A 144,179-nucleotide genomic window follows, 5' to 3' on the forward strand; every position below is an offset into this window, starting at 1 on the left:
TTTTTCCATCTTGTTTCCGAATGCTTCCCAAATTTTCCGTTTCACTGCTAGTACCATATCTTTGACTTTGATTCTTGGCAGTTTATATATTTGGTAGTTGTCTGCAGTTCCGTTCCAAAAAAAAATTTCCAAGCTATCTTCTTGGACGTAACTTCTGCTTTTATTTCATTGTTTCACCAGTTTGTACACTTTTTGCTTCTGTTGTTTCTTGATATTTCGCATGCTTATTTACCACCGTTTAGGAGTGCTTCTTTCAGTATTTTCCAATTTTGGTCTAAGTCACGGTCATGTTCAGCGTGCTCTGTTCGGTAGTTTTTAACGTAGTTTTCCAACTTGTTTGCTGTCTCCTTGTTCGCTAGCTTATGTGACCTGATTACTTCTATAGTGGATGTATCATGAGCTTTACTTGTTTTCTTGGTCTCTGTCTTTATTGATCCTTGTTGCACTCTCAAGCTAGTCCTGGCTACAACTAGATAGTGGTCACTATATATTTCAGCTCCTCGTTTTACTCTTACGTCTTTAATGCATTGCCTCGATGATCTATTTACAAACACATAGTCTATGATGGTTTCTATAAATTTTTAATTTTAACTTCTATCTATCTATCTATCTTCAAATTGTGTTTAATAAAATTGCTCATTTCCTCTTTTAAGACGCTTTGATCGTATTTTTCGATTGCTAGTCCACTCATGACTACATTGTTTTTTCTTCTTTGTTTTTCCATGAAGTCAATAGTTTCCTTGACTTTATTTAACTTCTTTTTAATTTCCATATTTTCTTTCTTCAGGTCTTTATTTTTTTCTCTTAAAGTCTGGTTATCAGTAAAAAGTCTTTCTATTGCTTCACTACTTCTGTTTTGGGTTCTCTTTATTTCTTTAATGTCACTTGCCAGATTGTTCATCATGTCTCTTAATTTATCCAGTTTTGTCTCATTATGGTTATCTGTTGTTTTTGGTGGAGTCTTGGAGAGTTTTCAACTCTTCGTTGACCTTCGTTCTTCGTTATCTGAACACTCATCTATTGTCCTCCTTTTTGTGCCATCATCCGTTGTTCCGTCGCTGTTCAGACATGTTTTCTTTTCCAGGTATCTGTCCATTTTCGGCGCCAAGTACTGTTTTCCACCTCAACGGTTCAGAGAAAACGATGCCTAGCGTTTCTCTGTGATACTGTTATTGATTTTATTCTGTACTTAGAAATTCTTGTCAGTTTGGCAACGTCGCTTTAAAATCGGACAAGAATTAGATGTAATTACCGGTTCAATTGTTTATACTTCACTCAAATCTTTTTTAATGTTTTACGGCCAATCCTTATCACTGTCATTAACGTATTATTTTCATTATACACATCCGCTTATTGCACTAAATTATTTTTCGCTGTAACTCTCGAATTTTCGTTTTCGGGATTATCACGGACGAAAAATAATAAAGTATTATACCAGTTACTACCATGTTGCCACTCCCCAATTAAAAATTGTACTTAATGAAATTGTAGCAAATAGTAAATAACAGTTTGTTTTTTTTTGTTTTACACTATGTGAGTAAATTAATTTTTTTTTTCTTGCTTTAATAGCGACAACCTCTGAAATCACATCTTATATATTTATGCTTTGTGTTGCTTCATGTTTGATAGTTAATAAACCGAGGTTATTAAGCCTTGTTTGCGTCATTGTTGCTCGCAAGTAATTCTTGATTAATTTTGGCTTACTAAAACTTCTCTCACATGAAGCAACCGATACACAAATGGCCATAAACAATTTTAATGCGACCATTAAGTTTAGGACTGACTCCATGAAATCCCATTCCACAATGAATTTTATAAATTTTACAGCTAACCATTTAGAGGCTGTAATATTTGCTGCTTGTAAATGTCTGCTTCTGATACCGCTTCATGGTAAAAGTCACAAAATGATAAAAGAGCTAATTTCGACTATTCAAGTTTTTGGAAAGCAAATTGTGTGTCTGCACAACCTCGAACAAGAAAGCCACATTATGAAAGGACTTTGGTCTGGTTCCGAGTTCAACATTAAATCAGTCAAAACATTCCATGAGGTAAGTAATGGACCAAGAATAATACAGGAGGAAGTTTATTCCGCAATAACACAGTTAAAAGATGGCAAAGCGGCAGGCCCTGATAATATACAAGCAGAACTACTCAAACCAATGGACAACGAATCAATATCAATAATCACAAAGATATTAAACAACATATACAACTATGTAGAGATACCAACAGAATGGCTGAAATCTGAGTTTATTGCACTTCAAAAAAAAATCCAGGAGCCAAAAAATGCGAAGATTACCGTACTATAAGACTAATGAGTCATCTTCTAAAATTGTTCCTAAAGATAATTTATAAGAGAATCTACAAGCTGTGTGAAAATCAAATTTCCCCCAATCAGCTCGGGTTCACAAATGCTGTTGGTACTATATTATAGAGAGGCTTTGTTTTCAGTGTAAGTCTTATTCCAGAGATGCAGAGACGTCAACTGCGACGTATGCATGTCTGGTTGATTACGAGAAAACGTTTACAGATGATGCAAATACTAAAAGAAGCAAGAATTAACAACCAAGATCTGAAATTAACAAAAAAAAAGGATCAAAAAAATTCGAGGAAAAGGGACAAAATAACAATATTGTATCATATAATCAAGGGATTCTCCTTAAAGGTAAACGTAAAGAATTGTCAACTGGGGAGACTTTTCCATAGTTTTTTATTTAAGTAAAAAAACAATGTTAAGTAACGCATTGTTCGAAACCCTCTCCCACCCTGTAATGCACAGTAATATTTTACAAGACTTCTCCCCCTCCAATTATGTAACGTAATACTTGAATGGCCCCTATAAAGTCATTTTTTGTTTGCGTGTATGAACGCATTGATTTTGAATTTTGCTATCTGTATGTGTTGTTTTATAGAATGTCGAAAATTCTTATTTATTAACAGTACTAAGGGAAATTTTCCAGTGGTTCCTTGTATACCATAATATTAAATAATGTAGTATAACAACTTTTTTGCAGAAGGTATATTTATGTAAAAATATGCAGAAGAATTATTCAAAATTCATCAAAACGTTTGCGGTGTTACAAACTATAATCAGTCAGTTTTGCATGCAGCGTGCAACCACATACTGTATAGGTGTAAAAACCCTTTATTAATTCTTGAATTAAACTTAAATTTGTTTAGAAAATGCCGATGATTATGGATTCACTTCTAAGGTAATATATTGTTCTGAAACTATTTGCTTGTGGCATTTTATTGCAATTAACATTTTTATTGGAAATAAACCAGAATTTAAGTTTAAAATAAGTTTATTTTTGACTTTCGATTTCCACTTCCGAAACTCTACTTGTTTTCTGTTACTTAGTAAGAATTCTTCTAATCATTTAATTTTATCTTCTTCTTCTTGATGTGCCTATCCGTTACGAATATTAGCGATCATCATGGCAATCTTTATCTTATCTGCAGCATCGCGGAAAAGCTGCACAGATGTTGTATTGAACCAGATTCTGAGGTTCTTTAACCGAGATATTGGTTACAAAGAACTGTAACTTTCGAGATTTGATGGTGGTCAGTACCTCTCGGTTCTTATTCATTCTTTTGAGGACCTCCTCATTTGTGACTCGGTCAGTCCAAGGGATCTTAAGCATTTTCCGATATAGCCACATCTCAAATGCTTCCAGTTTTCAGCAGATATCTTCGTTGAAAGTCCACATTCAACACCGTAAAAAAGGACAGAAAAAACGTAGCAAAGCAGCATTCTTAATTTTGTATCAAGAGAGAGGTTATGACTCTTGAAGAAGCCCCCATCCGATTGAAGGTGGATCTAGCTTTTCCGATGCGTGCTCTAATCTCCTGGTTGTTGGTCCATTCTTCATTTATTATGGTGCCGAGGTAGTTTTAGTGCGTCACTCTTTCTGCAGGCGATTGGTTGAGGTAGAGTTGACCTTCTGTTATATTTTTCTTGCTAATTATTATAAGCTTGGTCTTCTTAACGTTTATATTGAGTCCATATTGTTGACTGTAATACGTGATTTTGTTCATAAGAACTTGTAGGTCTTCTAAGTTGGCCGCAAATACTATGGTGTCATCTGCATATCCGATGTTGTTTAGCCGGTAACCATTTAATTGAATACCTTTTTTAGTTTCGTACAAAGTTTCAATAAATATTCTTTCAGAGTTCAGACTGAATATTAGAGGAAACAAAATACAGCCTTGCCTTACTCCACGCATAGTTTTCACATAGTCAGTGTGTTCTCTTTTAACTCTGAGATTTGCTGTCTGATTCCAGTAAATATTTCCAATTATTTTCAAATCTTGGTTGTTAATTCCTGTTTCTTTTAGTATTTGCATCATCTTAGCGTGCTGTACTGGATCAAACGCTTTCTCGTAATCAACCAGACATGCGTATACGTCGCAGTTGACATCTCTGCATCTCTGGAATAAGACTTGTACTGAGAACAAAGCCTCTCTAGTACCAACATAATTTGTGAAACCGAACTGTTTGGGGGAAATTTGACTTTCACGCAACTTATAAATTCTCTTATGAATTATCGTTAGGAACAATTTTAGGAAATGACTCATGAGGCTTATAGTACGGTAATCTTCGTATTTTTTGGTTCCTGGTTTTTTTGGAAGTGCAATAAACTTAGATTTCAGCAATTCTGTTGGTATTTCTTCAGAGTTGTATATGTTATTGAATATCTTTGCGATTATTGCTATTGATTCGTTGTCCATTAGTTTTGAGTAGTTCTGCTTGTATATTATCAGGGCCTGCCACTTTGCCATCCTTTAACTGTGTTATTGTGAAATAAACTTTCTACTGTAATACTCTTGGTCCATCATTTACCTTTCCTTCTAGCTCAAAAGTGTTATCTCTTTGGTCTTTAAATAGTTTTTCTAGATATTCTTTCCACGCTCTTGTTTTACTCTGTTTGTCCAAGATGATGTTTCCGTCAGAATTAGTTATTTTTCCTTTCTGCCCTTGTCTTAGTCCCCCTGCAAGCTCTTTAACTTTCCTATGTACATTGTGACTATCGTACTTTGACTGCTGAGTCTCAATTTCGTCGCACCTTTCCCTTGCTTATTTTTCTTTCGCTTCTCTGATTTTCGTTCTTATTAATATATTTATGGCTTTATATTTGTCTGGGTCATTTTTGGCTTCTCTTCTCTCGTTCATAAGTTTCAGGATCTTATCTGTCATCCATGAATTTTTCTTCATTAATCTGTCTGTCTTTAAGTGTTTATCCTTTCCATTTTGCACTATTTCTGTAAGACGTTTGATCGTTTGTTCTTCGTTCGATTCGTCTCTAATTGCAATCACTTGCTCTATTAACGAGAATTTTATCTAACTTATTCATATTGACAATTCAGACATATATTATACATTTTAAAGTAGATGACTTTAAAATGATATTGCCAGTAATCTTGAGGTGCATTCCTGGAACGACTTTATTCGAAAATAGTTTAGTCGATTACATGAAATCAACTTAAACTTGAAAATACCCTTGAGAAAAATGATAGCATATGAGCCGTCTTTAAAACCAAACCAAATGCAATGATCCCTGAAAAGAGGAAGGCCAAGTGACACAGATTCTCCAGTTTAAGCAAAAAAAGTGTGAAGCAAAACCTTTTGTAGAAATGAGATATGACGGTTACAATCATACTCCCAATGTAGACGAAAAAAAAAGATAATTTTAGATGCAAATTGGAGGGGTGCAAAGATAAGACTCTTATATTTTGTTCTAAATATGAAGTTCATCTGTGTCTAAAGAATGAAAGAAACAGTTTCTCAAAATTTCATTCAAAAAAATGTTTATTTTATTATTTTTATGTAAATAAATATTTCTAGCGTAAATAAAAATTTGTATTATTTTGATTCAATTAATGTATATATACACTACAGTTTGCTGATGACCAGGTAGTGCTAGCGACCGACAGGGAAGACATGCAGTACATGCTTAGAAAACTGATAAAAGAATATAACGACTGGGAAATGAATGTCAATACAACAAAAACCAAATATCTTTGTATTGGAAATGAGTCAGATAACATAGACCTCGAAAACGGACAACATATTTCCTGCTGTCAGAGCTATGACTACTTGGGTGTTGCCTTTGACAATACAGGAACTGATACACGGGAAATAGAAAAACGAATCACTTAAGCAAAGAAAGTAAGAAAAAAAGAGATAACGAAAGGAAGAAAATTTAATATATATGAGACCATAATTAAAACTACTCTTCTTTATGTCCCTGAAACATGAAAATTGAATGAAGAGAGAATTAGTGGAAAGAACAAAAAGCGAATGGAAGCAGTAGAGATGGATGCAATGAGAAGATCTGTAGGTATTTCCACTTCCAGGCGAGACCGAATTAGAAATGATGTAATAAAACAACGTATGGGAATAGAAGGAAATATAACTCAAGATATAGAGAAGAAACAATTAAGGCGGTATGGGCATGTTCAACGGATGCCAGCAACAAGACTCCCCAAAAAAGTAGTAGAATGGCAACCGATAGGTCGACGGAAAAGAGGAAGACCCAGACTAGAATGGCAACACGGCGTAAACAAGTCCATGAACGAAAGAAATTTAACAACAAACGACTGCGAAGATAGGAAGAGATGGTGTTTAGGTATCGGACAACGTCGAAAGACGTTCTAAACCGATGTATATATTATTTTGATTCACCAAGACACAATATCCTTTTAGAGGGACATTACAAAAAACTACGAAAGATTATGAAAATGGTACTTTTACGTATAATAACCTTAGAAACATGACAAATAAAGCAAGTAAAATAAATAATATAATTTTTTTCTCAAAAAATGACGGATGTATACTTCAGGGGTACTTATCGTAATGTACCTCTGGAAGGAAAAATTCATTGAAAGGGTTAATAAAATTTAATAAATAGAAGCCCAAATTGTGTTCGTCCAACAAACCTTTGGAAAAGTCGTTTATGCTATTTAGTACCATAATATCTAAAACAATTTTAAAACAATTATATTTTTGTATGCTATTGAGTCGATAAATTATTCTCCAAATTTTACAAATCAATTGTTTGATACTGTTCTTTACGATCAAAGTCTTATCATATTTTGAAAACAGTAATACAAGAATTTCTATTGAGCAATCAATAACAAACAGATTATATATTAAAATAAAAATCAAACTCTATCATACAATTCCCACACCTTTAACTGTTTAACTTTGTAAACTTTAAATGCAAACTTGTTAGATTTGGGGAAATATTTCAGAGATATTACGAAGCTTTGATTATCTCAAATATTCATATTTCTGTTTGCTCGAAACTTGAAAACTTATATGGAAAGCTAGAGGCTATTACACATTAATAGTTTGTTGGAAAACTCAATATGAACAGCTCATAGTATTTAACTTAGACTCTGTTCGGTGTGTTGTAAGGGTCAGTGCGTTTCGTCAATATTAGTTCTGTTATGAATTGATATTCTTAATATAGAAATTTTATTGATGTTTTTGGACCCTTTTTAATACACAACTACGTACACGGAATTTTATGAATATTTATTAAAAAGGTATTTAAAAGTATGTTTTACAAAGTGAATTTCCCTGTGAATCTGTACTTTTTATGGTCAATTCTTGGTGATTGTTCTTGGTAAATTATAAATCATCTATTCCTGGTGGCAATAATTTATGTTTTTAAAATATATCTACTGCAAAGATTTGACAAATTTTTACTCAATCGGAGTAGAACATTGTGTCTCTGTATTTTTTTATCATTTGTTAAACATGCCTTTGGCATGAACAAAGTTAAATTCGTTTTTTAATACCTAAAAACAAAATTAATTAATATTTAAATGGGAATAAGCCACAATTAAAGGTTAAAATACATTTATTGACGTTTCAATTTCCACTTCGGAAATCGTTCTCAAAATACAAACATTAGTAAATTAAACAAATTTTGTTTTTGTTACTTAGTGAAAAATTCTTCTAATAATTTAATTTTATCTGACTCATCTATATTGACAATTCAGACATACATTATACATTTTAAAGTAGACGACTTTAAAATGATATTGCCAATATTGTTGAGTTGCGTTCCTGGGACGACTTTACTTATAAGATAGTTCATTCGATTACATGAAATCAACTTTAACTTGAGAATATCCGTCAGAAAAAATCATAACATGTAATTCGTCTTTAAAAAGACAAATACATGCCATGATGACAGTAAAATTCTCCCGTTAGTGATTCCATAGTAAATTATGAGGGAAAAACCAGGAAAAAACCTCATAATACCATCCCGACATGGTAAGTATTTGATCTTGCATTTAGTTTACCTTCAATAAATACCAAATTCCGATTTTATATGTTTGTTATTTAAAAAATATAAATGATGTATTCTCTATATGTTACTGACTTACCAATACTGGTATTTTTCTTTTAATAACTTCCTCTTTCAATATGGGTAACCAGATCCTACTACATTCTGCCGAGGAATTCGCGACGCAATTGGTCTCATTTAGCATAATTAGAGCCGCTTCTTTGATTTTTCTCTTTTTACCATCAGTTTCTTTTTAGGGCAACTAGAACAAGACTAAATATATCAGCTATAATGGAGTTAATAACAGTATGTACTGATAATACATATTTTCAACTAAATAATGAATTCTATAAACAAAGTTTTGGACTAGCAATGGGCTCTAGTTTATCTCCATTATTAGCCGATATATTTATGGAAGATTTTGAAACAAATATTATTTCTAAACAAAATTTAAAACCCTCAGTATGGTGGAGATATGTAGATTATGTATTCTCAATATGGCCTCATGGATCAGAGTTGTTGGACACATTCCTAAATGATATAAACGATAAAGAAGAGACAATAACATTTACCATGGAAAAGGAATATAATAACACATTACCTTTTCTGGATGTTTTAATCTCTAAGAACGATACTGGATACGAAACTCAGGTGTATAGAAAACCAACACACACCAACAGATATTTAAATTTCAAATCAAATCACAATATTAATATTAAAAACGGAATCATTAAATCCTTATACGATAGGGCCAAAATTACTTGTTCTAACGAAAATTCGTTCTTGGAGGAGAAACATTTGTTAACAACTGTTTTATTAAAAAATGATTATCCTTTATCGTTTATAAATAAGGAATTTTCAACAATCGATCGAATAGAACAAAACAACTTAGAACGAGATCCTACAGCATATACAAGGAATAATACGAGGAAAATAACAATACCATACATAAAAGGATTATCGGAAAAGCTTAAAAGGATAGGAAATAAATTCAACATTTCAACAACATTTAAAACAACAAACACGTTGAGATCTATTTTGTCCAAAACCAAACCTAACAATGAACAAGAAAGGACAAAGAATTGCATTTATAAAATACCTTGTGAATGCGATCAGTTTTATTTAGGTGAAACATCAAGGCCATTATATGTTAGAATAAGTGAACATCAATATATATTAAAAATAGAGAATTTGATAGATCTCAAATATGTAAACATGCATGGGATAATGAACATAGGGTTCAATGGAATGATTCAAATATAGTCCTAAAAGAAACTGATGGTAAAAAGAGAAAAATCAAAGAAGCGGCTCTAATTATGCTAAATGAGACCAATTGCGTCGCGAATTCCTCGGCAGAATGTAGTAGGATCTGGTTACCCATATTGAAAGAGGAAGTTATTAAAAGGAAAATACCAGTATTGGTAAGTCAGTAACATATAGAGAATACATCATTTATATTTTTTAAATAACAAACATATAAAATCGGAATTTGGTATTTATTGAAGGTAAACTAAATGCAAGATCAAATACTTACCATGTCGGGATAGTATTATGAGGTTTTTTCCTGGTTTTTCCCTCATAATTTACTATGGAATCACTAACGGGAGAATTTTACTGTCATCATGGCATGTATTTGTCTTTTTAAAGACGAATTACATGTTATGATTATTTCTGACGGATATTCTCACGTTAAAGTTGATTTCATGTAATCGAATGAACTATCTTATAAGTAAAGTCGTCCCAGGAACGCAACTCAACAATATTGGCAATAAAGTCGTCTACTTTAAAATGTATAATGTATGTCTGAATTGTCAATATAGATGAGTCAGATAAAATTAAATTATTAGAAGAATTTTTCACTAAGTAACAAAAACAAAATTTGTTTAATTTACTAATGTTTGTATTTTGAGAACGATTTCCGAAGTGGAAATTGAAACGTCAATAAATGTATTTTAACCTTTAATTGTGGCTTATTCCCATTTAAATATTAATTAATTTAAAATGCCACAAGAAAATAGCTTCAGAACAATATTAAAAAACAAAATTAGTTTAAATTGTTTTTGGAGCAAAAATTGCTTTATAGTAAAATATATTTCATCAACTTTTTTCATTCTATTATAAACCTACTAGAAATAACGATGATTTGTGGATTAATTTTAATTCGTTGACTATTTTTTAATTTCCCCACAGTAATGTTTGATACTAATTAAATTTGAGTTAATATCCTAAAAAATATTGTTTATTAATGTACAAATGGCTTAAATTTTTGTACCGACCACATTGACAAGAAATTAACTGCAGATAAAATCATGATATTTAACAGGTTAAGTGCCATGAGAGGCCAACACGGACTCACACATAAAATTATATACGGGCCGCGTGGTGCCGACGTTGACTCACGCACTAGGTCGTCAGAAAATGCTGTGTACCCCAACAATGACTTCTCGAATATATTTAAAATACACGGTGACAATTCGAGCCCGGCTAGATGGTCTAGATGTAAAAAGCATAATTTGCCTGTGCTTCTAAGATGTCAACGACGACTCACATGGCCCATAATATTTATAAGTATCAATTGCGTAATTATATATTTTTTGTTATATATTCACAGTAAGAACATAATTTGAACAAAATAAGCTTTATTTTCGTAAAACAAAACAAACGTAATAATATATCAAAATTATATCTAAAGTACTGATTTAATTTTTTGTAACGGAATGTATGACAAAAAACAGCAAAAGGCAATAGAATTTTTTACAGCCAACACATGTCAATAAGGTATTGGTTGCTTTCCTTTCTGCTACTTGCCTTCCCTGCTCTTCTACCATTTTTGCGTAACACGTTGTAAATCGTCATCTGCCTGTACGAACAACATCGCTGAGTTTATGACTATTTTCCATAATGACTGGTGTGACAATAAAATCTCTCTTCCTTGAATTTGGTAATAGTCATGCTTTCATTGGCAATTAAATTGGTAGTGATGATTTCATCACTACATTTGTTGGTACGATGCTACCTTTATCATATTCTTTTCCACAATATTCGATCTTCTGCAAATGGTCATCTGTTGTTACTGAATTATGGTTGAAATGCAGCGTTTTCCACAATAACTGGAAGCGATTCTTTGACACTACATTTTTTGATATTATTCACATAAAAATCATTCTTTGATCAGTATAAATAAAAAGATGAAAAATGACATAATTCCATTCATATAACTATACCCATAAATCGTTTTACTTCGACGTCATCTCATTTGGGGCCTTCTTTTGCTTCGTTTATATTTCCACGGTCTCCAACTTATTAGAATTGTGTTCCATCGGTCTTATTTTTGTCTTATATTGTGTCTGGCAAATCTCCATTTCAACTTTGCAACTTCTTGTCCAACATCCCTCACTTTTGTTTTCTCTCTTATCCACTTGTTTCTCTTTTCATCCATTAGTCTTATATGCAACATTTGTCTTTCTATTGCTTTTTGGGTTTTTATGATTTTGTCCATGTTTGATTTTGTAAATGTCCACGTTTGGCAACCAAACAAGTAATGTCTCACTTTGGCAACCTAAGTGATAACAGAGAGTACGCATTGATTGTATACTTTGGTCTTAAGATGCTGTGGGTATCTTTTGTTTTTAAGAATGTAGCTTAGTTTGCTAAATGCCGCCCATGCCAGTTTAACTCGTCTTTTTATCTCTGCTGTTTGGTTTGCGATGTTAAGTTTTATAGTTTGACCCAGATATAATATAATCCTAAAACCCGCCCTCACGGGTTTTAGGGGGAAGGAGTGGTAAACTTTTTTGCATATTTTTTTGGGTCTCAAAGTTGACATTCTCAGCAAAATTCAGCTCGTTAGTATGAATTTTAGTGGGCAAATCTCTGACGACTGGACTATTTCAGATATTTTTCTATTGGGTGAATTTATACGTTTGCATGAGAAAGTAGGTATATTGATTTTGATGTTTGAAATATTTCTAATAAATATATATATATATATATATATATATATATATATATATATATATATATATATATATACATATATATATATATATATATATATATATATATATATAATAAGTATAATAATATATATAACTCCCTGTGGGAGTTTTTTGTCCTGTGGGAGTTTTTTGTCAGTTCTTCTATCAGGCGCGGCCCCCTGCGAATGGGGGATACTCTCTGGGTATTCTTAGAACCGATACCCAGAGGGTAGCAGGCATACCTACCGTGGAACAAAAACTGACACCTGGCAGTAGGTATAAAATGCACACCCATGAAAATGGAGTTTAATAATTTATGTTTAGGGTCGCTGCCTGGGGATCGCCAGGGCACGTCTGGAGCCGGCGCTGGACGTGACAGCATGCGGGACGTCGGTGGCAGGGTGTTGAGGAGGCGGGCCCCTGTCATACAATCAGCTACAGCCCAACAACAAGAAGAACCACAAATGAGCCAAACAACAACACGAGCTCCACCCGCTGAAGGTGCTGCGCTGGAACATCAGCCGGCGCTCACTCAAGCGGGACGACCGAGGCAGCGCATGAAATGGACTGTGTCTATTAATGAAAACATTTTGCGTTTCTATTACAAGGTGACGAACCTCGGTCGAGAAACGATCGGCTATCGACAACAACTGTATGCCGAATTTTGCAGGAAGTACCCAGAGATTCAAGTATCTGAACAGCGAATAGCAGATCAATACCGGGTAATTATAAGAAATAATCTTATCCCAGAGGCTACACGCGATACTATCAGAAGCGAAGTCGAACGGGAGATTCATAACCAAGAGCTAGTTGTGGATCAAGTCCATAATCAAATCCCTAATGAGCAGATTCCTAAGCCCATCATACCAGAAACTCAACCTGTTAATACGCAGCAGGACAACAACGAGTTGCACGATAGCCTGGTAAGAGAAATGGCACGTGCCGTACAAGAGTTTAATGGTACAAACCCACTTAGCAGACCACCGCTACCAAAAATAAACTCTTGTAAGAAACTAGGTGCGCTGTTACAAATTATGAACACTGAAGTCCTACCCAATTATATCGTGGAAGCCCATACATTAGAATATTTGCATATGCTGATTTATTGTGCAGCAACAGCAATTGCTAATGTTATGGGCATTAAGATCAGAACACGACGGGGAACTAATATCGGAAGGACTGAAAACAGAATTGCATCCTGGAAAAAAAGACTGCTGAGTAAAATTGAATTATTGCGCAGGGATATTGGACAAATTACAGAATACATCCGAGGAGTAAGAAGTCGAAAAGTAATTAAAAGAACTGAAGAAAAAATTCTGAACACTCCAAGACACTCACAACATGATCCAGAAAACAACACAGCTCAACACTGCCTGGACACATTAAAACAAAAACTCTCCGTTTATTCAGGTCGCCTAAGGAGATACAAAGTTAGTAACAACCGTAAATGCGACAATATACTTTTTGAGAATGCAGAGAAGGCTTTCTATAGAAAACTAAATTTCACCGTAGAAAATGTAAATAAATCCTACCCAAGCCAAGATGAAATTCATGAGTTTTGGGGAAACCAACTTTCGACGCCAGCTACTCATAACAACAATGCTGGATGGATTGAACAAACGACGAACAACTGTCAACACTACAGTAATATTCCTTATGAACCTTTAACTACTGAAGAAGTCTCGAACATTATCAAAGAGCTTCATAACTGGAAATCTCCTGGACCAGACGGAGTTCAAAACTTCTGGCTAAAGAAGTTTTGGAGTGTTCATGAGCTTTTAACAGCATTTATTAATAATATTATTTCTAATTAACAGGAAATAACATCATTTCTTACTCAGGGAACCACTTATCTAATACCGAAGGATCAAAGTAACACCCAAGATCCAGCAAAGTACCGCCCAATTACTTGTCTTCCAACTTTGTACAAATTGGTCACATCCTGTGTGGCCCGGCGTATCTACCAACATTGTGCTCTGAACAATATCATAGAGCCTCAACAGAAAGGATGCGCTAAGGGGTCCATGGGCTGCAAGGAACAACTTATTATCAACTCAGTCATTTCTAACCAGGCATACAACAAAAAAAGAAACCTTTTTACTACCTTCATTGACTACAAGAAGGCTTTTGATTCAGTGCCGCATGAATGGCTTATAGATATATTGAAAATATATAAAGTCGATGATAATCTCGTGACCTTTTTGAAGCATATAATGGCAGAGTGGAAGACTAAAATGCACCTTCAAATACCGGGTGAAATTAATATCGAAACTGAAGATATCCCTATTAACCGGGGGCTTTTCCAGGGGGACTCGTTGAGTCCACTTTGGTTTTGCCTAGCAATTAAACCACTACCTCAGCTGCTGAACTATACTGACTCTACTGACTTTAGCATTAAAAATAACAACACTGTTGTAGCGAAGCTTAATCATCTGTTGTATATGGATGATTTAAAATTAATGGCTTCCACTCGAAACCACCTAGATGAGATGCTAAAAACTGTAGAAAATTTCTCAAATGATATCAGTATGAATTTTGGACTAGACAAGTGCCGTATATTAAACATAGTCAGAGGAAAGGTTCAGCCCGGAGGTTTCGATATGCAAGATTGCCAAAACATCGGGGCAATGGGTGAAAATGATATGTACAAATATCTCGGAGTAAAACAAGCGCGGAAAATTGACCATAAACAAATGAAAACTGAACTAACTTCGGAGTTCGTGCGAAGAGTAAGACAACTAAATCGGTCATATCTTAACAGTAAAAATTTGTTTAAGGCATTAAATACGTACGCCTGTTCCGCGCTGAGCTACTCATTTGGTAATATAAAGTGGTCAAAAACGGATATAGAGGGTCTTCAGCGGAAAGTAAGAACACTTCTCACAAAGGCGCAAAAACATCATCCACGTAGTGCAGTAGAGAGAACATTACCGCGGTATCAAGGGGGGAGAGGACTTAAGTATGGATATAGGTGAGCAATTGGATAAACAAATTGCTAATTTAAGAACTTATTTTCAGGTACAGGCTGAGACATCTATTTTACATCGAGCAATTTGCGCAGTAGATGATACGACGCCGCTTAAACTGAGGGAACAAGAAATGCGCATAAACCACCTGACTAAGCAAGACAAAATGCGCGCCTGGATGAGTAAACCTCTGCATGGGCGACATCTTAATGAGATCAGCCAAGAATATGTCGACAATACAGCGTCGAACTATTGGTTGACATCAGGAAAGATGTTTCCCGAGACTGAGGGTTTCCTACTTGCCATTCAGGATCAGGTTTTTTAAACTAAAAATTACCTGAAATATATTGTTAAAGATCCTCAAGTCCAAAATGACAAATGCCGATATGGATGCCAAGCCCTAGAAACCGTCCAACATCTTACCGGTGGCTGCCAGGCATTTGTCGGTACTAATTATAAAGAACGTCATGACTCAGTAGGAAAGATTATCCACCAAGAACTAGCTGACAAACTGGGACTTCTCCAAACCGACCCTCTTCCTTATTATCAATACGTCCCTGATAGAATGCTTGAAAATGACAACTACAAGCTATACTGGGACCGCACTGTGCTTACAGACCAACCAGTGGCCCATAATAGACCCGATCTCATACTAGTTAATAAAATTACTAGGCAAACAACACTTATTGATGTGGCGATACCCAACACCAATAATTTACGTGCTAAATACAACGAAAAGATCACCAAGTACAGAGATCTAGAAATTCAAATCAGGAGACAATGGAGAATGGAAAGTACCCAGACGATACCTATTATTCTTTCTACCACTGGAGTCATCCCGAAGAGCCTCCTAGAAAACATAAAAAAGCTGGGTCTAAATGAACATCTATATAAGATTATGCAGAAAGCTGTGTTACTTTCGACGTCCAGATGCGTACGAAAATTTTTGGGAGATACACCGACATACCAAGTCATCTAGGACTCGATAACATGGAAAGAGTCCGACCAGAGCTCAATCCTTTTGATACCGCAGGTATCTGGGATGAGTGAATTTTTCCCTTAGAGGGAGTGTGAGCCGTATGGCTAAATCTGGATATATAATAAGTATAATAATATAATAAGTCCATTTTTCAACACCACGTTTTATTAGCAATTTTTTTTAGAAACGCTTTCATATATAATTCCATCGATTTATTAATTAAAAACATTTTAACAATATCAATATATCCACACTGTAATATTTTACTTTTACTTTTGTAAAAGCAGCTAGTTTAAAGGCACGTACCGTTAAAATTCAGGCAATACATTTCTGTAAATTAAATAAAATACAGAATTTCCCACTTTCTTCGTAATAAACGAATCGGTCGCAATTCTACTGAGAAAAAACCCACATCGGGCTTCACTGCCGACCAATCGAAAAATTATAAGCGAAAACACATAAATTTTAGAATATAAATTAGTATAATATCTTTTCAATTATCATTACATTTTAATCGGGAAGCAAGTCAATCGGTGATAAACATGTTTATTTTTACGATATTTGTATTTCACAATATTTGTGTATTAGTGTCGTCGTACGAAATACCTGAACCAAGTGTCAAGATATTGAAACCTAATGGTTTTCGTGTAAGCATACCAGACGAAAAAGGCATAGAGGCTTTTGGATTTACTGGAACATTAAACAGAAAAATTAGTCAAAATCCACCCGTCGATTTTGTTGCTAAGGAAAAAAACCCTCAGAATGGCACATGGGTGTTTGAAGCTACTAACATCGAAATATTTGATGGAGATGTACTAGATTATAGGATCTTTATAGAGCATGATTTACTGGGATACAGCCAACCATATAGATATGAATTTACATTTAGAGGTATGTAGGTTTTTTTATTATAAAATAATGATTCTATAGAACTATTTACATGGCGCCAATAATTCCTGGCAGTACGTTAACAGAGCGATTAAAAAATTATATATTTTTGTTATTCCTTTTTATCTTCTTCACGTGCTATATCATATTATCCGACGTTGGTGATCACCATTGCGGTTATCCTGTATTTGATATCTGAATCCATTCACGAATGTTTTTTAACCAAGAAACCTGCTTTCTTCCTTCACATCTATGGCTCTGTATTTTGCCTCAGATCAGTTTTAGTATTCTATATAGGTTTTCCTTTACTATATCTCCTCGATCAGACATTTTTTTGGTGTTTAACAATATTTAGCAATTCTTTATCTTTGTTGATCCTGCTTAGTACTTCCTCACTAGTGTTTCTTGCTATCTTTAGTCTCTATCTATAAATCTACATTTCCAATGCTTCAATTCTGTTCAGACTTGATACTTTTAGTGTACACACTTCGGCTCCATACAAAAGTACAAACCAAATATATCACTTAAACATTCTTTGTCTTAGTTCTAAACTGATATGATTATTGCAAAGAAATGTCTTTATTTTCACAAAAGTAGTTTAAGTCAGTGCTATTCTTCGTTTTATTTCTATGTCTAGGTCTAGTTGGTATTTTATGACAGTTCTCAAATAATATGTAATTTTGTGAACTTTTCCAACTGGGAATCTATTTAATTAAAGCTCCGCATCTGGATGTGGGTTACGACTAAATACTAAAAATGTGGTTTTGTTTGAGTTTACTTCAATGTCCATTTTATGTTCTTCTTTGTGAATACGATCAAGCAGAATTTGGAGACCTTCAATATTTTGAGACAGAATTACTGTATTGTCCGCGTATCTAATTACTTTAAGTAGTTTTCCGTTGATTCTGATTTCGTATTGCTGTCTCTCAAGTGCAACTTTAAATAGCTGGTCCAAGTAAACATTGAACAATGTCGGGGACAAAATGCAACCTTGTCTGACTTGTCGTTGTTTGGAGATTTCTTCGCCGTACATGTCGCATTTTATCGAATGCCTTTTCGAAGTTCACGAAGCATGCAAATACATCTTTTCTTTGATCACAGCATTTTTGTAATAGGATATTTAGCGCAATAAGTGCCTTCCTAGTTCCCATAGCATTTCTAAACCAAATTGGGTATCTTCGAGATCTTCTTCGCATTTGAGTCTAATTCTGTTGTGGTTCCAGTCTGCTGGAATCACTCCAGTGTTATATATTGCATTAAAAACTTTACTAGTATTTTTATGTTATCTTCATACTTAGCACTTCATAGTTGCTTTAGCAACTCAGTTGTTGTATCATTTGGACCTCAAGCTTTTATAATTTTAGCGTTTTTAAAGTGTATTCGACCTGTGATTTCATAATGTCTGGGCCGTTAGTACATTTTGGTAGACTTCGGTAATATTATTTCTGTCATCTTCAACAACAAGTGTTCTGTCTATATATATATATATATATATATATATATATATATATATATATATATATATATATATATATATATATATATATATATATATATATATATATATATATATATATATATATATATATATATATATATATATATATATATATTTCATGTTTACTTACACTCTTTAGAAATTTAATATGGATTCGTGTCAACATTTTTATCGACGGTAAAAAATCGATATCTTTTGATCAGAGTGTCCTATGAACAAAAGGCACAATGCGTTTTACAGGTGAAGAGTGTTCCGTATGCAATTTTTACATTTTGCTGCAAATGAGGTCAGTTTCTATAAAGATTTTCAATAAATAAACTTTGCGCGATTTTTTGCCATTTTTTACGATTCTCGTGAGATCAATAATATTTATTACTTTTATTGACCGGTTGTAGCGAAATCTCTATTGCTGGAGACAATTCTTTAAAACCTACAATATGAAAATTCCATTTTATTTTTGGCAACAAATATAAGGCACTTGAAATATGGTTAAACATACAGAATTTAAACTTTTACATTACAAATGATTGCATATCACGGGGAATGCCTACAAGAAGACGGTTTTGGATGTAGTTGATAGCAGACGTTAAGTACTTCTGAAAAACTTACTAATTAAAAAAGACCAGTTTTAAACGTTTTAGATTGTTTGTGATGTGAAAGTTTAAATTCAGTGTTTTTTAAGCATAATTCAAATGTTTCACATTTGTTGCCAAAACTCAAAATTAAAGTTGCATGCTATAGGTTTTACACAATATGTTCTAGTTCTGGAAACTCCATAGTAGCAGTCAATGAAAGGTATACATAATATTGATCTCATGAGAATAATAAATAAGGGCAAAAATCGCGCCACATTTTTTTATTTAACATATTTATAACAACTTTTTTTTTTATTTAATAAAACTCGAACAGGAATCTTATGATTATTGCTATTTAATCATTCACTATGATCAATAAGCAAGTTAGTTCTATATACAAAATATTACAAAAAACATATCTAAGGTTACATTCAGCAATATTCCTTAGGCTCTAATACATTATAGTACTACTAGCTAACGTGTACACTTAGTCGCACTTTGCTCTGCTTTTTACTTTCACTTACTTATAGCACTAACTCAAACGGTTTCGTTTTTTAAGTCTTCTTATCTGGTTGGCGTTTTCTAGGAGTTTGATGGCCTCGACATTCACGTGGTTGAAGAGCCTTTGTTCATGACTCTCGGCAAACTTACTTATGGTCTGGATAACCGTATCCATCTTGAGGTCTCGATAAAGATCACAGTTTCTAAAGTACCATGGAGCGTTAACGATGTTCCTTAATAATTTATCCTGATATCGTTGTATAATTTGGATGTTACTTTCTTTTGTACAGCCCCATAGCTATATCCCATATGTCCATATCGGTTTAAAGACTTGCTTATACAATAACAATTTGTTATAAGTAGACAGAGTGGATTTTTTTCCATCAACCAGTACATCTTTCTGAACTTAATTTCTAATTCCTCCTTTTTTTTCTTGATATGTGCTTTCCAACGTAGCTTGGAATCTAATGTCATACTCAAATATTTTGCCGTATTTGCATAAGGTATTTGCTTTCTATTTATACTAACTGGGATATGTTGTTCTCTTTTGTTAGTAAAATTGACATGAACAGATTTTGTTTCATTCATTTTGATACGTCATCGCCTGGTCCAGATGTTAATTTGTTCAACAGAGTTCTGTGGTTGCTGCATCCTCGTGGTTTTGTCCGACTGCTAGAATGCATGTGTCTTCTGCAAATGTCGCAAGTGTGTTAGGTTCTAATGATGGAATATCGCTGGTATAGAGCACGTATAGCTCTGGACACTTCCTTGTGAAACTCCAGCTTTAACTTGTGATTTCCAACGTAGCTTGGAATCTAATGTCATACTCAAATATTTTGCCGTATTTGCATAAGGTATTTGCTTTCTATTTATACTAACTGGGATATGTTGTTCTCTTTTGTTAGTAAAATTGACATGAACAGATTTTGTTTCATTCATTTTGATACGTCATCGCCTGGTCCAGATGTTAATTTGTTCAACAGAGTTCTGTGGTTGCTGCATCCTCGTGGTTTTGTCCGACTGCTAGAATGCATGTGTCTTCTGCAAATGTCGCAATTGTGTTAGGTTCTAATGATGGAATATCGCTGGTATAGAGCACATATAGCTCTGGACCCAGGACACTTCCTTGTGAAACTCCAGCTTTAACTTCTCTTAATTCTGAATATGCTTCCTCATATTTAACTCGAAAGTATCTGTCGGATATATATGATTCTACTAGTTCCGAATATTGTTTTGGTAGGTAGCATCTCATTTTATGATATAATCCGTCATGCCACACTTTGTCAAAAGTCTGCGATACATCGAGGAAAATTGCTCAACAGACTTTTCCTTTTTCTAGAGATTTTTCTACTATATCTGTTATTTTATGCACCTGGTCTATCGTTGAGTGGCTTGCTCTAAACCCAAACTGATGATTAGAAATTAGATTTTTTTCCTCTATAATCGGTTTTAGTCTCTTCAAGGGTAATTTTTCGTATAATTTAGACATGACAGGTAAAAGTGAAATAGGCCTATATAAAGAAGCTTCTTGTAAAGGTTTTCCTGGTTTTAGTGTCATTATAATTTCTGCTACCTTCCATATCTTTGGTACGTACCTCAGCCTAAAGGAAGCGTTTATAAGATGTATTAATTTTATTATAGCTTTCCTTGGAAGTTGCTTTAACACTTCCCAAGTAATTAGATCAAATACATGAGCTTTCTTTGTATTTATATTTTCTTTTATTTCCAAATATACTTCTTTTGGAGTTACAGGGCTAATCTCCATTTCATCTTGATCAGGGAGCTTCCAGTTAATTATTTCTTGTTCTTCATTTGGTTGAAAAGTATTTTCTAGGTGGTCAGCAAGACTGTTGGCCTTTTGTTTATTGCTTCTTGTCCAGCTACCATTAGTATTTCTAATTGGTGGATTCTGTAAGATTGGCCTTTTTAATCGTTTGATAGTTCACTTAGGTAGATGCTTACCGATTCGTTTTTAATTTTTTGAATTTCTCTTTTTAATTTTTGTGTAGCATTATTTAATCTAGTTTTATGAACTGGTGCTCTAGACTGATGCCACTTTCGTCTTAGTTTTTTTTCGGTTATCACTTCTCTGATTTCTTTCGGGTAGTTATTTCCTTTTATTTTTTTCGACACTGTGCGTGCTTATAAAGCTTATAAGTGCTTATAAGTTTATAAAAACTGAGGTAATTTGCTGTAAAATACAAAAATTGTATACGAAAGGTGCATTCTCTTGTTTTAAAACGCATCTTGATTTTTGCCGGTAGGATAATCGGATCAAAAGATATAAAATTTTTACCGTCGAGCTGATACCAGTTTTATTGAGCATTGATTTCGCCAGAGTAAACTGACATTCAAAATCACCGATCGCTTCAATCGTTGTTTCAGAGAGAACGTTTTATTCTACACAAAAAATGTTAATAACCATTTTTGTTTTAAATTATCTTAGCTACATTTTTTATTCAAAACATTTTTTTCTATGACGTATAGATTCTTAATAAATCGATTTTTTTCTGTTTTCCTTCCTCTTCATGAGGGGTTTTAAGGGAAAGCCTGGGGGTAAAAGTGGCAAACTTTTTGGCATCTTTTCTAGCTTCCCAAAATTGATATTTTTGGCAAAATTTAGCTACTTCTTATACTTTTTAGAGGTTCAGTGGTATTTTCGTCTCTAACGACAGTAGTATAGTCTATTGTTGATAATTATTTACGACTGTACAATTTTTCCTTTAAACATCTTTCACTTTTGTGTTTATAATGAGATTTTGGTATTGTATTGCATTTGATTCAGACAATGTACTGTTAGTTTAAGTTTTGCTGTTTCTTGTTCAATTTTGTCATATCTGAATAATAAGGCACTTACATACAACGGTATCCTATTTATTTTGGGTACACCGCTATACTGCCGTCCTAACATGAAAGGTCCTATCTGCAAAATTTAGGTTTTGAGAAAATCCAGTTTTTGTTTCTTTTCATTGTATAACGCTTGGTAATTTAAGAAACTTTTTATGTTTTATTTTATATATTATGTCGGAGAATAGAATTTAGGTGCTGGTCATAATTTTGATTTATTCTTTCCAGGTTAGTCGATTTTTGATTATATTGTCACTTAGGACAATTTAACTTAGTGTATATGAAGTACGTTTTTTTGCATTACTTACGGAAATTGTCCTAAATGAAACTGAAATTCCAATTAAATGAACACTTTTAATTTTATTATAATAAGTTTTACACTTAATACGTGCGCTTTTAATTTGGATAGAAGATTTTTTTCTATCTAAAGTTACACCGCGACATGTATTACGAATTTGGGTACTCGTTAGTCTACCCTTAACGTATCTCATTATAAAAATATCTTTTAAATCAATAAAATTGTTTTCAAGTTCTGTTTTGTAATAATTTCTTCTTTTAAAATGACAAACTATATCTTTTAAGTAAAAGATAGAAATCTGCTTTTGTAACTTATTTGGAGGTACAGTCAGTGAAGTTAAAAAGTAGCATTTTTATTAAATTAACTTTTGATGAATTGGCTTGTTTTACCGTTTCGAAAAAATCGTCAAAATCATATACTTTTTTTTCTTTTGGGGGCAAGCTCAACTTGGCGATGAAATGAATCTGCTGCCATAATAGTATGACCTGGCTCAAAAAATTTGATTATTATATTTTCTACAGCAATGAGTCTATCATTGTCTTTTTCATAGCCAAAGGTCGCCAAAAGAAATATCTTTTCACGCTGTTCATTGTACAAATACACACCTCTTCGGCTTTCTTTGATGTTAGATAGTATTTGTAGGAATACACTCTTGGTAATGTTTGATTCTGAGATGTATTTCTTTTTTTCTCAAATTATTTTACGCAGCTCAAAAAAAACTGTTTTTGGTATTCTTTTCCAATAGCCAGTCTTCTTCTTAGAGTGCCATATCCCTACGGAACGTCGGCGACTACCATGCTTATAATATTTTTATACTGATCTCGGTCTTGCGCTACGTGTAGCAATTGGTCCGCTGTCAAACCTGTCCACTGCCGCAAATTCCTCAACCAAGAGAGTTTCTTCCGTCCTATCCATTTCTTTCCTTCGATTTTACCGTTGAGAATTAGCCGAAGGAACTCATATCTTGGTCCTCTGATTATATGTCCAAGATATTCTAGCCAGTATTGTGTGTTAATGTCTTTTTGCCTAGTATACGAAATTTTTTCAGCGCAATTGAATTTGAATTTACGTGACTTTTTAACTTTATAAGCTCTTATGTAACTCTCTCTTTTTTGTTTCTTTCTTTCGACAAATGGCTCTTCAATTTGTTTTCTTTTTCTTATTTTCCCAGTTTTTGTATACAGTTTACTCTTAGCTTTATCAACTGTGTTGTTTATAATTGTGAGCTGTAAAATGAATATCTCGAATGAAATCCTGAATGAAGTTAAATTCGTTTTCTTCTGGTTATATATCAGATATTCATTGGACGCCCAGGTATATAATCTGGATCATTCTCTATTTTGGCTAAATACCATAAGTTTACATCTATCGCTGTTCCGGCTAAGTAACGCTACATTGCTACTACCAATGAATATAGACGCATATGCGTCTATATTTTTTGCTACTACTACAAACACTAATTACAATCAGTTATTGCTTATACGTAAGGTAACATTATTAAACTTACCCTTCATCCACTTCTCACAATATATTTACTTAAAATAGAAAAAACATGAGCGTACACCCAATGTCTGATAATAACAAATACCTTTTATAATTAATTATTTCAAGTTATGTTACAAACATGCTTTTGTCGTACTACGCAAAATTGTCCTAACTGATGACGTTCAGTATAAAATGCTACCTTAAATAGTCCTAACTGCATTTCTAAAGTTAAAACGGACAATTTTTCTTAGCATATGTGAGATAGGACAATTTATGTTAGTAAACATTGCTTTTTAATCAGTTAGGACAAACCATTTAGGTATATAATAAGGCACTTAAGACGCTTATAGGACAAATTCATTTTGTACATTCATAGATAATATGTTTACGCATGCCATGAGCCAATAAAGCCATTTTACCAAATTTTGCAGATAGGACCTTTCATGTTAGGACGGCAGTATATACTACGGAAGATGAGATAAGTCGGCAGCCTTTTCTCACTTCTTGAATAAATTCGAAATAATCTGCCTTTTTATGTAGTCCATGTTCATTAATATTTACCTGGTAGTAGAAGTAATATTATTACTGCGTTTTTATGATGTTCTGCATGGCCCTTCTCGTTCATTACTTCTCAGAGTTTGTTTGGTCAATTCAGTCAAGACTTTTTTCGAACTCGATGAAAGCTAAATACGTTTCAAAATTTTTAAAAAAATTTCCGTTGACTTTTTTAAATAGAAAGATCTCTTTTGCTGTTGAGATTGGAATTCTTTGAAATTTTATTTGGCAGAAAGTGCCTGCATATTTATTATCAATTTTTGAAGCCTTTTCATAGCTTGATGTTGTAATCTATATCTGTCTTATTATTTCTGATCTCTTCTTGTTTCTACCAGTCTATTTTGTAGTGGGTCATGTATGGATCATTTACTGACAATTTTGCTATCCCTTTCTCTATCTGATTCAAATATCTTCTTGTTATAATAAGCTCGTTCTTTGTCCTATTTTTCGTAGCATTTGTGTATATGTATGCTTCTGTTACAGCCTCGCTTGCTTCTAGTGGTGCAATTTACCTTACCTGTATTCTGTAATTCGGTATTAATTGTGTATTAAAGTTACAACTCTGTTTACGTCGAGAATTTTAAAGGTCTTTTAAACTATATTTAAGTATATTTAATAAAACATACCCAGAAAATTTCATCATCTAATATAATCTTTAAATAACCCATTTTTGGATTTTGTATTTTGTTTTACATTTTCATTGTTCACAAATTTTTTACCGCATATGGTTTTTGACCTATATAGTTTGTTTGTTTACATAATAAATATTTATATTTAGTCTTCCAAATAATTATGAGAAAATCCAGTATTTATTAAAATACAACAAAAACCACATACTGTTTCCTACATTTTGCTACGTAATCGATTATATAAACTGGAAACTAAAAATACCTTTAATTTTTAATGCGTAATAAATATATCAGAATTTAAATTATTAACTACAGTATTTATTGGTTTTTACATTAAAAGTCATTTGTGGGACTTTGAAAGACGAGAAAGATAAACATTAAAAAAGTTATTTACATGGGTAATGAAACTGTTTTTTTTTGTGGCGTGTGTAAGTATGTATATATAAAGGATGTTTTTTTAGAGGTATAAAACTTTAAAATTAAATAAAACAAAGATGTTTTTGATAAATTGACATGAAATTGACTTTATTCGAAAGATAATCTTTTGGCATTATAATTTAAATATTATTTCTGGCATATGACCGTAGATTATTTTCTAATAAAAAAAAGGTTTCGTAATGCGGTTACTTCAATAAAAACCTATCCTGGAGCAGATATCAACACCGACCATAGCTTATTGCTTGCTGAACTGAGAGTAAGGATGAAAAAAACTCTAAAGTCGGGCGTTATAATAACGGTGGACATACAAAAACTGAAACAAAGCAACGTAAAACAACAATTGCAAGAAGAAATAAACACAATATTTAACGACATTGCAACCCAGAATAGGAAAGATATAGATACAATGTGGAACGAGATCAAAGTTGTATTAGTAACAACAACAATAAACAACATCAAACAGGAAAGACAAATAAAACAACCATGGATGACACATCAGATTTTAGAGCTTATGGAGCAAAGAAGAGAGTTTAAGAATAAAGACGCAGAAAAGTACAAGGAACACCACAAAAAGGTACTTAAAGAAATAAAATTAGCAAAAGAATCCTGGCTGTTAGAGAAATGCTTAGAAATAGAGATCCTACAGAAAAAACCATGATATATTCAATATGAACAGGAAGATCAAAGAAATGGCAGGAATATATATAGAACAACAATGCCCACTGCACTGTTTGTTAAAGATGAAAACATACTATTCAATAGTCAAGAAAAACTGGACAGATATCAGGAATATATAGCAGAACTGTTCAGTGACAACCAACACATTGAAGTATATGACAACGTCGAGAATGGATCAACAATAACAAAATCAGAAGTAAAATCTGCTATAAGTCGTCTAAAAAACAACAAAGCGCCAGGACCTGATGGAATATTTGCTGAGGTATTGAAATTGATAGAAGATAATCAACTTGACATTATGACAGAATTATTTAACCGTATATATGGAACAGGAACTTTACCAAAAGATTGGTACATGCCCATATTTATACCACTGCCAAAAAAAAAAGCAAATACTAAGAAATGTGAAGAACACCGAATCATTAGCCTCATGAACCACTCACTCAAAATATTCTGAAACATCATCCATGCTCGCATATACAAGAAATTGGAGGAGGGTATTGCTGATGTACGATTTGGATTTCGCAGCGGTCTTGGCACAAGAGAAGCACTTTTTAGCATACAAGTATTGATACAACGAGCAAAAGATGTTAATACAGATGTCTTTGCCTGTTTCATTGACTTCGAAAAGGCATTTGACAAAGTATAGCATGAAAGGCTTATTCAAACTTTACGAATCGCAAACATCGATGACAAGGATATAAGAATAATAGCCAATCTCTATATGAAACAAGTAGACAAGATTTGAGTAGACAATCAATTATGCGATGAAGTCCCAATACAAAGAGGAGTACGACAAGGTTGCATACTCTCGCCTTTGTTGTTTAATGCGTACTCTGAACATATATTTCGAGAAGCTTTGGGAGAAACGACTGATGGCGTGATTGTAATAAATAATCTTAGATATGCAGACGACACTGTCCTTGTTGGGGATAGTGCTGAAGGTCTACAAAGACTAACAGATTAAGTAGTTAACATCGTTAGAAAATATGAAATGAAACTTAATAATAAGAAGACGAAAATTATGATCATAAGCAAAAATCAAGATACAGATGCAAAGTTTATGGCAGACAATGAGGTATTGGATAGAACAGAAAAAATAACATACCTAGGATGCAACATCACCGACAGCTGGGATCACTCATACGAGATTAAATATATGATCGATAAAGCAAGGAGTGTCTTCCAACAGATGAAGAAAGTTCTCTGCAATTTAACCTTGAACTTACATCTCCGACTCAAAATCCTTAATGTGTTTTCTGTTCCTATGTATGGAGCAGAGGATGTATGAAGAGAATGGAACTTGTACTTTGGTAGTAGGCTTGGTCAAAACTTACGAAGACACACAACATTTACCATATACTGGAAGCAGGAAGGGGGCAAGAACACAGACTGATGTTACCTCCCCTAAAAATCGCCATTCCTTGAAGAGGTACATAGCCTAAACGAGGTTTATAACGCATAGATTCGGTCGTAACCTTCTGAACTAACGGATCAATGAATTGAGATCGCCTTTGATAATGTCTACCTCAGTTCCAGAGGAAACGTTAGGAAGAAATCACTGCATACCACGGATAAAGTAAAGAATATAGGATCAATAAATAAAAATACCACGCAAGTTATCACGTATATAGATAATATAGTTCAAGAAATAACTCAAAAAACATTAAATTAAAATCAAAAGAAGAATAGCATAGTAGCCGGAAATAAATATTAGAAAGAACAAAAAAATTAAAAAATTTTAATGTTATAATGTTATAAAAAAGAAGAAATGTTAAATTGAATAATATTAGCTTCAGCTGATTGAAAAGTTTTTAATTCTAAAGTAATGTCATAGCTTTTAAATAAATAAAGAATTAGATAATTGCTAATCAAGTTATCGATAAAATATATCGTCACTTGTATATAGTCACCATGAATTAAATAAGTTTAAAAGAGACTATATACAAGCAACAAGTATTAGCATATAAGACTGGAACGGTCCTTTAAAAATAACTGCAATATACAGTCCACCACGACATACCATAGCCAAAAAACAATACCAAGAATTTTTCAACACGCTTGGAAACAGATTTTTAGCAGGCGGCGATTATAACGCAGAACACACTCACTGGATATCCACGTTTATAACCCCGAAAGGTAGGCAATTATATAAGGCAATGGAAATCAACAACCTTAAATACATATCCACTGGCGAACCCACATACTGGCCCATAGACACAAACAAAATTCCAGATTTGGTCGATTTCTGTGTGACCAAAGGAATATCACTCGAATCCTAGACATCACAATCTTGTTTCGATCTTTCGTCTGACCACTCTTCTGTGTTGGACACGATATCCACAAATATCCTGGAAACAGAATCTCAACCATATCTTAGTAAAACATATACCAATTGGATTAAATTCCGGGCTATTCTTGATGGCAGACTGGATCTAAATATCCCACTAAAATCTGATGGTGATATTGACGAAGCAGTAGATTAATTAAATAGAATAATTCAGGAAGCTGGCTGGCAGTTAACACATACACAAACAAAAGCAATCGTACAAAAAGATTTACTCAACGATATGAAAGAAAAAGTCACAGAAAAACTAAGACTAAGGAAAATCTGGCAAAGAACCCGAGCACCTCAGGATAAAAATGGATTAAACCAAGCTACAGCAAGATTAAAAACATTGTTAAACAACAATAAAAATAATGACATAAAACGATATTTACAAAATCTATCTGCAACGGAAGCGTCCGAATACTCACTATGGAAGGCAACACGAAAAATTAATCGACTACAACTTAACGGACAATGGGCCAAAAGTAACAAAGAAAAAGCCACAGTCTTTGCGAAATACCTGGAGGAAGTGTTCCAATCACATACTCAAAACAACAACGCCGATGCAGAAGATAAGATACAATCGTATTTAGAATCTCCATACCAACTAGAAGCACCATTAGAGATATTCACTGCCAAACAAGTTTTCAACAAAATCCAAACAGATCTAAATCCTAAAAAGTCCCCAGGGTTCGACTTAATCACTGCAAGAATTCTAAAATAACTTCCCAAGAAAGGAGTGTAATATTTAACACAGATTTTTAACGCAATCATAAGAACTGGTTACTATCATCTTTTGTGGAAAATTGCACAAATCGTTTTAATACTTAAACCAGGCAAACCTGTAGAAGAAGTTAAGTTCTATAGACCTATCAGTCTACTTTTAGTGATGTCAACGGTTTTTGAAAAAATACTACTAGACAGATTACAGCCAATCCTCGTAAAACAGCAGCTAATATCCAACTACCAGTTTGGATTAAGACAACAGCATGCTACCATTGAGCAAATTCACTGAATCTGCAATTTCATAAACAAAGCCTTAGAAGAGAAGAAATACTGTTCTGCAGCCTTTGTGGATATCTCGCAGGCTTTTAATAAAGTCTTACACACTGGCCTGCTATACAAAATAAGACAAGTCCTTACTCTGAACTACTTTCTAATCCTCAGGTCCTATCTTTCCGACCGGTATTTCCTTGTAAAAGTAAAGGATCAGTGCACTAACTTATATCCAATTAAAGCTGGAATACTCCAGAGTAGTGTCCTTGGACTTGTTCTCTACCTACTTTACACAGCAGATCTTCCTACAAGTCAAAACATCGTCACAGCCACATACGCAGACGACACAGCAATCCTTGCAGCTCACTCAAACACGTATATCGCCTCACAACTGCTCCAGAACAAGCTCGACAAAATAAAGATTTGGTTACAAACATGGAGAATTAAAGTTAACGAAAGCAAGTTAGTACATATAGCGTTCACTAATCGAAAAGGTACATGCCCAACCGTCTCATTAAATAACCAAATACTACAACAAAAGAATGATCTAAAATACTTAGGTATGCACCTGGACCGCAGATTAACGTGAAAGAAACACATATTCACGAAAAGAAAACAGTTGGGCCTGAAACTCAGTAAAATGTACTGGCTAATAGAAAAAAGATCACAACTGAATTTGTACAATAAAATCCTAGTATACAAGTCAGTGATAAAGCCAATACGGAGCTATGGGATCCAACTAAGGGGATCTGCGTCAAAATCCAATATCGACATACTGGAGAGATTCCAATCGAAGACCTTCCGCATTATAACAAATGCACTGTGGTACATGCCCAACGAATTCATCAATCGCGATCTGCAAATGAAAACTGTCAAAGAAGATATTGTCAGTTATTCCCAAAAATATGACAGACGACTGCAGAACCACCCCAACAGGCTAGCGAAGAACCTTATGAGGCCCCAGGCAAACAGAAGGCTAAGGCGTCTTACTCCAAGCGATCTACCAACAAGATTTTAAACATTTCAATTAAAAAAAAATTGTATTTATTATAAACATTATATTAGAGTCACAAATAATTTTGTTACTAAAATTATAATTGAATAGGTTATTGTCACTGGACAGTCTCCTGCAAGTCTCTTGTAATCTATTTAAACAATTAACGTATTGTAATCCTTATTACAGATTGTAAATAAATGGGATGTTAAAAAAAAAAAGAAAAAAAGATAATTGCTAGCCAAAAATACTCTTATTATGTTTTTGTTATTGATTAAACAAAGCTCATTTAAATTAATAAAAGTCTAAGTCAAAAATACCAATATCATAGGTGCAAAACGTTGTATATTTGCTTAAGCTATTATTGTAATACATCATTTCACAAAGATATATTTAATGTTTTTTTTAATATTATTTATATTGATAAATTACGTCTATTCCCGCCACATTTAATAGATTTTTAATAACTGCTTAAAGAAACGAGCATCCTGTTATACAAAATGCTAAAACTGCGGGAATTTTAATCAAAACAAACAAAACTTGGCGTATCTAAATACTATTTTTAGTTTAGTCATTTTTAAGCGGAAATAATTCCCGAGCACAGAAAAACCTAGAGATTATAGAGACTGCATGACTCACTGGATATACATCCCATCTGCTATCACAAAAATTACCTTCCGTTTTACGAACGAAAAGGGGACTGAAACTTTTTAAAAAACTCCAAACGGTACTGGAAAAACCGGAGGTAATCTCAATGCAAAAGTGATGTCGTTTGGTATATAAGTTTATGTTACGCACTACATCTTGACAAAGTAAATATTTCAAATAGCATCAATACTATATTTTAATTAAATTTTATTCTTATTTGATAAAAATCATTTTATTATTTTTCTAGAACATGCGACTTTTTTTAATATCCAATCAATTCCAATGAATGGAAAACTATGTCTTAAAATGTATGCATGCTTAGTGAATATTGTCAGTTAAATGTATTTCGAAAGAGTTTTTAAACTCTATAAAAACTGCCAAAATCGAATACCTCGGTCACATCATGAGGAACAGCGAAAGATGCAGAACAGCTGCAATTCTTTCTACAAGGAAAATTAGAAGGAAAACGTGGACCAGGAAGACCAGGAAGACGAAGGACTTCCTGGCTAAAAAATCTACGTACGTGGTTTAACACAACAACCACCAATGTTTTCAGAGCAGCAGTTTGCAAAATACAGATTGCCATGAAGGTCGCCAACATCCGAAACAAATAGGCACTACAAGTAGAAGAAGATATGTATATTTATAATTGTATAATTTACAGTCGGAATATATTTGTAGCCAAGTTTATTGTGGAATCTGTGCTTTTCATCATCCATTATCCATCCACTTCTGAATGTAGGTCCCTTCCAATTTCCATTTTTCTGTATCTTGCGCAAATGTAATCTACTGTTTGCCTGTGACTGCTCTTATATTATCTACCTATTCCTTTTAAGGTCTTTCCATGCTTTTTGTCATTCTCCCTGGTCTATATTTTATAATTCTTCATGTTCATCTATTCTCATCTAATAATAATAGTTTTCCGTTTTATACTGCTCGCGGCTTTGGAAGTATAGCAGGGTAGTCTGCTATATCTAGGGCCTATGGTATACAAGGAAGGTAACATGGCCAGTGCTACGCTTCAACCGCCTATTACTACCCCTGGTTTTACCCAAGGTACTCATTTTATTTAGGCTGAGTCGACCTGGGGACTATAGACATTTTTAAAAATGTCTAGTTGTTCTTGCCGGCGGTAGGATTCGAACTCCGGACCACCGGCATGCGAGGCAAGAATCCTACCGCTTGCGCTACGCAGGCCCCTATTCTCATCTATCTATAAAAAATTTCGAGCCGAGCTCGAGATATAAGCTCGGCTTGAACTTCGAGCTGCAAGTTGAGCTCGTGGCTCGTGTTGGCTCGGCTCGAATAGTTCGAGCGGAGCCGAACCAAGGTCGAAAACATACTAATGAATGTAAAACGGATAGGCACTACAAGAAGAAGAAATGTATTTTCGATATTTTATGCATCTTTTATATTATTTTAGTTATTTTAACTGTATTTACTAAGAAAATTTGGATACCTATTTATTCTTCTTTGTCAGTTCTTTGTTACAAAGTTTAATTATTGTCACAGGCAATATGAAAGTGCTTCTTGTCCAAAACGTTTCTGAAACTGTCTTCTTTTGACATATTTAAGTTAGATATTATCTTACATGGAATTAAACCACAATTGTTTGTATTGAGAATTACATTTGCAATTCTTTTGACTTCTTAAAAAAATCTTATTGGAAACTTCAGATTGGATTTCGACACGTATAAACAAATTTAAAATGTAAAATTCTGGTTTATTTCCTATGCACTCATGGACAAAAATATCGAATATTTTGTTATCTTGAATTTGTTTTTTTTTGAAAATAAATTCTGATCAATCAAGTCTTGGTCTACAAGTTTATTGTAAAGAAGAGTTTGTTTTTACAATGTTTAATGAACAATTTTAAGTTTTTATGCGGAGAAAATTGCAAAAAAAAATGTTAAGTGGTAAATTTACTTTAAGGTAAATAAGATTATTATACTCTAAACTTAAATGCTAATTTAAATTGCCCCCTATAACTCTTATTACTGCTAGCATACTTCTCAGAATGCTTGCAAGTAAATTTTGGACATATTCTTGATTTATCCTGTGCACCAAGCGAAAAAGCTCTATTGTATTTGTAACGGGATTTCTTTGTCGTATGCAGCATATTCATGTCTCTGTCATATCCAATGTAACATACAAATGGCAAAACATTATCTTACAGGATGTTTTGAACGTAAGAGTCACCAGTCATCCGTCCAATCACTTCCACAAGTGAGGTGCGTCCCTCACAACTAATATCTCCCCAAAGCATTATGCCACCACTCCCAAAATAAACGGTCTGATTGCAGGTGGCGAATCGTTCTTCAACTGTTCTGTTGGCTTTCATAATAGGATTCTGGTCTGATCAGTGAAAAGAACATTATTCCAATTGTTGATATTCCACTGAATATGTTTTCTTGCAAATTCTAAACAGCGAGCTTTATGAGTTTGGAGAAAATTTGGAATTTTGGTAGGTCATCCAGGCTTTAAGTTTGCTTCTTTTAATCTTCGTCTAACTATTTTGGAACTCACATTAACTTGTCTGACCTTTAGTAGCTCATTCCTGAGCTACATCGATGTCAATGAGCGATTTCGTGTAGAATTAAGACCCAAAAATGGTAAAAAATTGCAGTTGTGCAACCTGGTCGTTCTTGACCAGGCCTTGGTACAAAATATTCTGTCTCGTAGTTTCTTTTAAAAGTATTTGAAACTCTAGATTGACTTCTTTTGAGACGTCGTGTAACATCGTTTTGTGTATATCCTTCCTCGCACAAAATTACAATCTGTGCTGCTTGGCTTTCATCACAGTGAGTTTAAGTTAATTAAATCAAAACAATATTTAATTAAACTTAATAAATTAATAAACGTCAAAATCTTTCAAACCAATTCTTCTTCTTCTTCTTCAAGTGTCCTGTCCGTTGCGAACGTTGGCTATTAACATGGCAATTCTGATCTTGTTTGCGTCGCTTCTGAATAGTTCGACCGATGTGAGCCCGAACCACTTCCTCAGATTTTGGAGCCACGTCTTCTCCTGCCTGGCCTTCGCTTACTGTCTATTTTTCCCTGGACAATCAATTGCAGTAGACGGTACTTATCGTGTCTCAATATGTGGCCTAGATATTCAAGCTTTCTTTGTTTAATTGTATTCACTATTTCTTTCTCCTTTCCGATTCTTTGGATTACCTCTATGTTGATGACATGTTCGGTCCAGGATATACGAATAATGCGTCGGTACACCCACATTTCGAATGCTTCTAGTTTTCTCGTGAGCGTCTCCGTCAGCGTCCAGGCCTCCACACCATACAGTAAGATCGGAAAAATGTAGCATTTAACTAGACGTAGTTTTAGGGAAAGAGACAAATCCATGCTTATGAGGAGCTTTTTCATATTGCTAAATGCTGCTCTAGCTCGTTTTATTCTCGCCTTAATTTCTGTGGCCTGTTCCCATTTTGCATTTACGTTGGTGCCAAGGTACACATAAGATTCTACGTGGTCAATTAGTATGTTACTTATCCGTAACTGTCGAGCAGGCTGTTGCTTCCTGCTTATCAGCATCCACTTTGTCTTCTTGAAGTTGAGGCTCAGGCCGTATTCCTCACTAACTGAATAAACTCTTTCCATTACCTGCTGTAATTCGTCTATGGTACTGGCAAGGATCACCGTGTCGTCGGCATATCTTATATTGTTCGTTAACTCGCCATTTATTTTTATGCCCTCATTTGCATTTTCCATACATTTGTTAAATATTTCTTCGGAATAAATATTGAATAGGAGTGGGGATAATATACACCCCTGATGGACACCTCTTTTGATCTGCACACTTTCAGTGAAGTCGTTGCCAATTTTTGCTCTTGCTATTTGACCCCAGTATAGGTTTGCCACAATTCGAATGTCCTTGTCGTCAATACCTGTCTTTCGCAGAATATCTGTCAATTGTCCATGATTGACATTGTCAAATGCTTTTCTAAAATCCACAAAGCACAAATACACGTCCTTATCAACGTCTCTACACCGCTGTATAAGCACCTGGAAAGCGAAAATTGCTTCTCTAGTTCCAAGTGCTTTCCGAAAGCCAAACTGCGATCTATCAATATTTGACTCACATTTATCATATTATGATAAAATCATCTTCAAACCAATTAAGAACATCAATCTACTACATGAGTAATATTTGTAATCTAAAATTATTTTGAAATAATACTGACTGAAAAAAGTTGAAAAATTCCAAAATATTTGATATTTTTGTCCCTGAGTGTAAAATATCATTTTTTTCAGTCGCATTACCGATATAATAATTTATACGAGTTACAATTGCCCTTTAATTCATTTTAAATATCTTGAAACAAGAAATGTAAAATTACAAGAAACATTTCATCACCTTGTCAATATGACGATAGCCAACGATTGAATACAAGCACGGCACACAAAGAAGAAGAAGATGTCTACATGTTTGAATTTGAGCCCCTTATTGTTGCTGTATACTTATTATTTTAGAAAATTTATGATATTTTAAGGCATTTTTGAGCGTCTCAAATCGCTCGAAGTATGATACCAAGTGCACATTCACAGAGTTTATCATTTTTGACCAAAATACACACTAAGATATTTGATTAAAATATAAGTGAGTGAATGAATATTAATTTTTCTTTATATTAGAATGGAGTATTCAATCTTGAGTTTTTCAGAGTGTGTTTTCTTGCGTTTTTTGTACAACACTTCTACTTCTACTGTTTTGCACTGTGGTTACTGATAGTATTCTGGATGTGTCAATAAGAGAAGGGCAGATGACGAATTTTTTCAGCTATTTTCGTTTTAATTTTATGTATTTGTCAGTCCAGTAAGCAATAATCTAATTGAATTTTAGGTATTCTGCATTAAGATCGGGAAATCATAAAAATAAGTCCTCCAAGCGGCATGAAAAGTTTTCAGCTGTATATCTAAGTGTATTTAAATATAATGTTGTTTTTTCGAGATGTTTGTATCTGTCTATTCATCAGATATTTCATTGTTGAAAGAGGTCACCAGTTTAGAGTGGGAAATTTTTTTCCTTTGGGTGTGTAACGATTTTGATTCCGAAGGGTAATATAAATTAAAACTTTAAGGGTATAACACCTACGCAGAGAATAGTTTCTTGTAAGTTAGCTATCTGCTAAGGGGGCAAGATTGGTTAACGAAATCAAGTGATTGGTCTACTATTATAGCAACAAATATATTCTATATATCCAAAGTTGCTTAAAACAATTCCTCATAAAAATAAATATATTTAATTATAAAAGTGCTTACACATGTTTCTGTTATAAAAATGAAGAGCCCTTGCGAAACATCTCAGTTTATTGTGAAATGTTTAGTGCATTTGGAGAAACTGGTAAAAAGGTATATTGAACCATCTTTAATACTCCGTCTACAGTCTTCGTATCTTGCAGTAAAAAAAATATTGTCATTGTAATTTAGGCAACTACCAAAAAAGTTTTGTACCTTCGACCAAAAGTTAACAGAAGATTAAAATATATCAAAGCGGGACGCGGTACAAACAGGCAAAGCAAATGTACATAGTTTTTATCGACATAGTTTTATTACTGATTGTATAAAAAAAGTTTTACAAAGATCCAAACACATTTATTCATCATCTACTTTCATATTGGATATTTACATATTTTGTTCAGAAAAAGCTAGCGTCCTTCCTGTGATTTATTAGATGAATAATACACAACTGTTTATTCTTAAATAACTCGTAATATACTACAGTATAATAGACATTTAATTCTACTTTTATAAAATATTCAGTGGTTTCAGTTTTTCCACTCCAAGTCGTGCCTGCATTATAATTAAATGTTGAAATTACGCAACAAACTGGACAGGGTTGGTAATCATTATTATGGATATGTGCTTTTATAGATATTAAACTTTTTGTGATATACCAAGTTTTTTTTTAATAATTAAGTTTAAACAAAAAAATATACCTAGGAAAACGCAGATTGGTTAAAAGTAAGCATTCCCGCGTTCTTTTGATTAAAATATACTCAAAAGTATATTCAATTCAAAATTGAAATTTCGGTCGGTATTTATATCCGCTTGACAGTCAAGAAAAGGTGTCAAAATGACATGACATATGAGAGGCGTAATAGAAGACGCTTCAAACACGATCGTGGTCACGTAAAGCCGGTTAGAAGCACCAACTGTGCTAGATGCGTTTCTAAGTGTAAGGCGTTCAAACAATTCGTCATCAGAAATATTGTTGAAACCGCCACTGTTAGAGATATTACTGAGGCATCAGTATGTCAAGCTTACATTCTCCTCAAGCTCTACGCAAAGCTCCTTTACTGTATACCATGTGCTATTTACAGCAAAGTTGATCGTAATAGAAGCAAAAAGGATAGAAGGGTTAGAACTCCTCTACAAAGAAATTTTCGTGGTTATGGACAATGCTAGAGATCTGCACAGAGTCATCTGGTAGGTACAGTGTAGTTAATTATTTAACATAAAAATCCTACCCGTTTATTAATCTGTTGGCTCATTTTGACGCTGTAGGACGATGCAAAAACTAAGTGGGAGAATTATTTTACTTAGTGTATCAATAACCGATCTTTAAAATGGCCTGTACTAATTTTGAGATTAGATAAACTATTCCCTAGCTAGAATATTTGAGAATTTATTTATAAGGTTTTATATTCTTACCGTCAGAGCACTTCTATTATTATTTTCAGAGACGAAGGTGATATTAAGAGCATTAATATTTCTTTTATCTATTTATTATTTGATAGATGGTATATTACTTCTTGCAATATTGAATTCACTCAATGAAAGAACTTAAACAACTTTTTGCAGAAAAGTGCTCAAAAATAAATGCTTGATATTCGTTTTACATTAAAAATTTCCCAAACAGTTGCACTTTTGTGGTGCTCCAGTAGAAGCAAGGTCGGGAATCTTATTTATAAAAACTCCTTTATACAGGTCACACTCTGAGAATAGCACCATATATGCATTAGCACTATATTTATACAGGACAGAATTACTTACAATCTATTTTGATCTAATAAAAACAAATATACGCAAAACAATTTTTACAAAGGAAAATAAATATCATATAGGAATGGTAGAAGGATTATGAATTATTAGTTTTTTCGTGAAAAATTTTACAAACAGCAGTAGGTTATATGTTGGCAAAAATAATGCGTAGCTTCTGTCTCTTACATCTAAATACATTAACAAATATAGATATTTCTATAGAATATTAATGTAATTTCGGATTTTTCCAGCGCTAATTGCATTTTTAACCTTGTTTCAAGAAATTAGTGTCATCAATAGTGTTAATTCACACTAGCCTAGGAGGACCGACGGCTTTACGTGCCGTACAATAGGAAAAAATTGTTAACGTAATACATACCAAGGATTCTTCTATGTTAATAAATATCACACAGTACTTTCTACGAAAAAAAAAAAAACAAAAAGCGATAGTGATATCATTTGAATCTGTAGATATGTAGACTGTTTGTTAACTTGTGGGTCATACAGTGCGGCTCGGTATTATTTTTGTAATAAAAATGCCTTTGTGCTAAAGTTTTTCTAAGCTTAGTTTTTCTAGCTTATTTAAACAAAAGCATTAATTGTATGTTTAGAAAAATATGTGTTTATATTGAAATAGTTTATAAAGACATCAAGAAAAAGTTTTAAACGTAATACATACGAAGAATTATTTTTCTTCTAATGACGCTACAACCCTTTGTGGGTCTTTGCCTGCTTAACAATGTTCTTCCATTCTGCCCTGTCGGATACTTTTCTTCGCCAGTGCCTGATGTTCATGATTTTAAGATCCCTCTCCACATCGTCTATCCATCTTTTACGGGGCCTTCCTCTTGTTTTGTTTCCTTACGGGCTTCCATCTCTGGACTACTTTTACAGCTCGATTATCTGGCATTCTTTCTAGATGACCAAGCCAGTCTAGTCTTTGTGACTTAACAATATCTGCGCTCTGCATTAGTTTATCCAGCTTGTGGTTCATTTTAATTCTAAATATTTTCTGATCATTTCATCAGTGGTTGAGAGGGTCCACATTTCACATCCATATATGCTTACGGGTCTACATACTATTTTGTAGATTCTAAGCCAAGGATTATTTTATATAAATAACCATGACATGATACTTTCTACGAAAAAGAAAGCAAAAAAGAATAGTGATATTAAGGGATCTATAAGATGTTAACTGATTGTTAATAATAAATTAATTGAGCAGGTAATTAGAGTAAAATAGTTGAGATTACAATTATCTAACCACGAAAAATTAAAGTAGTACCATAAGAGGTGAATAAATTGAACGGAGCAACCGAAACCAAACTGTATGGAGAAAGAAATAACTTATAACTAAAAAAGAAACTAATCATCATGGTTTTAAAAACTAAAAACATCGTTACTGATCATGGCCCTCGGAAGCCAAGATCCGGCAGGGGAGAAGAAGACAAGGACTCTCAGGTCGTTAATCAGCGAATTCCTTGTAAAAAGAACGCAGATGAAAAAATAAGACTTTCCAACACTAGAATAGGAACATGGAATGTTCAGAGCATGTTTCAGCCTGGTAAAATGCACAATGTTATTCAAGAAATGAACAGGTTGAATATCGATGTACTGGGTATCAGTGAAGCTAGGTGGCCCAACTCAGGTTGTTTTTCAACAGACGAAGCCACAATATATTATTCCGGTAGCGAGAATAACCAACACAGACACGGCGTGACAGTTATAGTTAATAAAAAATCTAATAGAGCGGTGGAATGCTATTTCCCTATCTTAGAAAGAGTAATGGTACTGAAGTTAGTGACATCTCATGCCAAACTGAATTTGATACAAGTTTATGCTCCTACGGCGAATGCCGACGAAGAAGAAGTAAAATTATTTTATAGAGATATCGAAGAGGCACTAAGAATAACGAAAACAAGAGAAATCACGATAGTCCTAGGTGATCTCAATGCAAAGATTGAAAAGGGACAAAGCGGAAAGTGTATAGGAAACTATGGTCTGGGAAATCGAAAAGAGAGAGGGGACCGTCTGTTACAATTCTGTCAAGATCAGAACTTTATTATGACAAACACATTTTTTATGTTACCAAACAGACGACTGTATACATGGCGATCGCCCGCAGATACATCGGAGAAAGTAGTAAGGAACCAGATAGACTACATTATGATCAATAAAAGATACCGTAATGCTGTTAAAGCCCTGAAAGCATATCCTGGATCGGACGTGGCCTCAGATCACAATCCACTTATAGCCAAAATTACACTCACCCTTAAAAATATTAAAAGACATCAAAGAATCCCTACAATAGACACAAGAAAACTTAAAGAACCTAAAGTAAAAGAATGCCTCCAACATGAACTGCATGTGAACTGCAACAAATTGAACACAAACACCAATGATATTGACGAGTACTGGAATCGACTAAAAGATTGTCTACTGGAACCCTGTAAAGAAATACTAAACACTTCCTCAAGGAGAAAATAGGAATGGATGAATGACGAGATACTCAATATGATGGAACGCGGTTACAATTTAAAAACAAGGATAACAATAAATACAGAGAGATAAACCACGATATTAGAAAGACGATAAAGCAGGCAAAAGAAAAATACTTTTAAGAGCAATGCAAAGAGATCGAAGACCTTCAAAATAAATATGATCTGTTTAACCTACACAAGAAAGTCAAAGAACTGGCAGGACTAAGAAAACAAAATCCCACTTGTGCAATTCTGGAGAGACACGGTATTGCTATAGCACATACGGACGAGAAAATACAAAGATGGGCAGAATATATCGATGAATTGTTCGATGATGAAAGAGGAGATCTGGAGCACATAGAACTTACGTCAGAAGAAATAGGTCCATATATTACAAAAGAAGAAATATTGCACGCATTAAAAACAATGAAGAGCGGGAAAAGCCCTGGACCTGATATGCTTCCTATAGAAATCCTAAAAATTCTAGATGAGAAGCACATTTACACTCTTGAACCAAATTTGTAGTTCAGGCGTATTACCCAAAGAGTGGTTAACATCTATTTTTATTTGTCTCCCTAAAAAGAAAAACGCAAGAGAATGCAGCGATTACCGCACCATTAGCTTAACGTCTCATACGATAAAGTTACTACTTAAAGTCATCCATAACCGAATATATCACAAACTGGACATAAACGTTAATAATACACAATTTGGTTTTCGCAAAGGCCTAGGAACACGTGAAGCTCTTTTTTCACTTAATATACTAATACAAAGATGCCTGGACGTCAATCAAGATATATACGAATGTTTTATTGACTATAATAAAGCATTAGATAAAGTACGACATAAACATTTAATGAATATCCTCAAATCAAAGAAGATTGACTACAACGACCTCAGGATCATATCAAGTTTATACTATAAACAGCGAGCAAAAGTACGTGTTAACGAACAGCTGTCAGAAGAAATTGAAATTAGATGTGGAGTAAGACAGGGATGCGTATTGTCGCCAATTCTTTTCAATGCCTACTCCGAAGAGGTCCTGAAAAAAGCTCTTGAGGGTAAAACAGCTGGAATAAAGGTAAATGAAGTTCCCATTAACAACATTAGATATGCGGACGACACTGTGATCTTAGCCGAAAACATTGAAGATCTTCAGAGACTGGTGACCAGAATAGCAGAGTATGGAAAAGAGTATGGTCTAAGAATGAATGTCAAGAAGACGAAATTTATGAGAATATCGAAAACTCAAAGAAATAACGAGAATCTTCTAATAAACGAAACCAACGTCGAACAAGTGGACAAATATGCATACCTGGGAACAATGATTAACTCCACAAATGATTACAATCAGGAGATAAAAATAAGAATAGAAAAGGCTAGAGCAAATTTCAACAAAATGAGAAGAGTTCTATGTACCAGGGATTTAAAACTGGAACTAAGAGTTAGGTTGGCGAGGTGCTATGTTTTTTCGACTTTATTTTATGATATGGAATCCTGAACCTTGAATGCGACATCAATGAAAAAACTGGAATCATTTGAGCTGTGGGTGTACAGAAGAATTCTGAAAATATCATGGACAGAACACGTCACAAACAAAGAGGTTCTGGGAAGGATGAACAAAGAAATGGAAATTTTAAACTCAATAAAAACAAGAAAAATGGAATATCTCGGACATATTACACGTGGAGAGAAATACACCTTGCTCCAACTGATTATGCAGGGAAAGATCCAAGGAAAGAGAAGCATAGAGAGGCGTAGAATGTCATGGCTGCGCAACCTGAGAGAGTGGTATGGATGTATATCAAATGAACTTTTCAGAGCAGCCGTCTCAAAAGTCCGAATAGCTATGATGATTGCCGACCTCCGCCGCGGAGATGGCACTTAAAGAAGAAGAAAAAGGAAACTAGAATATATGCAAGCACCAGAATATGGATAGTTAGATATATTAGAATACACTTAGAATCATAAACACAACACAGAGACATAAAAAGAACTAAGAATATTGGATAGAGATGTGGAAGAGAAGACAAAAGGGATGAAGCGGAAGAAGCAAAATAGAGTGGACACAATATATAGAAAAAATGCCAGATAATAATCAGTGAAAAAGACCGATAGAAAAATAAAAAAAATACGACATCCAAGAAAATGGTAATCATACAACATAAATGGAGTCTAAAACCGACTTTAAATGAATATATGCATATCAAAATAAAAGAAAGAAGAAGAAAAATATATTATTTCGATATAATCTGATATTATTTTGTTTTGTATGGATTTATCTATACTTTTATTAGAAAAGTCGTTTTTGAATTGCTTAAAACAATTTATTCCACTTAACTGTATATATACATACATAATTAACATATTAATTTGTATTTAATTAGTAAGAATATTTATTTAAGACACAATAAACTAGCAATACACCTTACTTTTTTATATAAGATTTAGTGTATTGGTTTTTCCTAGTACTCTTCTAGTAAGCTGAGCGTAATTAAATAAACAATATTTACAGATTTAATCAATCAAATGACCTTTGTTATTAAACTCTAAGGTTAAAGAACCGTCTAACATTAACGTATCAAAAGCAGATTGCCTCACATAAAATATCAATGTAGAGGTTTAGTTGTGATTTTTATTTTCTCATCATCTAACCTTGGACGCAATAACTGCAAATATGTACCAACTGGCAAATTGTGACTGAGATTATAGTAATTATAAAACAAAATTTAACGCCACAACCGTAGTACAGACACTCTTACAGAACAAGTTGTACATAATTATGCAGCTATTAGCGTTAGTATTTTTCATTCAATGTGTTTCCGTCTTTTCAACAGACTACGAGGTGCCGAAACCGCGGTTTAAGGTGCTTCCGAAAGGATTCCGTGTGAGCATTCCTCAAGAAGAAGGTATTCAACTGTTTGCGTTTCACGGTAATCTCAATGTACCCATGAATGGTTTAGAAGCTGGACAATTCTCTCAGGACGTTGTTCAAAGTAAACGCGGCAGATGGATCTTCGAAGATAGGCAGACTAAGTTAAAGAGAGGTGATGTGATTTATTATTGGTTGTTCGTGATTAAGGACCACTTAGGCTACAGAAGAGAATCGGGAGTGTATCTGGTAAAAGATAGTGGTAAGTTAAATTTTAGAACTTATCTTCTCTTAAATGTAAAATATTTATGCTCTTTAATTATTTCGTATAGTGTCTACACATTATCCGCCTACAAAAGGTGTATATTCCAATTATAGAATTTGGTAGGCTCATAATTCGCTAGTATCGGAACATACAAGCAAACACATGTACGATAAATTTAATTATAGGACTTCCAATACAGCGTGCTCATTTCCAGTGCAATCTCTTTTGGTGTCTGGAAGGTACGCAAGCAAGTTTATATTAGATTTTTATCAATATTTATTCCACTTTCCAAAAAACCAACTCTAGAAAATGAGAAAAACATGAATTAATTGGTTTGATGAGCCATGTACTTAAAGTACTTCTTATTATCATTCACTCGCACATATACAGTAAATTAGAAGAACACCTAAGTGAAGTTCAATTTGGATTCAGAGCAGGAATCGGAACGAGGAAAGCACTTTTAGTTTGTAAGTTCTAATATAGAGAGTCAAGGTTGTCAACTACGATGTATATACATGTTTCATCAATTTCTAAAAGGCATTTAACAAAGTATCACATATAAGACGATATCCTAAAACATCTGTACTCAACAACAGTGACTTGAATAAGATGGGTTAATGTGGTCATTACTAGAAAATAGGCATCGTTAGAAGAAGTTTTTTAGCTTTAGCTCTACTTTATTTTTTCTGCAAGGACGTCATTTGTAATGATCTGACTCTTTCTCGTGACATATTAACCCCAAGTAATGAATTCACTTATGAAGACCCTTATGAGGTAGAGTATGAAGGCCCGTTTTTTAAGTGGTATCGGCATTGGACCTAATCCAGGGACAATTTTCAAGCAAGATAATATTTAGCATAATTATAGGTACATTTAAAAGGTTGTTTTTCAGCTATTGCTTTACTCAGCAGCTATATTCCTCTGATCTCTTTATTAATTTTTTTAAATGATTGTTTGTCCGGAATCCATTTCTAAAATCAGCCTGTTCCTGAGGTTGATAAAAGTCTAATATGAGGTCCAGAAGTTTGGTTATGATTTTAGTGAATAGTCGTTAACGATCTGAAAGACTAGAAATTGGCCTATATTTGTCAAAATTTGTTATATCTCTTTCTTGTGGATTAGAATGGTAATTGTATTATTACATAAACTTGAGGTTATTCTATTTTCTAAGCATAGATTGAATAAGGACACTATTTCTTGTAGTAGTATTTTACCCCCATTTTGACTGCTTGTATCACAATTTGGTCTTCTCTGTGAGATTTATTGTTCTCCATTTCTTTAAGAACGTTTTTTACTTTTTCAGTTGTTATATCCGGTATTTCTTTAGAGCCTAGATTTACTGCTTTACTCCTTTTGGTTTGTGGTGGATTATTCTCGGGTTATTGTGGATGGTTACTCTATAATTCTTTATAAAATTGTTTTGTGATTTCTAGTCATCTTTTTTTGTTAGTTGTTTCGTTTCTATGTTTGTCTTTTATGTAAAATCTTTTTTCCTCTCTTAACTTCCTTTAGTTAACTTTCATACCTTTTTTTTCTCAATGGTTTATTATATTTTCTTTGTAATTTTTTGTTGTTTTTGACAGCTCTTGAAATTTATTTGTTTAGATCTTTTAGTTCTTTTGAATCTCCGTTTTGCTTCCCCTTATTGTATTGTTTTGTATTCAAACTAAATTTGTTTGTTGCAAAGTTTTCTGGTAACCTTTACCTTACGCTACTACAAATTTTTCATTTCAAACTTAATAGCAAATGGTTTGAGAGAAACCGTGACTTAATCAGAAAGAAGTTGTCCTGATTTTTTAACTTTACGACATGAGTAATACCTAACTTTAAAGGATTCATAAGAACATCTTAGAAGAGAGTACATTTGGCTGTTATGACTGCTTTTTTCAGTATAGATAACACATTAAGATGAAGAATAAGTAACTAGAGTATAAGCGAAATACAATTCTTATGGCTAAGATTTATTTCTTGGCATACAAAGAATCCTAATTTAAATCATCATCGTTATCATTAACCGTTTTGAATCCAGATCTTGAGCACCCTGAATCCAGTTGTGCTGGGTGTGTTATGTCGTCCGATCATCTTATCGGACGTCCACAATTAAGACGTCCTGGAGGACGTCCTCAATTAACCCTTAATGGAGAGACCCTATTTTAATACACACAGAGAGACATGCCGTCTGACAGACTACAATGTAGGAGAGGGGATAAGAACTAAACTTACAAACTTTTTTAATATATTTAATAGTACTCTAAAAGCTGTTTGTATTTGCAATTGAACACAGTGAAGAAACTCAAAATATTGTTAGAGTATAAAAAATAACTACGACTTTTTAACAGCTAATCATTTACAGTTCGTGACAGTCACATTTTTTACTATTTATTACAGTGAAAAAATAAATATACATCAAGTAAGTTTTTTATATGAAAGGCACTAACACATACTGGATTACGTAAAAATTAACTCGCGAAATTATTTTGATGTTGAAAAAAATGTCCAGCAACTGTAAAAGTTACATACAATCGGTACAAATTGGTTTCGTACACTGAAGACACACAGGTTTTCTACATCGGCCACAAAGGTATTTTGTCATACGGTTCTTCTTGCGAGGGCACAAAATTTCGCTTCTCTAGTACTAATGGCTCGTTATCATCTACTTGGTTATTCTCAGGAATTCCAAGAATACTCGCTATACTAGCACGAATTAGCCGCGGTACGTGAAAATTACCCATTCTTCGCTTCATATGATCTGCTACTAATTGTTTTGCTAATATTTTAGCAAAAGCAGATTTTTCTTGTATTTTAGAATTGTTTTTGTAACTTTGGTGCAGTATGTATGCATTTACGCTATCAGATACTATTTATATGCTGTCAGATTCCAAATAAACATCATCTTGTACTTGATCAACATCACTAGCGTCACTATCTAATTCGTCAAATCACTTCAAAGCTGTATCTTCAAAATCAGTATCGGTAAAACGGATTTTTTTTGATGGACCGGCCATGATTGTAACAAATACGCGACGTTTTCAATGAAACAAAATGTAACCTGAACCGAGACGTGCCGTCTAACAGACTAAGTAAAACTCTTTTTCGGTTATATATAACTTTTCCAAATATGCGTATTTCTTTACCTAAGTCAGGTCACTAATAGTCAACGAATAATATAAAGAATATATGAAGTGATGTGCCGATGGGCGGAGTTGTTTGTACAGAGTGTTAAAAATTCTTTATGCTGTAGTCTGTCAAACGGCACGTCTCCAGTTAAGAGTTAAAATAAGAATTTAGAATTTAGAATTTACAGAATTTAAGATATTCAGTGGACTTAGATTCCGAAGCCAATAGAAATAATTCTTAATTAAAATAATTAAAACATTTACTTATCATGTAACTTTAAGTTATCTAAGTGAATAAATATATAATTAAAATAAAAAATAGAAATACTGACTGCAATAACTATATAATTATAGATCATGAGATACATACAAAACACAAATACAAGGAGATACACTTATTCCAGCACATAAATGTGAACCAAAATTGTTAAAGATTGAATCACTTATTATTGTGGTATTTCGCAACTATATATTTTGATTGAAGTCACTATTTATGATAAAGATATCAGAGGTTAAACAACCACAAAGATAAAAGCACAAAAACAATTTAACCAATAAATTAAATAGTTTGTCGAGTTATTTCAACACATATTTTTAAGCACAATATCTTTTTCTGATGGAAATAATTTTCAACATCTTAAAATGAAATTGTCCACAACTTTATTCTTATTACTTTTTATCGTAAAATGAAAAATAAAAAAGTTATAAACAAAAATAACTAAGAATTTTTGAACAAATTTTCTTTTGTGCCTTATAACTTTTTTTCTAGTAATTTTACAATAAAATTATGAAAACAATATTATAAAGGATTTTTCAGAAAATAGTTTTCACTATAAACTTGTATATTCCTATTAATTTTCTGGGTTTTATAGCGGACCGATATTGACCGGTTTCTTGATTACTCGTAAGAATACGATAAAAACGAACCATTAGGGTTAGTTTTCTATTCTATATATTTTTTATTCATTACAGTTTAAATTATTTTATCAGTTTTTTACCATTTCTATGGTATTATTAATTTATTATCGACCCTTTCCGCTACCACAAAACTTTCGTCACCTCGTGCGCTTGTATCGCACAAAAAAGCACCAATCGACAGAGATAAAGTTTATTAGGAGCACCGTAACAACATTTTGTCTTCTCCATGGGACTAGGAAGAAAGCAGTCCATTGTTGTTTGTCCAAAGTGTTCATTTTTTTCAACGTTCAAAAGGCTATCAAAGTCGCATCAATTATACTGTCCTCTAAGTTTTATATAAGGCGACGTCATTGCAGAGAATTTTCTGTTTTTCCATGATTTTTTAGGATGCGACACAACATTAGCAGCTTAAACGATCTACAACTTAAATTTTGATCTTCAATCCTGAAGGTTAAGACTGGAAAAAATTTGGATACCAATCAAAACTTTTAAAACTCAAGTACCCCCGAACTTAATTTTCGGTATATGCAAGGAAAACTGTGAAAGTAATGTGTAGTTGCCCAAAAGCAGGGCTCAAATGCGCTGCTGTGTTGTTTAATTGTTCTGGTGAAACCTACAATAATATCATGAAAATATTTAAATTAGTCAAAAAGTTCCAAGAATTTGAAGAAGAATCATCCACAATGACACCAATGGACAGTGGAAGTGTGACGTCACAACTGTCAATTACTTTCCAAACAAAAGTTGAAATGCCCAATCTTAAGACTTTTTAAATTCTGTAAAGTTAACACTTTGCTTCCTCTGCTGCTTTTTTTAAGTATAGTGTTTTTACGATAATACCATCATGATTCACTGTTCTATTTCTATGAAATATAGTTTAAAAATTTAAATTAAAGATATTCTAACCTTACTTTATTGATACATGCATTTTATTGCTATTTTCATAAAACAACATGCTTTATTATTTACACAACCTTGTAAAATTGTTGTAGTAACTATTAGAATACTTAGATATTGCAAAAAGCGGAAAGATTCTTTAAAAAAAATGAAAAAATAACGAAAAATACAAATTATCCACACTAAACAAGGTTTGTTTGGAAAGTGAAACTGACAGATGTCAATAAAATCTACGTCATCACTTCCACGGTCCATTCTAACTCACTTATGGTTTTTATAATTCATGGTATACAGTAAACTACATGAATTTCATTTCCCTTGTGAATTTAAACTCTCGTTCTTCCGCAAATATTCACCTTCGATATTGAATTAGATCCTGAACCGCAGTCCGAACCATCAAAGAAAATGGAGAAACAATAGCTAGGAAACAACTTTCTAAATAACTAAATATGCTCAATGTTATCGCCTGAAAATTTTAAATTTCTATTATGCGCATCAAGTTATAACATAAGTACACGCGTGGCGTACTTTGTACACCACAAGAGAATACACTTAAAAACACTAGTTTTGTTAATTTTTTTTTAATACACTTAGTTGTTTGTTATAAACCTTATTAAAATATTAAAAATATTGAACATTTTAAGTAAGTAAGATAGAATGAAATTGTTATCAACATATATATATATATATATATATATATATATATATATATATATATATATATATATATATATATAATTTCGGTTTACAACGTTCTTCGACGTCTTCCGATTTCCAATCTCCATCTCATTCTATCGTTCCATAGATCGTCCTCCAGTTCTCTTTCTCTGATTTCTTTATCAACTCCTTCTCTCCAACTTCTTCTAGGCCTTCCTGGTCTTTGCCTACCTCTTGGTTGCCATTCAAGAAATTGTCTTGGTATTCTATTCTCCGGCATTCTCCTTACGTATCCGTACCATCTGAGTTGTGTCGTTTTGATGTCATCAACAATATTATGTGTAACCCCCATGATTTCTCGGACTCTCTCGTTTGTTATTCTGTCGCGTCTGGAGATTCCCGCCGAGCGGCGCCAGAAGTCCATTTCTGGCGTTTCTCAATTGTTATCAACAATTTTTTGAAACTAAATAGACATAATACTAATACTAAAATATAGAAAATAACAGTAAAAATGATAAATATTTATTGCACATCCTCTACGCTGTCATCTTTATTTTGACATTGTGTGAAAGTAACAACAGCAACAAAATGATCCTTGCAGACTGGTCTGAGACAAATGCTGCATGTTATCGTTGTAGTCCGGTTTTTCTGTCCACCACAAGAAAAACACCTTCCTCGTACTTTTCCTGGTGCTTCATCATTCCTTTGAGCTATTTGAGGGCGCTTATATGTGTTTAGAAAAAGTCTTATGTTGGATGGCAAAGTATTTATTTCAGCTCGTTCTAAAAGATGTGGTTTCATCAATGATATTGCTAACGATTTTAAAAAGTGTCTTTTAAAGTTGGTTGGACTGTTAAAATAGGCAATATTATATAATATTTGAATATTTATTCCTGCCACATTCAACATCTGAAAAAATATAACTAAAGGCCATCTAGGGTGGCCACCTTGTTACTGAATTCGTAGATCACATTTTATCTGCGGTGTCAACGCCACCTTTGTGAGAATTATAGTCCATAATAATATTGAGCTTATTAGTGACCTGATCTATAGAGGAATCATAATGCATCGTGGAAAGTAAAATAACCGCTCTGTTATTTTTTTGGATCAAATGATACGTGTAGCTTGCTGTTGAAGCCTAAAAATAGATAAACCTTCTATTCGATTTTTATTGGGTAAAAAATTTTTTGGGATCTCTCTTTTATTTTTTCAAATTAGTTTGCGGTTTTTTCGTTCCATTTTCAACCAATCGTTGTGTAATATCATCTGGCGTATTCAATTTTTTGTAAGGTTCATCTGGTTGTTGCCCACAGTACAACTTGATACCGCTTACATAAAATGTTTGTGAGTCACACAGTACCAATGCTTTTATCCCATATTTTGCTGGCTTACTTGAGATATACTGTAAAAATGTTTACCTTTTTAAATGTTTAAATTTTTACTGATGTTTACCTAATGTGTAGCTTCTATAACAATTGTCGAAAAAGCGATTCAACATAAATCGTAGAGAGGCAAGTTTGTCAGCAGCTTTTTTTTGATCTCTTAGTTAAATAGTTAAAGGTTAATATATTTTAATTTATAGAAACTATCTATTTCTATAAATTTTTCATGTCTCTTTGATTAGACCTAATGAGACTTTTCGCTTCCAGTCTCTACCTCTTAAATGATCAGGAAAAAGGTCGATAATAAATTAATAATAACACGGTGTAACAGATGTTCACCTAATGTGTAGCTTTTATAACAATTGTCAGAAAAGCGGTTCAGCATAAATCGTAATGAGGCAAGTTTGTCAACAGCTTTTCTTTGAGCTCTTAGTTAAATAGTTAAAGGTTAATATATTTTAATTTATAGAAATTGTCTATTTCTATAAATTTTTCATCTCTCTTGGATTAGACCTAATGAGACTTCCCGCTTCCAGTCTCTACCTCATAGATGATCAGGAAAAAGGTCGATAATAAATTAATAATAACACGTTAACAGGAATGTTAACAAAATGATAATATATGAATAAAAAAATACATAATAGAAATAATGATTCGTTTTTATCGTATTCTTACGAGTATTCAAGAAGCCGGTCAACTTAGGAGTGTTGTAAAACCCAGATAAATTATTGATATTATACAAAAAAGTGACAATTATTCACTACAAATGGCCAGAAAAAAATTGTAAGGCACAAAAGAAAATTTTTCTTTTTCTCCATTTACGATTAAAAGTAATAAAAATAAAGTTGTAGACAATTTAATTTGCTACAAAAAAATTTCCTTAGAGTTCGCTAGTTTACGAGATAGAGCGAAAAACCCCTTTATACCCCTTTGGCCAGTGTTAGCGACCCCACAAACTTAAACTCTAGCTTATTCTTACACACACTAAAAAAATTAAATTGCGTCCTTTTAAAAATACAACCCTAATGCAACTTTTCAATGGACTAATATATTTGGTGGTAGCCTCGATCAAATTTCCGTACTTTAGTGGCAAATTGGTAACATACGTATGAGAGAAATACATAATAATTGCATTTAATTTAAATTAGAGTAATGGCATTTCATGAATCTAAATATGTATTTAATGAATTTAATGTAATTTAGTATTTCTTACAACCATTTTATAAATACAATTAAACTACATTTACTAATATTTAAAACATAAACTGTAATTAGTATTGCGCTAATAGGCAGGTAACGATCAATAACGTTATAAATTTATTATTATTTTAAATGGATCGTGTCTATTTAAAATACCAATAACGTCATGCTGCACTAAAATTATTAAATGTTCTCTTTAATTATTAGTTTATATTAACTTTTTTCTATTAAATCAAATTAATTAGGTACAAAAAGGGCTAATAAACGTCGAAGTAACCATATTCTGAATGAGTGGCAAGGACATTATATTATAATAAATGATACTATATTTTTATTTTTCTGAAGTTATTTTATTGTGGCATTTTAACGTCAGTAATCTTACTTTAACCTTTAATTGTGGCTTATTCCCATTTAAATAGTAATATTTTTATTTGTATTGCCAATACTTTCTCTTTCGCAGTAAGTTTCTTTCTCTTCCAATTCAACTACACCATGATTCACTTGCAAACACGTAGATCTCTGGGCGAATTCTAAATTAACTCTAATAATTAGTTAACTGTTTCTAAAAATGTGTTATAAGTAGACTTCGGCAAATATGCAAATAAAAATGTTGAAAATGTGCGCATAAATATGCACGTGTTTACCCGAAAATATGCAAATATTTTACAAAATATGCATACAAATGAATAAGAAAATCGTAAAATAGTAACAATTTTATTTAAAAAAAAAGTGTACATAACTAAATATTTCCTACTATTCATTAAGATTTATATTTATTTTAAGTAACTACATCATTTTTAAGTATGAATAAACTTATTTAGAATTATGGTAACAATAAATGACCAAGAGGTGTTCAAAATTTTCTAACAAAAACGTGTGGCTTCTGTCTGAGTACATATATTTATATATGGAAAAACTTCGTTCAACATCAACTGATGTAACGGGAGCATTTTTCAAACTAACCAAAACATTTGGTTCTAAATTAATTGTTTCCGAAATATTTCCAGCTAGAACACTGACTACTTCAGAAAGAATATGGTAACCTTTATTTTTTTCCATAGTAGCTTCAATTTTTTTTAAAATATCTTTTCCAATATTACCTCTAACGTTCCGACAACATAACGCAAATTCTTTTATTAATGCTGTACTTTCGAACAATGACAGTTTTGGTGATTCTAACTGAGTAATTGTTTTTTGAACAAAACTAAAATTTGATTTTATAAATGAAAGTTCTTGTTGAAGCAAGTTACTCTAAAAAGTTTCTTTAGAATCCAAAAGAGATTGGGAACTTTCATCTGTTAACGTATCAATTATGTTCTTTATTTTAACAAAATGATCTGCATAAAAATTAGCTGCTTCTAACCATGTTCCCCATCGCGTTAAAATAGGTTGTGGTGGAAGAGGAATGTTAGGTAGCATTTCTTTATAAAGTTGAATTCTTATAGGAGATTTAAGAAATACTTTTTTGACACTGGATATCATGGTATTTACAAGAGGAAACTTTTTTCGTATCTCCTCTGCAACTCTGTTTAATCCATGCGCTACACAAGTAACATGTATTAAATCTGAGAAAAATATTTTTAAATTTTGTCCTGCTTTCACCACATAAGGAGCAGCATCTGATAAAATAAGTAGTAATTTATTAGAAGGAATAGTTGTCGGAAGAAAAAAAGTTGCTAATGTTTCTTGTATAAAACGCGAAATTGTTAAAGCATTTGTTGTCTCAAGTTGCTGGCATGAAATAAGATGAGATTGTGGTAAGGTATCTTCTTTAAGAACACCAATCAATAAATAAGCAATATACTTTCCTGAGGAATCAGTGGTTTCGTCTACAGATATGTAAAAATAATTATCTGCAATTTCTTCCTTAATATTAATTAACACCGACGAGTATAGCCCGTTCACATTATTTCTTCTTAGAGACCGATCACTTGGAACATTAAGTTTGCAATATTTTTTTAGAAACGAACTAAAATTTACATTTGCTAATTTTGAAAGCGGTATGTTTGCAGACACTAATGCGCGACACAAGTCTTCATTAAAAGTTTCTTGCTCATCTAATTTTTTTGAAGTAGATTGGAAACATTTAGCCATTGAAGTTTGATGTTTTCCTCCTATTTTTCCTTTTTTTGCAATGTGTGAAGCAGTTCTCACATGTTGGTCTATCTGAAATTTCTTCTCACATGCTATCTATAAATAAAAATAAAAACCTTTATTTTAACCCAACCTTTAAAATATAAAAATATACAAGGTGTTTTTGGTTAATCAAATAACTGGTTTGGAAAAAAAAACACTCGCTAAGTGTTTTAAATGCAGTATTAATCCACAAATTAGTTTTTGTTACACTGCTGTTGATGAAAACACTGCCTACTATGAGTATTTCTATACCCAGTTTATAAGGTTATAAGGAGTCCTGTAGTTCTTTAAAACAGCTTATTGTTTATGAGCTAAAAATAAGTGACTTTTTCAACTTTTAAACAATGGGCAAAGAATCGATAAGTCCGTTTATTAATAGGAAACGGAACACAGACAATGAACCCTTTCCATCATCTAAAATTGTACACTTGAAAGCCAAAAGAAAGACCACACTGGCATTATATTTTATACAACAACATTTTCTCAGAAAAGTTTTAGAACTGTCAATTTTAATAGAAAAATTAGAAGTTCTCTTGATGGTCTCCTACCAAAGATATGGGACCAAATAAATAATAAAAAATCAACATCAATTGATATTTCAAAATATAACCACCTAATCAAAATTGCTGGAATGGGTACCTTCTATTTACCATTCCTTCTATAAATCTTTACAAGCAACAAAAAATAAAGTTGTCGTTAACGAAGAAAATTCTTTATATTCCGAAGAACTGCTTTTTAATTTAAGTTTTATATTATTTTTAAAGTATTTAGTTCTGATTATAAGGTTCTTTTCATAATAAAATAATACCAAAAGGGCGGTTGTCCTGTTTTTTATTAATATACCACAGAACAAAAAATGTTGTAAAACGTAACACCTATTATGTTACTGTAACATAAAATACACAGCATGTTTACTTTTTTCTTTAAAAACATAAAGCTGCAACATCAATTGATGATTTTAAAGGCATTTTAAATTATGGTGTACAAATTACACTAATTTTGATCTACTGCAAAACAAAGTGAAAGTGATTTCCGCCCTTTCAATTCTAACGAACAGATATAGTGTAATAATCTATTTTGTTATGCTTATTAGAATTGATTATACAATACTTTATAATAACGTATTTATAATAGCAATAATACCATCTATAATATGAGTAAATTGATTATGTTTTAATTAAAATTTTCCTTTAAGAATGGGGAATCCATGCTAATATAAATTTTATATTTTATTTTTTTAAATTCTCTATATTTCCACTTGTATTGTGTTTCGTCAAAGGTTTTCAACGTTTAGTTCACCAATTATCTTTGTTATTTGCCACTCCTTATGATTTTAATTCTAATTTAATCATTTCGTTTTAGTACTGTCTTTAAATTTGTCTACTTACGATTAATAGTTAAGAAGGTCATCGCCAATAATATGACAAATAACTGTTAATTTTTTTTATAAATATAATAAATATAGAATAAATTAAAACAGTTAAACAAATGATTTTAATACAAACATGCTTATACAACCTTTCTATCACATTCCTTAATAAATTTGCATTTTAAATAGGGGATTACATAAAAATTGTTCTAATGGAGATCCCAACTATTTTAAAGCAATCAAATTAAGTAGGTATTTATGTAAATTGTTAGCAAATAATTTAAAGTATGTAACGATAAGACTACCAAAGAGAATTTAAGTAATATTATAAAAATAATGCCTCAGTCAACCATGGGAGCTTATCGTCTATGCATTGCTTAGCTCAGTATCTCAAGTATGAGTTCGTCTTGTCTTAAACTAGGGATTGAACCTGAACTCTTAGCTGATAGCAAATAAGACAAATTTTAACTAAACACATTTATTAAAAAGAATAAAAATAAATGTCCAATATGGTCAATAAATTCGATGTGGTCAATAAATTTTCATGATTTTGAATGTGTTCACAAAATTTTCAAACTGGTCAATAAAATATGGTCTTGTTAATAAACTAAAAATACAACAATAACTGGTATTAGAGACACATCAAAAGGGGTTTAATTTCCTTGCCATTTTACAAAATTACAATGAAACAAATAGCAGATGGCAAGGATAAAATGAAATAGAATTATAATTGAATTTCAGCTTAATTTTGTTAAGATTTCTACTGCACAAAATTAAGAAGAAATCATAATCAATTCAAGAAGCGTGGTTTAGAAAGAAGTAAGGTTATGAATATTGGAAATGCTGTCAGAATTATAGAATAAAGATTATTATCCAATAAAGGAAGAAGAAGAAGAAGAAGAATAAAGATTACAATGAAAGTACTTACCCCAAGAGAATTTTGTAGACCATAAAATGAGCCTTATAATAATGTTTGCCTTTATAAATTTCAAAACGATGCAAACAATTATATTCCTACTACGTTAGAAAAGTTGACTGACAGAAACAAAGTGGGAGATTGAAATGAAGTTAGCACAGATGACATAGGACGTAAGCCTATGATAGAAATAGCTTTTGTCAACATGGAACAGAATATTTTAGTCTACCTGACAGAAATAGAGAGAGCGAATATTTATTCGACGGGACAGAAAGAGAGAAAAAAGAAAGACAGAGAAAGAAAAGAAAAACAGATGGCGCCAACTACTTTTTAAATAAAAAATAGTAAAAAGAGAAATGAAGTTAAAGTAATTAATAAGTAAAGAAATTAAAATGAAATAATTATTTAAATAGTAATTAATAGAGATATGACGTTTATAACGTTACAAGTTATAAAACTGATCAGGTATGTTTATGAAATATATCAACCTAAAAAAAAGTAGAAATTGTTACTTTTGGCCAAAAAAAAAACAGTTTAAAAGCAGAAATTTAAGCTAAATAACAATACTCCTTCCAGATCTTCGTTTCATATTCGGTCCCGCAACGTCACTGTCAGCATAGACCGTTCCATTCGTCTCTGGGCCACTCTCAATTTTGAAGCCGTAGTCTTGGTCGGAGTCATAGTTTCTGCCCCATTGGTCATGACACGTAACACGCATTGTTCAAATACTTTTCCTTTAAGGCTAATTGGTATATTGGCCCTAAGTGTGTCTCGCTGTTTTCCAAAGGCTGCCCACGCTTAAGTAATTTTTCTTTGCATTTCGCATGTTTGGTTATCCCTACTAATTCTTACTTCATGACCCAAATACGTATATTTCTTCACCAGTTCTACCACTTTGTCTTAAATAGTTAAATGTTTATTGGGGACCATATTTGTCATAAACTTAGTTTTGGTCAAGTTTATTCTAAGGCCCACCTTAGAACAAGTCAAACTCATTTAACGCATCTGTTATAAATGATGTGAATAACACATCTTCTCCTCAATTATCTGTGATAAGAACAATATTATCTGCGAAACGGAGATTTTTAGGCATTTCACCGTCTATTTTTACTCCTCTGTGGTCTTAATTGATCATCTTAAAGGCATATTCTAATGTCTAATGTCGTTATAAATAATTTCGGTGACAATATATTTTCCATATAATTGTTCGTAAAACTCTTCGACAACCTGCATTAACTCGTCTCTACGTGAATATTATTTCATTTTGCTTATTTCTTTTGCTAAATTTTGCATTTCTCATTCGTTACTTTTCTACGTAGAACTTTTAGGCTGTTATTTTCCTCTATAGTGCGTTTTAAGTGTCCTTAAATCTCTCCCGGTTGCCTTCGAAACAGTTTTATTTATTTCTCTTAGATTGTGGCTGTCTGCAATCTTATCGCTCCTCGGTTATCTTCCTTGATCCAGAAGCGTTTCAGTATATGGACTTATTTTAATATCTCATTTTTTTATAGGACAGTATACTCGGTGACTTTCTTGTAAGGTGTTTATGATGCAATTATTCAAGTCGTTAAGGTCGTTCTCGGAGGTTTCATGCAGTAGTAGCTTATTGATATGTGCCTGATATTGTTTGATATCTTATGGGGGTTTCCAGATACCCTGAGTTTTATTTTTAATCATTATGTCCCTTTCTAATTTTATGTCGATTTGGACTTTCGCTCGTATCATTCTGTGGTCACTGCTTGTGGTGAACTTGTTGAGTACTGCTACATCTTTAATTATTTGTTTTTTGTCACTTACGATGTAGTCGATATCGTTCCTTGTTTTATCGTTTGGATTTTCTCAGGTCCATATTTTCTGCAAAATATTTTTGTGAAAGAAGCTCTTCATGTTGAATAAATTATTCTGGTGTAGGAATCTTAGAAGCGTTTCTCCTTGGTCATTTCTTCCTGGGAACCGAATTTTCTCAAGGATGTTTCTAGCTCTGCTTTTTTTACATAATTTTTTGCGTTGAAATCGCCACATAAAATTTTGAATTGAGTATGAAAGTTATTAAGCGCGCAGTAGATATATCATCATACAACATTTCGATTTCATCGTCTGTGTGGTCTGTTATAGGAGCGTAAACTTGGATAATTTTAAGTTGATATCTACTGTTCAGCTTCAGAATAAGATGTGCCACTCTAGACGATATACTTTGGATGTTTAATATCTTGTTCACGTGGATTTGATGGACAAAGAAACCGATGCCTCCAACTGATGTAGATTCAGGGCCAATATAATAGAATACATGCCCTGATTTCAGTGCCTTCAAAGTTTCACCTGTGTTTCTAACTGAGCCGATACCTATAACATCCCATTTAATTTAATTTATTTCAGTTTTTATTTCTGTGAATCTCTCCTCGGACAGTAGACTTCTGGTATTGTATGTACTAACGTAAAGAGTTATAAGGTTTTTGGGTTTCCGTATAGTCAGTTTTTTGTCTCTCCCAGAATCCTTGAGACAGACTAATAAATAAGTATGAGATTTTGGACGCATCCTACCCACCTGGGATAAATCTGTATTTTTTTAACAATATGACATCGCGGTTGTAAGGAGTATATTGGCATTAAAACACCACGTCTGCCAAACAGGTTGGTAAGTGTTCGTAGTATCACAGCCGGTTAGATCAACTTGATTGCCGTCTGCAATTTTGTGGTACCGCACCTGTCAGGAATTTTATTCCTCATCAGCCACGGGCCACTAAAGATACAGCTGCTGACTTGTGTCAGGTCCTTAGTTGATCCTTGGGCACTTATTTGGCTAAGTCTTATTCGCATCTGTCCTGCATATCTGCAGGATTTTGCCTATCAGCTATTAAGACACGCCGTCTTGGGGTTAAGGACTCCCCCGCCCAGTCTATCTTGCGCAGAGTAATGAAGGCATTAGGACTAAATCCTAACTATAACTATAGACTACTAACTAAGGACTTAGTTCAGAGTCCCTCTTTTACGCAAGCTATAATAGGACCGGCACGGTCTAACCTGTTATACAGCTTCGAGATATGGACTATCTTAAATTCCGATAAATATTTTTACTCGTTTTTGAACAACGGATTATCTGAATATTTGATGGCATTATTAAAAAATCTGTATCAGCAATTATGAAATATATAATAAAGAAAAATACATGTTAGGTGGAAAAGATGTAATATCTTTCATAATAATAAAAAGACTGAGGACATCTAGCACGATCACAACAGAAAAATTTCCGAGACTAATAGTAATTTCACAGTTCTAAAAAGTAGATGTAAATATAAGCGGAAGCTTAGATGAGAGAATGGTGTGAATTGGAGAGCTAGAAAAATTTATGTGATAAACTGGTACTGTTTGTGAATAGATAATAGATTATAGTTAATAAAACTGAAAGGCAAAAGAGAATTAGGAAAGTTGAGACTCTAGTTTAGAACTGTAGCAACAGTGATGACAATGTAAGCCTAAAAGAATTTGTTTCTTTAGTATAAGCACTATTATATATTTTTTCTTTTCTTTTGGTTTTTTTTTGGTCTATTTTTTTCCTCCCATGTATATTTCCAGCTATACCTTTACATTTTTGGATTTTTTCTTAATGGTCAACAATTATTGGATTTGTGTTAAGGCACTGATTTTGCCAATCTACTTATGTCTATTGTTTTTATACTGATACAATTAATTACGTCATCTAATTCTCAAGTATTATTAATTTCTATGTTCTAAAGGTAAGAATTGTTCAAATGTAAACTAGTGTTTATTCGACAGAGAATAGTCGATCTAGTTCTAGAACAACTGGTTTCCTTGAAGTATATGTAATCATTAAATCATGAAAATTATAGTTTGTAGTAAATTGTTTATATTATATTTAGATTTTTAAGTGCCTACCGAATAGATAAAGCGCCATAATTACTATTATGTAGAAAATCGAGAGTCGATACCTAGTGCCGATGAAAATATATAGATATTTTTTAAAATATCTAAATTCGTTTGGGCATACCAAAGTGACTAACCTGTATAAAATAGAAATAATAATAGTAGGTTAAAGCGTAGCATTGACCTTGTTATCTTCGTTGTATACCGTAGGTACAAGAAATAGCATACATACTACCCTGCTTTATCACTAACAGCTAAAAAACAGGCTATTATTTTTCTAGATTTAAGCCACATGACTTTCATTCCCTCACACTACTTGACCTACTCATACTACTACTAAGTGGAAAAGTCACTAACCCTACCCACCAGGTATCAAAAAAATTAAGCTCTTGAGGGGCCTTTTTCGTATTATCGAGCCCTAGATAACGTGGTATGCCGAAGTATCTTCCAAAAATGGTCTTATGGATCTGGATTTTAAGAGGAATAACGCTTTCTGCATGAGATTACAGATATGTTTACTGAGACCGAGTTGTTTTGTATCTTCTAGGATGTTCGTTGAAATGCCTCTAGTAGTTGAGATTTTCGGGTACTTTCCATTATCCTTAATTGGATCTTTACTTGGCAATCTTCTTGTATTTACCATATTATATATTATCCAGACTTATCTATACGGCTTACACTCACTCTAAGGGAAAATTCACTCATCCCGGATATCTACAGTATCAAAATAATTGAGCTCTGGTGGATCTCTTTCCATGTTATCGAGTGCTAGGTGACTTGTTACGTCGGTATATCTTCCAAAAATTTTCCCACGCATCTAAAAGTCGAAAGTAGCACAGCTTTTTGCAAATCTTATATAGATGTTCATTTAGACCCAGCTTTTTTATGTTTTCTAGGAGGTTCTTCAAATCAAAATGACTCCAGTGGTAGAAAGAATAATAGGTATCGTCTGGTTACTTTCCATTCTCCATTGTCTCCGTTTCCAGATCTCTGTACTTGGCGATCTTTTCGTTGTGCTTAATATGCAGATTAAACACAAAGAAACATTGTTGTTAGGTATCACCAAATTTGTTTGTTTCGTTAGTTTATTAACTAGCACGAAATCTGGTCTATTGGTGAGCACAGGCGATACCAGCATACCTCGATTTGTCATTCTCCAGCATACTCTCAGGAAAGTATTGATGATATGGGAGATCGTTTGTTTGTAGAAGTCTCAGTTTAAAAGCTATCCCTTGATGAAGGATCTTCGAAACTGAGTCATGCCGTTCTTTATATTCAGTTTCAGCAAATGCCTGGCAGCAGTAAGATGTTGGAGAGTTTCTTGGGCTTAACATCCGTATTGGCATTTGTTGTTTTGGATCTAGGTGCTTTAATGATATATTTTTGGTAATTTTTGGTTGGTATAACCTGATCCTGAATGGCAAGTAATCAACCTTCTGTTTCCGAGAACAGCTTTCCTGATGTCAACCAATAGTTTGACGCTTTATTGTCGACATATTCTTGGCTGATTTCATTGGGATGTCGCCCGTGCAGAGGTTTAGCCATCCAGATGAGCACTTTTTGGTTTTAGTAAGATGGTTGATGCGAATTTCTTGTTCTCTTAGTTTGATCGGTGTTATGTCATCTACTGCATAAATCGCGCGATGAAGAGTAGATGTCTCCGCCTGCACCTGAAAATAAGTTTTTCAATTAGTAATCTGTTTTTCTAATTGCTCGTTTATATTCATAAGTCCTCCTCCTAAATACCGCGGTAATGTCGTTATTTCTACTGCACTTCGAGGATGGTGTTTGTGTGCCTTTGTGAGGTGTGTTCGTACATTTCGCTGAAGAGTTTCTATATCCATTTTTGGGTACTTTCCATTATTCTTAGTTGAATCTTAAGATTTCTTTACTTGGTAATCTTCTTGTATTTGCCATATTATATATTATTATAATTTTTTTAGAACGACTATTTTTAGATAGCCATTAAAATGTAGCATTATCTTCTTGCGGTTTACGTAATTAAAAGTAAATATTTCATATTTCCTCAATTTTTGCACGATATTGTGGGGAAACGAATATAAAAAAATCTCTATCTCTGCTTAATTTTTCACATGAAACTTATAAAAATTATGCACATATTTATTAGTTGTTCCATATTTAGCATAATTCACACTTTATCTCTATCAAAGCCTAAAACGTTGTCTGTCGTTGCGCACTGATATAATAATTAATCTTCATGAATAAAACATTAAATATTTTATCATAATATCGATTGCAGTTTTCAGGAGAGCTGTCGTGTCACATTCCTGAAAACATGGAAGCGTGTCCGGTCGTTTACGAGAGAATCCGTGAACGTGACAATTTTTTTATCCGATCATAATACCTATCGGCACATGGGTGGATCGTTAAGATGGAAATAGGGAAAATATATTAAAATAGTTGTAGTAACTTAGTGAGAGTCTAATTTAATTAAAATCGTCTAGTTATTTTAGAATATGTTTCGTTTATATTGCTAAAAATTACCATATTAATAAGCTAGTTTCTCAGGAACAATAAAGTAAAGACCGATGATGTCAGAAGTATGGGACAGCATCCACCGAAGAATAACTAGACTTTAAGTCTAAATGAAAAAGAAGACGAGGAACAAATTCTCATAGAAATAAGCAGGAACTTATTGCAAAAGGAAAGTTTAAAGACATCTTCTATTACGGAATTAAGGAAATGCTGAATTATACAATTACACTGTGCAAAAGGTAGGACTTAAAATCAGTCGCACTAAAATCATCTTGGCATCTTCTATAAAGAAAACAAAACTCGATATATAAACCATCAGAATAGATAGGAGCAAAATAAGGTTATATTAGGTTAGGTTAGGTTGTCACCTAGGTCACCAAAGGCTTCAGACCATATGCAGGAAAAAGTTGAGATGTACTTCATAAAGTTTTATCTGGATTTACATGGCAATGGTGACACCAATGATCACTTAAGGGACAATTGAGCCAGTCTAAACGACATGAGGAAGAATCTCTCGATGCTCTAAATCCTATCTTATGAAAAAATAGCAGGTGAAATAAGAACATGTCTGGCGACTGCCATAGAAACACTACTTGGTATCACATCTCTATACATAATAGCAAAGGCTATAATTGACAGTATAGGACATATCGTTGGCTTACTGCAAAAACCTGACAAGTGTCAAATTAGTTATTTTGAGATAATCGCAATTAAAGGTTTTAGTTAAGGTTATGGACATATAATATGAAACTAGTGTTTTTATTATTTTTAAAATTTTACAAAATGTAACTACGAATGACATAATAATACTTAAAAGCAATACATTATTACGCTTTGATTAAAAAACCTAATTAAACAATTCTAGCTTTAGCACATTGTAAATTGTTGGTTTTTGCCAGTAGCAAAATCGACAATTGGATAAGTTGTCGAACGAAATAATTAACTGTAACTTTTAATTGTTGATAAAAAAAATTAATCTTCATCATCTGAACTGTCTTGTACATCTGGTTTCACTATTCTTTCTGTTATACCAGGTAATGTTTATAATCCCTGAAAACAACCATGATACTCTTATGGTATGGTAAGGTTCTTGCATAGTTTCAGAAGATCTTTCTTCTTCGCCACGCTTATGGGAAGTGGTTGTTGATAAAGTCTTTTTAAAACCTTTGGCAGTGTTGGTGACGCCTTAATATTTGTGTTGTTGGTGGACTTTATAGCTCTTCAAGGTTTACTTGTACAGCATGATTTTTTTGGTTTGCTTTATTTTATTGGTTCTTTAAAAACATGAATGCAATCAAAATTATCCAAAAGGTCATAATTGTAATAAATCCGTTCAAAGTGGCCTTTCACAAATATTAAACATTTGATTTTGGGCCATTTCACTCATTTTCCTTATTTATTCCGTAAGTTTTTCTGCAAGATCCGTACAGTCATAGAAATCTTTATACTTCATTTGTTTATGATATATTCCGCTTTTGACATATTTATGCCTTATTTAGTTTTGTGGGTTATTCTTGATCTAGCATGGCGGGAAATGTCCATCCATTCATGTAAGGACTCCACAAGAATATTTTTCTTTGCAAATTCTATTGCAGAATGCATCGAATCTACCTCCATGTGGATGAGTCGTTTTCAAGAACTTTTTCTATATACTTTCAATATTATCCAACACTTCCACTGCATACGTTAATAAAGCAGCCACATTTTGATTGAGGTTCTGCCCTCCGCAAGTATTTGAGAACAGTGTGATATGGGACACATTACTGTTAATGTTGTTTTTTAGATAGTCGAAGATGCAGCGTCCTACTTGCGAACTTCCTATATGTCCAGTCATCTCTGTCCAAACGGAACAGTACGGATTATTCGGTAATTTTGTTTTCTAAAAACATTAATTAAATACAGATATTTTAAGTGTAGTATAATTTGCTAACATCTCCACATGGGATTTGTAATACTGCTTGCAGGTTCAAAGTCGGTGAAAGAAAATTATTTTTAATGTTTGATTTTTCTTGATCCTTTGCTTTTGCATTTTGACATGCCTGCTCTCTGTCTTTGTGATCAATATGTTTTGGTTTATATTATTTTTTACCACCTTCTTTTATATTGTCATGTACAGAACAGATTAAACACTGGTCTTTTTTGGCTTAAAACCCGACAAGTTGTACTCTCTGCAAAATATCCTTCTGTACATTATTTCAGAAACCGGCATCCACGTTTTTCCTTGCATACGGCTAGATACAAGTTATATCTTTGTGTGATATTTAGATTTCTATCTAAATACTGACGTTTCGTTTTCTTTTTTTTTATAATGTGACTCCATTGATGGAAATAACCCGATATGGGATTTACCTTTGGGAATTGATTCCAGACTGATTTTATTAATAGGCGTATGTCTTCTGCATTTGTCATCACCTAAGAATGTTCCTATACAATTGCAACATGCGTAACTACATGCATTGATACACTTAATGTTTTGTAGGAAAAATTTCTGCATACTCGAATTTTATTGTCATTTCCATTTTCAAAGTAATAGTGTTTTACATTAGATCTTGCAATAGGTTGTGTTTTTTTGACTAATACGCATCTTTTTATAGTAAAAATCTGTAGGTTTAACAAAATCCAGTTTCCAATTTTAAAAGCAAAGTTTCATTTAAAAATGCTCAGCACATCTATAGATATATAGATACATTTGTCACTTATAGGGCAAACGCTCTAAATGACGTCTTTTAAATTTTTGGAGATGAAGAAGGAAACATTTGAATATCTGGTAACCTCTTAAGTTCTATCACACAATTGGAGTCCTTTACTGGCTGCAATTTTGCAAAACAGTATAACCACAAAAGATATCAACCGTTTCATCTTGAAAAACCACATCTTCTAGTACTTTTTGAGTAAATCAGATCCTAAAACTGCCTCAATCTCTTGTAACTGATTTTTTAATTCCTTTTAAAAGCTTTATTTTAAACAAAATAACAATTGAAATAAATATAATCTTAAAACAGTAACAACGTATTATTTTTATTGCAATATTTGCTAATCGACGTTCTCTAGATCTCCAAAGAATTTGCATAAACTGTAATTGTTGAAACATTAATTTTATCCTAACTTTCTGACACATTGCAAATCAGTTGTTGGGTTTTGCAGAAGAAAAAAGAGAACAAATTTGTTATGATTGTACAATTACTTCCATTTGGAATTTTTTGTCGGATGTTGGGTTTTGACAGTAAGTCGTCGATATTATATAGTTGGTATAAAAAGACAGATTTTATAAGACTAAGAACCAATGTTCGTAACAAATCAAATAACAATCTTGGTTTTAATGAACCAAAAAAAAATTAGGTACTAGAAATGAATTTAAAACATTTACGCACAATAGATTTTTCTCAACTGTTCTTTATTCCTAATAACCTTATAATTTTCGCGCTAATTCTCTGAATTAATAGTAGTAGTTACATTCCTGGCTTAAAAGATGCTGCTTTTGGTTTAAACCGTACAGGCGCTTGCCTTACAGTTTAGCAAATAAAAAATAAAATTATTCATCCATAGTCACGCGTCGTATTTGGTCAAAAGTCAAATCACGTATCAATTACGAATTTTCGGAAATTTTAAATTCAGTTCGCTGAACTATAGTAAAACTAGTTTCATTCCATAAACTTTCTGGTTTCAAAGTGAGAGTGAATGCACCTTTGACGTGAATTATTTGTATCTTATAATACGATACTAAATAGACAGTAAATAGTCAATGAAGCAAATAGAATTTCAAGGTATTGTCCGAAAAAGTATACAAAAACTTGGCCAATCCGTATTAAGGGCTGACTTCTTGTGACCCAAAAATATATATTGAATTATATAAACTGATTCTACTTCTTCTTCTTAAAGTTCCATCTCCTATCGGAGGTTGGATATCATAACGGCTATGGTCACTTTGTTGGCTGCTGCTCTGAAAAGTTGTAGTGAACTACAGTTAAACCATTCTCTAAGGTTCCTCAGCCAGAAGATGCGTCTTCTTTCTATGCTTCTTCTTCCTTGGATCCTTTCTTGCATAATAATTCTCAGCAGCTCATATTTTTCTCCTCTGGTTATGTGACCCAAATACTCTAGTTTTCTTCTTTTTATGCTGTTCATAATTTCTAACTCCTTATTTAGACGTCGTAGTACCTCAGCATTGGTAATCCTTTGAACCCACTGAATTTTAAATATCCTTCTGTAACACCACATATCGAACGCTTTTATTTTTCTTATGTGTTGTTTCTTCAATGGCCAAGCTTCCATTCCGTATAGTAAGAGAGAAAATATGTAACATCTTAGAGCCCTCAATCTGAGATGCAACTAAAGGTCTCTGTTGGTAAGCATTGTCTTCATTTTCACAAATGCTTGCCTTGCAGTTTCAATTCGGACTTTGATTTCTCTGCTTTGGTCATTTTTGTCATCAACCCAGGTTCCTAGATATTTGTATGTCTCTACTTTTTCTATTTGGGTTTGCTCTATCATTAATCTTTTATTTCCATGTTGCGTTTTTGAGACAATCATAAATTTAGTTTTTCTCTTATTTATTTTTAGTCCGTATTTAATGCAATAATCTTTAATTGTATTTACCAATTCTTGTAGCGATTCCAGGGTGTCTGCCATTATAACGGTGTCATCAGCGAATCTTACGTTATTTAATATTCTTCCGTTTACAGAGATTCCATCGCCCAGATCTGCTATCGCTTCCTGAAATATGGCTTCACTGTACACGTTAAACAATAATGGTGACAGAACACAGCCTTGTCTTACTCCTCTCTTTATATCCATATTTTCGGACTTTTGTTCTTCTATCTTTATATTGTCCTTTTGATTCCAATACAGATTGATAATGATTCGTAAGTCTCGTCTGTCTATATCTTTGTTTTTCAGTATTTCTATTAGTTTTTTATGTCGGACCCTGTCGAATGCCTTCTCGAAGTCGATGAAACAGGAATAAATATCTAGGTTCATATCTAAGCATCTTTGAGACAGGACATTAAAAAGCAAACAATGCTTCTCTCGCTCCCAGTCCCTTGCGGAACCCAAACTGAGTATCATCCATATCATCTTCTAGTTTTCTATATAATCTTCCATGAATCACCTTTAGAAATATTTTGAGGGTATGGCTTATTAGTGATATTTTCCTATAGTCTGAACAATATTTGGCATACACTGTTTTTGGTATTGCTACAAAGGTGGACACCAACTATTCCTGTGGGATTTTTCCAGTTTTATATACTTCATTAAATAGGTCCAGAAGTACAGGTAGAGTTTCATCCTCTAGACATTTCAGTAGTTCCGCAGGTATTTCGTCTGGACCTACAGTTTTTCCGTTTTTCGCGTTTCGTATTGCTTGTTCGATTTCCTCTTTTATGATCTCTGGCCCCGTTTCGCTGTCAATTTCTTCCGGTTCTTGTCGATTATCCTCAAACAGATCTGTTATGTATGTCTTCCATTTTTTTAATTTCTCTTTAATTTCTGTAACTATTTTTTCATTTGCGTCTTTCAGAAGGGCATCTTTCTTTTTTCTCAGTGTATTTGTTATTTCCTTTATTTTCTTATGCATGTTAAAGCTATCATACTGTTTAGCATATGCCTCTATTTCACTGCATTGATTAGCAAGCCAGGTGGATTTGGCCTCTTTTATTTTCTTTCCTATCAATCTCTGTAGTTCCTTGTATTTTGCCTTACTCCTGCCTTTATGTTTCCTTCTTTCCTCTATTGGATCTAAGATTTCTGAAGTCATCCATCTCTGTTTTTTTCTTATTTTTGTCTGCAGAAGCTTTTCTCCTGCCTTTATTAAAGTTTCCTGTACCATGTTCCATTTGTCATTAACATCTGTTGTTTTTATCGCGTCTTGTTTGATTTTCTTTAAGTTATCATTTATTTCTTGTTTTAAGCTCTGACGTATAGGTTCTTCTTTTATCTTTGAGACATCAAACCGTGGTAAATTTGTTTGTTTTTGGATCTTCTTCAATTTTATCTGCATTACGCCTACTAATGGATTATGGTCTAAATTTATGTCAGCTCCGGGATATGCTCTCAGAGACTTTATAGCGTTTTTATATCTAGATTTTATTAAAATGTAATCTATTTGGTTTCGAACAATGTTGTCTTCAGAATCCGCAGGTGATTTCCAAGTATAAAGTCTTCTTTTAGGTAATTTAAAATTTGTATTCATTATTACCATCTCCTCGCTTTGGCAGAATTCGACAAGTCTGTCCCCTCTTTCATTTCTTTCTCCGAAGCCAAATTCCCCCACACATCCGTCTACTTTTGATTTTCCAACCTTGGCGTTGAAATCTCCCATCACCAACAATATATTATCTTTTTTTGTGGATCTTATGATTTCGTTCAATTGCATGTAGAACCTCTCTATCTCGGTCTCATCTTTGTCGGCAGTTGGTGCATATATTTGTACAATATTTATCTTTTTAGAGAATGTCTGCAATTGAATCCATCATTCTCAATCATCATCATGATTCTACTGGAAACACGATATTTTGTTGTAATTTCTCTTATTAGTGCGGCAAACCGCACTGATTGAATAATGTTTAAAGAACTTTTTAGACCAGAACTTAAATATAATAATAATATAAAGAAAATATTAATTATTTTATAAAATATGAGAGTACGCCAGTGTATGCGTGGAATAATCTAGGTTGCATGATACGTCATGGAGGCGCCAAATTAAAATACACCGTTCAGTTTATCCGGCAAAATTTTACGTTATTTATAATAACATCCTGCTTATGAGTGTCACAAAATTAAAGCATGATGACATTCTTTCCATGCAATATGTATATTAGGCATAAATCAGCATTTTGTAATACCAGCGTGTGTGAAAATTGTGCTGGAAAATTAGTATTATCCATATGTGAAGTAGTCACGTTTGTGACGTTTTATAGACAGGATAACAAAATATGTAGTTTTTCTAATAAAGTGTATCACTGTTATAATGCATCTGGATATCTATATTTAACATTGAAACATGTTTATGAATATAACATGTTTGACAGAACCATTTTTAATACACAAATGTACATGTTATTGAGTTCTAAACTCTTTCGCATTCATATCGTGGCCTCAATACTACAACTAGGTAACTCAAATATAACACTTCTAAGAAAAACGCATTTAAAGATTTTTGCAAAGTGTGAATTCCTCTCTAGCCTACAATTGACAAAATATTAAAGCCATATTCCGTTTTTAACATTCTTACCTTCTTTACTGACCATCCATGAGGTTTAATAATGTATATATTTTCCAAGATTAGAAATATCAGGAGAAAAGTTGGAAAAGTCCCAGTTATCTAGTTGTTGCATATACCAAAAAACCCAGTTATGTACTTGTTGCAATATATATTTTCTTGTATTGGCCTTTGTTTTTGTTAAAAAAAGAACTACTAGAAGTTATTTTTTTATTCCTTAAGTTAAAATTATACACTGTTACACATAAAAAATAAAAATTAGGTAGGTACCTACTAACATTTAAAAAAATATTTACAAAAAACTACTTTATGAATATTGATATGAAACAATTTGTAATTTCTGAAGAGGCACAAATAGATCAGTTCTTTAAGAGTCACCTTCGTAGTCTTGACCGTCATCTATTTCACTTGAATCTTCTTTATTCTCATATGGCAGACTGGTGTAAAACGGCCTGTAGGAATCTCCCAAAGCAGGTGGTTTCACAGAAAATAGTGATATCAGATCTTTATATTTTTGTATAGATATTGGAATCAGTTGTTGGTACAAAGGTTGTAAGGGCGATTGAATTGAAGTGCGGGTCCGTTTGATTAAATTTAAGTGTCTAAAACCTTCATCAGAAAATGATTCTTTGAACTCCATAATAAACGGCTGTGACTTCCTAAATCTTAGCCAGCACATCTTTTGCCAAAGAACAGTGTTTCCATTTTCATCCTTTTTCCGAATAGTCAAGTTATCCCTGACAAATGTTTTGAAATCTTTTATGTCCGATTGATCCAAATCATGAACAAGATAAGGTTTGTCTCCCTTTCTTCTGGCTCCCCGAGCAATTTGCTTCCAATCTTCAGGCCACAAAGCTTTCCCCACACGTTTGAATTCTGTGTTAATTGCAGAGTGAATGGAATCACATTCCATCTCACTGTGTCCAGAAATCAAGAACTTCATATTAATGACTTCCAGGTTATTTAAATCATTTACTGCCTTCATTAACATTGCTGCAGTAAACTGATTCAAGTTTTGGCCTCCACATCTGTCACTAAAAAAGGTGACACAGCTTGTTGTTTCTGGAAGTGATCTAAGATAAAGATAAATTGCACTGGCTATTTCACAACTTCCTCGAGATCCTTGAGTCTCATTCCAAATGAAACAATCTCCTTGCTTACTGACAACATTTCCTACAACAGAGTTGTAGTTAGCAAGCCTACGTTTATAGAAGAGTGCATTATTTGTTGGATCAGAGGGTACTAATAAAACTTGCTGGAGATCAAAATTGGCACATATGTGTGATCCATTAGAAAATTCAGCATCAATTCGATCTTTAAGTTTTTCGGTTCTAGCTTGATCCTTAAGAAAGAGATGAGCTTCATAATCTATTTTGAGCAACGATTTCTCATCAGTGGTTGCACTAATATAATGAGAACAAACACGACACTGATCTTTTTTAGAATGATGGAAACTTAGATTGAAATTTTCATTAAAAATTTTTCTATACATGGCCAAACTAACTTTTTTTTCAGCTCTTGAATCACACAATTCACAATAAAGTCTATACATCAGAGTAATATTTAAGGATGAATCAAGATAATGTCGTTCAGTAGATGATCGACAATAATGGGAAGGCACAGTAGGAAAGCTTTGAATATGTGACTTAACATTTTCCAAAACTGTCGAATTAGTTACTTTTTTCACGTGTTTTCCCCTATTATCACCCTCTGTTGTATTTTCAGATGTTCGCTTTTTCATAGCAATATCAACTACTCCCTTCTTAATTCCTAGTGTATTGATAAACATCGTCTTACAAACTTTAATTCTTTCATTATTCTTCGGGAGAAAAAATGTTACTGAAATGTTTCGTTTAGATTGTAATGATGTAGTACATTTTTTAGGATTTTTATCCGTGTTGCTGTGAATAAAATCCCGTTGTCTATTATAATTTGCCAGTGCATAGTAACCTTGGAAAATTCTCGTTCTGTCCAATTCAGTTAGTTTACTAGAACACTGGTTTCGGCAGTTGGTGGGACAAGCGGGTTTCATTGTTACTTCAGGAATGCTTTTATTTCTTGAAGAAACATAAGCTTCCCCTTTGGCGCGTTTCTCTTTACGCAGATTTCTTGACCATTTATCGAGTACACGACGTCGCTTTCGTGGATGATCAGTTACTTCAGGAAATGTTTCCATGGCATCGAGAATGATGTTGCTTTTATTCCTACATTTTGTTGATAAAAGCATGTTGTCAACTTCATCATCAGATGAAGTTTCTTCGTCAGCAGGTAAATATTCTGAATCATTTTCTGAAGAAAAAGGTTCTGCCACAGCTTCAAAGAACGAACATCCAACATCATTTGCATCACAGTCCTCAGTTATAGCCACCTGACTTGATGTACTAATATCTTCACAAATGTTGCCTTCGTTATCTGTATCTGTAGTAGTTAAAACCACCTCTTCTACTGGTATATTGTAATCATCTGTAAATAAGATTAATGTTATCTTCCTAATACCACAAATTTGTTGTCAGTAAATAAAATAATGATGCCCACAATAACGTAACATATAAAAATGATTTTATTGTTAATATTGGTACAAAATCTGAGTTTTTATTTTTTTATTTGAATTATTTCCATTTTTAATGAACTATAAGCTTTAGTTTGTCAACAGAAGCAACAAAATAGTTCTAATATGTTATTCAATTGAACAAATACAATTACAAAAATGATCCTAAATCTTAAAATACAGGGATCACTGGAACTTTTATTTGTACTTTTTATTTTTACAACAAAACAGAAATTATTTGCTATAATTTTTAATATTGAAGAAACACTATAATTCCTAACCTAAAAAGTGGTAATACATGGTTTAAAAATATAGATTTGTACATACCATTCGTAAGTATTGTAGAACAGTTTGCACTACCACTGTGAATTAGAAAATCACTTCTACAATTGAACTTGGCATTACATATTTTACATAGCCACATTATTAATTATTTTGCACTCACGTTCTCAAAACAAATAAGTAATTAATCATCAAAATATCTAACGGACAAAATCTTCGTCAATGGTGACAACTCAGTGGTCGTATTTTTCAAGTGGCCTTACGTGCTACAACTAGGTAAGTGTAGTTGTATAGTTGTGTGACTAACAGCTTAGTCATTAAATGTGCAATAAGTAGATAACTTATGATATCGAGTTGTAGTATTAAACAAAGGATGATTTATAAAGTTATCTACTTTTGAAAGTTAGTTATACTGACTCATAGGGTTCGTTTTGAATTGTCTAGTTGTAGCATAATATGAAGATGATATATTTACATCTATTGGTAAACTTATCTCAAAAATGAAAATTTTCGAGTTATCTAGTTGTAGTATTGAGGTGACGATATGTTCTGACTATGTCGGGAATATCAAACAATAACTACGTTGGTCAAACTGTTTTTGTGTTAATACGATTGTTGCAAGGTCATAAAATAAAATATGATGCACTGCCACTAATATGAATATTACTAACATTTATTACTTAATAGGCAAAAAGGGAATAGGTAGAAAGAGGAAGTCATGGCTGCGAAATATTCTAGACTGGACAAATTTGACTGTAAACATGACTGTAGACAAATTATTTCACGTTGCAAAAGACAGAGAAGCTTTTAAAAATGTGGTCGCCAACCTCCGTTAATGGGGATGGCATAAGAAGAAGAAGAATTACTTAATAGATACGTCTTCTTATTAATTTTTTAGTCTTTGTTTTAAACGTTCGTGGTCTTTCGTGGCTTTAAGCTTCAGTCTTTATGATAGAATAATATTCATACTAATTAGTTGTATTATCTTTACTATGGTTTTTATGAAATCTTTTTGATCTTATTCTCAGTAGCATATATTTTTTATTTATTTCTTTCTTACTATTACTAAGGACCATCTTCTCTCTTTATTAATTTTAAAGTCTTGTTTATCTAGGGCCCTAATACGGCATCTTTTACTTGCCAATTCTAATTTTGATATATGCTAGTATATCAAGCATCCTGTACCGCTGCAGTTTTAAAGAATAAATTTTGTTTCCTTTACTGGATCCAAGCTACTGCTAGAGGTGTAAATATTATGGTGTGTAGCTTACTGATTATCCGGAGGGTCTGGTCACCAAGAATGTACCTAACGGTGTATGGCCCCAATGCATAGGAATCACAATTGATCCATCTCGAGTATCTTTGGAAAAAATTAATGGATAACCTAAAATCCAACCGAATTGGCAATGTGAACTCATTGAATCCCTGTTCATAATGTGTGACAACCTTTTCATGTTTCTTTACTCTTAGAGTTAAAATTCAACTAGTTAGTATCTGAGTCTTCTTTGCCTCGCCAGAATGGGACGAGACAGATATTTTTTGACCACCATTAAAAGACGAGAGACAGCATATTTGGGGCACATACTTAGAAATGATAAGTACGAGTTATTGCAGCTCATTATTAAGGGTAAAAGCGAAGGACAAAAGGGTCCTGATAGACGACAAACATCCTGGCTAAAAAACATTCGCGGCTGGACCGGGTTAAACACACAGACGCTCTTGACAAAAGCAGAAAATAGAGACGAATTTGCAAAGGTTATAGCCAACTTTCATTAGTTGCCGGTCTGTTTTCATCGTAGTTCCTAAAGTTTCTTAGTCTTTCATTTGGGTGATTTCTTATTTTGTTGAGGATGCTATACGCTTTTTCATTTATTTTGTCTAGGATTCTTATTTCTTTAGTTCCTCTGTATACAAACCTTTCGGATAATTATGTGAGAATATTCACAGCCTCCCTTAAAATGTAATTTTGAGCTATTTGGACCTTCTTACTGTTAAGTTGTCGCACAGAAGATAACAATACGATATCAATCAATAAAGACTTATTGTTTAATAGACAGTTTGGCTTTCGTAATGGCTTCGGAACAGTGGAAGCTCTGTATAGTTTCAGAACTCTTCCCCAAAAATGTCTAGACTAACAAAAAGATCTTTTCGTTGCGTTTATAGACCGTAAAAAAGCTTTCGACAAAGTTAAACATAACATTCTCATGGAATCTCTAAAGAGAAAAGGACTCGACAAAAATGGCATTACCATAGTGAGAAATCTCTACTGGAAGCAACAGACTGTGGTAACATTAGATGGAAATAGCACGAATGCGCAACAGATAAGTAGAGGAGTGAGACAGGGCTGTGTAGTGTACTTCCACCATTACTATTTAATATATATTCCGAAGAGTACGCAAGTACTTAAAAACAGAACAGAAGGGATCAAGATAAATGGTGAAAATATAAATAACATTCGTTATGCTGAAGATACAGTCATTATCGCTGAAAGTGAGACAAACCTGCGGAAGTTACTAAACACAATTTGTGATACTGGGGAACAGTTTGGTTTAACAATAAACATAAAGACAACAAATACTATGGTTATCAGTAAGAGGGGCAAAATCATTACAAGGATCCAGATAAAAAATGAAGATATTGAACAAGTGGACAAAATGAAATACTTAGGAGTCTGGATTAGGGAAAATCTGAATCCGAAATCAGAAATTCGCTTAAGAATAGAGCAATCATGAGCAGTCTTTTTGAAGATAAGGAAATTTCTGAGTAACCAAAGACTTAATCTGCAAATCCGATATCGGATGGTAAAATGTTATATCCACTATATTCTTCTTTATGGTGTGGAAGCCTGGACTGTTAAGATTGACTTGATGAAAACTGGAAGCTTTTGAGATGTGGCTTTTTAGGAGAATTTTGAAGATACCATGGACCGATCATATTACGAACGAAATGGTGTTGCACAGAATGGCAAGAGATAGAGAACTTTTGACCACCATTAAAACGCGAAAGACAGCATATTCGGGACACATACTTAGAAATGATAAGTACGAGTTATTGCAGCTCATTACGAAGGGTAAAAGCGAAGGAAAAAAAGGTCCTGATAGACGACAAACCTTCTTGGATATTTAATAAATAATGAATGTGGTACCTGTACATACAAATAAAATGAAACACTCTGTGCCCTTGAGCTAAACCAACGCCACATAAATATTTGTTTTATTTTAGGTATTTTTTTATTCCTTTTTTTAAGTGAGTGACGTTTTATTTTATTATTTCATCCAATTTAACGACCGCGGTTAGTTGATGTTGTATAATCACAGTTTGGTTTTAATCCGAATTACAAAAACATTCTTTGTGATATTTATTTATTAATTATAAGACAATACTACTGGGGAAATTCTAAACTTTGGGGATCCTTTGTAAAACTTGTAAATATTTACGTAGCTGCCATATATTGTGTCGTTGTTTTTATAATTTGTAAATGAACAAATAACGATAATAACTCAATATGAGTTTAATCAATGTAGAACAAAAAAAAATACTGGTTTATTTATAGTACTATACCTAAATAAATGTTAACTAATTTTACTTATACAGAATACAGGTTGCCAAATCCAAATTGGTGTTTGAGTTCTAGAAATAATTTATTTCTACATGTATAAAATTGTTTCGTGGACAAACAAGAAATATTTAGTAAGAAAAAAGTGTTTCTTGAAAGTTTTAGTTGCTTAAGTCTAATGCTTTTTAATATGTCAATTCTCATGGTCTCGAATAATTACAGTCGAAGGTTATTCCTTTTCTTTATTTTTGTGAAAAATTTCAAAAGTATGATCAAATAACATGTTTGCTTTTTACAATACAAAATATTAAAAATATGTTTTTTATTAAAGGTTGTATATCATAATGGATATTATAATACATTTGTTAGCTCTAGCTCTAAACAACTACTCTACAACTGCTCCAAATACGTACCATCTTAGAGCTCTTAATTTAAAATATATAAAAAGTAATAAATTTTTTGCTCATGTGAGTCCTACTATCCAGTATATAGTAAGGTTTTTGTTAGTAGCAGCAGCGAAGATGCTGCAGAGTAACAAGAATGGATAGGAGAAGTAATGACGAAATAAAGCAAAGAACATCAATAGAAACATACATACTAATATACATAGAACAAAAAAGACTAAAGTGGTATGGACATGTAAGAAGAACTAGCGACAGCAGATGGATAAAGAGAATAACCAAATGGAGCCCCATAGGAAGGAGGAAAAGAGGACGACCCCGAAAATCCTGGAGGAACGAAGTAGACGACGCCATGAGTAAGAGAGGACTAAACGATGGAGAATGGAACAACAGAGAGAGATGGAAACGATTGAGCGAGGGAAGGCAGTGAATACTGTAGAATCCCTATATATATATATATATATATATATATATATATATATATATATATATATATATATATATATATATATATATATAAACTAAGGTACACTCGAAGAGTGGTGGGTTTTTCGGTCAAAGTGGAGAAATAAAAGACAAAGAAGGTGGCTACTTCATCTATTTATTGAAGACGTTTCGCTTTCTGCTCAGAAAGCATCATCAGTTCATCTAAAAAGAACAATATGAAACCAAACATCCATAGAGAAGTTACAACAAAAATGTGTTACCTTACAAAGACATGTAGCAGTCAATGATGTTAAAAATATGAAAAAACTTACGAAACTGGACATTCAGAGTTAACGTTGTATAAAATAATTAATTGAAACTAGGTATAGTTTGCAATTTAACAAGATTAGCACAGCAAAAGAACATGTGATAAACATACATGTATAAAAAAGTTATTATAAAAACTTAAGTAAAAAACATTAAGGTTTACTTTAAAGTGTAAAGAACTAAAAAGATCATACGAATGCACTTCCAACAAATTTATTTAATAAATTGGATTTTAATTTTAACTTTAGGTAACATTATAAGTTATTTAAGATTAATAGTAATAAGATAAAATGAAGTTACCAGTCTTTAGCTTACTGAGTCTCGCCGATAAATGAATTTACAGGTATAACACCCACGCAAACAACGTGAGGAGAGGTGGCCTTGAGGTCAAAATGACATAAACAGCAAGGCAACCTACCAATCTCTATATAATAAGGCGGTATATTCAAAAAATGTGATAAATTTGGTTGACAGCTTGTCGTTAAAAAACCAAACAATGAAAGGAAAAGGTGGTTAAGATCACCATTTACCCAACAGTGATTGATCTGTCAACAAAGAACAAAGCATGCGAAGTCAATCCAAAATATTAAATATTATAATATTATGACGTCACTAGTTAGCCAGCTAACGTCAGCTAGCCAGCCGGTCAGTTCTAGCCAGGTAGAAGATTCACACTAAATTACTCGACTTCACAAGTATATAGAGAGTAACCTTGACTCGATTAACTTCACTTCGACACTTCGTCCGAAGAACTTCGATTAAGAGTGTAGGCGGCGTTTTAGGATAGAAAAGGACCATTAAGAAAATAACGATTTTGCCCTTGAATGATACGATACTAATGCACAGTGGCAGATGACTTCATTTTTAATTTGTGAGTAGAAAAACCTTGAAATAATTTATTAAGACAGCAATTAAAACGACTGCTTGCTGCCAAGCATATGTTATAAGGAGAAGATTAACGAGATAAGTTTTTATTTTGGTTCATACTTAAATATTTGAATTAGGGTTTATGGTTCTGAAAATAGTTTCAGAACCGTACTATCTTCTTTGGTGTTTCTTTCCTGTTCTTTTAAGGGACTTGGCATCTAGCTATGCTTCTCAAAATATTTAGTTATCCTCATTCTTTTATAAAAGTATTTTTTTATCAATATTATCAATTTTTGCAACTCAAAGGTAAAATAAATTCCTAGTTTCTTGTAAAAAATATGATCTCATGTAGGTAATTAAATATACACGGCCAATATCGGTATTATTTCTTCTTTTAATGTAAACCAGAAGATTATACTTTTGACAAAAGATCTGACTTTATGTTAAATTGTCTATTGGGCACCACGTTTTCTTCAGACTCCATAACTTTAGATGACCTAGCAATATTCTTAGAGGCACTTAAAAGTATCCTATAATCTACTACATTCCCCATAGGGGATAGTAACAAATTTTTAAGCACTCTGCGAGTTTTTTTATTAAACACTACAATTTAATTAGTTTTAAATTATGCAGTAAACTGCTTTGAATCCAACGAACTAAACTTTAAAATGCAGAGACCTTAAAAATGCGAATCCACCCTTTGACAGTTATTTGACATTAATTGTAACACAAGCTTCTGTTCTGAAATTATTAAAATGTTTTTACTTTATTTTTACTGTACACTTATTATTTTCGTATAGAGGTCTCATTAGCTGAATTAATTGGTGGAGTGTCCACATCTCCACTATTATAGACCATAGATTCTGCCATTTTATTTTACCGGAGGACATTGTGTAAACCACAAAGCATATAAGTATTATCATCATCACCATCATCATGATCATCATCAACCTGTATGCGTCCATTGCTCGACATAGGTCTCCCTCAGCTCTTTCCATCTATCTCCGTTTTGTGTGGCTTACATCCAGTTATTGTTAACACGCTTCAGGTCGTCACTCCACCTAATTGGTGGGCGTCCTCTGCTCCGTATTCTTATCTCCGAATCGTATCCACTACCTTTTTTGTGAGTGTTAATGTTTCCGTTCCATAAGTGAGTACAGGTAACACACATTGGTCAAAGATTTTCCTTTTGAGGCATATGAGTAGATCCGATTTAAATACATAGTTTAATTTACCAAACGCTGCCCAGGCTATTCCTACGCTACGTGGAAGCTCACATGTCTGGTTATCTCTGTCCAACCGAATTTCATGTCTTAAGTACTTATACGATGTAGTCTGCACAATATCCCTTCCATCAACAGCAATATTTCGATTTAGCACCAGATTAGTCATTATTTGCGTCTTGTTCATAACGAAGCGTGATATAATTTTTCAAACATTTTTACTGCATCATCCATACGGTCGGCTATAAGGACGATGCCACATGCAAATCTCAAATGACTGAGCTTCTCTCCATATATGTTGATACCATGCTCGTTCAGATGTGCCTTCTTACAAGTACGTTCTAAAAACGTTCTGAATGATTTATTCGGCATTCTGTCAATGCTTTTAACATTTTCTGATGGCTTATGGTATCGTATGATTTCTTGTAGTCGAGAATATATAAGTATAGGGGTATTAAATTCACGAGATTATTCAATTAGATTATTAACATTAAGGATAATTTCTCTTTGGTTCATTTCTGGAAGAAATTCCTCTTATTCTTCTGATATTTGGGGCAACAGAAAAGCTTTTAGTATTTCGTGCATTATATAAAGTAGAACCTTACTTGCGTGTAAAGGAAGAATTAAGGATACTTCTAAAGGAGTTACTTTTTGAATAAACGTTGACAGATAAACGAAATTTAATAAGATTAGAACAAAATAAGTATTTACAACGTTATATGGTTAACAAAACTAGCATAAATTAATATAGTTTTTCGGAGATTTCGGTTATTTCACTTTTCCATCTTATTTCAGTTACTCCCTCATACTATTTACTAGTACCACCTTTTCTCACGCTGTTGAGAATTGTTGATTTAATACAAGATAATACAATATTAAAAAATATATAAAATATATTCAAACCTTATTATCGTACACAGAATAATATCAGTAAAAGTGGAATTAATAGTAGGTAACTCATATTCTTTATAATCCAATATGTAATCTCTAAAAAGCATACGTTATTGCTTTCTCAGCGCTCGATAAATATATCTCCAAGCTCATCATCACACGAAATAGCACCCCTTCTTCATAACTCCTATAAATTCCTTCACGGATGTATGTATATACGTAATTAAGTTTCAAATTTTCCATGTATGTCCCAACAGATTTATAATCTCCGTCGTCTCATCACTTTCCCCAGAATATCAACACCGACCATTTAACGCCCAAAACTTATATCAAAATTCACGCTCGAACAGCTCAACAAATGAAAGTTTTGGCCATCCAGCCAGTGGAGTGCTAATATTAAGGGTGTTGATATACCTAAAATATTATTAAGTCTTATAAGATATTGATAGAGAGCTATTTTTTAATATATAATTTCATCAACTCTACCCATGGTTATTAGCGACATGTCAATGTTTAGATTAGAATTTTTGAAATAGAGCAGTTTTTCCTCAGAAAATTTTCTAGATTTTCTAGATTTCTAGAAAAAAAAGATTTTTTATTTTCTATTGAATAAGTATCGGCGTGTGATTTTGATATGACCTAAACTCAAGCGAATATTTCTAACCTTATTGGCATCATGTGTATTTTTCTTCTTCTAAAGTTTTATAAATACATAGTTTGATTTTGATTGCAAGTTACCCCATTCACATTGATACTTTAAATAAATTTTTGATTTGAACACTATCCTAACGGTACCAGCTGCCGCTTTAAAATCATTTGTGACTGTTAGTTGTAAGCTGCATTTCTGAAACAGGAATTTGATTTTTCTCGGATTTATTTCTAATATATATACCTACAAGCTATATGCTCCCAAAGCATCTGAAGCTGATTCACTTGAAGATCCTTTTTTTGTCGAAAATGATTCCATTCTGGTTTGGTTTTACAGTTTCTGGTGCGACTTCGCTGTTTCCACTACTTTTCTTCAGTCTTCTCCCTCTTTGATTGTCCTTTCTATATTTCTAAGTTCCTTCCTTAAGTCTTCTTTCACTTATTGTCACCATCTCAGTTTAGCTCTGTCTCTGGTTCTTTTACCTGCTGGTATCCATTCCGTTATAACTCTTAACGGCTTGCTCTTCTCTCTTCTCATTATGGGTCCATAGCATCTAATTCTTTGTGCTTTTTTGCTCTATGTTCTCTTGCCCATCCATTCTTGTGTTTTGTGATTTATCCATTGTCTTGCATCCTCTTCGTTTTTCCTCTTTGGTCCCAGTATTCTTTTGATAATCTTCCTCTCAAAAACTCTTCTTGTCTTGTTGTTAATGTAAATGTTTCTGCAGCATATACTACTATTGGTCTTATGGTCGTTTTGTAGATATTTATTTTTGTGTTTTGGCTTATTTTCTTATCTCTAAACATTTTTTATTTTTATAAAACGCTGTATTTCCCGCTTGAATTCTTCTTTTTTATATCTACACTTTCATTTCTTCTGTTGACTAGTACTCCCAAATATTTAAATGTTACAATTTTTTTCGAACTATGTGCATCTTTTGTCAGTTCTGTCATTTGTGTCTTTTTTCTTTCTTACGTTCATGTATTTTGTCTTATTTTCATTTATTTCCAGTCCTCTCAGTTTGGCTTCGTTTTTTTTCTGGAAGGCTTTCTTTAATGCATTTTTATCTGTTGCTACTATGGGTATATCGTCCGCATATCCTATTGTTTGTACTGAATTCTTGTTTGTAGTTCCTGCGTTTGACGGCTTTTTTATTATCTTGTCTAGTAATAGAATAAATAGTACCGTTGAGAGCGCATCTTTTTGTCTTACTCAATTTTTTTCCATTTCTGATATGAGGGTGTTAAAAAAGTTTCTTATGGCGAGTGTACGTGGTTTTAATGTGTTGTTTTTGTAATATAGTTATCGGCTCCAATTTAATTATAATTATTATAGTAGTTATAATATGTGGAAGTTTTTTATTAGTTCCTCTATCAGGCGCGGCTTCTACGAATGTGGGATACTCTTTCAATATTTTTAGCACTAATACTCAGAGTGTAAAAGGGATATTGCCGTGAAACACAAGCTGATACCTCGAAGTAGGTCTAAAATATACACTTATGAAAATGAAGATTAATTATTTATGTTTACTGTCGCTACCTGGGGATCGCCAGAGCACGTTTGAAGCAAGCGCTGGACGGACGTGACAGCATGCGGGACGTTTGTGGCAGGGTGTTTAATGGGGGACGCCTATCATATAATCAGCTATAGTCCATCAACAACATCAGCCAGCCTTTAGTCAAGTGGGACGACCGAGACAGCGCATGAAATGGACTATGTCCGAAACGAAAACATTTTACGCTTAAATTACAAGATGACGAACCTCGGTTCGTCTAGAGATTCGGGTAATTATAGGAAGTAAGAAATAAGTCTATCCTAGAGACTATACCATCAGAAGCAAGCCGAAAGGGAGAATAAGCAGATTCCTAAGCTTCTGATACCTGCAAATATGCAACAGGTAACAACGAGTTACACGATAGTCTGGTAACTGTCGTACAAGAGTTTAATGGAGCAAACCTACTTAGCAGACCATCGCTACCAAAAATAACCTCTTGTAAGAAAGTAGGTGACAGTTTGACAGAAACAAATATGGCTAATATGAGCATTAAGATCAAACAGGATGCTAATATCCGAAGGACTGAAAACAGAACTGCACCAATAAAAACAACTGCTGAGGAAAATTGAATTATTGCATATTTATATTGGACAAAAAAACACGATATATATGAGGAAATATGTATATATATTCAGGGATTCTACATCTTTCACTTCCTTCCCTCGCTCAACCGTTTCCATCTCTCTGTGTTGTTCCATTCTCCATCGTTTAGGTCTCTCTTACTTATGGCGTCGTCTACTTCGTTCCTCCAGGATTTTCGGGGTCGTCCTCTTTGCCTTCTTCCTATGGGGCTCCGTTCGGTTATTCTCTTTATCCATCTGCTGTCACTAGTTCTTCTTACATGTCCATACCACTTTAGTCTTTTAGTAAATATGTAAAAAATGTAAAAGTAATTAAAAGAGAAATAATTCTGAACACTCCAAAACAGCCACCACATGATCCAGAAAACAACAAAGCTCAAATCATCTTTTTAAAATTTTAACCCTCATCTTATTTTAAAATTAATTTCATGTACATAAATTTATAAAATAATTAAATTTACTATCAAATGATATTTATTTACATTTTATTACAATTTAATATTTTGTTTGAATTTGACACGTTTGTGAGAAGTGAACAATATATGCTTTGTTAATACGCCAACAGGTGGCGTTAGGAGCAAACATATTAATTCATTGAATTATCTGAATTACCTTATATATATATATATATATATATATATATATATATATATATATATATATATATATATATATATATATATATATAAAAATTACCTTATTCAATTTCAAAAATATTTAAATTTCAAAAATTTAGAAAACATGGTATACAACTTTGCGATAGTCTACTGTTCCGCCTAGGGTAACATTTTTTTTTTGTTTACTATGAGGCCTGAAAAGTGTGATTTCTGCTCTCGATAAATTTCTTATTAACTAATTTAATGTACTTTAGACTCTTAGTGGTTTTAATAATTTATACTTAATACTTTTTTATTCGTTGTGCCGACAGATCTTCAGATTTTTGCAATATCCAAATTTTAAAATCTTCCAGTTGTCTCACTAATACTGTTAATTCTTAGAGTGCATGTGTCAAATTAATACAATAATTCGAAATAAATCGAAAGTTTTTACAAACCAATATTTAATATCTAGTCATAGGGTAAAATTTAAAAAAAAAGTTTTTTTATTGGTTGAAAAACTTACACTTTGATTTCAAATTGACAACCAAATTCATTTGTTATCTAGTGCCCACTTAATTCAGACTTGAGTAGGTTTTCTATTTAATTAAAAGCACCAAACTAAAAATGTCTTTAACAATAATTGAAACTAAAGTAAAATAGTAGTTAAATATTATTATAAATTCTTATTGTTACACCAATGCATCCACCAACAATCCAATTTCTCATTTTGTAGGCCATTTTAGTAAGAGATTAAATTTGTTTCAGATATAACGACCACGTCGTCAGAAGGATCCCAGGAGAACAACTTTCACGCGTCATCGGCCCAACAATTTCATCTTGATAACGAGAGTGACACTGGCTACAAGATAGCCCTCAAAGTTTCCGATATTGCTGGGGATCTGTACGAGGAGGTCAAAAAGTTAAGGGAAATCAACAGTGTTCTAACACAACTGGTCAAAAAGGACGATGAGCTTTCAAGGACTTTAAAATTTGAGGGTGTGTTGCCGGAATTTGATGATGCCGAATATGTTGCGCAGATTTTAGTTAATGAGAAACTAAGACTGACTGTACCAGTAGTTAATGCTACGAGAAATCCCGATAGGAGTGTTAGTTTTCAAGTAGCTAGTCTGGACGACAAAGTATTTCTTATTAGATCAGCAAAAAAATCATTAGTAGATTCGAAAATTAAATTAGTGTATTAGGTTCTATAATATCTGTGATATTAGAAATAGTAAAATAAAATTTAAAAAACCTCTTTATTTTTATAAAATGATCCTATACTTTAAACCAATTTTTCCCTTACTTTAATTATTGCATAGTTATTCCGATTGTTTACTACAACTTTTATTATAGATAAGAATGAACATGAAAAGAGCTTACGAAATATGTTGAAAAATTTAAAATAGGATTTATAGGTTTATTTAAAGAGTAGTGGCAACAGCTAAATTGATATAAATATAAAAAGACCGAACAATACAAGGAATACTAAGATCAGGTTAGTCAGTGCTCTTATTTCTCCCATTGCTATGTAGCATTGCTATGACAGAAAACAGATCATTTTGTCACCACTACAAAAGTACCTACCAGAAAAAAAATCAGCTAAAAAGTTATTGCAAAAAGCATAAAATATTTAAAAATATATATTAAATTGTAATAATAAAATTAATAATAAGTAATAAAAGATATCGAAATAACGGGTGTTTTTTTTTAGAGGTATAGAAATAGAAGTTGGCAACACGTTTTTTGAGGGGCGGCCATTTTGACAGCTGTCAGGTGATTATTATTTACTTTAGTTTGACATTTCAATATGAATAGACTGACGCCTGAACAACGCTTTCAAATTGTGCAAATTTATTTTGAAAATCATAGTTCTGTTCGGAATATGTATCGCGCACTACGTCCATTTTATGGTATACATAATCGCCCATCAGAGCAATTAATTCGATCAACTTCGGAACGTTTTCGCACCACGTTCACTCTTAATGATAATACGCATCCACAGAGACGTCGTACAGTGCGTACAGAAGATGTTGTTGCTGCTGTTGAGCGTAGTATAGAGGAAGACCCGAATCAGTCTATACGCCATCGTGCACAGCAGTTGGATATGTGTCCATCCACTTTATGGAACATTTTGCGAAAAGATCTTGGTTTGCGTGCTTACAAAATTCAACTCGTGCGGGAATTGAAGCCACACGATCACCCAGCAAGGCGTAGATTCGGTGAATGTGCCCAAAACGAAATTGCCGTTGATCCCGACTTTCATAAGCGAATTTTGTTTAGCGAAGAAGCTCACTTTTGGTTAAATGGCTACGGTCAACAAACAAAACTGCCGTATTTGGAGTGAAGATAATCCTCAAGTTTATGTTGAGAAACCACTATATCCAGAAAAATTGACTGTTTGGTGTGCTTTGTGGGCTGGTGGAATCATTGGTCCGTACTTCTTCAAAAACAATGCTGGCCAGAACGTTACAGTCAATGGTGACCGCTATATAGCCATGATTACTGACTTTTTTATTCCTGAATTGAACAACCATAATGTGCGGGAGCTGTGGTTTCAGCAAGACGGCGCAACATGTCACACAGCTCGTGACACAATGGATTTATTGAGGGAAACGTTTGGAAACTCCATAATCTCGCGTTTAGGACCCGCGAATTGGCCTCCAAGGTCGTGCGATTTAACACCGTTAGACTATTTTCTGTGGGGTTATGTGTCGCTAGTCTATGCCAATAAGCCTGAAACGATTGACGAACTGGAGGACAACATTCGCCGCGTTATTGCCGATATACGGCCACAAATAGTGGAAAAAGTCGTCGAAAATTGGACCTCCAGATTAGACTACGTCAGAGCCAGCCTTGGCGGTCATATGCCAGAAATCATATTTAATATATAATGTCAAAAAATTATCTTTCAAATAAAGTTAATTTCCTGTTCATATAAAAAATAATCTTTGTTTTATTCCACTTAAAGTTCTATACCTCTAAAAAAAACACCCGTTAGTTTCAACAGTGTTAAAACCTACCCAAGCGCTGATATTCAATCTGACCACAATCCGTTAGTGGGCGTGTACAGAACCAAGTTAAAGAAAACTAAAAAAACTTCTCGAAAATTGGTGGACAGATGAATTGTTGTACACTCCAATATTTAGAAATGGTATGTCCAGAAACCGCTTTCAAATTATATTACGCAAGGTACATTTTGCAGATAATGACCAACAAATTAAAGGCAACTCTTTTCATATTTTCGAAAAGATCAGAAATACATTTGCTCAGAGATTTTCGCCATTCCAGAACTTAGTAATTGATGAGAGTTTAATGCTTTTTAAAGGACGCCTGCTTTTTAAGCAGTTTATATAAAAACTATTTTTTTTGTGCGACTGTGAGACAGGATAAGTTTTAAATTTTATCGTATATACAGGCTCCAAAACGAAAATAGAGCGATACCAGGATCTGGGGATATCAGGGTCAGTTGTAACAACACTTATAAAGTTTTATTTAGATAAAGGCCACTCTCTATTCACGGATAACTGGTATACCTCTCCAACGCTTTCTACCTATTTATTTGAACACAAAACAAATACGTGTGGTACCATTAGAACTAACAGAAAACAAATGCTTGATTTATCGGGTAAATTAGAAAAAGGCGAAACAAAATCGATGGTTAGCGATAATATGTTTTCCGTTAGATGGAAAGATTGTAGAGACGTTAATATGTTGACTACTTTTCATAAAGATCAAATGATAAATGTAAATAAAACAAACAGGAAGACAGGGGAATCTGTGAAGAAACCGGAATGTGTCGTCCACTACAACCAAAATATGGGAGCAGTAGACAGAACAGATATGATGCTAAGTTCCACAGAATGCGTTAGAAAAATATTAAAGTGGTACAAGAAACTATTCTTTCACATTCTTCACATTCTTCACTAACTCAACAGCTGCTTGAAAGGTAATTTTGTGAGAGACTTTAAATTTATTTTAATTTACGAAAATCTTTTGTTACAGTTATAATGTACCAAAAACCATACCCAGAATGTTGAATACATCAAAACATCAGCGTCTGACGGAGCGACATTTTCCGGCTATGGTACCAAATAAAAAAGTTCGAAGATGCATTGTTTGTTCACATTCTAAAATTCGTGACCAAAAAAAGAGGTGAGATTCAAGATATATGTGCAATGAATGCGACGTGGGTCTATGTGTTTTTCCTTGCTTCGGAGAAATGTATTAAAAACTTTTGACTTATATGTACGCAATCCTAGTTATTTGTTTAAACTTATTTTTTGCCAACATAATATTCTTATAATAAAATATACGAGGTGAATCAATTATTTCATATCAATAGTATTTATTATCTTCTCAGTTCTCATAAATCAACTCTTGGTGTATTTTCTAGAATACCGTATATATATTATATGGCACTGGGGTTCATGACTTTTTGAAAAATCTTGATCTGGCAGTACTACCTAGGTATTGACGACCGGTAAAGAAAGGGGTTAAAACTGTTACGTAAATAACCGTTGTGCGATTTCTGCCACTTTCTGATGATTCTCATAAGATCTATAAAATGTATAACTTTTATTAACATGTCTCTGTAGAATTTCTATTGCTAGATCTCAATCTTCAAAACCTACATGAAATTTCGATTTTGAGTTTTGGCAACAAATATCGAAAAAACTTAACTTAAAATCCTTTGGTCTAAAAAATAGTTAATTTAAACATTCACATGCACATGCACATTACAAACAATCTCTCGTCTCGAAAAATGCTTACACAAAGACGGTACTAGGTATTATATGTAAATGAAGTTATATTGTCTCGAAAAACGAATTATAATCGATGTTTTCCGACGATTTTCAAAGGTTCAGTGGCATTTTTGTTTCTGACAACTGGACTGTAAATCAGCGAAGAAAATATCGAAATTTTTGTCCTTTTATTCAATCGCATTTATGATACAGGTAAAATACCCCAAGATTGGCTGGAGTCAATATTCATCCCACTACCAAAAAAGCCAAACCCACAACACTGCAATGAGTTCCGTCTGATAAGCCTTATGAGTCATGCAGTAAAAGTCCTACTAAAAATCGTACATAATCGTATTTATAGAAAGTGCGAAACAATCATCGGAGACGATCAGTTTGGATTCAGAGCCGGCATGGGAACGAGAGAAGCCCTGTTCAGTTTACTAGTTCTCGCCCAAAAATGCTACGACCAACAGAAAGATATATTTATATGCTTTATAGACTTCGAAAAAGCATTTGATAGAGTAAGACACGACCTACTATTAGAACTTTTGCAAGAAGTCGGTTTATATGGAAAAGACATCAAATTCTTAAAAAATTTGTACTGGAACCAAAACGCCAGAGTTAGGATCGAAGGTTCCACATCCGCAGAAGTAGAAATTAGAAGTTAGGGAGGGAGAACAAAGATGTGTTCTGTCGTCTTTGCTGTTTAATCTTTACTCCGAGTTTATATTTAAAGAAGCATTGGAGGATTCCAAGGATGGAGTCAAGGTGAATGGCGTAAATATCAACAGTATCAGATACGCCGATGATACAGTGTTAATTGCGGATTCCGACGTAGGCCTACAACGACTCATCGACAAGACCAACTCGACCTGTGAGCAATTTGGTATGAAAATAAACATTGAAAAAACCAAAGTGATGTCAATCCGAAAAAACCAAAACGTACCTCAACCTTTCACAATAAATGGGCACATTTTAGAACAGGTCAATAGATTTAAGTACCTGGGATGTTGGATCGATAGCAGCCTAAATCCTGATCTAGAAATAAGATCGAGAATAGAACAGGCCAGAAAATCTTTCGAAAAAAATAAAAAAACTGCTTTGTGATTCTCGAATAAAACTCGAAATTTGACTACGTTTATCAAAATGCTACATCTGGTCGACTCTTCTATATGCAGTTTAAACGTGGACCCTAAAAACATCAACCGTAAATAAATTGGAGGCCTTTGAAATGTGGACCTACCGGAGAATGCTCAAAATTTCATGGACATCGCATACCTCAAACGAAGAAGTGCTGCATAGAATAGGCAAGGAAAGAGAACTTTTTAACACAGTAAAAGTTAGAAAAACATCATACCTAGGCAACATACTGACAAATAATAAGTACCAATATGCCCAACTTATAGTGAAAGGAAAAATCGAGGGAAAGAGAGGCCTAGGAAGGAAAAGACTATCGTGGCTCAGAAACATCCGACAATGGACAGTGCTAAATTTTGAACAGCTAATAAGAACAGCTGAAGATAGAGAAGATTTTAAAATTGTAGTAGCCAACCTCCATTGAGGAGAGGGCACTTTAAGAAGAAGGACTGTAAATGTAAGGAAATTTAACAATAGAACAATTAAAACTAATTCAAATGACCAACCCGAATTACAGTACATATATAAGAATGAATATTTGAAAGATTGACTCATCAAACATTCTTTCCGTGACAACGAATTATTTAGAACCACCTAAAAGAGTAAATAAACAGTGTGTCCGTAAAGTATGGAATAAATTCGATATTTCCTAAATAAAAAGACTTTTTAAAAAAATCTAAAACACATCGATTTGTAACTTTACTGTTCTACATTCTACAATAAAATTTCATTATAAAATGTGATACACATTAGGGTGATGACGTCCTCGGCTCTTTTTTTAAATGTAACACCCTGTATTTTAGGACATTTTTAGATCGATAAAAATGAGCTGATTCCAAAAAAGTATAATACTCGGGGTTTAATGGATATAATTTTAAAGATTTGCGCCTGAAAAATAAATTATTTATTATCAATTGCAAAAAAGTAGCCTACTACTAGTTTTTAGTGAAATGTAATTATTTTTAGTAACGTTCAATAATAATTAAGTAGTACAATAATTGTATTAATTCGTGAATGTTCTGCAGTATTGCTTAGGATTAATTTGAAGTAGAAATGAATTTGAGTGTAAAGCAAAGAATTGAAATACTCATGATGATTGGGTATGGAGACAAATGGCGAACTCAGATGGAAGTGTGTATGTTCGGACTTAAACTAAACTGGCAACAGCGCTCACTTACCCCTCGCTGCAACATCGCGCGGTCCAAAATTTGACTCTGCGAAAGATTTCACAGAGAATTATCCCTCTTTACATTTCAACTGCCACACGAAGTAGCCACACTGGCGAATCATCCGATCACTTGTTAACAATTGTAAGTGATAATATTTATTATATAAAAGCAGAGAGCAAATAAAGGGTAACTGTATTATCGAACAATTTAAAAGTATACTGGTTATAATTGTAATACATTTTTACTGAGTAATAAGTAGTTTATTTAAATCCATACAACAAAAAGAACTACCGCTTAATGGACATACACCAAAGGTCAAAGAAATAATTCGAAGAAATTATACCTAATTACTTGTACTCACTCGAAATATTTATTCAGCTACACTTGGACGGTGTTAGAGAAACCCTTCCCGTTTCCAGTGTAATTTATTTAATGATAAATATCCAGAAAGACCCATAACGCAGTCAACAGTAAGTAAGATTGAAATGAAAATTTCGAGAAACTGGTACGGTTGAAAATGCACGTAAATCAGGTCGTGCCTCTGTAAATTATAATACATCATTAAATGTTCTACTTGCTTTTGAAGAAGATGCGCACACTTCTGTTCGTAATTAAACTTGAAAAATGGTACCCCTTTATGCACACTTGTACAGGAATTAAACGAGGATGATCCAGATAAAAGAATACAATTATGCGACACAACGATGAATATCTGCCACCGAAACTCTCTCTTGGTTCAAAATATTATTTTTTCTGATTAGGCAAAATTCACATTAAATGGCGAGGTCAATCGTCAGAATTGTAGATACTGGCTAAAAGAAAACTACTAGTGAATGCAGGAACATCATACATAATACTTGCAAATGGTAAACGTATGGGCTGGCATTGTGAGAAATACAATCATCGGAACCTACTTTTTCGAAGGTAATTTAAACGGGCCAGCGTACCTTCAGTTTTTAAGAGGGTATCTTGTACCTACTTTAGTTAATTTATTTCCCAGTAGAATTATTCCTGGAGCTTTTAAAGAAAGTTTATGGTTTCAACAGGATGGTGCGCCTCCGCATTATGCTTTAGATGTTCAAAGGTACCTAAACGAAATTTATCCGAACAGGTGGATTGGAAGACGTGGACATATTGAATGGCCAGCGAGGTCGCCAGACCTCAATCCTTTGGATTATTTTATGTGGGATCATTTGAAGAATGTTTTTTATAAAACGAAACCTGCAAGTATTGAAGACTTAAAAACAAGAATTCATAAAGAAATAAACAATATTTCTCAAGAAACCATAAACAAGGTTCTACAACAATGTGTACAACGTTTGGGTTACTGCAAACACAACAAGGGCTACAATACGAACATTTAAAATAAAGTCATGTATTAATTACTGGATTACTTTCAAGTTATATATTATAATATATTTATAATTTGTTAATATTAGAAATCAATAAAAATTAAGTTTTTAAGCGCATATCTTTCAAATTACATCCGTTAGACACCCAGTATTATATTTTTTTGGAATCAGCTCATTTTTATCGATCTAAAAATAACAAAATACAGGGCGTTGCATTTAAAAAAAGAGCCGATGACATCATCACCTTAATGTGTATCACCTTGTATAATGAAATTTTATTGTAAAATGAAGAACATTTAACTTAAAAATCGGCGTGTTTTAGATTTTTTTAAAAAGTCTATTCATTTAGGAAATACCGAATTTATTCCATACTTTACGGACACACTGTAGAGGAATTTGTAATACTAAATGCTGTCTACAAAACTAAAAACATCTCATATTTATATCCCTAATAACGCGTCATTGTACGCTAGAGGCGCAGTTTTTGATGAGTTGTGATTAAAACTAATACACTATTTGTCAGGTACTTAAATAGCTATTTTGTAATATCTCTATGCTGGCATATTTCCCTAAAATTAATTAACACTTATAAAGTTCATTACTACTAAAGTTTGGAATGCACTAAGTTTGCTAATTTAATATCTAGTACATGCTTCTGCAATTTAGAACGATATGGAAAATAAAATAAGACTTATATAATAAAACGTAGTGATGAATCGAAACTTTCCCGGTAACTTAAGATGAAAGCAACTAAGTAATTTAATTTAATCTGGATTTATTAGTTTTCGTTTGGAAAAGCAATGAAGAATTAATAGATCGGGTACTCCAGGTGTGACCTTTTCCTTTATATTTTGATGACAATAATATTTTTTACTTATTTATCTCCTCAGTTTTAATATGAAGTATATTTCTTTTTTTTTGTAATGACATCTGAAACGCTCCCTTTTATTTAGTTAATTATCACAACATCCTTAATACTCTCCTTTTTTTACAACAATATAATATTACTACAGTTTCGTAAGGTTTATTCCATATGGAAAAAGTACATTGAAGTTAAATATCTAAGATTGTCTTCGAATATTTAAGGTTGTCTTCGAATGTCATCAAAAAATTTTGAAATCTCTAAGGTCTGCAAAATCAGAAAATGTATTGTAGCGTTTTATATTTAATATCTATATAATAGTATAAATTCTGTTTTAAATTTTGTATTCAGTTGTTTCAAAATGTAGATGTTTTTGTCTCTGTTACATTGTTAGGTAGAGGATTATTCCGGTTAAGGCTAGGAGGCGAGGACGTTTAAAATAATCAATAAAATGCGTGTTGTTTATCTCGTAGTAAAGACGTATTAACGCCGAGAATATTTTTTTGTCTTTGTTTACATTGAAGTCCCCCTATTCTCTGTATGTATTGTAAGGTAAGAAATTTCCAGTTACCCAATTTAAAGGTAAATATTTCAGGATTTTTTTTGTCGGTTCCTTGCTGAGAACGAGGTCAAGAGGGGTATTTTGTTTGTTTAGGTTCGTAGCTGGCTGGAGACGTGAAGGGAAATTATTTGGCGTTGAATTCTGTAAAATGTAACGCAGAGAAGAGTCAAGCAAGAGATTTCAGACTAGAAAGATGTTTGGGTGATTTTGAATCAGGAGTCGATTCATTTTTTTGGTGTTATGTCTTAAGACCGGTGAAAGGTTGAATAATACTCTTTTGCAATAATGCAGTTTAGAACAGAGTATCAACCATAAGATTTGTGCAGTACACCGGAACTGATGAAATTTTGAAAATTATTATATAGGATGTCCCACCAGCTTTGTTGTCGTTTGCCTGCTTGATCCAACCCCATCTAGGTCAGATCTTCGTTCCTAAGTATAGAAATGGTTTCCTTTTTGTTCCAGTTGAGAGTTTTGTCCTTGCAGCTCCAATCCCAGAGATAGTAGCAAGTTTTTCAAAGTTAAGTGGCAAAGTTTGTGAATTAAGGTAACAATTAACATATTAATTTTTCCAAATTAAATAGACATTATTTTTGATAATTTTGATAATTGCTTTCATTAAAATAAAAGAATTTGTAATATTTAAAGTTTTATTTGTGTTAGAGGCGTGGCCAACAAAATGTCATAATTTATTCTGTCTTACAATGTTATGTTGCCATATGATATTTTGGCTTAAATCTACTGTTGTTGTAAAACGATTTTAATTTTAATATAGAAAAAATATTTTATATATAAGGTTAAATTTTAAGATATTTTCATAAACAAGGATATCTTTAATTTTTAAGAATCTAATTTGGCAATATTAATAAATAACCTAGGAACCATTTCGAAAATTTTTGTAGCAATCTCCTTTGTAAACAAATAAGCACGTAAGTTTTTGTTAATTTTATTATTATGTTATTTAGTACGCTTCTTGTGCAATCTGTATTTTTGTAACTGTTTTTTAGAGACACAAATAAATGTTTAATTTATTGCTCCAACCATTTTGTTTATTTTAGTTTAAAAAAATCTCCTAACTTTTTTTGTGTGTTTACTTTTTAGGAAAGTAGAACCCTTCTTTTCTCCAGCAGGAAGTCTTCTCGAAGCGGCGTCCATTTAAAATAGCTAGAGGTATTTCTTGTCTGTCAATTTTATTCATTTTGTCCAGGAGATTTATGTAAGTACCCCTTTATTTCATTTTTTTGTAGCTGCCCAAATCCAACCCCTTGTCATTTACTTACCCACAACCCCAGCTCTCCAGTTAACCCCTGAGTGCCGTTCGCACAAGTAACGATTGTTTTGCTTGCCCTATCTTCGCCCCCATAGTTTCTGTCCCCAATTTTCTACCCCTATGTTCTTACCCTAAGGTAGGCAAAATATATTTCGTTACAGTATATAAACACAGAAAGTTAATAGTTCAAGTAACAATAATAACAAGTAACAAGACAGTAGTAAAATTCCAGAACGACGTATTTGATTTTACGGTAAATATGACTGGACGTCGAAAAGGTGATAAAGGTTTGGAAAGGCGCTAAACGTCACTGTAAAATATCAAATGATAACATTCAAGTTATCACTAGGCTTGCTATCAGAAGATTTGGTTTGATATAAAAGGAAACGTGAAAGAAAGAATTAAAAGAATTTTTGGAAAACGTTATAAGAGATGCCGTTACCTATATTAAAGAAAAAAGAATTCCTGAAATTAAAGGCTAAACAAAGTTGGGTTGAATGGTGTCTAAAATTAAACAAACAAACTCCATCTAGTCTTATTTGGAATTAAGCAAGGAAAATGAATAGGAAAAAAGTTAACTTTCCACTGTCTCTAAGTAACTCATAGGTAGACGACTTTTTTGATAAAATAGCTCCACCTTACGTAAATAACCAGGTAGATGTAATGGAATCTGAAACGCTCCCATCTGATCATAATCATTTTTTCTTAACACCTTTTTTAAGAGCTGAATTAGAATTTGCCCTTACAATTCTCCAAGAAAAAATGATTAAATTTTTTCTTATTCCAGTACAGTTTGCTTCTAACGTTGTGAACCTGTACACAAATAGGATTATTTATTTAAAAGACAATCATACTCTTATAGGACCTGTTCAATTTTTTCACATGCGAAAAATCATGTCATTTTTTCGCTGTATTACTAGCTACCATTCTACCACAATTTTACAATTATTTCCCGTTCTCCAACCCTTCCTAGTCACATTTTAACCCCACTCCATTAGAAATACAGACAGTTGTAAGATAGCAAAGAAAGTCACACTCTCTTGCCTGTTGTCTCCCGATGATAACAGACACTCTCTCTTGACTGCTGACTGTTGCTAGAGACAGTCGTCCTCTCTTTCGTCTGCTGAGTCCTACTAGGCAGACGTATTATCTCTCTATCGCTTGGTACAGACTTACCACGCTTTTTCTCTACTCTAATTATCTCTCTCGCTTATAGTTACGCGAAAAATACCGCAAGTACTATTTTAAATCGTGTACAGACGCAAATGTGCTATATCTCGTGTGATCTAAGTGTTAGTACCGCGAAACACGTCTTCAGAAACCGGTAACCGGACAGTTTCCCCGTATGAAGAACAACCGCGACTGAAAGCCTCTAAATACCGCGAGTGTGTGTATGTGCAGCAGAAGAATTGGTAAGACTTTATATAAACTTAATTTGCTATAATCTGTATAACCTTTTACCACATATCCTAATTTATTTGAACCAGCCCTATGTAATACAGTCCTCATTTACTGAAATTATATTTATAATTTCACATATGTACACCCTTTTTGTACATATTGTGGTCTATTCGAGTCGGATATAAATCATAATCTCTCTCTCACTCTCTATCTCTCTGTCTCACATCTTGATTCTACATAGTTTGGTACACTTTTGAATCATATGTAAATCCTCATTCTCTCTGTTTTATCTCATGCTCAATTGAACATATTTTGATCTAATTCGGTTCAGATAAATCTTATCTCTGCTGTAAATCTCATTAGATTTGGTCCTTCGAAATTATGTATTTCTATATATGTGTATATGTTCTTTGATATATATGTATATACGTATGTATTGATAAATCGATATATTGATAGATCGTTGTTTAATAATTCTTATCTGTGTAAATTCCAATTTTATGATTCTATTGTTAAAGGACGTTAGAAAGTCAGGTAGAATTACCCATTGATAGATACCTGTGACGTAGTAAAAATCCCAGCCTTTGTCAACCAAAGATTCTCATTATAATCCCAACTAATTGTATTGTTCTCTGACACGTTTTGCCAGAGGTACACGTCTAGGTAAATAATTTGGGATTTTGTCCTATTGTTTTGAATAATAAATTTTTACGAGAATTCTCCGCTGTTATTGTCATTAGTCCCTAGAATAATAATCGCTCTATTCAAATCGCTCTTAGAAAGTATTTGCATATTAATTGCTTTTTTAAATCAATTAAAATTATCTCAGTGTTACTTTAAATTAAATTCACGATACCAAATATATTTTTCACACAAAAAAAAACAAGAAACTGATAATCTCATTACACTCTTATATACATATTTTTTCTCTTCTCTTTGTACCCTTTCCAAGGGTCTCTAGGTTTTATTCTCTTTATCATTCATTTCTGTCTGGTACACTCTATATAACAATAATATACTCCAATTCAAAATGGCAGAAATTGCAGAATATTTTTATGCAATGCACGTTTCACAAAGAAATATCGCCAGAATTGCGAACGTTGTTAGTTCAAATGAAAAAGGCCTCTCTAATTGTAGAATTAGAGAATATATTACTCAGCTTAGGGCAGCTTATAAATCGTATATGGATGCTTTGGAAAACCTGGCTGACGACGAAACTATTCTCGAAAGTAAGGAAGTAGATATTACTTATGAAAAATATATGGATGCTTTATGTTTCTTAGAAGAAAAACTGGAAGCTAAACAGGCTCTTAAATTTGATACAAAATTTAAGGCGAATACTTCCAGTAAACACATTGTTAAAAGTACTGATTTGAATATAAATGGCCAAAAAGAAGTTAAAAATACATTTTACTCTGACTCCCTCCCCAATCAGTTCAAAGAGATGAAAGAAATAACTATAAGTACTTCGTTTAGTTCTGCAATTGTTCAAGCTCAGACGCAAGAGCTTCAAAAGCCGACTTATAAAAACACTTCTAATAACATTAGTACTCAAGATGTAATAGGCCAGCCTCTCTTAAAAATTGTGTTACCAGCACAAACAGTCACTTTTCAAAATACTCCAGAACAAAATATGATTACTGAAACTGTAATATCTGCATCTCCCGTGCTTCTTAACATTTCTCCCCCACAAATATTACAAGAATCCAATACCTTGGTTTCAAGTCAAGTTTTACATACACAAAATGTTTTAATCTCTGTTCCTATTCTAAAAACTGTCAATTTGTCTCCATTGGTTATTGAAAACTTAACTCAAGTACCGCCTTCTTGCGGTGTGCAAGCGGAATTGGCAAATATACCTCCCCAAACTCGTATACAAATTCAAGATATCTCTCAACCTGGAACTTTAAATGCTCTAAATATACGACAGGTTAATAAACTCTCTATTCAAGCTCAGAATATATTCACTCCCACTTTCTTACATTTCAATAAAAATCCTACACAAAAATCTATTGATTTATTATCAATTGCAACACCTTGTGAAGGTGATGTACATGTCAATTTTTTGAAAATTATCCCTCCTCGGAATAAATCCATAGCTCCTCCACTAATACACGAAAATCAAATACTCCTCTCACAGCCTCGTATTGACACGGATGTCATCAAATTTCTCTCAATACAAACTGTTCTTACTCATACCCCCTCACAATCTAATTCATTAGATTCAGTCGAACCTGCCTTTTCTTCTGTTACCGTGGCCCTACCATTCGTAGAGGGCCAAGTAACAACAGCTACTGCAGTGCCCAACAATATTCTGTTACTGGAGGCCCAGTCTGCATTGCCGCCTCCTGATATGGTGAACGTTAATGTAACGTGCCCTACTCCGTTGTTTACTGTCTCTCAGGTTCAAACTTTTGCTAACCAAACCACGCACTCAGTAGCCTCTCATACTATAAAAAATTATGCAAATATCGACAATATCGTGACCAGCGCCAATAACTTGGAAAGGTTACACATACTTTATTCTCAACTACGCTCGCTTCTGAACATTCACGGTTTCCAACTCTATAAAATATATTTAAATTCTCGTGCCTTTTCAAATGAGCATAATATGATCTTCACTTCAGAAGTTAATCTTGACTTAGTTAGTAGCTTCTCTAAGGTCCTAGGTATTAACAGGTCACCTTATCAAGACGATTCTTCTTTTAAGTTGCCTATTTGTGAAGAGGCGCCTCCCTTAACAAAAAGAAAATTATGTACCTATGTTTCTCGAATGTATAACTCCTTAGGAAAACTCTTATCTTTTAGAGTACACTCTAAATCTTTCTTACAACGTATCTGGTCATTGCCCTTAGACTGGGACAGTGATATACTGGATGACCTATTGATCTCGGATTGGAAATCATTATTGGATACATTCCAATCAATATCTAAAATTACATTTCCCAGATGCCTGACACTTCCACTGCTTAAATCGGATATGCAATTACATTGTTTCACCGATGCCTCTCAGGACATTTATGCTGCTTGTGTCTATCTTCGAGTCGTGTATAGTGACAACACAGTCACGTCTCGCCTCATAGCATCGAAAACTAGAATAGCTCCACTAAAAAATAAACTAACTATTCCTCGGTTAGAATTGTCTGGTATCTTATTAGGTGTCACTCTTACTAGAAAGGTACTTGAGGTTCTTTCAAAAAACGTCACAATATCTGAAGTTCACATATTTTCAGACAGCCTCATCGCTTTAACATGGATTTTAACAACTAAATTTACATGGAATCCATTTGTACTTCATCGTGTCAGTCAAATCAAAGAATTAAGTAAATCCTTTTTATTTCATCATGTAAGTTCCTCTTTAAACGTAGCAGATTTGCCCTCTAGAGCCTCAGATATCACTCAGTCAAATTTAAAAAAATTTTGGACCGAAGGTCCCCCCTTTTTAGTTTCCAGTGTAATAGACTACTCTCAATTCAGGATAAAAGAATGGACGGGAGATTTACTGGAACTCAGACACACTCAGGTTACTTTAAGCACAACCTCTGACATATCTCAAGTGAATAATACGCTTGAAACCCTTTTTAATAAATGTTCGTCATTTTCAAAAATTCAGAGAACTCTGGCATATGTTTTTCGTTTTCTCTCAAATCTAAGAAAAAGACATACTAATTCACCTTTAGAATTAGGACCACTGCAGGTTTGTGAAATAAGCTCCTCCACCACTGTGATTGTTAAGTACATACAATCACAGACCTTTCCTAAAGAATTTCATGAGTTAAAACATCGGAAAATAATCTCTGATAAAACTATCAGGGCACTAAACCCCTTCCTCTCTGAGAAAACTGGACTTCTTCATGTAGGTGGTAGATTAGAATTTGCCCCTATCTCTTTCGAACAGAAACATCCCTTGCTACTACCATCTAATCATTCAGTTGTCAAATTATTGATAAAACAAATGCATGTTAAATTGGGACATGCAGGTGCCTTGACCACGTTGTCAAATTTTCGTTCGAAATATTGGCCTATCTCTGGACTAAGACAAACAAAGAAGATAATACACGACTGTGTGAAATGTTTCCGTTTCATGACACCCAAGTCAACACAACTTATGGCAGATCTCCATCCCGATCGTGTTCTCTCGACAAGACCTTTCCAAAAGATCTCAGTAGATTACGGAGGTGTTTTCATGATCCGATCCTCTCATCTTAAAAAGGCTCCATTATATAAAGCATACATAACCTTCTTCATATGTATGACCACCAAATGTGTTCATATCGAACTTGTCACCGGCTTAACAGCTGATGCTTTTATTCTCACCCTTAAAAGATTTATTGCAAGGCGGAGCTCTCCCGAGATTATATGGTCAGACAATGCTACTAATTTCTATGGTGCCCGCAATCAGCTTCTTGAGTTAAACGAACTCTTTAAAAGTAAGAACTTCTCGCAGAGGATTACTAATTTCTGCTCTGAAAACTCTATTCGTTTTAAATTTGGAGTGCCTCGTAACCCTTCTTAATTTGGGTTGCATGAGGTAGGGATTAAAGGTGCCAAATACCATCTTTATCGTCTTGTAGGAAATCTTCGTTTTACCTTTGAAGTTTTTTATACAATAATTTGTCAAATCGAAGCCATTTTAAACTCAAGACCTATCACTCAGCTCTCAAATGATCCAAACGATCTCTCAGTCTTAACGCCCGGACACTTCCTTGTAGGAAAAAGTCTCACAAGTCCACCAGAACCAGATCTCTCAGAAATACCACAGAACCGTCTTTCCCTCTTTCAGCATATCTCGAAAATTCATCAAACCTTTTGGAAAAGGTGGTCGGTGGAATATTTGCATATGACCCAAAGTAGGAGTAAGTGGAACATCGCTACTGATCCTTTAAAGATAGGTGATGTTGTACTAATTAAAGATGAAGAGACTCCCCCACTCCTCTGGCCTCTGGCAAAGATTATCGAAGTGCTCCCAGGCAAAGACTCTCTTGTTCGAACTGTTAGGGTATCCACACCTAATGGCGAATATCTTAGGTCAATAAAGAAAGTAGCTAGGTTACCCTTTAACCAATAGTGGTACTTTCTGCCAAACATGTATATAGTTTCTATAGACTTTAGTTTCTCTAGATTTTAAATAGTTTTTAGTTATCTTAGTTCATTACAACAGTACCCCTAATGTATACTGGTTTACCCTCGTTCTCGAAGTAACTATTTGATACCCTACCCAGTGGCGTAACTCTTCTCGCCCGCCCCCAGTATGTTCAATTTTTTCACATGCGAAAAATCATGTCATTTTTTCGCTGTATTACTAGCTACCATTCTACCACAATTTTACAATTATTTCCCGTTCTCCAACCCTTCCTAGTCACATTTTAACCCCACTCCATTAGAAATACAGACAGTTGTAAGATAGCAAAGAAAGTCACACTCTCTTGCCTGTTGTGTCCCGATGATAACAGACACTCTCTCTTGACTGCTGACTGTTGCTAGAGACAGTCGTCCTCTCTTTCGTCTGCTGAGTCCTACTAGGCAGACGTATTATCTCTCTATCGCTTGGTACAGACTTACCACGCTTTTTCTCTACTCTAATTATCTCTCTCGCTTATAGTTACGCGAAAAATACCGCAAGTACTATTTTAAATCGTGTACAGACGCAAATGTGCTATATCTCGTGTGATCTAAGTGTTAGTACCGCGAAACACGTCTTCAGAAACCGGTAACCGGACAGTTTCCCCGTATGAAGAACAACCGCGACTGAAAGCCTCTAAATACCGCGAGTGTGTGTATGTGCAGCAGAAGAATTGGTAAGACTTTATATAAACTTAATTTGCTATAATCTGTATAACCTTTTACCACATATCCTAATTTATTTGAACCAGCCCTATGTAATACAGTCCTCATTTACTGAAATTATATTTATAATTTCACATATGTACACCCTTTTTGTACAGGACCTATACTTAATAACAAAGGATAACCTCAGGGCTCGGTTTTAAGTCCTATTTTGTTTAACATTTACACAGCAGATCTACACAACATAATTATTACTAATATTGCATTTAATGCTGTACAATATGCTGACGATTTCTGTATACAGAACACAAAATATATCAGCAATTATTAAAAACCTAAATGAAGTTTATGGATTCCATCAAAAAGGGTTTATAGAAAATGGTTTTGAATTATCTTTTATCTAGTTTGTTTATTTGTCAGACATAACTTTCCTAATGCCAGTACAATCAATTTAGGTGGGCACCAATTTTCCTTTAAAACACAATTAAATATCTGGGAATGATACTCGACCAGAAATTGACCTGAAAGGTACATATTGATGACATGTTGAACAGATGCAATAAGGGATTAAACTTTCTTAAATCAATTAATAAAACTTGGTGGGGATCTGATGTTGAAATAAGTTTATAATTTTACAAAGCTTACTTACGATCTATTTTGGATTACGAAAGTGTTTTGTATGGATCAGCAAGTACTGTACTACTAAACAAAATCAACGTTTTACAGATCTCAGCGTTATGAATATGTTTAGGAGCCATGAGATCCACTCCAGTACAAGCTTTATATTTGGAAGACTTGGAACCTCCTTTAAATATAAGAAGTTTTTTGTCCAAAAATATTTAATGAAAGTATACTCACAGAACTCATCTCTATACAAAAAGATAGACTTTGAATTGCTATGACCTGACAAATAAATATTGGCAAAAAAGAAATCTCCCTTACTTTGCGAGGCGTATAATCAAAATATAGCACTTTTAAAAAATATAGATACAACGAACTACATATTCAAAAACTACTCTTCTTTCTTTTTACGTACAGATATTATTGTACCAAATTATAGTGAATATATATATTTAAATAAAAATATTGTTTTATCTATAACGAGCAATTACAAAGAGGCAATAGCTCTATATACAGATGCGTCTAAATCTCCATATGGAACCGGATGCGATTTTTTTATACCATCGGGACATGTAGAAAAGAAATTCAAACTGAACCCGAAGACTCTGAATTATACAGCAAATGCTATTGCAATATATGAAGCTTTATTATACGTAGCTGAATTTGATTTTGCCCATATTATTATTTTGTCTGACTCCTTAGCAGTGTTAAAATCTAATTACTATTTAAATGGGAATAAGCCACAATTAAAGGTTAAAATACGTTTATTGACGTTTCAATTTCCACTTTGGAAATCGTTCTCAAAATACAAATCGTTTGTATTTTGAGAGCGATTTCCGAAGTGGAAATTGAAACGTCAATAAACGTATTTAAGTTAATCCATCTGCACACAAATATCTGGCTGCTGACTTAAATTTACCAAACTGTGACTGGTTTTCAAATGACTCTCTACAACAATTCCTCTACCAGCTGCCACATCATCTGAGGTTGAAGCCCTGCAAGTTTTGTCTGATATATGTGCATACCACAATTTGTTTCAGTCCAACACTATTGTAAATTCCACTGGTAATATTCTCGATTTGATGTTAGTTGATGATGCTGATTTAACTGTGTCCAGGGCAGATGAAGCTCTTTTGAAGGTGAATATGCACCACCCACCCCTAGAAATTGGGATAAAGATGACCAAAAGGTCTTTCTACATCGTTTTGTACCCATCTACGAAAAATGAAATAACTGGTATACACTGGTATACAAGGAACAGTCGATACAGTTGACGGTATAAATACAGCGCACGTGTTCCAACCAAGGCCAAGACTGTCCTGTCGACCGAAAAGGTGATGGCCAGCATTTTCTGGGATTCACAAGGGGTGATCTACATTGACTACCTAGAGAAGGGTGAAACATTCAAAGAATTTAAACTATATTTTATATGTATATATATTTTTTTTTTCAATAAGGTGAATAAAATATATCAACCACTCGTGTAAAAACCAATATTTGTTATAATCGCTTTTTCTCTGTTTTGATCTATTGCTCTGTCTGTATGCCAACGTGTTGAAAACAAAAACAGTATTTTAAAATTCAATGAGTTAGTTATATTCACAGTAGACCCGGCTTCACGTTTCCAAAATGTATCCCATTATAAGCATATCAAGGGAGTTAAAAATGCACCAGATCGTATAATGGGGTTTCAATCTCAACACGTAACTAACTCAATCAATCCTGTATATTCATTTTCATACATTCACATTCATAACGTACCAACAAAGCGATAAGAATCTCAATGCAGATTGGTAATTCATAAATTCAGTCCAATCTACCAACTTTGTTATTCGTAGCTGCGTGCATACACTCAGTGAGATAAAAATCTGCATTTTGATAGTCAAAATGTATTTCAAACACTACTACAATTGATCTGTGTGAAGCGGTAAAGAAACAATGGTTTGGTAATATTTTCAACAAAACTGGTATAAACAAATTTATCTTTATATATACTATTATTTATTATATTATTATTTAGGTAATATTCATGCAGTCTACCTAAGTTAAGTGAAATAAATTGGAATACAAATAAATAGTGACACACAAAGTAATAAGAACCACATATTAGGCTTAAACAAATATTAGGCTCAAACACATATTATGTTTTAAAAATATTAGGCTTAAACAAAATGTTATGCAAATCATGAATGTGTTGCTTGTGTGAGTCCATTTCAAAAGGTAAAAGAAATAAGTTAGACTTACTCACAATCAATTTAATTTAACTAATCGGACGACCGGTTTCGCTTTGTATAATATGCAAAGCATCTTCAGGTCACGATACAAAGTTAAAATGATGCCGGTACTCTATTAATTGATGGTTGAAAGAACATGGTTCAAACTATCTTGTATTGTTGATTGAAAAACTCAGGTCAACTATTGTAATTGTTTAACAGTAAACGGGGAAGTTCTTGAGGAGACAGATTTTATCCAATGAAGTAGAGATAGGTGAAATGTAATTGTTTGTTTGATGAAAGTAATGTTCTATACCATTAAGTTCTTTAAAGTTATTTATATTTATTCTGGAGATATATTTATGAAATGTGTGTTATTTATTGAGATTTTTATGTTTTGTTTTGGAAGGTGACAGTTGTAAGACAATGAATAAGAATGGATGTACAAATTGTGTGGGTGTGCAATTATATCAGCTTGTAGTTATCAAATTTCTTTGATAAAGTTGTTGCAATATGTGGCAAATTGTTGTAACGTCCAAAAAAAATTAATGTTAAAATCAAATTAAGACACTTTTATATACACAGAAACACACAGAAAACACTTAAAAAAACGGGGGACGAAACAGACATTTAATTTAAAAGGGGGAGGATTTTAAAAAGAACTACATTTCTTACTTGGAGACAATGAGTTTGAATGAAAGTTTGAATGAAAGTATGCAAGTATGGGAAATAATGACTGCAAACAATGATCGTATCTGACTTGGAGATGCAGAAAAAATTGCTTCAGCGAATTTCATATGCCTGTTACCAAAGTTTTTAATCAAATTGAACTGTTGACATGCTGTCTTTGTCGTCTCGTCGGAAATATGGAGTCGAACCGTCTTAGGATCCTCGTACGCTCTGCAGAGGGCTTCGACCGTCGCAGTTGAAGAATCCTCTGTTATGTCCACCTTTCGATGTAGTATGTATACTAGCAGACCACCAAGGGCGCTGCAGCCTCACAACACCAAGGAACGGTATAAACCCCTCGAATTAAATGACTTGTTCCACTAGCGTACAGGTTTATGATATTATCCATAATTACCTAATAAAGTGCGTATACCACGCTGCTATAAGATCACTCGGAGGAGGGCAACTGGCAACTCACCAGAGGCGGTGTACCACAACCTATTCTGGGAGCAAGTATATTGTACTGAAACCCCGTACTAATTATTGTTAATCAACGGCCAAACCTCATTGGTTTTCGGTATTGGTCATTGGTTTTCGTACACTTCTTTGAACAAACTGTGTGTCAGCTAACTTCAGTCCAAGCGCTCTCTAACTCTTCGCCACTGTTGTTTCGAAGTCGGTGTGCCAGACAGTATAACCTACTCGCTCAACAGCTTGTACGAAGATGTGTATTCTAACCTGAAAATCGCTTTTTTTTATATGCGCGTATCGTAGCAATATTAGGGATTTCCAGGTCGATTGACCAATAGGAAGGATTAAAGGGTGGATAAAGGGTAAATACCTAACATGATTAACGACTTCGTTTTATGTATAGGTATTTTATGCAGACTTTGTTAACTTTTGCGTAGCTGTATAATTTCAAAATTTTTTCTTTGGCTTTTTCTTCAATCACTGTTTCACTTTTCTTATAATTTGAATCCTATGACGATTATTTTTTTGTTTTATTTTTTGTAATTATGATCTCAGCTCATTCTTTCTTTCTGCCTTTCATTATAACTTCTTAGAAATAAAATATATCTACAGTCACTACAAGTATTTTTCATACTGTTATAATGAAAATAATATTGTAAAAGACTCTATCCGATATTATGTCCAAATGTAAATATTCTAATCCTGTGAAGACCTACAATTTTGTACCACTCACTATATTAAATCTCCATTTAAATTTTATTACAAACAAGCCTACAAAAAGATAAAGAATCCGTTTCAGCCAAAAATTCATAAATCTCGCGTGCTGTTCAAAGGCACGATAATAAAGCCCTCACACTCATACATGTATTAGCTCTGCATTTAAATCACCATATCTTGAGCGCCACATCATTTCGGTAAACAGATTTTAGAAAATCCGACCCTCTTACCATTCAAATAGAAAGGTTGTTTACTCTTATAAGGGACAAAAACACAAAATATTCAAAATTAAGTTAAACCCACTTTTCCGTTGAAATTTAGGCCCTTTTTAAAATGTAACCCTGGTTTGAATAAAATTCTGCGAAAACGAAATGGAAAGTTGATTTTTCTTAAAAATATATAAACGTGATATAAGGTTTTTGCGGTGAGGTAAACAAAAAAGGAACATTTTAATATATTAGGAACTACGACGATATAATTTTTTGGCATTTTTTTATTTATTGATTTTTTTTTTCATTTGGATGTTTTTTTCCTCTGTTTTCGTACGCTAAAAATTTTAGTTTTTTTATATTAAAGCAAAGATTTTATATTTATCTCCAGCTAACTAGGGTCTGTAAAGTCTTCACCCATTTCAATGAGCTAGGCTTATGAATGAATAGTCCCATGCATCTTGTCACCCTTACTTAAATATCCATCTCTCTTAGGCGTCCCTTGGTATCCTCAACAGCTGGTTTCTCTCCCACAAATGGAATTTCAGGGTTCTTGGCTGACGTATCAATTATTTAGTTAATTACTAAATATAAAAGCATGGCCATTTTACAGTATAGGTAGTGAAATCGAATCAATCGAGGGAGTCGGTTTTTTATACACAAAAGACTTGCAGATAACATAGTAATTACAAGAAGCATATCCACCAGAGTAGTCTATTTAATCGTAAATCTAAACCGAAGGTATAAAATAAAAATTATTCACGAAAGAAACACCAACACACTATACACTTATACGCGGCGACTTTAACGCAAACATCGGTCTAAAGTAGGATGAACAGGAAACAGCACTAGGTAAATTTGGATGCAAAGGCAGAAACAAGCGTAGTAAAACACTTCTAGATTTTTTATTACAATAAAATTTATACCAGATGAATAGTTTCTTCTCAAAAAAAGACCACAGAAGATGGACGTGGAAAAGCCCAGCTGGCCAGATCAGAAATGACGAGATAGACTACATAATCAGAGACAAAAAACATATATTTAAAATCCTACAATAAAATGAATTCATAGATAATGTAAATACCCTAAACGAAAATATCCTAGAAGCTATTCGAAAGACTCAAGTAAAATGCTGCCGTTAAAAGACTCCAAGACGAAAAAATAACCGTTGAAACAAAGCAACTAATGGAAACTAGAAGAGAAATCAAAGGAAACGAAAGTATTGACGAATAAAACCTACGAAAAATAAATACAGAAGTATCAAAAGCTATAAGGAAAGATTTAAGAAAATTTAAGAATGAAAAGGTCCACCGAAATATAGAGAATAAAAGTGTGAAAGTCCTTATGACAGCTAAACAATATGAAAACGTGAAATACACAAATTAAAGAACAAAGAAAGAATTCACATATTAAATAGAGAAGAACTAGTACACATAGTTGAAAACTTATATCAAGAACTATACGCAAGTCAAAGAGAAGAACAGACGAAAGACCACATTAAGCCAAATCCAAGACGCAATGAAAAAGATAAAAAACTACAAAGCACCAGGAGAAGATGGAGTCGTAATAGAAGCTATAAAGATGGGCGGACGTGCCCTTCTCAACCAAATAAAAATTTTGTTTAATCTTTGTCTAAAAGATTGTTGCATACCGGAAATATGGAACAATGCAGTAACAATTTTACTACACCAGAAAGGAGACAAGGCGCACCTAGAAAACTATATACTTAATCACCTTATTGAACCACATCTATAAAATGTTTACCAGCCCCAAAAACTAGCTTCCGCGTATAAAGCAAGGTGTGAAACAGGGCGACACTCTCTCACCTAAATTATTTACGCCTTTAAAATAAACTAAGAAAATAAAAGAATATAAATAGATGGGAGAATGCTCAATCATCCGCGTTTTGCCGATGATATAGTACATATTACATAAGCACAACAAATGCTACAAGAATTAGAAAACTTATCTTGAACGATAGGTATAAAAATGAACATTAGTAAGACCAAATTTATGACATATTTGGTTCCCAGCGAACAACTAACCATCCAGAATCAAGTGGTAGAATTGATAGAAAAGTGCATATATCTCGGTCATGAAAACAGAATAAGCAAGGATAATCGGACCTCTGAATTTCAACGACCAATAACACTTGTTTGGATGGCGTATGGTTCACTAAGAGACATCTTTAAGAACAACATCCCGATAGCTATGAAACGGAAGACATTTGGCCCATGCGTTCTTCCTATTATGACATACGGAGCAGAAACTCTTACTCTCACAAAAACAACAGTACATGGAAAGTATTAATAGATCGATTCTCGGAGTGACAAAATAAGAAACCGAGACCTAAGGAAAAGAACAGGTATCACTGATGTCGTCGAACGTATAGCCAAGCTGAAATAGAATTGGGCAGGGCACATATCGAGACTAAAAGACTTAAAATGGCAACAAGATGCACAAAACCATGAAGAGTGGCGAAAAATGGGAGAGATCTATATCCAGCAGTGAATAGAAGAGGTTGCATGATGGTAACAATGAAAAGCATGGACATAATGCTATTTGTCCATGATTACTCTGGTAGATGCTTCCTCGAAAAATTAACACTCCTGATTTGTTGTTGAAAATGCGTTGAGTAGAGCTACTTGTATTTCTTTGATAAGATTACTCATACATTTAGCTCTTTTACACTTCTTATCTCTACTATATAATAACACATTAACAGATTAATTCTTTTTGTTTACTCATTGGTACATTGTAATTCCCCCAATTTTTTTTAAATATACCCCATCCCAAACCTATTGTCACACGTTCCAAAGCTCATCGTCGTGTCCTTAAAAACACCTGAGCTTCAATTTGCAAGGTGAACTAACTTGCACCTGGAGTTTCTTCATTTATTTCCATCCCCCACTTCCAATCCAGATAGGTTAATTTACAAGATAATTTTATTTTAGTACTATTACCAGGTGGTTTGACTAGGCAAACCAGAAGGTCAATAATACAGTTATTTTTAATGCTCTTTGTATCATTGGGGTGATCATGTGTTGACTATTACATTGGTTTATCTGCCTTTGGGGCCAATCTATAAATCTTAGGACAAAATACTACCCTTCCACTTAACTGCTCGTCTAGTTGTTTATCTTTGTTTTATAATGAACAGAACTGGTCGTTACAAGACTCTGTTTAGCATTGTATGACGCTAAATTTGATCTTTCCGATAATTGACGGTACCTCTGTAATATAACCCATATTCTCCATTTACACTTTAATAAAAATAATTAGTATATTATGATATATGGTTATTATGGTACTAATATTAAACTGAATATATGTTTACAAAATGAAAAGTTAACTAAAACATCTAGCCATTGGAACCTTCTTGTAAAACATTTTAAAATTATATTTTTATAGTACTTGTATATTAACGGGAATGTTTATTCTGTTAAACAAAACAAAATTTCAGTTCATCTGAGTTTTTTACCAAAAATAAATAGCTGCATAAAACAACAAGAGCAACAATATTACGCTGTTTCGGAAAAACTTCATTTTCTGAAAACGATGGGACGTAGAATTGAGCAACATCATTTTCGGCGATATTATTCTTTTATTACGTTAGCAGGATTTCAAAGGTTAACCTTGTGTATTTTGCATTAACAATTCAAAACGGAATAAGCGCGATAAACGTATTTCATTTCCAGTCTCTCGTTGTTTTAACTCAATTTTGTCATTCTTATCTCTGTACTTTTGCTTGCGGCTATTATTTTCAATTTCCAAGATGTACTTTATCAGTTCGCATCCCAAATTTGCTGGGGAAAACTCAGATACAAATGAAAACAAATCGCTACTCTTACTATGTACGAAATGTCGGGGGAAAATTCACATTCACGTAGACTGTCATTTCAGTTTTGCCCGGAGCATCTCAAATACAGTGATGGTATGTTGTTGAAGCTTCAATGTGCACTTAGTGTTTCTTGCTAAAGTTTATCCTCTGCATACATACGTTTTACTACTATCTACAAATATTTACAATTGATTGTATAATCTCAAGATATACAGCACAATGGGCTATATTTTCTTAATTCATTAAAATAAATAGTGTTTTACTTATATATATATATATATATATATATATATATATATATATATATATATATATATATATATGTATATATATATATGTATATATATATATATATATATATATATATATATATATATATATGAAGAGTGGAAATATATAACGGGCTAAGCAACAAAACCATTATTTTACATAAAATGAGTTTTTTTGTGAACACAGTGAAAAAAGAAAAATGTTATAATCTTGTACTTTATTGCAAAGTACAAACATTTTTACGCAAGTCTACGGTTTTTTGAATTGTTTAGTTACGCACACACTGATAAAAATAATTTCTTTAGTTTAAAAAAATATAACGGGTCATATGCACAAGGTAATTTCTTATATAAAGGGTTATGTGTAAACATTGAGCCAAAGGATAAGTTAATAGAATATGCTTAAATAATTCTAAACAAGACAAAATTTATATACCCTTAGAGTAAAGAAGTCATTATTAATTAGGAAATATCATTTTTATTCAATAGACCTGATTAACAAATTAAAGCAAAATAAAGTGTTTCAGTATTAAAGTAATAATTCTTGAAAAAAGTCTTTACTCTCTCCACTTAAGTATCCCATCATTTCGCCAAGGTCCTTCTTCTTGTCCGCCGTCAACCTGCTTCTACATTCCAACGGTAATAAGGACGATGACACATTTTCCATAGTAACGCCTTTCTTAAAAACGCTCACTTCTTGCCATTCCTCCAAATCACTGAAAATTTTACGAGTAAGTACTTTTCCAGTTTATTTTTCACTATCCTAATGCAATTAAGTTGAGAGATTTGGATACGTTGCGTATTAAGAGTTCTTGCAGATGCAGCATGGAAATCATAAAAATCGTTAGTCTCTAATAATGTTGCTACGTAGGGGTGACCAAGCCATGCAGAAACAATTAATTTGACTAAATCTAAAGGAATCTCGCACCGGGACTTTCTCTTCTTTTTCTCTATTTGTGCGAAGTCGCGATCGCAACTTAAAAACGAGTGGCCTGAAACAAGGTATTTTTGTTCTATTTCGTCAATAAAACCTTCTGCGATCATATAAAACCATAAGTACAGCAACATCCGGTTTTTATTTTGCTTCCCATTAAGGTTTGTTGGGTTGATCTTCATCGACGCATGAAGCAGATCATAAGTATCGCATGTGTCACTGCGACGCTTGCGAAAGGAGAGTTTAAGGAATTTGAGTTTAAGTATCTTATCAAAATATTTTCGGCCTACGTTATTGTCTGGATGTTTTTCATTAAAAGACCGGTGTAATCTACTAGTGTTTAAATCACTGCTTAAATATTCTTTATTAGTCTTAGCCATTGAATAGTGACTTTCGTCTCTGGGCAAGCGTTTACAAGGTCGACAATCTGTTGATCATATTCATCGGTGTATTTTATTACTTTACCTTTGTTGCCTCTTTTTTCAGTGTAACTTACTTCTCCCGTCTTCAGATATTTAACAAGTGTTTCAATGCGTCGTTAGGTAACACCAAACAGGCCTTGAAAAGTCTTTTTACATACTCTTAAAACACTTCCTCGTCCATTTTGAACACTGAATGCTATAGACGTTTGCTTATGACTTGCGTTTGCATCCACATTTTTACGGCGACGGTTTATATAATGAAGAGTGATGTCCCATCAGGTAAGTATTTTGTAAAAGTTAATTCAGCTATTTTGTAAAAGTCACCAAAAAGTTTTAACTTCTGTTCATGCTCCAACTTTTTGCAGTTATAATTACACTTGCAAAGAACCTGAAAAATGTTTGTAATTAGCTTCCTAATTTTTAACATAATAGGTAGGTATAACAATGTAAAAATATCCTATAACAATATTGTTTTTACCGTGGTCTAGAATCTACATCAAAATTACAAGAGGCTTAAGTCTTACGTTATGTTATTGAGAAAAGTAAGTAAAAGTATATAACTGTATAACTGGAAACAATAGCATCCAGTACAATCCACACGTGGTTTTAACCGCCAAAACAACACTGATTCATTCCAGACACTAAAACATCGTCTGAGTGAGTGCACACACATAGCCCACTATATCGGAACAACACCGCTTCACTTAGCGCGCGCGCATTCTTCAGCAATACTCAAAGCAGATATTCAAGACACTTATTACTTGGCTCATTACTCATTATACAGGCTAACTTCCTAGCTACATATCCCACAAAACTGGAGAAAAAATCGATTTCAAATGTATATATAAATATATGTACAGGGTGGTCCTTAAGCAATGGTACAAAAAGAAACAGTAGACTCTACAGTTTAAAATATTACGATTTAAGCCAACTTGTTTTAATAAAATGTAACCATTTAATAACATTGAAAGTCCAACGTACAACCTCACCAAGTATTTTGCAGACATTTTGGGAAATGCAATCAGTAAAATTCACTATCATATACAGGATTAATCACATCAAAGACTGTCAACGCCAACATCTGTAGAAGATTGAGGGATTTTATCACTAGAATAGGCAAATAAGTAAAATTCGGAATTAAGCAAAAATATAACGAGAATTCTTCGGACATATTATGCGAATTGAATCCAGATATGTCTCCTTGAAGCCATCCTGTAAGGAAAAATATTTGGAAAACGAGGTCCAGGAAGAAGAAGAACATCTTGGTTAAAGAACCTCAGAATCTGGTTCAATACAACATCTGTGCAGTTTTTCCGCGCTGCTGCAGATAAGAAGATAAAGATTGCCATGATGACCGCCAACATTCGTAACGTATAGGCACATCAAGAAGAAGAAGATAACGAGAATGTTAAATACGAAAATGAAGAACTGATGATCAACTTCTGCACAAATGATGAACTTAGAATAAACAACACAACATTTTTTGACCACAAAGACCAACACAAATTAATTTCACCTGTGGACAAAGATATATGATAGAATATGTTGTAACCAACAGAGATATACATTTGAATGTAATTACTACATTAATTAATACATTCTTCTTGAATGAAAATAATCGACGTAAGATACCTCAACTCAGCAGATGTAGGTAGCGACCATAGCCTAGTATCATGTAAAATAAGAATTATCCGGAACTACTTCCCAGCCAAGAAAGCGGCGCCAACACAAACAAAAAACAAATCCACGGAATACTTATACAGAAAACAAACGGGTGTGGCAGTCCAGTGGGACTGCCGGTGGAAGTTACACTTCTATACACGCATTCGCCGTTACAAATTTATTTGGGAGTCAATCTGCACAATCATTACATATGTAATTCTATAGGTAAGACATATCAGAAAGAGAAACAGAATTAATAACAACTTACTAACAATGAAGGATTAAATCAATATTTTGATGAAAATGTATATTTTTATTTTCATATATGTATGAAAGGAGTTGAATGCAAATTTTTTGTACACATACTCTGCAGTAAAATTCATTGTTTATTTTGTTATTAATATAATAATACAATTGTGTTTTCACCCTGTTCAGCATTTGTGTTTGGACATAAAATGTTATGAGTATTATTGTAGATATGCTTTTCTCGATTTGAACTGTCTTTTAGCAAAGCAAGTTCCATCTACGAGCTAGGCTTTTGCTTATATTTAGTACAAGTTTGTTTTTCGTTGTTAGAGAAGTCTTCTAATTTTATTTTAGAAAACGGTAAAATGGTATTTAAAATACCAAAATTGAGACCTAAAATAATACAATATAAATTAAACTGCCACATTAATAAGTATTTAAAAATGACAATAATATACATAAAAAAATACACTACAATACAGGGCAATATAATTCCATATAATAGTACAATACAAATTAAAATGCAATATCCATAAGTATTTAAAAATGACAATAATGTAATAATATTAACAAAAAAGTCCTCCCCGACTGGGAATCGAACCCCTGTCTCCCGCGTGACAGGCGGGGATACTGACTAGTACACTACCGAGGACATAACACAAATGTATTTCAAAATTGACAGTTCTGGATCATACAGTGATTTATTGAGATCATTATTTTGAAATACAAAAGAATAATATAATTATGAACATTTAATAAATACTACAAAACATATCACATAAATAATAATATTAATAAATATTTTATTATATGTATAATATTATATCTATATATATATATATATATATATATATATATATATATCTTTATATAATATATATATATATGTATATATATATATATATATATATATATATATATATATATATATATGTATATATATATATATATATATATATATATATATATATATATATATATATATAATAAATTATATATACAAAAGGAACATTTTTACATTCGAGAGAGGAAGAGAGAGAAAATATATCTTCTGTCTCTCTCTTACTCATTATCTTACATATGTAATGATTTCACAGATTCACTCCCATACAAATTTCCAACGTGGAGCGCGCGTATAGAAGTATAACTTCAATAATATCAGAGAAGATTGCTGCGAATAAAATATTAGAAAACGATAACAACAAGGAAAGCTAGGAAAAACTTAAAAATAACATAATTAACGCAGCAACAAAATCACTTGGAGAGAGGATAGTAACGAATACTAACATATCAAAAAAGAATACACCATGGTTTAAAGAGACAGTGAAGACAAAATGTGAAGAAAATTTTTTATTTTTCAATACATTATAGGATACAACAAACACAACAGGCATATAACCACTATAAACGAATTAGAAGTGAAACGAATACTTTAGTTAGACAAATAAAAAGGAAACACTTGCAGAGTTTCTTAAAGCAGATGGAACACGACTTCTACGGAACACAAAAATAAATATGGAGAATCATCAGAGGACACAGAAAAGAGCTGAACGAACTAATAATAACGAAACACATTCAAAAGAAAATATGGGTGGACTACTTTCGATCCCTATTTGTTAAAGGTGACGATAATGAACCACCAATACCAGAGGAGACGACAAACAAAGAAATAAATATTAATGAGGTAGAGGTAAAGAAAGCATTGGGAAAATTAAAAAATAGAAAATGTACAAAGTACCAGGAGAGAACAGAATACCAAACAAACTCCTAAAGTACCGAGGACCAGATCTGACCAAACAACTATTAAAACTAATCCAAAAAATAATAGAACAAAACAGAATTTCTCAAGAATGGAGACCAAGCATCCAAATACCTCTTTTTAAAAATGGAGACATATCGGACCCGGAAAATTACAAAGGAAATAATTTATTTTAACAAAACACTAAAATTAACAACCAAAGTGGTAATAAATAAACTGAAAGAAATTATACCACAAGAATATGTAACAGAAGAACAACAAGGTTTTAGGTCGGGAAGATCATGCACCGACGCTATATTTATAATGAGGCAAGTGCAAGAGAAATCATTAAAATACAACAAACCGGCATATCTGTGTTTCGTGAACCTTAAGAAGGCATTTGTTCGGGAAATTTAACAATTTGCAAATTTCTGATCTGTATTTATTGCAGAGCCATCTACAGCGCCTAAAAAAAATTGAAATAAAAATTGTTTATTTTTACACGTAGAATCCAAATCTGCACAAAATTGAAGTTTTTAATTTAAGATTTCAAAATTGCAACCCGCCATAGCACCAGGGGGTGGAGGTGGTGATCGTGTTAGGCGTTATTCGATAGACTGTTGAAAAGTATTGATTAAGTACGTGTTTTTTGTTTTTATTTGGATCTCCATTTCTTAAGATATTTAGATAAAATGTTTTTTTCAGATTAAAGCGTCATCTATGCAATTGAAAATTTGAAAAAATGTGTTTAAAAAAAGTTACTTATTTTTTCATAAGAAGTCCAAATATACAATAAAAAATGGACGTGTCTATTAGTGAGTTCAAATTTGCCCCCCTTTCTATCCCTAGAGGGTAAGGGTAGAAGGTCGAGTTTAATAACATTCGTTAAATTTTTGAAACATATTGAACATGTGTTTTCCAGTTTTTCGATCTGACGTAAATCTCGAGAAATATTAACCGCCCTGCTTCTTTTGGCACACCCGGTATAACAGGGTTCCGTATTTCACTTGGTAACAGTATAAGACAACTTTTAAATTGTCAAAATATCTGTCGTTGCACTGATCAACTCCTTTTGTTTTTTAAAGTAAAGTATGAATCGTAGTGGTCTTTCACGCCAAATTTATTCATTAAAATTTCACAGGCATTAAATTATATCCAGGGTTTTTTTTCTTAAATGTTTTAACGATTTTCGAAGTGGGATTTAAAACCCCAAAAAACTTTTTTAACGTTTTATAAACGTATTTTAAACTTGAATTGTGGCTTATTCCCAGTAAAACTAGTATAATATACATATATTATATATCTAAACTAACTTTATAAAATCATAAAATTTTAATGATATCCGCTTCAAGGCAGTTATAATTCAATCACAAGCTAAAATTCATATATTCCTATAAATCATTTTATTCCTCTTTCCCTTTTATCGATATTAAGAGTGATCCAATTTAATAATACATTATTTTTATGATATAGAAAAGTAAATGGCACAAAGTGCTGAATGCGTGTACCCAAAATCCCTCAATTTGGGACTTGACGTCTTCCCCTAACATAGTCGGCACGAAAAGACGATATGTGAGTAAAAGAAATGATCTCAAAATATTTTAAAATGTAGCATTTTTATTATTATTTTATTAATAATGGGTCATTTAAATAGGTTTAAAATTTACCAATAATTTTCAACTTTGTAACTTATGTACTAATGAGCGTGGTAAGTAAAATATTAACGATAATAAACTTATTCCTAATTGTGGTTTCGATAAAATTTGAAAATGATTTGTTTATCCAATGCCTCGCCTTTTTAATATTCAGTTATTAAGTAAAGCTATGCTTTTTTAAAAATTGTTTCATATAAGATTGGTGATCTAAATTTGATGCGGCTCTTTTTTAAATTTGGAACTCGACACCTAACAATTATTGCCTAAAGTCCAGAAAAAATGGTTAGTCCAGACAAAAGTCTCAGAATATTGTTGACCGTAAAGTAGTTGAGTAGATGCCGAGTGTCTACTGAACTATTGAACTCTGCTAAAAAATTGCTAGTTTCGCAAAGAAATCGAGCAAAACTTGATTTTTTACATCAATATTTAAACTAGAAAGTAGAAGACTAAAAGCTATAAGTTAGTCATAAAAAGAAATGAAAAAATCATATTTCCGAGTGAATGAACCGTTTGCGACGAATAAGTGACATGTTTGATAACTATGCCATTTTTATTGAAAATTTTTATTTCTCTATCAAATCTATAATATTCATATGACCGTATTAACTCTTTTGGCATCGAATTCGCATTGCCTAGCAGCTAATTATATAGCTAAATAATTTCGACAAGTGTAACTGCACCTATTTGCACTTTTAGGTTACAGACTGTAAGATTAACCCACGCATTGGAAGAATCAAAACAGATATCCTTAATGGTGCTGTTTAATGAAGGGTGTTCCATGTTTTTATTAAGTTATTTCTTCAAATGTGCCCTAACTTGAGACACAAACTATTTGATCGGAGAACAAAAGGTACTCATTAGAAAAGTGTCGATAAATTTCAGCTCCTAATAAAACGCGTTTTTTGTTGTTTTATACCAAAAATTTACATACAAGTTTGTACTAAAAGTAAAACTAAACCGTTTTCTAATTACAGAAAAGAAAAATTGTAAGTACAATTTTTATTTGATCCAGTTAAAAACATTTAAAGATGTTATTAAAAACTAAACAACAGAAGATTTTTTTTTAATTCAAATCAAAACGTCGATAAGCCTGCTTAATTACTTAAATCAGTAGCGGCTCTAGTATTAATACCATTAAATGAATAAAATAAAAATTTAAAATAGATAACAATTTAAAAACTGAGTCAGTAATCACCAAACCATTATTAACATCTTTATCAATATAACCTACTCTAATGCCGTAATCAACTTTAACTTTACATCCAAAGAGCAAGCAATTGTTTTATCATCAGTACCGGATATCAAAATACACGAATACATAACAGCAATAGGAGCATAAGTACAACCAAAAAGTATCATCTTCGCGTCCAGAATCTCAAATAACAGAGTATGGATTTATCTCAGTAACACAACAATATTAGAAAAATTACCACATAATTACAAATCTGTTTCATTACAAGGGAACGACATAGAAATTAAAAGAATAATTACATCTGTGAGCCGACTAGTGATATTAAAATAAACGTCTGCTCCAGTATTCCAAACACTATTATCGAAGAAGAGCTCAAAAAATTGGAGATTATTGCAGTGTCTAAAATAACATTTTTAAAAGTTGACATGCCTGAATCTAAATACAATCATATATTAAGCTTTAGGCATCAAGTATTTGTTGCTTCAACGACTAATAATCATATCCCAAATTCACTTCTAATATCTCATGACAATACCTAATAGAGAACTTATTTTTCCTTAGATGGCGTAAATTGCTCGAAATGTAAATATTACAGGACACAAAGATGAAAATTGCACTATCGAACCAATTATTATACAAAATATTGAGCGGCTATCTCAATCTCAAATCTCAAATACTGAAGAAAACAATGAAATGTCTTATTTAAAGATCTAAAAATCAAAACTATTTAATGCGGTGTAAAAGCCGCGACTTATCATGGAATTTTTTTTGTGTGACCGCCGCGCGCCTGAGCGTTAATTTTTACATACTGCATATTTTTTCGATAATATTTTATCTATCATACTACCAGAAATACAATATTATATTGTATGCTAAAAAATAATTTAGTTGATAAATTTATCATCTTTTCTAAAGTTTTTGCACATTTAAATGTTTGTAGAGTCTGTATTAAAAACACATGTCCAGCGCGACACCCCTGGCCTTTTATCCAGGGTTGTCGTGATTTCGAAATCGTGCAAGATGAATGGTTGTCAATAGAAAATTGAATTCTGTGGTTCATCGCTTCAATCCCGCTTCTGCCTCGCCATTTTTTAGAAAAATTTCTCTATAAAAGTAAATGACAGTGAGCTTTATACATAACTTCTTATCTTCTTTCGTTGGCAGACACCTTTTTTACTTTCAGACTTGGTCGGATATCCGGAGTAATCTGTTTGTGGAACCGGCAGCAATGTCGAGGATGTGAACAAATATAATAAGATAATGTTTTTGGTATATTTTTATCTGCATCTATTATTTGACTTGCAGATTTTATATTAAAAAATATTAAATATTTCTCCGTAAAAAATATTTTTTTGATTAAGATTTTGACTAAAAATGCAAAGAACTGAATAACCGTTTCATACCCTGAATGTGGCGAAATTGATCACCCATTTTTAAGTGAATGAAAATAGCATAATATGTAATGCCGGCTGGTCATGTTCACACTACGTTATAAATATTATTTAAAAAATGTAAGCATTCTGAAAAATGTATACTACGGCGAAATTGATCATTGCAATCTAAACCACAATTTGCGTTTATACAGATTTATTTTATTCACACAAAAAACAAAAATATGCCAATACGCGCTAAATTAGGTTTCACAAAGTAAAGTAAAGTAAACTTTAGTATACTTAAACCAAAGAATGACAAAATTGGGCTAGTACTGCAACGTAGAACACCAAAAAACATAATTTTAAATATTTTTGAACACATGTATATTAAGTTTTAAGTGATATTCTACATGTCCATTACCTCAACCCGTCTTAATGATATACGGCGTATTCCGAACGGCATTTTCATAAAAACGAAATAAGAGATAAGTTCAAAAAATAAAACTAATAACTCTTAACTTTTCTTCAAGATACTGAGCGATACTATGGGAAGATGGCATTCTAATAATCTATAATAAACTATAACACAACTCGAGGAAATTACTATTTTGAGTCACTATTTTCTTATATTGAGGAAAATAATATGTAAGTTTTGTAAAGATTCTTATTTTTTTAATACTAATTTTTTTTGCTTTTACTATACATTTTCATTAACGCTTACAAGCACTAGGACTCCAAAAACGTTATTAGCGTATGATGAGCATGAAATTTAAATATTTATATTGTAGCATGTTGAATTTCTTGAATTTAAAATGTTGATAAAATTTAATACAGTAACATCTTTACCATTTTTTTGAAGTTGAAGTTTTGAGTATAAAGTTAATTTCATGTTTTACTTTGCCGTCTGGGCTGTGCCACGTCAATTTTCTCTACATCTTTTTCTTGCAGAATATGTTCTCCCCTGTGATTTCTATTTCCCAATCCAAAATTTCCAATATATTCGTTGTCGTTGTTATTTTTGATGTTTCCTATTTTAGCGTTGAAATCTGCCCTAATTATCACATAATATGTTTTCTCTAAGTTTCTGGCTCTTGTAATGTCTTCATAAAGTTGTTCTATCTCTTCATCATCTGCAGAAGAAGTTGGTGCATAACAGTGGATTATTTGAATGCTGTATCTACGATTTAGTTTTATTACCAGATAGATAACTCATTGGAAATCGCTTAGAATTTAGTTACCAAGTTTTCAATTCTCTTATGTACCAAAAAGCCTACGCCTCCTACACTTTGGTTATTTCCTGAATTCTATTGGTACAAAGTATGCCCTGATTTTAGTAGAGTGGTTTCTTTGCCTTTAAGCCTTGTCTCCTATAAGCCTATTATGTGCCATTTTATGGTCTTAAGTTCTCCCTGCAACTCTTCTAGATTATCTTCTGTCCTCATCGTTCTGATGATATATGTTCCGATGTGCATTCTGTGTGTACTAAGCGAATTCTTGCCTCCCCAGATTCCACGAGGCAGAGCCTTTTCTGGGTGTGGGATTTGGCATAACATACTCCAGCCACCTGAGGACTGTTTCCGTTCGTTTTAGTATTCAATATACTATAATTATATAAATATATAAATATATAATAATACAATATAATTATATTATAATTGTTTTTAAAAATGCACCTAAATTGCATGAATGCCATTAAAACGAATAATTTTATTCCAAAATTATGTAATTGCCTTAGCCAAATCACTATACATATTATTAACTAGCAAAAGCTGTTATTTACAACAAAATCACAAAGTCAGAAGGATTCTAATAAATGAAACAGGATTAACATACGCTCTCGGTGACATAGTTTGAACCAAATAACAACACTCGGAGACTGACACAATTATAGCATTTTTGGACTCAACTTGGTTAGGTAAACAAACATCTGCTGATCAAAACAAAGCTCCAGTAAACATCTATGCATCGATTAACTTTTATTCGAAAATAATTTTATAGCTAGCTTTAATGCATTACTTTATTTTAATAGGGAAAAATTGGATTCATTGCAAAAAGGGTAAGAAAATAAACACTTAGTCGGTGCTAAGATAATAATTATTTTGGATATTTTAATCTATATACAGAGTGGGTCAAAAGTGTGAAAGCACCTAATTATCTCTTAAATGAATGGTCTGAATTATACAAAACCCACCGGAATATACCCATTCTGCAATATGGAGATTTACAATTTGATGCTTGAAATGTTGCCAGATTTACCATTTTTATGATATCACTAGACACTTAGATCTTATAAAGATACCACTCTGTATATTGAATTATTCTTGGAATCCTTACTAAAATACAAGTTTAACGATAGGTAATACTTGTTATTTTATTTAGTCACGAGGATCTTAAATAAATAAAACTTCTCAGTGACAAATAATTTTAAAGTAGATCATTCAGTAAATATAAAATGCTGCGATTTTGACATTAATTATACTAACAATAGCTTGGCGTCTATGGAGAAATTTTGTAAAATAAATTTTATTTCTTAATAACTAACGTTGACAGTTGTTTTATGTGTTTTATACAGGTATACAATCAACATGTTTTTTAACATTTTTTAACTGTTTTATTCATGGAGGGTGTACAAAAATATCATGAATCAGCAATATACACATAGACCTAATAAAAGCAGATGCTGAGACAAAGAATTACTAAAGAAGTGGAAAGAGGGATTGTGATAAAAATACCTACAAAAGGACACTTGAGTCAATGCAATACCAATATAATCATATTGAAACAAATTGAAGCCGGAACTAGATAAAAAACTAAAAAATAACCAAGCAGGCTTTCGTGCTAACACTTCATCTTTGACCGCATTTGCACCCTTAGAAGAAACAAATGAATGAAATGAAAATATTGATACGAGCTTTATCGACTTTGAAAAGCCTTTGACCATGCGAATAGTGTACAGATATGTATATGTAAAATGGGATACCATTTAAAATTATAAACTTTATTCTACTCTTCTACGAACGATACAAAGCCAAACTGAAATACTCAGGTAAAGTAACAGAAGAAATAACCATAGAAAGTGGTGTCAAACAGGGTTGTGTACTATACTCTATCCTATTCCTTATTATGATTGATTGGGTAATGGAAAAAGTAACTGACGTTCGAACATGCATCAAATGAAACATATTAAAACATTTAGAAGGTATCTTATCTGCGCATCACATCTACCTTCTAACTAAATATCGAAGTCATATGTCAATAGAAATTGAGATGTTGGCACAGCACTCTGACACGATTGAACTGAGAATAAACACAGAAAAAACCAAACTCCTTAAAATAATAACCACTCAAATAATAAACTAATGAATGATAAATGGCGAGGAAGTAGAAGAGGTAGAAAGGTTCAGAGATCAGTCATGGGAAAAAACGGGGGGTGTAAAAAGAATATACAGACGAGAATAATAAAACAAACGAAATATTATAAACAACAAAAATTAAAATCAACAGAGCAGAAATATGGAAACAGGACGAATCTTCAACTAAAAACCTACAAATTTCTCTAAACAAATGTTTAGAAAAATCTTAAAAATATACCAACAGAATAACTAATAAAAAACTATGGGAAATAACAAAGTAAACCAACATATTGTTACGTAAAAATATGAGTCATAGTTTTAACCTGTAAACATGTTTTTATTCACTAATATGTTTTAGATTATACGAGACCTTTCGACCATAAACCCCAAGTAATAAAAAACTGGTTCCATTCGAATCTTCCGGAATTAGGCCTGTCCATTCGAGGCGAAACCAGGTCAATTGAGGTCAACATCCATGCAGTTCTAGAGCAGCTGTTTTCGTATAAATATGAGGGAACTTTTATTTTGAAAACAGTTAATAAAGAAGATTCGCGCTCGCGATATTGTTGTTACGCTCGCCTACTAATAAATTATGTATATTTAGTGATAAATAAACTAATATCAGTTATTGTGCTTTTTAATAAATTAAGATAAGAACCTTTTGATAAAGACATTATAAATTAAAGACATAACAATTAATAAATTCACAACAATATCTACTAGAGTCAAGGAAAAAAAAATAGAAATGGATTGGCCATACTTTGAGAAAAGATAAAAGCAATAGAACTAGACAAGCACTTTAATACCTGCCAGAGGAAAAAAGAAAGAGATAAGGACCAGAGAATAGCTGGAAAAGAACTACAACGAGATAACACGAAAAAATTGGAATAAGATGGGTTAAAACTAAAAACAGAGCAAGAAATAGAGGAGAATGGAAGGAACTAGTACACAGTTTATCCAGAAACTAAACAGGAAGATGATACACTTACCCTGTCAGTCAGTAATCCAACACCTTTGGTCTGGAAACGCATAAGCCCCCAATCCTCCACAAGAAGGGATGTAACTAGAGAGAAAGAGACTTAATAATTCAAAATCAAATGGTCAATCAAGTCCATTTCTTTAAATTTATCGACTGTGTTACAAACGAAGAAGTCTACTTGGCTCACAATTTACAACTAAAGGTAGTTTGGTCTTCTAGTGATGTAAAAACTTATACTTACTATAATAAGCGCGATGATGACCAAAGCAAAATTTAAGCATGAGGAAGTTTTCATTCCAAGGATTCCAAGATGATACCAACCGATATTCCATTTGAATTTAATCAATTTTAATATCCGATTCATGTTACATTATCCGTAACGATTAACAAATGACAGGACCAATCCTTAAATATTATATGTGTACATTGTACTAAAGAAAAACCGCTTCTACTAGAGTGTTGATCTAGTGAAGGTTCCTTATCCGGTCTTGGAGTATTGGTCTGAAACAAACCTATTCTTTCCAGTGACTAAGTGTTGACAAGTCACTTTCCGCTCAATGCCCGACCAAGTGTTGACCGATCCGTCCATCTCTACTCCCTTAACTCGTCCCTTCTTTCTTCGCTACGTGTGTATTACCACATTGTAAATGTCATTTCAGTTTTATGATAATAATTATATTGTATTTTTTGCAGGTATTAATCAGTGGATCTCCGAGCTATGCGCCGACACCGTCCTTGTAGGATTGGCATTTAATTTATAGACATAGCCTCTCGAATATATTTAAAAGAGCTCCCTGTCACAAACTGGCGCCCGAGCAGAAGTTAAATGCCCCAAATTGGTTAAAAGTTAATTATTATTAATTAAAGTAGTTCTTACGCCACTGTTTAAACCAATATATTAATTTTTGCTTTCAACATTGTTGCCATTTTTGAAGTTATGCTTATATATGCGCGTTCTACGTTGGAAATTTGTACGGGAGTGAATTGGCAAAACCATTACATATTATGTAAGATATAGAAAAGAGAGAGACAGAAGATATTTTCCCTCTCTTTCTCTCTTAAGAATAAAAATGTTCTTTTTGTAAATATATTTAATATTAAATAATATTATTATTATTTTATTAATATTATTATCATGGTAAATTAAACATATGCGTAAGTAAGTTATGCATATTGTCATTTTTAAATATTTATGAATGTTGCATTTTAATTTATATTGTATTATTATATTGAATTATGTTGCAGTATATTGTATTGTATTTTTATATTAATAAGAAAATAAACAATGAACTTTACTGCAGAGTGTGTTTAAAAATTTTTTTTTGCATTTAACTCCTTTCGTATATATATTTATATATGTAAAAAATATTCATTTTCATCAAAATATTGATTCAATTCTTTATTTACTATACTCCTATTACAGGTCAAATCTTGTTTATATACAGCAAACGATGCACCATATACCTATATACCTAATTCTGTTTCTCTTTCTGCTCTCTTTTAGCTATAGCATTATATATGTAATGATTGTGCAAATTGACTCCCATATAAATTTGTAACGGTGAATGCGTGTATAGAAGTATAACTTCTACCGGCAGTCCCACTGGACTGCCACACCCGTTTTTTTTGTCTCGCTTAGGGGGAGAATTTCTATAATAATTCCGCGTCAACTGTAATTATAAAAATCTTCTATAAAACCACAAGAAATTACGTTCGGACTCGCTATTTAGAGCTAATGATTGAATTTTTTAACAAAGATAACACTGGGGATTTTTTGTTTCTCATATATATATTTTCGTATATTTTAAGGGTTATTGTTTCGCTTGCATATAAGAAGAAGGGTTTGATAACGGTATTGTAGTGGCAGATTTTAGTGTTATTTGATATGGATTTCTTGTTATAATGTGTTGTATATAAAATTTGGTTTAGCCCAATCTGTTCGGTCTAAATCCGGCGTGTTATTCTGATAATTTTCGTTGTATTTGTTCTTGTATTCTATTTCGTAGGCAGGCAGACAGAATTTTGTATGTTGCTGATAAAAGAGAAATTCCTCTGTAGTTATTGACTTTTTTGTGTAGTTGACTCTGTAGTTTTGTCATCATTGAGTGTATGAGTGTATGAGTGTATCAAGGCAGTTTTCCAGTCATCTGAATTTTTTTCTCTTCTCCATATCTCTTGCATAATTTTTATTAATGGTGCTAGTGTTTTTGATCCTAAATTTTTTAAATAATTCGGTTAACATTCCATCTTCTCCTGATGTTGTGTTATTTTCAGGTTTGTATATGTAAGATTGTATTTCTTTTTGGATAGTGAGAAAGAGGGTGATTTTTCTTCTATGTTTTCTGTTGGTATTTTTCAAAACTGTTCTTTTGTTTACGATTAGTTAATAGTTGACAAAATATGCGGCTCTAGTTCTTTACAATTTTGTTCATTAATAAAGGCCAATTTTTAGTCATGTTTCCGAAAACACAGGTTTTGTGGTACATATCAATGGATCTATGTGTTGTAATTCTTAACCCTAGAAAGGTGGACTATAATTTACTGGCAATTATAGTGGACTGTCGTCATTTTTATGACATCTAACAAATAATTGGGAAAAAATACAAATTACCTCGGTGTTCGTCATATAAATCATGATAGCATTGGTTACAATATGTAGTAGTCATGCGCCTCGTTTTACTGGGATAATGGAAACATGCGTTGCGTTTCTTTTCTTCAGGTAACTGACGTTCAACTTTTTTGGCAATTTTGTGAACATCTTTAATATTTTGCTTAAGATTTAGACGTAAACTTGTAATACCCAATTGTTCTTTCAGCCAGGTTCTGGCGAGATGACGAACGAATTTTTTATTTGCTTTTAATGTGTTTGTAGTGTAAATAACATACGAGTTATTACTTGCAATATTTTTCATGTTAGAGAAGATGCACATAGATGCACATCCTTATTTATATTCGAACACATCTGACCAAATATATCCACTCCACCTATCGTTCCATTATAATCAGCTAGTATAGTGGGTTTACCATTTATTTTGGAAACATCAGCACCTTTGAGAATTAGTGAAAGAAGTAAAACTACCTTATTTTTCTTCGGCATATATGATACCAATGTCTTTCTTTTATCAAAGCAAAACATACATGTGTTGCGGACTCTGTTCTTTACGTTTAACAATTCTTGTGGAATTTCTCTTTTATTTTTGCGAATATAATATTCTCTGATATTTGTCAGTTTGTACTCATCTTTTAATAACTTCTCTGCTAAGCTAACTGATGTAATCCAGTTGTCCATGGTAATATTTCTATTGCTACCATGAACTAATTTTTAAGTTCCTTTACAAAATATGTACCAAACGATTTGTATTGATTTTTTTGCCTAAATGAGGAATAACACATAACGACAATATATTTCGAGAAGTTGTTACACATCATTACGATTTTGGGACCATACGAATTAGGTTTATCATTTAAATACATTCAAAAATAGCAACGTCTTTGAAATCCTACTAACTTTTCATTAATGGTCAGATACGATGAAGTTCTGTATGATTCTCTGCAGATGGTAACAAAAATATTACATATTTTGCGAATATGCGCAAAAGGATCATCTCGCTACCTTTCTTCAGACGTTTGTTTTTTGCGGCATGCAAAAGATCGACAGTGTTATTTATGCATGTCGAGTTCTTTATATTCCGTAGCCACGACATTTGTTTGCGACCTACTCCTCTTTTGCCTCCAATATTTCCCTGGATGATTACTTGAGGGAGTGCGTATTTTTTCCACTCATAATATGGCCGAGGTATCCAATTTTTCGTACCTTGATCAAATTGACTAGTTCTCTCTTAGTATTTGCCTTTCTTAAGACTTCCTCGTTTCTCACCCTATCTGTCCATGGTATGCGGAACATTTTTCGCAACGTCCACAGGTACTCTTAACGTCCATGTTTCCATGCCGTATAACAATATGGTCCATAAAAAGCATTTAACCATCCTGTAGCGGAGATTGAAGGAAATATTGCGGTTATATAGCATAGTTTGAATTTTATTAATCTAACTATGACATCAGTTCGAAATACATTCATAGTAACACACGAAGGCGCTATAGATGCATTCAACAATCTCTTGAGTGAAGAAACATGGCAAGATATTTATCATGCAACTGATGTTGAGAGTAAATATAGTGCCTTTTATGATAAATTACAGTTATATTTCAATATAACTTGTCCTATTAGAAAAACCAAATATTACCAAAACCAAATAAAAAAAGACATGGGTCACACAAGAAGTAAAATCTTCTTCAGATAATCTGAAGGATTTGTATATTTTGAGTAAGGCATACCTGAGCTGAAAACTCTATATAGACAAAAAAAATATCAGCACAAAGTTCTTGTTAAGACCACAAAGGGTCAGTTTTATTTTAACAAAATCTCTGAATCCTCCAACAAAAACAAAACCACATGGGCTATTATAAATTAACTTAATGGAAAACAAAAAAATCCCAAACATATCTGTCTAATAATAGATGATACTAGAATTAGAGATTCAGATATAATATCTAACAAATTTAATGATTACTCTATAGATGCACCAGTAGATATACTTAGTAAAATAATTAAACCAGATTTAAATTTTCAGCATTCCAACCATTTTGTTCAAAATAATTTGTTCCTATCTTATATAACAGAGAAAGATATCTTAGACATAATAAAATATAAAATTTAAAACAAAGCATCGTGTGGTTTTGATGAAATATCAGGTATAGTAATTTAAAAAATTGCGTCTCAGATTTTGACACCACTTGCTCACATTATAAATGCTTCTTTTAATACTGGTGTTTTTCCCAGTATGCTGAAAACTTCTATCATTTCACCGGTATTAAAACAAGGTGATCCTGAATTAATGTCAAATTTTCGACCATTGTCTGTTCGATCTGTGATATCTAAGATTATTGAACATGCAATGCTAAAACAACTTTTATTATTCTTAGATATTAACCAAATTATCACAAAGCATCAACATAGATTTCGAAATAAATTGTTTACTTCCACAGCCACTAACAGTTTTTATGAGAAAGTCTTAATCTCTATTGAGAACAGTGAAAATCCAACTGCCCTTTTCTGTGACCTCAGTCGTGCTTTTGATTGTGTGCAACACGATGTACTCCTCGATAGATTGTACAGATATGGTATTAGGGGAGTTGTCCATAGTTGGTTTGGTTCCTATCTGAAGGACCGGCACCAAATAGTTAAAGTGAAAAATAACTTCAAGATTTCAATGTCTGATCCGATTGTTCGTAAGTAAGTAATATTTACTACAAATATAAAAAAACTGACGTAGAAAGTGGACTTTCGTAAAATTTAAGACGTGTCCTCAAAAAATCTAATAAATAACTACAGTAGTAGTAGGTAATGAAAAAACCCACCACCTGTTAAATCAAGACTAAAGAAACTGCTAGAAGTAATGGATTTTGACAAGAGCTATGAGTCATGCCGATGCAATACACAAGTATATATATTTAGGGACTCTACAGTATTCACTGCCTTTCCTCGCTCAACCGTTTCCATCTCTCGCTGTTGTTCCATTCTCCATCGTTTAGGCCTCTCTTACTCATGGCGTCGTCTACTTCGTTCCTCCAGGATTTTCGGGGTCGTTCTCTTTTCCTCCTTCCTATGGGGCTCCATTCGGTTATTCTCTTTATCCATCTGCTGTCGCTAGTTCTTCTTACATGTCCATACCACTTTAATCTTTTTTGTTCTATATATGTTAGTATGTCTGTGTTGTAAAAACAACATTTTATATTAATTTCAGTTTATTTTTCGTTTCCACAAATGTTGAATTTTATCTTATGCGACAGACTGTACCTTTTGATTGCAGGGTGTTTGTGCCATAAAATTCTTAGAAGGGCCTCCTTGGGTTAAACTGACGCCGATCGGTAGACAAGATAAGGTTTGGTTCTAGTCGAAAAGAATTGCAGATGTGATTAGAGTCTCAAGTTAACAGCCGAAGGTATCGGCTGTGTGCTGGTACTCGGTACGCTATAATCTCTTACTCTCAAAAGTGCGGTGAAATGTGCATTTGTTTTCGCTATGTTCGCGCGCCCTAAAACGCCGGTATAAAAATGAACAATGTAGTAAAACGAACTCTTTATTTAGTAATAGTGCTGTTGTAAATATTCTCGTTATTAAATGTGTAGTATCGATTAATTACGCTTATTTTTCTCTAAGTACAAACCCCTATAAAACCAAACACATACGGAATCAGCGCCGTGAAGTCTGCTTGCATATATCGAAGGAAACTTTGTACAGTCCATGGTCCTAAAATATTTGGTACTGTACACGCACGGGGAAAGGAATTTAATAAGCTTTCTCCCGAATAATTGTTGGAGATCAGTCAAAAGGTCCAACAGTCTGTTTCTATTGATGTTCTTTGCTTTATTTGTCCCATATGTCATAATACTTCGCACTAATGTTTTATAAATCTGCGTTTTTGTCTTCATATTTAGGTGTCTATCCCACCATACTGAGTTAAGTTGTCGGATTGGTGTTCTTGTTTGTCCTAATCTTTGTGTAATTTCTTCCTCTGTTGTTGCCTTTTTCGTGATTATAAACCCCAGGTATTTGAATGTATCCTTTCCTTTGATTGTTACGTTGTCATCAATCTGTAGATCTTCTATGTCTTCTTCACTTGTAGATAGGTAATATTGTCTGTTTTCGCGAGGTTAATATCTAGGCTAGCCTTGGTATGTTCTTCTTGTAGTTTCTTCATCATGTAGCTGACTTCGTCTTGATCTTGTGCAATCACTACCTGATCGTCTGCAAAGCTTAACGTATATAGTTATTCGTTCCGTACAGGTACTCCCATGCCTTCGCATTTTCTTTTCCATGTAGTCAAGGCTTTTTCTAAGTATATTTTGGATATACTATACTTTTTCTGTTGATTCACGCCATTAAAATTTTTATTATATAAATAAAAAAAATGTTTTCTTTATTCCATTGTGTCTATTTTATGTGTTTTCCGTAACTTTTATTCTAGTTTGTACATGATAAATGTGTCATATTTTCTTCAAAAGTACATTTAGCAACTAACGTTGAAAAATAAATGAAATTTTCAGGAGGATATGAAACTGACTGTACATAAAATTGAATAAATGGATTGCGAGCAGTTATCATCGAAATTCGCTGGAAAATAATGAACTGCAAAATAAAATCGCTGTTATTTACGATTATTTTTGACATGCGGTAGTTAGCCCGATTCTCATGCCTGAACTAAACTTCCGAAAATAGTCATATATCCTACGCGATAAAACTTTTAAGCACCATCAATCTTTCGCGCTCCATAAAATTTGCTCGTTTTGACGTTTTACATTGACTATTCCACTTTGTGCGAGGTGTAATGCTTGCGGCATCAGACCAGAGAGGCAATACAATATACAACCGCAATCATCTAAAACAAATTTTTACACCTAAGTGATAGAATTGCAAACGGTAATATCGTAAGTGCTACATCACTGACTCCGAAGCGGCGAACTGATAACGTTGTAATTTACCCATCAACGTTTTAGATTTTCTGTTCGAAAAACTTGTGATAAATCATTCAACTGAGAATATTATTTATACGCCACGATTTAACATAGTAATTCAACAGTTTAAACACTTAGCAATTATACGGGATTAAGAAATATTATGTATAATATTGTTCACCTAAGAAGAGCGTTTTGCAATTAAATGCTGGTAACTTTAGTTATAGCGGACCAGATAAGCGGCGATATATTTTACACTACATTTATGAATAACATTTTACTGCTCTGTTGTTTCAATCAGCACTGCTCAACAAGTTATCGTTTATTGGTTTTAATATTTTATTGCAATAGTACGAGAACGGAATATTTATTTAAACAGTGAATTTATTACATGTTAATTTTTTTTAAATTTCTTCTGACGTATCATATAATGTAGGATTACCCAATAATCAAAGTTATGCCTTTACAAGAACATATTATTTGAAAAATAAGGAGTAAATACCATGTGTCATAATAATGTAATCTCCTTTATACACACTTTAAAAATTTGTTTAGTAATGTATTTCTTAAATCCACACAATCATTGAAAAATGATTCAAGCTGTTTAAAAATATCTTTCTGTTAACAACACTGTCACCGACAAAGTAGATCAAATTCAAACGTCATCATATTTCTCTTCTGTGTATCATTAAAAATTATTTGATGGTCGTGGGTTGTATTGGTCGACGAAGAGAAATCGTCAACATTCAATAACTTTAGATTTGCTCCAGTCATTTAAACTTGCAATTAAAAATATTATATATATTATGTATAAAGCCAAATAACATGTAACAGTTAGTGCTGTGTTACAAAAAATAAAAGACAAGGAACTGTGTGATATTAGTTTAAAAAGTTTGTGGAGAGTGTTGAAACATTTAGGTTTTTGATATAAAAAGGCAAATAATAGACAAGTATTGTGTAAACTCTCTAATGTTTCAAAACCGTAGCATTTTATTAAGAAAATAAATTAACAATAAATCGTCTGATAGTCCGAGGCAAGTTGTATTTTCAGATGAAACTTGGAATTTCGCTAAAGGAAATATGTCAAAATCATCCTAACAAGATGGCACCACGAAATGTTATTCTTCTAGTTGTTCCGGTAATGGTGAACGCTACAGTATACTTCATGCTGGAAATGATGAGGGTTTTATTGGTGAAGCTAGTTTAATTTTTTTATCCACAAAGAATACAGGTGATTACCATGGATATATGGATTCAAATATTTTTGAAGAATGGTTTGAAAATAATTTGTTAAAAAAATTGGAGAGACCATCCATAATAGTTTTGGATAATGCACTCACAAGTAGAAGAGAGATTTCCTTCAAGCAGTTGGACAAAAGAAGAAATAAAGTTGTGGTTGATAGAAAAGAAAATTTATCACAATGACATATTTTTAAAAGTCGATTTACTTCAAAGATGTGGAGAGCACAAAATTCAAAAGAAATTTGTTACTGACCAAATGACTCTTAAATATGGCTATGAAGTTCGTCGACTTCCGCCCTACCATTGCCACTATAATGCAATTGAGTTAGTTTGGGGTATAGCCAAAAATTTGTATGATAAACATGCATCCAAACATCATATGATGCGAGCGTTCTTAGTTTATGGAAAGAATCGCTAGAACAAATAAAGGCAGAACAATGGCAAAATCGTATTAGACATACGGAAGACATAATCGTTCAGTTTTTTCAAACCGAGTGAGTTATAGAAGAGGTCTGGCCTCTAATTATTCGGATAGACAATGCAGATAGTGACGACTTTGATAGTTGAAATATCAGACAGTGAATAGAACAAATCGTTTGCTAAACAGAAGTAACAAAAAAGTGTTTCGGGAATTCAATTCGGACTTTGTGGTGTGTTTTAGTTAAACGATAAAGTACCTTCGGACTAATTACTGGGCTGCATACTCTCAATAGCTCTGGTATTAATTACTGGTCTACACGTGTTTAAACATTTTGTTTTGGTGAAAACTCGAAAGTAATTTAGGGCCAATTTGTTTCAAGGTTATATTTAATACAGTGTCTGCAGAAAGTAAAGTCTTGGTAATATACCAGCAACTTGGCAAGTATTTTCCAATTTAACTGCATGCAAAAAGATTCGTATAATTTTCACGCTACGCAAATTAGAGACTTATAGAGACCTTGATGAACATTTGATGTCGACAAATAATTTCGAGTATTCGAAATATTCGATCCCACTTCTTTTAACACGCCCTGTATATACGTATTATATTCATTTTATTTGCCTTTGATACAGTAAAATTCAATATTATTACTGAACATAAAATACAGGAAATTAATTATTTTTACTTTTCAAGCGATCGGAATTAAATATTAACGCTCCACTGTCTGAGGCCCACTGATCATATCTTAATTACATATCGGCCGTCATAGGGTAAAAGAAGTTTGTGTGCTTTTTTTCTTTAGTGTTTTATAAAAAGGGGGGGGGATAAATCTTCTAAAGACCATACCAAGTCCTCTCTAACATTTCATTCTTTCTGACGATTTTAGTTACCGCCTCTAATATTGCTTTGTGTTTAGAATTTCTCTTCATTGCTACCTGCATTATTATATTGGCGCTTACCCTACCTACCTTCATGTGTAATTAATTTCTGTCATCATTAAAAATTCTGTACTCTAAGAATATACAGTGCTCGGCCGATTCAGACACTCTACATTCTGCGCAGTGTTTTTCTGCTACCTACCTATTCTTTTTAGGTAGGCACTGAAGAAGACGTGCCCTGTTAGGAACTGGGTAAAAAAGTAGTTAGTGTCTTTGTCGCCGCATTTTATCCAAGCTGCAATATTTGGAATTAAAACCTTCCTTCTGGCCGCCTTATGCATGTTTGTCCATTCTTCCTGATACTCCGTTATACTGCTATTCCTAGCTATTATTTTCTCCTGCTCATCCTTCCACAGATTTCCACCCTTGATGTTATTCTGTATGCACCTGCTACCTTTAGCAGGGCTTTTCTTTGGGCTTTTTTTAGCATTCTTTTATATTTCTTGATGTTAAGCACTTGTTGCCATACCAGTGCCGTAAAGAGTACGGTAGAGTGGACAGCTTTCAATAAAATTCTTCTTTTGGCAGTCGCTAATCCTTCCTCATTTCCAAGTTTTTTCCTCTGCCTTGCAAATAATGTAGTTCACGTGCTTACCAAGGCCTCGCCTCATATCTAGGATTACCCCTAAGTACTTAACTTTTTTGGCAGGTAAGATCTTTTTCTCTCTCCAGTTTAAAAGTATATAGTATCTGGTCTACGGACCCTTGAGGATCATAGCTTTAGTCTTCTCTGCCGCCAGCCTGAGTTCACTTCTTTTTATCTACATCTACAGTTTATGGAGGGCTCGGTTCGCTCCAAAAATCAAGTTAAGTCTCCAAAATCTCGTTGTAAAGAACATTCCACAGCAATAACATCAGGAAGAAACCCCGCGGCGCTCTCACCGTGGTCCTCATAGAATTAACCCTCGCAATATTAATGAACCTATTTGTGAAGTAGTTTCTGACCAAGTTCTGTAGCTAGGAGAGATATTTTTACTACTATACTAGTCGCTCAGTAGCCTGACTTTATTTATTATCCGTGATTCCCAAGAAACAATACATACCGGAAGCAAAAGGACAGAAGTATTAAAAATAAAAAATGGAGTGTCAAGGATATGCGCTTTCAATGGTACTATTTATTCTATCACTAGACAAGGCTATAAAAAGCTGTCAAACGCAGAAACCAGATGCAAATAAAAGAATATCCCGACGATATAACCATAGTAACAACAGATAAAAGGGCAATAAAGAGACAGAGACCGAGAGGACTGAAAATAAATAAAAATAAAACAAAATACATGAACGTAAGCAAGCAAAAGAATGACAGAACTAACAATACACAATCACAAAACGCACACAAAATGCAGTTTCGAAGAGGTTGAAACGGTCGAATATTTTTTGACTTAAGCGGTTCGCTATGTGTTTTGTTGAAATGTCGACGACAAGTAAAAATATGGTTTTAACTGATAGCAAAATACAAACTACATCCTTGTTTAATCTGTGTCTAGAATGGGTGCTAAAAGATTGCATTTAAACAGAACAGGGACTTTCGGAACAAAGCAATATTGGCTTACATGGATGATATTAAGAATCTATTTAGATCTGCAAATGTATTTAGAAAAGAGTGAAGTGCATTTCTTTAGCAAAAAGTCAGCCTAGTCATTAATAAAAAAAACCAAAGTACATGAAACGTTCAGTAACTTCAAACGCGAGTAATAGAACGGGTAATATTCAAGATCAACAAGAATGCCTACAACGCTTTAGAAGACAGGTTGAGAATTGCACATACCTTGGAACTAATATACATGAGAGTGGAAAAAATTGTGTGATATACACAAGAATACAAAAAGGAAATTTCAAAAGTTTTTAGGAGTTTTATACACAATCTTTGCAGAAAAAAATGTGTCGAGATGGGGCGATATACATACATTTCATTTTACTTTTATTATTCACTCGCATTATCCTTTTCCATTTGTTTTAAACGTTTCAACGTTTGGCATTCCTTTCCCCAGGTAGCTGTAGCTTCCTCTGTAGTTATTGTTAGTTGTTGGCCTGGAAACCATCAGGGTCTTCTAACTCTGTTGTTAACTCTTCTAACGGTTTTCTGTTTTGCCAGATATGCCATTACATTTTACTTTTATTATTCACTCGCATTATCCTATATTACTCGCATATATATATATATATATATATATATATATATATATATATATATATATATATATATATATATATATATATATATATTATACCAGTTTTACTTTATTAACAGTGCAGTTGTTTGTTATTTTCTAAATTGATATTTTGTGCATGCCTCAGTTAAAATATAGAATTGTTATAAGTCAAACAATATTGAACATTAATTATGCGAAAAGTCGACTACTTTAATCCAATTATTTTCTACTTAAGCTTTCGGAGGAATTTAATAAAATTTGATTTATTGTGTCTGTATTTCGTTTGAAATATAAATTAAGAACATAATTACTACTGAATTCAAGTCAAAACGACGGACGAGGAACAGAATAAAGTAGGTGTTTTATTTATAGCTTTAAATTATTTAAGAGATGCCTTGTATTTCATAATTTCGTAATTTCTACCAGAAATTTGTATCAGATTCATATATTCTGAAGATGTTTTGAACTATCACAAGATCTCTAGCGATTTATTATGTGTTATGTTATTTGATGAGACACATAAATAAATTAGGAGCTTATTCTAACTTGAAGATAAGAAAATATTATTCTTATTCAGTGCCTTATACGGTCCGGATGTTGGCGATCATCAAGGCTATCATGGTTTTGTTGACTGCTCTGCTAAACAGCTCCGCGGAGGTCATCCCAAACCATTGTCGGAGGTTTTTTAACCACGAGATACGACGGCTTCCCGGTCCTCTCCTGTCAAATACGTTACCCTGCATAACGAATTGAAGAAATCGTTATTTTTCTTCGTTCCGCATCACGAGCCTGAGGTACTCAAGCTTACGTTGTTTCACTAAACTAAGCACTTCTTTTTCTTTTTTTATGCGCTGTGGGATTTCAACGTTGGTGACATGGTCCACATACGTTATTTTTAGTATCCTATTGTAGATCCACATCTCGAAGGCTTCAATCCGTTTTTCTGTGGCTTGCGTCAGTGTCCAGGCTTTAAATCCATAAAGTAACACTAGAAGAATATAGCACCTTATTATCCGCATCTTGGTTCCCAAACTGAGATTACTGCAGCATAGCAAAGAAGATAAATGAATAAAGAAAATATAAAACTTTTTAAATAAATATTTAAACAAGCATACCTCTAACGGACATATAGGGCAATTCTAGTATAAGAAGCGTTCGTTAAAATACATTATTTATTATGAAGGCAAAAAGATATTCCTTCTGAAATATAGATGGATTATTCTAGTAGTTCGACGACGCTATTATCGTTCACATCCCTAATAAAAAAGTACTTGAATACGAGTCTAGGTACTTGTTGGTTCGAAAAATCGACATGACTTATTTATTTTATTTATAAAGAACATCAGTCATCTTGGAAATTATAAGTAACAATATTGTAGTCGATTTAAGGGCGAAAATTTTCTCTAAGTAAACTTCACTGAGAAAGTGAAGTCTTCATCATATTTAATGGTTATTTTTAGAATGGATCTTATAAAAGGCGATATCATCTTTAATCATCTGTGGCCACTTAGCTAGCTTTACTATACTTAAGAATATTTAATAACTATCTTCTTTTAGGCCAAAATAGCCTCTTTAACGTGTTAAATGCATCTGGTTAATAAAATTTTTTTTTTGTGAAAGCGTCCAGTCTTTTTTTATGCTATTTTGGTGTATGGAACTGAGAACTAGTAGATAATATACAACTGTAAGTTACAATTTCTCTAATTCAATTTCATCCGACAATGTAACTTGTCTTTCCCTCTCCCTTTCTCTCTCTCTCTCTCACTCCAATGGCTCTACAGATCAAATCTAGCATTTACCTCCTCCAAACTATGCCTACAACCTTGCCGCTCCCGCGCCGATCTTCTCCAGGTTCTCACACCTAGCAAATTTTGCGCGTCCGCTGCCACTTCATCCTCCCACCTTTTCCGTGGCCTTCCTTTTGGTCTTGTCCCCGCATTTTACTATCTAGGGGTCTTTTTGGTAATCTGTCGGTCTTCATTCTAACTATGTGACTAGCCCATCGAAGTTTTTGAAGTTTAACAAATTCTGAGATAAGTGCCTCTTTGAACAGTTGGTGGAGTTCATGGTTGTGCCTGTTTCTCCATACTCCGTTTTTTAATAGGTCTAAATATCTTCGTTAGGACTTTTCTTTCGAAGAGTTATAGCTTTCGTTTTGTGTCTTTTGTTATCACCCACATCTCACATGCATAATATGCATTACATACTATTGGTCTGATAATAGTTTTGTAGGCCCTAATTTTTGATCTCCAGTGTGGGTTTTTAGAGCAAAATACTTGCACTCCAGCAGGCGAGTGAAAAGTAAGCTTTGTTTTTCTTTTCTACTTTGCTTTGAATTTCTGATTTTTCCATCCGTGTTTAATATATCTCGGAGGACCTAATAATATCAGGTTTGTCATACAGGCGGTACAGTTCGAATGTCAAATATTAAGCTTTTACAAAAAAAATATAAATCTTTCACTTGGGTCGTCTATTCATCTGTTTCCGATCCATTAAAATTATCTATTGCCTCCACTTTTGTCTTCAGGTTTGTGTAAAATTTATAATAGACCGGCGGAATGTAAGGAAGACGACTTATGAATTTCGTTATATTTTAGTTGCTCAATAGGTCTTATAGCAGGATAGAGGATGTCCAAGTAAAAGTCTACTCTTTTTATTTTTAAGACGTCTGTTCTTTGTTTTTTGAGACATTTAAAATAAATGTTGAAGGACTCTTCTGCTTTGAACATAAGCCACTGTATTTTTAGCCATTCTACTTTTATACATTGCTTTACTTTTTTCTGGTTTGTAAGTAATTTCTCAAGTTTTTAAGTACACTAAAAATTTTCAGAGGTCATTTTAAATACCTGAAATGTATTATTGTTTTTGGAACTGGAAATAACTTTCACCCAATCGTATGGCAAAAAAATGTCTTTAAAATATCGTTTTTGTTTTTCGATCACTCCAAAGTCTCCGTCACAAGGCAAATAGGTGTGACCGAAAACTAGAAACTTGTGATGTATTACTGTAGGACTGAAAGTATTGGAGATAGTCATGTATTTACAAAGAGATGCCAGTTTAATATTTAGATTCTGACCTCCGCATTGATTGCTGTATAAGATCAAAAGCAGTGTGTAAACATACATTTTTACCTAGTGTAAAATGCAAGACAATTTTTCGGAGGCCACATGAGGTTATGCCTTCATGCCATACATACATGTATATCTGACCTGATATTATATTGTGGATGCCAAAACAATATGTTCACAGCTGTCTCTTGTAATAAGCCACACTCGTAGAAATACTAGGAGTAGCTAAAGTTTTCATGAAATCAGATGTAATTACTGTTGTGGTATCTTTATCATTGGCTGCATCTTTTTTTATTCCACGTGTAGGCGCTTCTGCGTTTCTTCGTAGGTGTAACTCTTTTTTTTTTAAAAAAGAGTTACACCTACTTAAAGAAGAATAAAATCTTTATTAAATTGTTTGGAAAAGACAAATTTGGTTACCTTCACTTCTGGTTCTTCACTTTGCACATACAAATCAAAAAGTTTTGAGATATTTAAATCAGGTGACAGATACTCTCGATTAGGATTTTTGTTGCGGCTATAGTGAGATGTATATTTGGTAAATTTGTTAATGAAATTTTTTATATTTTAAATATCCGTTTATCTTGTCTTATTATTAGAGGGTGCTTGCCTCTTTTATCTAGTGGCAGAGTGATTAATATTCATCATCTCTTGAGTTTTTTATTAATGCTCTGTTGAGCCTTACATCCAAAACTTCTATAGCTTTTTTGAAAAATGATTTGTAAACAGTTACCACGGTTCTTTTGGTAATGTATAAATTCGTCTCTTAGAACAGTTATTATACTTTTGAGCAGCTATAGGTCGTCCTTTATTAACAACATTTACTTGTATATTAATGTAAGCAGTCTGTAAATGAAAATTTAATAAGTTGTAGACACTTTGGAAAATATTTTTTCTTTCTTTAAGAGATAACAACAAATGTCACTTTCGTTGACGGCTAAAAACTCCATGAAAAATTGTTTATTAGATAAAATTCTACCACGAGAATTGAAATATGATTTTCCTGAATTTCTTTTTAACTTAGACTTAGATCTTTTCCAGACTGACTTATTTTTCCCACGTTTTTTACCCCTACGTGATCCAGGTTCTGCAAGTTCATCTTCTTTGAAGCTTTCCGTACTTGTAGAAGACTCATCATCAGATGGTGGATGGAAGTCAGAGCCAGAATGTGTTTCAAATTCTTTCTGCTTTCTTTATTTTAAGGCTATAATTTTAGGGTTATAATTTAAAAAAATTCAGAATCCCAATTTAAATTTTGAGTATTGTACTACCTATCTGAATTATACAAAAAAATCAGTTGGGCCACTCTACTTCTGAGCGACTCATATAATACAAAATAGACTGACTGCTGCAATACAGTCGAGCTCCACCAGTGCGACAGAAAAAATTGACGTAAAGCAGTCCCTGTATCTCTGTCATATGGGTCGGATTTATCGACCACGTCACCTTTCCATTGGCCAATTACGTTTTTACTTATATTTTGTATAGAAGACGTATAAAGAAGACTTTATACAAATTTTAAAGAGGGTGAAAAACATACAACATTCTTATCTCAGACACTTGTCAACTTGGAAACATTCTGAGTATCCATGTAGCATGTATTGACATAACTGATGTTCCGTTTAAAAAAGTTTTTCACTGCATTGATATACTATGAGCGTCCTCTGCTCTCTATTAAGGATTCCCACAGTTTGTTTATTGGAACACTATCATAAGCTTTCCTTAAGTCCTTAAGTCTAAATAATAAGAGCAGTTGGTTTCCATATGTAACTGATTTCTGCACTAATTGTTTCATAGAAAACAAATTATCAACACATAAAATTCTAGGTCTAAAACTACTCTACAAGTGTCAAAGTGAGTAATAATATCGTAAATTTCCTTAAATAATCTCATTAAAATGAAAATATTGTAAGGAGAGCAATATTATAAAAAATTTTCAAAATGGTTATTCCGGACAAAACTTTTCATTACAGAAACAGAATCTTATCTTAAATGAAATATATAAAATAATATACATACCTTTGTATGAAAATATTTACTTAAAGCATGAAAAAAATTCCTAAGAATTAGAGTCAGAAATTTCATAGCAATATATTTTTATTAAAGCGACGTATCGAACTGTTACAAAAAGATACAACTAAAAGCCAACGCCGGAGTGGTTCATAAAACGGTCAAGATTATAGCGTTCGTAGATTGAAGAAGAAATATGAAGTATTTTATTTATAGCGGGAATTTATATTGCATCAAACAGAAAAGAGTCAGGAATCTAAACAGGGACTTACAAAAGCCAAAAGGCCATTATCTACGAGCTTTTCGGAGGTCCAATAAATAATAAGTAATGCTTTCTTCTCACGTAACTAATCTATGAAAACAGGAAGGCCAATAACTGCCAACTCATCAATTCAAGGAATAGTAGAGAAGATTGTTGACATCTTTTTTCTTCATTGTCTAAGTATTTTAAAAATTTTAATGTAATAATTTTGTTCACGATATTTTTTATATTTTATTAATTTTAGTATTAGAAACTAACAGCTGTGTTAAAAGTAGAGTAAAAATTTTATTTTTAACGTCTGCATATTCAGTTTTTTTTTATGTGTGGCTTTAGCACTTAAAGTAGAATTTCACTATTTGGGAGAGTGATTCATTGTTTAAACGCTGAATATCCTTAAATTTAAATGTATACAGCGGCCTTCGAAAACTACTTGTTTTCTCAATTGCAATTTGCGTTTACTCATAAGAAATTACACAATATATAAATAGTATATTTATTTGTGCTTCTCTATTGAAAAATTGACCAGGAGTTGTCGTACAGTGTAGCCAATTCTTGTTCACAAGTAGTAATTATGGTCATACAAAACCTGTATTCTTCCACGCAGTGACTATTACCGTCATAAAAATACCAAAAAAACATGATTTTTTCAATAGTAAAAATTAAGCACAAAATTTTAATTAAATAAATTTTATGTTCCGTTTTGTTACATATTTAAATTTATAAAATAAAAATCGATATTTTAAAACATTATTTTTCAATCGTTTGGCAACTTTGGAATTAGCGACGGAACTCCGTTTCAATTCCGACCAACAGAAATCCGTAAAACTGGTTTTTGCTGAGCGAGTGCCCATCAACAACCGTTCATTTACATTGGGTTCATTTCTAAGGGTAATGCATGTGTTGCATTTTGTGAATATATTTTATGCGATAAGTTTGTGTTATTGATAAAACGTGTTATTAATAATATGAGTGTTATAGTTTGTCGTTGTATAGAAAATTTTTAGTTATATTCTGTGATTATTTGGTTTGAGTTTTATTCGAGTTGGACGAAAAACCGAGTTGTTCCAAGAGAAGACAGGAAAATTCTGATGTTGATACCAAAAATGAAAAGCCGCAAAACAGACGGAAAATGTTAACGTCCGAAAAGAAGGTAATGATACGAAACGTTTATGAAGGAATTGTCGGCAGAAAAATGGCATTAAATGTTAGCCAAGCAGTTTAACAAAAGTATCCGTCAGCTGTATTTATCATGTACTTCAAAATACATCGGAAAATAAAAAGCAAGAAAAAGTTAAAACTAGAGGTAGGAAAAGCATTGTTTTGGATGACGAGACAAGGAATATTATACGTCGAAAAATTCATTCATTTTATTTTCGGAGTGAAATTCCAACACTAAAAAATATTTCTCAAGAGCTCGAAAATGGTGACTCCTTACCC

At 33.0% G+C, this 144,179-nt stretch overlaps 3 protein-coding genes across 3 annotated transcripts; 1 reads left to right on the forward strand and 2 right to left on the reverse strand.

Annotated features, from left to right (window-relative positions):
- The first annotated feature begins 16,707 nt into the window (after nucleotides 1-16,707).
- On the forward strand, nucleotides 16,708-85,557 carry LOC140439451 (uncharacterized). Its single transcript, XM_072529364.1, has 3 exons — nucleotides 16,708-17,113; nucleotides 43,898-44,194; nucleotides 85,053-85,557. The coding sequence occupies exons 1-3, from the start codon at nucleotides 16,765-16,767 to the stop codon at nucleotides 85,487-85,489; spliced, it is 1,083 nt and encodes a 360-aa protein (XP_072385465.1). The 5' UTR covers nucleotides 16,708-16,764; the 3' UTR covers nucleotides 85,490-85,557.
- Nucleotides 70,750-73,443, reverse strand: LOC140438003 (uncharacterized). The gene is made up of 2 exons (XM_072527724.1): nucleotides 73,258-73,443; nucleotides 70,750-72,845 (listed from the first exon to the last, which is right to left on the reverse strand). Exons 1-2 carry the CDS (start codon nucleotides 73,352-73,354, stop codon nucleotides 70,750-70,752), a joined length of 2,193 nt encoding a protein of 730 aa, XP_072383825.1. The 5' UTR covers nucleotides 73,355-73,443.
- Nucleotides 85,558-128,041: 42,484 nt separating the features above from the next.
- LOC140438618 (uncharacterized) lies at nucleotides 128,042-128,422 on the reverse strand. Its single transcript, XM_072528279.1, has one exon. The coding sequence runs from the start codon at nucleotides 128,420-128,422 to the stop codon at nucleotides 128,042-128,044; it is 381 nt and encodes a 126-aa protein (XP_072384380.1).
- Nucleotides 128,423-144,179: the final 15,757 nt, after the last annotated feature.

The sequence above is a fragment of the Diabrotica undecimpunctata genome, chromosome 4 (assembly GCF_040954645.1).
Source record: "Diabrotica undecimpunctata isolate CICGRU chromosome 4, icDiaUnde3, whole genome shotgun sequence".
NCBI lineage: Eukaryota > Metazoa > Arthropoda > Insecta > Coleoptera > Chrysomelidae > Diabrotica > Diabrotica undecimpunctata.

Bases quoted from the DNA above. Each gene is read 5' to 3' on its own strand.
- LOC140438618 (XM_072528279.1), bottom strand. From the start codon at position 128,422: ATGGACAACTGGATTACATCAGTTAGCTTAGCAGAGAAGTTATTAAAA.
- LOC140438003 (XM_072527724.1), bottom strand. From the start codon at position 73,354: ATGTGGCTATGTAAAATATGTAATGCCAAGTTCAATTGTAGAAGTGAT. The intron at 72,846-73,257 runs GTATGTACAAAT...TCTTATTTACAG, and splicing joins TTCTACAATACTTACGAATG to ATGATTACAATATACCAGTA.
- LOC140439451 (XM_072529364.1), top strand. From the start codon at position 16,765: ATGTTTATTTTTACGATATTTGTATTTCACAATATTTGTGTATTAGTG. The intron at 17,114-43,897 runs GTATGTAGGTTT...TCTTTTCAACAG, and splicing joins ATATGAATTTACATTTAGAG to ACTACGAGGTGCCGAAACCG. The intron at 44,195-85,052 runs GTAAGTTAAATT...AATTTGTTTCAG, and splicing joins GTATCTGGTAAAAGATAGTG to ATATAACGACCACGTCGTCA.